At 37.5% G+C, this 144,179-nt stretch overlaps 1 protein-coding gene and 1 long non-coding RNA gene across 3 annotated transcripts; both read right to left on the bottom strand.

Moving 5' to 3' along the window:
* Window positions 1–16,784: 16,784 nt before the first annotated feature.
* Window positions 16,785–75,882, bottom strand: LOC132143030 (uncharacterized). Its single transcript, XR_009434157.1, has 5 exons — window positions 75,661–75,882; window positions 74,285–74,352; window positions 74,097–74,198; window positions 17,519–17,642; window positions 16,785–17,066 (listed from the first exon to the last, which is right to left on the bottom strand). It is a non-coding gene; the product is annotated as an uncharacterized LOC132143030 (long non-coding RNA).
* A 5,901-nt stretch (window positions 75,883–81,783) lies between these two features.
* pcdh18a (protocadherin 18a) lies at window positions 81,784–88,915 on the bottom strand. 2 transcript variants are annotated; one of them, XM_059553731.1, is made up of 4 exons: window positions 85,976–88,915; window positions 85,635–85,690; window positions 84,627–84,796; window positions 81,784–83,013 (listed from the first exon to the last, which is right to left on the bottom strand). In XM_059553731.1, exons 1-4 carry the CDS (start codon window positions 88,463–88,465, stop codon window positions 82,358–82,360), a joined length of 3,372 nt encoding a protein of 1,123 aa, XP_059409714.1. In that variant the 5' UTR covers window positions 88,466–88,915; the 3' UTR covers window positions 81,784–82,357. The 2 variants fall into 2 exon arrangements, with proteins under 2 accessions (XP_059409714.1, XP_059409713.1); XM_059553730.1 differs by having other exon boundaries at window positions 85,635–85,723.
* Window positions 88,916–144,179: the final 55,264 nt, after the last annotated feature.

The raw sequence follows: 144,179 nt of genomic DNA on the forward strand, positions 1-144,179 counted from the left end.
CACAGAACAGCTGTATCCCAGGAGCACAAGCCTAACTAACTTGCTCATCTCTCCCGCATTAACCCTGTAACTGCCGGTGCAGCAAAATAAACAGCAATTTTACTATGAGTATAAAGTCTGTGTGCTACACTACATTCTTTATTATTAAATTAAGTAATTAGAACAACGTCAGTCTACATTAATCAACACATTCTTAGGAAATAGTGGGTTCACAGCGAATTATCAGAACTACTTCAGTAATTATACTACTTCAGTATTATCGTGCTTTACCTGGTTACCTAAAGCTGCACTAGGTATATTAAATAAAATTCAATTTATGCATTTAGCAGACGCTTTTATCCAAAGCGACTTACAGTGCATTCAGGCTAACATTTTTTACCTAACGTGTTCCCAGGGAATCGAACCCACAACCTTGTGCTGCTAATGCAATGCTCTACCAATTGATATTTTGAGCACTCAATAAAAAATTTACACATAACGTATCAATTGCACTTACACGTTGTGGTTTAGAGAGCTTGTTAGTCCAAATTAAGAAAATTAGAAGCCAACAAAAATAAAAGTCCTTGATAAAATGACACAAAAAAAAAAGTTGTACAACGAATTGCATTTCTGTGGTATCACTGAACACAGCGTCTTTTCAACATGAACACACTAACTAGAGGAAGTGTTTGTGGGCTGGTCAGACTCGGTTTGTATTTCGCGGGGCAGGCAGGGACTATGCAAATGTGTTACCCAGTGACATATACCGATGGAAATATGATGACTCGTTAAGGCAATTCAGAATCAACTCTCTCTTTCACGAGACAATATCTTTATCATTTACTTTTTTTTTTTACTTTTTTGATTAAAAACTTTGCACATTGTTTTCATTTAAGGATAGCTAAGTTATAAACTGCAAATTAGATATCTTTCAAAAACCATATAACCTGCTCTTTAAGACAAGTGCTCCACAATAGTGAAAAAAACATTTACAGCATTAACATGGTGGTGTAACTCTGCAGATCTTATACACTAAAGTAAAGAAAAAAAAATGTGTTGGTGTTGGCGCAGTGGAAAAGACACATGCCTTTGGTGTGAGAGACCCGGGTTCGAATCTACTGTGAGACACCAATGTGTCGCTGAGCAAGACACTTAACCCCTAGTTGCTCTAGAGGGATGCGACCTCTGACATATATAGCAATTGTAATTCGCCTTGGATAAAAGCGTCAGCTAAATGAATAAATGTAAATTAGCATGCACCCAGTCATATCCAGACACTCCATGTAGCACATTGGATGCATATGTATTTCAACATAATGTAACAATTTTTAGCTTTCTCTCTTTTCTTTTAAATATAGCCAATATCATACACTGTAAAGTAGACACAGAATAAAGTTACTATACTTATCTACTTTAATTTCACAGTATCAGTAACTGCTGATAGAGAAAAACCTTCTTGATGACTAATTTGTTTATATGTCAAATTTAGATGAGGCATTTAACTAAAGTAATTTGGAGTCTTTGTAAGGTGGAATCTAATCACTGAAGCTCAGGCGTGAATTCACCTACAGTATGAGCAAACCGTCATCTTTACAAGCATTAATGAGAGGACCACAGAACCATTGCATTTCACTGCTCTCAAAAAGTGTCACAACTCTTATTAGCTTGTTTCTTTGTCATCTATTAAGAAATCAGTGCTAATTAATTAAAGATACTGCTCAAGTGTAAAAAAAAAAAAAAAAGAAAAAAAAAAAAGGTCCCAGGGAATATATAATAAATTGTATAATACAATATAATATAATGCTAACAAAAATAAACTAATATCCATTTAAAGGGATCATAAGATGCTATTTCTATTTTTCCTTTACTTTAGTGTGTTATGTAGCTATTTGTCATTTATAAGATCTGCAGAGTTACAAAGCTCAAAGTCTCCCACAAAAAGGGGCCCTTGTCCAACAGCTTAAGAGAATTCTCGGCCGAAGTCGGACTGGATACCGTGACTTTTTTCTCTTTCTTCCCCATTACACAGCTATTAAAACAGTTCTTTTTTTATGGCAAAGTGTTCAAACTTCTTTTTGTTTCTTTATTAAGTTAATTTATAAATATGTTTGGAATATTTTATGTTTGTAAAATTCAAGTTTATTGTTTTTTAAAGGAATGACCAAGCTGCAGAGGCAGACAGTGAGTTGAACATTATGTGTGATCAATTTAGCCATCTCAAACCAACACAAATTGCTTAAAATAAACAGACATAAAACACTTCATGCATTTCACAGTATTATTTTTTTTTCCTAGATAAATGAGGGCTGTTAGGCGCATCCCTTGTTTTTTTTTTTATTTTTTATAACAGTGGAAACTTACAAATATGCCTTCATTTTTGCTCATAAAGGTAGAGAGTATACATAATTCGGAGCTCCAAAGGGTCTACTTGGCACTTCACTGACATGATAAATATATCTATATAATGCTTTAAAATACTATTTAAAAACTAAATTATTCAAATCGAAGACAAAAACTCTTTCATTATGTAATTCTTGAGATGCATTTCTCTCTTAAAAGCACATCCAATGAGAAGATGGGGAGTCAGGTTCCTCAACATCATTTTTGCTAAACTGACTCAGAAAACATTAGTTTATTAATAAATTAATTAAAATATATCCCTTCACTATATTTTGGTTTGTTTGTTTGCTTTTTGGGCCACTCCGCCAAAATTATTTCTGCATCCTAGCCTATATAGGAACTACAGTAATGTACAGTATTTAAAAACAGTTTTTTTTTTTACATTAAAGCATGTTAACATATTTTGTTACATCAAATACTCAAAATAATGATCTTTAAAATAGCATCATGACGTTCATGTGCAGTGTGTGTAACAAAGCCATCGCAAAGCTCCTCCCTCCCGCACGCAATGGGTTGTGGGCAATATTAGCCCTTAGAGTGTGCATTGATCTGCACTTCGAATTCTAACCGGAAATAGTAGACCATCCGGGTATCTTTGGAATATTCTTTTCAACATACTACGATTTGGGACGTACTAATTCTAGTTTCGCATACTATTTAGGACGGATAGTATGCGAATTGGGACTCAGCGATGGTGAGGGTACACAGCAGTGCTCTGGTGTTACGTTATAACACCTGTTTCACACAGTCGTATTAACTGATTCCAGCTGCACGAGGTTGCGGTCCGTCAGTGCGTTCAAGGAGTGGTGCTCTGCAGCAGTGCAGCGATTGTTAACGTACTGAGTCTATTTTTGCTGTGCTGCAGGCACTAAATTAAAGTGAAAGTGCATTGTTCGCGGGAAAAATTAACATGGATTGACATGGAAACGCAGTCACATGGGTTTTTGGCTAGGTTTAAAACAAGAAAAAGAGCACTTTTAGATAAACAAGGAAAACAATATATATGTTCACTTTTATGGAAGCAGAAAAAAAAGTTCATTAAGACCTGTGGGATTGCTTGTGATAAAGATTTAAACGCAAAATGCACGAGACTGTTTCTGTCTGTGGTGTTTTAATTTTAAATATTTTAACAAGTAGGCTAATTATTGTGTTTAAATGTTTGCCGCTTGCTTGAGCAGTAAAAGTAAATTCATGCAAGTAAAATGCATGAATAATGCGTTGTTTATATTTATTGAGTTTAAACTAATGTCTATATGAAAGATTGTTACTGTTCTGTGATAAAAGACTTAAGACTTTAATACTTAAAAAAAAAAAAAAAAAAAAATATATATATATATATATATATATATATATATATATATTACATGATATGAAATCAAAAACAATGAACAAATGTTGTGTTTGTGGACTAAACCAACGCGGATCAGTAGCGAACTGCAAACACGTCCTGTGTGAAAGCACAATGAGTCCGTGCTGCAGACTGCATATGCACCGCAGGCAGATTATGCATATATAATATCCATTTAAGCAAGTGCTGTCAGGCTTAATTTGTCGCCAAAGGCGGCAACACGAGCAATTTGCTCCAGCACCTTAGCCGCAAGCACTTCTTGGAATATCAACCAGCAGAAAATGCATTGTACACCTGATTATGCATGAAAAAAAAAAAAAACGGCATAAACCGGAAAACCGGTATAATTAAAAAAAAATAGTATAATTTTTTTTTTTTTTTTTTACGGTGCAAGACTATACACATAAGCTGTTACCAGCTAACATATATAGAATGTGGAAACACTGATCCACTAAAATGTTCTGCAAAACAAATAAGAATTACAACACTAATTCACTTAAAGTTTTAAGGCCTTATCCCTGCTTTCAGATAAACAAGTACAGAGTAAATCTTCTGAAGTGAAAGCAGGGAAGTGTTCTTCAAGCCTTAAATGATTATTAAAATGGATGGATTCCAATTGGTTTTTGTCTTTTGCTATTATATATAAAAAAATAAAAAGATTAATAAAAAAATCCAACAAATAATCTTATATGATAATCATCTCATATCAATTCCCAGAAATCTTTCTGCTCTACATCGAGAGTAAACTTTTTGTTTTTCCTCATAGCAGACTGCTCAACGCTTTGCCTGGGTTATATAATTTTACAGTCAGAGTTATTAATAAAACAATACACTAATACAGCCCCGCTTTATTAGCAGCAAGCGTTGTTATGGTGCTGCAGTGACCTCAATTAAATTTAAAGGCCATTTTACTGGCTTAGGTTTTCTCCAGAGGTTTAATCTCACAAGACTTGAATAAGCCAAAGGCAGCGTGACTTTTAAGCTCTCTTTCTCTCACAAAATGAAATAATTCATTTTATGAAACAATTCACTATAGTACTATGTAAAGTATTACATTTTATATTTATATTGTAGATTTAATATAAAATTATACATTCTGAAAGCATTTAGGAACTGCTGTAATAGCTGTCACAGCCTTGGTTTGTCATTGTTTGAAGAGAAGCACAGAGAGACATAATGTTAAAAACAACCTTTTTTCTAAAGACAGTAGTCAAATGAGAGGCCCTGTTTTGGAGAATTATTGTCCAAGGTCAAAATTACTATAAAAATGGAATTATAGTTGAAAACAGGCTTTAAAGCAAGAAAGCACTGAGCTCAGCTCACAACAGCAGGTCATTTAAAAAAGAAAAAAAGATTTACAAGAGCTCAACCAACCAGAGACTCCAACATTTACGTCATCACAATAGGATCATTCTAATACTCTTCTTCAGATGCTTTACACAGGTTATAATGACTTCAGTGATAATCAACATGAACATCTGTCCATATTAGTACACTGCACAATGAAATCTACATCAAATAAAAGAGTATGCACAAACAACAGGGTATTAAACTGATTAAAGCAATGCGATAGCACCACAAACTGAGTTTCATAAGACCACTAACACTATTTGCTCAGTGCCGTATAGGAATTTAATAAGCACTCAAATTAAAACCAGCATATCATCCAAACAATAGCTTTAGAGAGGAAATTAATAATATAAATAAGATCAGATGCTGGTCAAAACAAATGTTTTTCAGGATAAGGCAACGAACCCTTCTCTAAAAATAAAGAAAATTCAGTTTCTGAAGTTAATACATGACCTTTCCTGTCTATAGGAGTATTAGCTCATAACATGGATCACTAAAAGAGGTTATGATTTCAACCCTTACTAGTTTTTAAAACATCTCAATATCCAAAGTAACGATGCAATGGAAGGTTTGTTACTCTTATTAAAATACAACAAATAAAATTCGATTGACAAATTATTTTTTTGATAGATTGGAAAAAAAGTGGATGGAATAGCTCTGCGACGTGACACGCACAGGAACGAGGCACTTGTCAACTGAAAGAGTTTGATTATGTGCTTCCAGTTTAGGTCGCTTCATTGCACAAACTACAACACATTATTTTCAATCTACCCTTGTGTCTAGCTTTAAGTTGTTTTTTAAGCACTTCATCTGGACATGTTTCTGCTTCTGGCCCCTTTAGCTGTCCCAACTGTTAACGCCAGAGTTCATGTGAACAATCCTTATAATAATTGATTAGAATTACATAATTAATTTGATCCTTTTAGTTGGCCATATTTATCTTGTCTATTTAAAATGGGCCTGCAGAGTTTCAAGTACAGCAGTGGAGAGCTGTCAACAATTACAGCAGTATATGGCAGCTTCAAAAATGTGTGATGCATAAGCTGTCAATCAGAGCCCCTGTTTCATAATTTTAAGACCATCATTCTAATGAAAAGGGTTTGTGAATTTCCTCTGTGATTGACTAATGTTGACATACAGGAAGACATTAAGTTTGAAAAGCAATCAAATGATGTCCTAAGAAAGCACTATTTCCACTGAGCACATAGCCTTTTCCAATTATCCATCTCCTGTGCATGTTCCGCTCAGTTCTGTCAAAGCGTCCGAGAAGCACGCTCGCTACCCCCCACCTCAGTTCCCAGAGGGTCATGGCGTATTTACCCAGGGACTGATTGAGCTAATATTGAAATGTAATTTAGCGGGAGCCAAGACCTGCGAGCATGTCTATCACGAGGCCCATTTAAACTAATGAAAGAGAAGGAAGGTTCCCTGCAGGAGGGGGACATGATTCAAGGCGACACTGCTGACAGTCAGCAAACAGACAATAGGGGTGATGATGATTAATCTTCATAAATTAAAGTTGATCTGAAATAAATAAAAAGTGTCAGAGGGTGAGAAGAGAGATGAGATAATGAGGCAGGGTTGGAGACACAGTAGGGTGAAACGGGTCCATCCGCAATCCAATCAAAACAAAAAAAAGAGATAACCATTTCTTTACCAGAGCAAAGAGAGCTACAACACTACAACACTTTGACTGAAGTGTCAGAATATCTCTTTTAAGGTTAAAGGGGCAGCTCACCCAAAAATGAAAATTATGTAATGCCACAGGAGTTTGCTCACTTTCATGCTGTTCAAAACCTTTTTCTTTTCTTTTTCAAAAGATAATTTTTGAAGAATTTTGGTAACAAACAACTGCTGGTAGCCATTGACCCCCAAGTTAAGGAAAAGCAATACTATACAAGTCAAAAGCTACCACCATCTGTCCCACATTCTTCAAAATATCTTATTTTGTGTTTAGCAGAAGAAAGAAACTCCATAAAGGTTTTGAGCAACTTAAGGGTGAGTAAATGATGGCTGACTGTTCATTTTCAGGTTAACTATATTTTTTAATACTGACAAGAAACTACATCAAGCATAAGCCATTTTAAGTAATGTTTTGGGTTCCATAAATGTGTTTTTTAAAGGGATGCTCAATATATTGGCCACCATATTGGTATCGGCTGATAAATGTTTATTTCAATGTTATCATTATCAAACTGATAATAAAATTTTGTCAATCTTTTAAAACTGATAAATAATGCATTATTTCCAACAAAGACACATTAGATGCACACTGTTCGCCATGATAAAACAAGTAAAATACTGTAAAGTGCAACGTTTAAGGAAAGTCTGTCAAAATATAATGAGAACATTACTGTTAAATAATGTTATGGAATCTGTGTGCGCCCGTGTTTAACCGCGTTGTTATGGGAAGAGCACATTCACAATGGAGCTGCACCTTCATGACCAGCACGGTTTCGTTTGCTGGTGCATTTGCAGCCTTTTGTGCAATTGTACGTTGTAATAATGTGTTTATTTTATTCATATAGGTCTGATTTATTGCATATAAAATGCGTTCATTAAAGCTAATAGAGGGTTTATAGAATGCATTAGCTTGCCGTTGATCATCAATCAACACCACACAACATTAATAACTGACTCTATATATATATATATATATATATAATCATTATAATGATAACACTATTATAATAAAACGTTGTGAATTCAAGGATCAAGGATCTCTTTGACTCTGTAGATAGTTTCATTAAGGAGGATCCCGGATCAGTGTGCACAGAGTCCATGAGGGACAGACACATAGTCCCGCCAAGGCAGCCGGAACACAGAGGAAGGGGAAAGGCGAATTTCACCGTCTGGTCACTGAGTGCACGGTAATCGATGCAGGGCCTCAGACCCCCATCTTTCTTGGCCATGAAGAAGCAGTTCGATGCTGTGGGTGAGGTGGATGAACAGATGAAATAAGATTATTAAGCAAATTATTATATTTTGTAAAAAAAAAAAAAAAAAGTTTTGTATTTGTTTTCTTACTGATGAATTATCCAACACAACATGGTTAACTGAATTAATTTATTAAACATTTAACTGACCTGAATTATAGCTGAATTGTTTTATAATTCAGTATCTTTACACAGTTATTGTTTATTTACTGTGAACCTGCTTTGATACAATAAGTACTGTTAAATAAAGGTGACTTGACATTTCTTGTAACTATTAACTTTTGTTCCTCCTAGTGCATTTATGATGGAAATAGTAAAGGCCGATTAATGAATGATACATTTAATTAAGTGGAATCTTTTCAATCAATCATTTGATCCAATTCACAACAACAGTCCAAAAGATCTAATCATGAATGGGCTGATTTGCTTCAAACCATAACTCACCAACTTAACCTGGTTGCAACATTTAACAGCTCAGAGTGGACAATTTCCTCACACAAAGTTCACAAAGTCTCTTTCCGGTTTCAGTGTGTGCCTCACGTAAACCATTTTATGGGTTTACAATACCTAACCCTAACTTTAAAAGCTTGAAAGATTGGCTATAACAAGATTGGCTAGTGCCCAGACAAGATCAGTAATTGATTCCTTCACTCATGTCACCTCCGGCATGGAAAAAGTTTTGTGGCTACACCTTTGAAACAGTGTGGAATTTAATGTAATTTTGCCACAAATGCTGCCAAAAGATTATATTGCATTGAACCCAGAACCTTCCTTAAAGTCTGTCATAGCATCCAGCACTACCTCTGCTGAACTCCGTAAAGCCATCTCAGAAATGAATCCCGTGCATTTGCCGGTTACATCTCCTACAGCTATCGGCATTGTAAGAATATTATATCTGTGTGGTGGGTTTACTCGAACCGAATGAAATGAAAAGAAAAGCTCTCATATTAAAGCCAAGATGTGGCTTCTTCTGTTGAGAGGGATAATTTTCGGCATCTCTCATCCGGATGTTTGGCTTATTTTTTGACCTTGCAAAGACCTTGCGGTGTCTCCTGTGTTTACAGAGAAAGAGAGAAAGTAATAGACCGAAAAAGAGAGGCGGAAGAGCTAGTTTATTCTTGTCTGCATGGATGTTTATAGAGTGTCATGCAGCCAGTGTGTGACAGGAAATGCTAGGAGTCATGGCAGGCTTTTGGCGGTGATTGGGGCAGCTATTGAAGGCGCTGGAACAGACAGAAATTATTGCTTATGATGGAGTGATGTTTCTGTCTGCACTTCATCATCAGCACACTTCACTCTCTCTCGCTCCAGCCACTTCTTTTCCTGTTATATACTGAAGCCCAAAGGAGCCATATATTATGGTGGGCTTAAAAGAAGCCCACTCTCTATGAACATTCTGCTTAAAAGACCAACAACAATTAGCGATTCAGCAACCTGCATTATTCAATGAAACGATTCGATTCCGCCTTGTTTCCTGTGCTCACTTACATTCTCTAGCTTGAAGGACAGAGAGGACAAGAGTGGGGCTCCTCATTAGAGCAATATGTGTAACACCTTTTACAGTTGTCAATTCTGAGGGGAGGGAGCCGGTTTCTGATTGGCCCCCAGCGGTTGACATGTCACATCAATGAAAAACAGCTTTCTGATTGGTCCCAGCCTGCGGAGAGAGACACTCGCAGATCTGCATCAACTTTCTAACTGAAAGACAAGTAAGATAAATAAAAAATGAGAACCAGTCAGAGGAGAAGAATTTCATAAACCTCGCAGATTGAGATGAGGGATAAGAAACGTATGAAATCGTTATTGGCTGTGAAAGCAATAGCAGCTGTATTGACATGTTTTCAATTCTTCTTGTTATGTATGTCTGAACCGAATGCCGTTTTGCTGTTTTTTTTATAAATTGGCTCAGATTATGGCATGCCTATGCAAAAATAAAGCAGACAAACAAAGGAGACCGAGACAAAGTGTGTGAAACAATGAGAAAGTGCACAGTGAAAGTCTGCACAGTGAAGGTGTGGTGAAGTATGAGGTAATTTCAAAGACTTTTTGATGTTTTCACATAGTGTAGCAAAACAAAGCAAAAATATATGTGCATTAGTTCACCAAAAAATAAAAATTGTCATTTTAATTTTCCTTTAAGTTATTACATAGCACTTTCTTTCTTGAAAGCAAAAGGTGAATTTAAGAATATCTTGACATTAGTGATGTCTGCTTTATGACTGGATCGTTCCTTTGAGTTGAATCTTTTCCACTGATCCAGTTCTCAGAAACAGTCTGAATGGTTCTTTCACAAATGCGACTGGCCCACTTCACAATCTCTTACATGATCTTGCTGCAATGCATTCCAAGTAAATTTTGTCTGGACTTTGTATTTGGAATACAGCAAACTTTTAAAAGTTATTTCATGGCTTTTGAGGATAGTTACCTTCTTCCCTAATGTCAAGAATGGCCAGTGCATTCTTCAAAAATTCATCCTTTTTGTTGCACGGATGAAAGTAGACCCAAAAAGCACAGACTGTGACAACAATTAACTCCCTTTCTGTCTTAAAAAATGGAAAAGACAATCAAAGATGCCTCCTGCACGCTACATTTAGTTCAGACCACTTCCGAAAATCACCACGAAATTGTGAAAATGCACTCTTCCTCCAAAAAACACAACATTCACAATTCCCAGGATACTTCCAAACACAAAGCGTGTAATGATTATTTCTGTTCCAAACTATATGATACTGAAAAGCGGTTGTTTTGTTTGACACACGCATCAAGGTCTTTTCAGAGCTGAGATCGAGCCAAGCCGAGAGTAACGTATCGGTGGGCTGCCGCATCAAAAGCATTTTCAACATTTTTCAAATAAGAAAATAGTTCTTGCCTCTGACATTTTTTTTCTGAAGTGGAGAGGGATGGGCAGGAGGATATGAACTCAGTGTGAGCGACTAGAGGAGAATTGTCACGGGAGCACAAGATTATCAGAAGGGTGAGAGAGACGAGCTGTAACAGGCATTTTAAAGCAGATATTTGTTCGGGGGAGGCCACAGATAGAAAAATAGTGCCCTTGAGAGAAGAAAGCAAGAGAAAGGAAGGGGAGAGAGGGTGAACTGAGAGAAAAGGAGAGAAGCATGGGTCATGGAGGATCAGGGTAAATTGGAGGGCTTGGAGAAACAAGTGTCACAGGTTCAAAACCCTCGCACTTAAGAGAGACGACGAACAAACAATGCCAGCGAATGGAGTGACAAACACAACACTTACCACTATAAAAATTAATTTTACCTAAAAAAAATAATTGACAAAATACTTTGACACATCTTCTTCAATAATATAATGCAAAGCTAGCATATCCAAAGTACAATTCCAACTAAATAAGTAAAACATTATTGAGAGATGTCCAGAATCACTGATTAGATGCATTTAAATGTAGTAAACTAATTGAATAAAAATTTAAAGACAAATGACATAAGTTAAAATAGAAATTAAAACAACATTTATTTAATTGGGTTTATTTTTCACTGAACTTCTCACAATGCATTACTGAATTGTCCCAATATTCAATACTAAGTTGAGAATTTGGCCGACACTAGGCATTTTAACGGACAGTATAATTATATTTCTACCTTTTGGGCCAAACTTGATGCCTTAAAATGTTGCTTATGGACAGAAACAAAAATAGAAAATTCAAAGTAACTTAAAGAATGAAAAAGCAAGAAGAGTGCTCATTCACTGATGCAACTCACGGTTCTTTAACCAGTACTCTTACAAACCCTTTTACCAGTGATAGCTTCTTCTCTTCTTCAATCTTGATTTTCAACATCTTAACTCCTCCTACCATCCCACTGATTCTCTATAGACTTGCATTTCACCTCCTATGGCAGAGTAATTAGAGGGACGTTCTATTAAGAGGCAATCTTGTCAAGCAGGTGCCAAAAGGTCAACCTGACGAAATAGAAGGGTGGATTGCTCCCCATCACACACACACTCTGGGGTCTGTTGTAATCTCTATCATCTGCCACAGGAGTAAAGGACAGTGAAATCATATTCTTGCATTTTCAGGAATCTTGCAACAGAAAAGCAAATAACACATGATGGTGCTGTGTAATTTAATGCATTAAAAAATAAAACAAACTAAAACTGAAACTAGACAAAGCTTAATAGCAAAAATCGCAAAACTTTAATAACCCTACAGTCAACAACTATTTTTATGTTAATTTATAAACATGTACGATAATTATTACTAAATAAAACATTTGGCATTTATAATTCATAATTAACATTTGGCATTAAATGTTAATTTATAGCTTAAAATTATGAAAATGAATGTAGAAATTTTACAATTAACATTAACAATTAACATTAACAAAGAGTAATAAATGGCGTACAAGTATTGTCCATTGTTCCCTCTCAAATCAGGAATAAATTATCCCAAATTCCACCAAAAATCTAATATTTATAGGTCGATGCACATCCTTGAGAAGTTAAACAGGCCCACTGGTTAAACTGTAAGTCAGGACTTTAAATACCGTATTTTACCAATGTCAAATCTTAGAAGAGTCAACTGCAGTCTACACAGACATCGTCAGTAAAATGGACATGTGCTGTCGATAAGAGTTTTGTACTCTTTTCTCTTGCAGCATGTTGTTGATACTGTATGTGGGAGGAAAAAGGAATGAGATAAATTCCTTTTTTCTTACTCCACACACAAACAGTGCAAACACCCTCCAGTGCAAGGTTTGAATAGCAGCGTTCTAAATCAAACTAGAAATTGTAGTCTCTGTGGTCCACGCTCCAACGCTTTCACAGAGACCCATAGATTATATGCTATTGGCATGAATGCTGGTGCCAAAACCACTCCATTGGCATAATCAAGCAATACTATAGCCTAAATCTTCAAGGGTCTTGAGCCCAGTGGATCGATCTATTTCAAATTGGCAGCAAACAGACTGACATCGATATAAAACCACTGAGTATGAATGACCTGCTGATTCCATCTGATTCCAACTTCTCCAGTCTCATTGCAGAGCTGCTCTCATTAATTCATACTCAATACAGCTGTGTCAAGTTTACTGACATTAAACTCTCGTTAAATAGCTAATAAATGTCAGCATTGTAAAACCGAGAAATAGTTCTGATTGGAAAATCAATCAAAGATCCATAAGGTTATGGTGGGATACTGGTTAACACAAGGTCATAGAGTGATGAGTGAGAGACACATTGCACTGGGGGACAATATCTGGCCGCGGTGCTTATAAAAGAGCTGTCAGGCATAGGTCAAACAGTTTAACACTACAATTGCTTTAGCGTTGTCTTTACAATACATGAATTATTGAAGGCTGTGGAAAATGCAAGGTCATGTACTGTAGATTATAAACTGATTGTGAGAGCAAATGTAATCTTCAGGAAGAAAATCTAATTGTGCTGGCCAACGATAAATTTTGAACACAAAGACAAAAGGCTTCCCAAACTGCTTATTGTAAGGATTAGTCATCATTTCACTGGTTCTCAAGGATCTTTTAAAGTAATTTCAAGGCACTTGTAAAATGAAACAAGACCTCCAGTGAAGTGTGCTCCTTGGGACCTTGGTACACTGGGGACAGGTGGAAATGGACAGACAAAAGAGTCCTCGTCCTTCAGGGACGTGAAGGATTAGCACTAGAGGCCTCTGTCTAAAGGGAGAAATTTTCGGGTGAAAGACTATGTTAATGTGAAAGGTTAAATGCGCAGAAGATGACAGGAAGCACTTGACTTCTGAACCCACAATCGGCCAGCCCTCACGCAGCATTAAAATTCACTATTCATTGGCCGAAGCTCTCTTGTCTGTCAAAAGTTCAGCTCTGTGAGATTGGAGCGGATTAAGCGTATGCTGATTAGTCTTAATTAACATTTAAATGCTTGTAAGAATGTCCTGTTTTAGACAAGATTGGAGAGGCCTGGTTTATGCTAATTCACTGTGTGGAGAGAGTCTATGGGCCTTTGGCTTTTAGAAGGGGATTAACGGACACCTGATTATGACCAATGAAAGGTCAAGAGGAGCTCTGATGAATGCCAGGCATTGGTATGCATTTATATTCCTTACCCTAGTTTGAAACTTTCAAATCAGAACTAGTCAAAGAAACACTTAGAGGAAGAAGTATGCAATGTCTTTTAGAGCCCGACCGATATATCGGCCGGCCGATATTATCGGCCGATATAAGGTAATTGCATTTAAATCGGCATCGGCATTTATAACGGCCGATGAAACATGAGAAACAGAGTCTCATGCTTCACTCATGTTATGAGTGTTGCATAGTGTGCCCACCAGAGGGAGCTCTGCAGCTCCAGAGTTAACAACAGCGCCAGAAATCCACTACAGAAGAAAACGATCAGCCAAGCCAAGGAGATGTAACTTACTGTTTTGACGGTGAGTCTGTCGTTCGTCATGTGAAATGATTGTAGATTTAATTCATACCCTGTATATAAAAACTGTGTGGTAGTTTTAGCTAACGGTCCTATCATCACTTCTAAATATTCTGTAACATCACTTACAGCCGCTAATGCATTGCTAAATTAGATTAGCCACAAAGCTAATACCATGTTTATCAGTGGAAGAGCGCGAACGTTAATAGGAGGTCAAACTATAACGTTAGCGTTTAACTTATTCTTATTCTATTGCGGTGTGTTTCCCACATAATGACCGCGTAATTGGGCCTTTCACACAGGACGCGGTATGCACGGCGCTTGCCGCTGGGCTCAGCGTTGCCCTTCTGATACAATGCGATTTGCGCTGTGCTATGGCGTAGGCGGAGTTTTAAAAACGTTTAGCAGGAGCTCTTTCATATTCTGTTGTTCCTCCTTTTCGGTCAGCAGCAAACATGTATCTGTCCCGTTGTAAGAAGCGAGCGATAGCGCTAGTCCTGCTGATGAGAATTAAGAGAGAAGCAAGGAAGAAGAGGCTACCCTCAGGTCCAGAGAACAATTTGGTGAATTCAGGCTGGTTACGTTACTCTAACGCTAATATAGCTTCCTTTTTTAGTAGGCCCCTTAAATGCTTGCTATTAACTTGTTTGAAGGTGGTTCTTCTCAAAATTGACAGCGGTGTGTTTGAATTGATTCCGTAATCTTCCGGTAATAGTAGGCAAGACGATGTTTTGATTCAGACTGCACAAAGAGAAGAGGAGAAGATATACGGGTCTGTTGTGAATGTGTCTGTGAGAGCAAATATAGTGTAGTTACAGTAACTACAGTAGGTGCGTCAGAAATGATTAAACCAGAGGGGACATGTAAATAAATGTGAGCTGAAAAAGCGCTTTTTTTTTTTTTTTTTTTACACATTGTTTCAAAGCAGCTTTACAGACATAACAGAAAAATGTTGAAATAATATTGTTAAATATAAGTAGGTAATACCTATTGCTTGACAAATAAAATATATATATATTTCTCATTTTTGCCTTTGTAGGAGATCCCAGTTTATTATTATTATAATTCTAATGATGACATGAGTAATGATACATGGTGATATTATTAATACACATGCTTATTCTTTCTCTGTCTCTCTTTCTGCCTACAGATGGCTGAAAAAGGTGAATGCTGTAGCAGCAAAGTGTGGGACTATTTCTTCAAATACTTTAACTTTAGTATTATAATTTATTTACAGTACACACACAGACTGTTAAAACCAGCTTCAACTGGAAGAAAGTAAAAGTGTTAAATGTTTAAAACCAGACAGTTTTTTCATCATTAAAAAATATATACTTTTGATGTGCAATTGTTTAGTCATTGAGACTGTAATCTAAGGCTTTTTTTAACATAATCCATTCTGGAAAATGGTTTATACAGCCCACATACATAGAACAGGCAGATATTTTGCTATTGAATGTTGTGTAAGTGCAGTTTATAGGAAATGGGTCTAATATCCAGATTATTTTTAAAATCAAAATATCGGCTTATAAATCGGCTCTTTTCGAGTTAATATCGGCATCGGCCCCCAAAAATCCATATCGGTCGGGCTCTAGTCTTTATCTGGACAGAAACAGACATCCATGTTTCTTAGATAAATAAGCACAAACAAGGATATGTTTTCATGTCTTAATTAAAGACACAATGCAAACTTTCACAGTGCTGAGTGGAAGAGTATGTGAATTCCATAACTGATTGACACCTCCTTTCTCAGCAATAACCTCCACCAAATATTGTCTGTAATTGTGAATCAGAAAATGGTCAGAGAAAAGTTTTCACCATTCCTCTTCACAAAACTGTTTCAGTTCAGCAGTATTAGTGGAATTTTTGGTCTGAATCATTTTCTTGAGGTCATGTGAAAGTACCTCAATCGAGTTGAGGTCAGGACTCTGATTGGGCCACTCAAGGTGGCACATTTTGTTCTGATGTTGATTTACTCCTGTGCTTTAGGTTGTAACACAAGAGTAAATACAATTCAGTTGAGCTTCATCTGGCAGACATATGACCTTCCACTTTCCAGCAAAATGTCTTGGTAAACTTGGAAATTCATTCAAGTTACCCAGACCCTAAAGTAGCAAAGAAGCCACACAAATTGATGGACTCTCCACCACAATTTAGGAGAAAAGTGCTGTTGCCAGTAAGTTACAGTAGCGAACTGTATTTGTTTTACAGTAGCAAACTGTACTGTTTAACAGTAGCTTACAGTAAAAAATCTAATTCATCAGTATACTACTGTAATTCATTTTAATATAGATTTCATTTGATTTTATATATATTTTTTATATATAATTCAATTTATTTTTATCCTACATATGTACTACTGGCATTCAATTAAACAGACACAATAATTACAATATTTCAAATTCTTTATTTAAAACATTACACATATAACACTTAAAAATATAGTCTTCCAATGCTGAAACAGTGCATCTTCACCATTTCTCCTGTCTTATGACCTTTTGGAGTATATTATGTTGTTATAATCTGGATTTATCCTCACAAAGAATCTTAAGGCAACAGAAACATATTTGGGAAAAATATATAGCCATCTGCAAAACCCAGGTGCTGCTCCAAAACCTGGCCACCACCTTTGTTCACCATCCACTTTGTTAGTGACAGAAATGTGTTCCCTGAAAAACAAGAAGTACAAATGGCACACTTTTAAAAGGCAAAGCCCATACAGAATATACAAACCTCTCAAAACCATAGTTGTTCTCTTTCCATGAATTATCAGTCTCGGGGTGACTTAAATTCCATCAAAAACTATAACAAACTAATTCTAAAACTAGAAAGCCAGCTAGCAATAAAACTAGGCATTAAAAACTAACTTTTTTTTTCTCAATAGGCTACTGGACAACATTAACTAACACCTGAACAAAATTTGACATTAGTTATGTTAAATGTTAATATAAGATAAGCATGCCCCATTAAAAATCATTTTAATTTGGTTAATTCAGTAAGCTGACAAAATAAATTTGAAACAATATAGTGTAGTTTACCATAGTAGAGTTTGTTACAGCCGTTTTGAATAAAATAAAAAAATCTGACAAAAACACACAAACAAACGTATACATATTTTTACCTTGCTTGCTGGTCTTATTCTCTCGTAAGGTGCACCAACACAGTGCACATGCTCTCCGGAACCCTCCATTCTCGTGGGTTCATCCCCTGGAAAAGCCCGCTGTGCTGACGCGCTGCTTCCGTGTCTTCATCGGACATGAACGGTGTGGCACGACCCGACACGACAAAAGACAATATAGAGCCCATTATAATCTGTGATACTATGTATAGTGAGTGGAAGTGAACAGTAAACCGATGGCTGGGAGCACTCTGCAATTGCTACGAAATGGATACATTTATAATCTAATTCATAAATATTAAACCTTTTAAACCTAATTAAATAAGACGTTAAACCGAAGTCCTGACTCTCTGTGGTCATTAAAAATCCCAGGATGCCCTTCGAAAAGAGTAGGGGTGTAACCTTGGCCTCTGACCATCGTGGCCTCCTAATCATCCCCATTAATTTATTTTCAAGATCTAACTATCTGTTGCTTTCAGGTTATAGCCTAAATGTCAAACAAAATTATATTTACACTCATATTAGACACATTTAAATTTTAATAAAGCAAATAATCATCTGAGATTATCACTATCATATAGTTTGTAAGGTGTTGTTCCAGCCGCGACATTGCAGAAATAGAAACCATTTCTAAAATAGAAATTTGCGTGTCGCCAAAGCGAATAGTTTGATTAACAGACTTATGTTTTATTAGCTCCAGCATTATATCAAAAACACTGATAGAGTTATTTAAACTGGATTCAAACACTGGGTCTGTGAACATATGTCTGCATTTCCTCTTTGCTTCAAACAACATGGTCTAGTCACTAAAAGGCCTTAAGCGGAATCAGTTCTCATTGAAACAACCCCATTGCATCACTGTCCAACCAGCTGGCTGTGTTTTGAGTTGCTTTATAAAAAGCTGTATGTAGTTTAATGAGCATGTTACACTAGCCTTCAACCATGGTAACAGCACATGATCATAAGTCCAAGAGCTTTCTGATTAAAGAGCCATAGATAGCATTTCTACATTCTGTGACAGAACCGGATGACACTTCAATCTGATCACACACATTAACTCCTCATGTCTGAAGTAGGAGAGAGAGATACACCAGTCTGCCTCATATGTTTGATCAATCCATAATCAGCATCACCACAGATCAGTTTATTTATTTCTCTTTGGAGTGCAGAAATCAGAAAGGTCCATTTTCGAAGTGACGAAAGATTGAAAACTCGTTTCTAACTCACTCCCCTGCAATCTGTCTCGAGTATCAAGGCCTGGAAATGTAACTGCTTGATCAACAAGCATTTTGTATAATGTTAAAAGAAATAAAAAAGCCTTTTTGACCTCATGCAAATTGCAAGCTTCCACTTCTATCACTGATGACCCTAAATACATTTCAATTCATTATGAAAGAACTCAGTTTCCCTCCTCTACTCCCACTTCCATCCAAGACTCTATCTCTGAAGTCCTTCAATAATTAACATTGCTGCAAACGCAGTCGTCTCACAAAGCTGTGAATAATAGGAGACATTTGCATTCCCTTTCACTCACACACACACCCGAGCGCATTCACTCAGGAGAACTAAAGGTTGATTAATTCAGCAGGCCTGAGTGTCTAGAGCAGATGCTCAGGTGGCAAACGAAGGCAAGCTCATTCATATGGAAGACGGGACTCCTCACAAAGAAATAACGGGTAAGTGTTCCACTTACAGAGATTCTCACCCCCCCCCCCCCCCCAACATTAACTACAAGAAAAAAGGTAAATTAAGGTATTTCACTTCTAAAAAAAAAAAAAAAAACTGGCAAGAAAATGTTAAAGGTTTATAACCTTAAAGAACACTTGTGAGATGTGAAAAGCCAGAAGGATCCTTCGTGTGAGGTCTTTGTACTGAAATTTGAGGAAAATCTTACAGCAATGACTGATGTTGGAAAGTACTGACAGATAACGCTATGATAATCTTTTTACGTTTCCCAGTCGCACAATGCTAACAGCAAACTTCACATGTAGAGTGCTCTTTTCCTTATCACTCGTATCTTCAAAGTCTAACACACCCGGCAGATCTTAAAATGACTCGCTCTTAAAAACCATAAAACACAGAAATGACACACCCACACTCTCCATCAAGAACACAGGGATTTTTATGGCAACAAGGTGGCAAATGAAACATTATTTGTACTATTTTAGTGTCAAAGGCAGCGAGAATTCCTCTCTCTTCTAACCTATAACTAGTGCCACAATCGGCTTATAAATCAATCAAAAACTGGCATGGTGCATTTATGATGGTCGTCGCACTGACACTTCAGCACACGCGCTGCATCACGTGCTGTAAGAAGAAATGCATGATGTGTCCAGGCAAGAAATATGTAGCCGGACTGCTTTCCGGCCTAGCAGCTGCTCCCTCTCCTGACAGCGCATCAGTCATGGAGTTTGACTGGCTCACCGGCAGTGGAGATTACATTTAAAGGGGTCGGGAAGGCTGAAAGATGGCTCGACTGTCAGCGTTTCAATCTGCACACGCAAGGATAATTTGTTCACAGAATTTAAGAGTGGTCCCAGGGAGAGGTGGGGTGACAATGCTTTGGGAAGAACCAAACTATGGAACTATGGAAAAACTATGACATTATTCAAAAGGAATTGCAAATTGTATTTGCAATTGCGTTTTCAATTTGTGAACTCATAAAATGTGACAATCCAAACGCAAATGCAAATCGTGCATTACCGTTTGCATTTTCGTTTAAGCGAACGCACAGTGTCTGCCAAATTTAAAATGGAAATGCAAAGTCCGTTTGCAATTGTGTTTCCCATATCTTACGAGCTATGAGCCTGTCATATTTAAAGAGCAATATTACTTACCACATTTGCCTTTTCACTCTCTCTGCACTGTGCATGTAAACTGCCAAAACTCAAATGGAATCGCAATTCCTTTTGCATTTGAATTTCCAACGTCTACATGGAAACCTGTCAATCAAGTGACGGGTGGGGCCATTTTATTGGGCGTGTTTGCATTGGGAAGTGACGTCACTCACAGTCGATGGTAATAAATAATTATTAATTAATTAGTGTGGACTTTGTCATCTAAATACTTAATAAACAATAAGGTTAAGCATGTGTCTTAAAAATTACTTCATCTTTTCTATCCTGTGAAGCTTTACTTAAAAAAAGATGTTTCCTGATATTGACACTTTATGTTCTTTTTGTGGTGCTGAACACGAATCCATTTCTCATCTCTTCTGGGAATGCACATATACAAGTCTGTTCTGGAAGAATTTTTATATCTTCGATCATACTAAAATGTACCATGTTTTACAATGGTAAATATGAGTTAACGATAGTGTTTATAATTAAACCACAGTAGCCACAAATGTACAGTTGTCTGAGACGTTATGAAATGCTCTTTAACATCATGAACCATAAAATGTAGTCAGTGGTCTGCTATGGTTTATTTTCATAATAGGTAAACACAGGTCACAAGTTAACATGGTCACATTTCCTTGATTCAGCAGCTGCATGATGTGCCGCCGAGAGTCCTGTCGGTGGTTAGTGACTCTCGTCACGCAGCGAGGGCGCGCTGTCTTTTAGCACGTGTTTGAAACCCGCTCCAACACAGTTGTACTTTATTTTTTTGTTTATCCTACTTACTTCAGCCGCGAAACGGGCGATCATACTAATAACATATAATATTTACAACAATATCTGAATCATGCAATGAGCAAGTCTGCGTTTATTAAACACTTAATATCGCGACAGTTTGTGCTTTCATAATCGCCGAGTCTGCTGCCGTCGTTCCAGCACATCTGCAGCAAAGACCTGAACCAGGAAGTTGGTCACCAGATAACACGGTAACCAGTTAAACCATAACACCGGGAAGATTAGGCAAATAGACTGGTGAAGTAGGTCTGCGTGCATTTCTCAATACAAAGTACGCTGATTTCGGACTTGCATCCTCGGTAGTTCAGACTTTGTGCATCCGACTCGGGAGTGTGATGTCTGCGAGGACGCAGGTCCGGTAATTCTGCAAACAGCAGCGTACTTGATAACTTCAGTCAGCTCGCCTTGCTTTCTGCAATTTTCCTCACTGTATATTTACAATAAAACAAAAAAGGATATGAAATACCACTGCCTCCTTTCATTTTTCATTTAAACATAATAATAGCAGCAGAAATGTACTTAATTCAGGGAAATGTGTATATATACAGTCATTACAAATGAAACTAAATATTATGGCAATTGCCTCTTTTATTACCGTCGACTGTGAGTGACGTCACTTCCCAATGCAAACACGCCCAATAAAATGGCCCCACCCCTGTCACTTGATTGACAGGTTTCAGTGTAGACGTTGGAAATTCAAATGCTAAAGGAATTGCGATTCCATTTGAGTTTTGGCAGTTTACATGCACAGTGCAGAGAAAGTGAAAAGGCAAATGTGGTAATTAACATTGCTATTTAAATATGACAGACTCATAGCTCGTAAGATATGGGAAACACAATTACAAATGGACTTTGCATTTCCATTTTAAATTTGGCAGACACTGTGCGTTCGCTTAAACGAAAATGCAAACGGTAATGCGCGATTTGCATTTGCGTTTGGATTATGTCACATTTTATGCGTCCACGAATTAAAAACACAATTGCAAATACAATTTGCAATTCCTTTTGAATAAAGTCCGGAATATGATTCCATACCAAACAAATGCTTCTTATTCAACTGCAATAGACTGCCATGACCAGGAATGGGGAGAGTTGTGACATTGATATGACACAATATCGTTGGTAAGGTCACCTCCTCAAAAAATGGCTCACAGGTTGTGCTTGCAAGAGGTCCTCTCAATCTGTTAAGAGAGATATGCTGTATTTAGCTAACACGATTGTCTTGTGGGACTAATTTATCCACAAAAGCTGACAATGTCTTAAGCTAATTGTGCAATATAACAACAATAAAGTTTTGTATGTCATGCTATTAATCATTAACAAGCCTTGACAACTAAAACCACATGACCACAGATTGTTGGTTAAGGGTTAACCACTGATTAGTAATGGTGGGGGTTTGGTAATATTTGTATTTATTGGTAATAAATAAGCATATCAACAGCAAAAATTAGTTTTGTATGATTTTAGGCAAAGATGGTTAAAAATGTGGCAATCACAATTGTAATGTAACTGTCAAACTGCATACAATTCACACAATCATAATACAGCATAACTGTCCATTAATTTTGTCCAATAAGTGGCACTGTAACCACTTGTGTGGTCACTATAAGATGACAATGACATAAAAGAGTTTGGAGTCAAGAGTCCTAAGTCTCAGATTTGCATAACGGTGCATAAAAGTTATTTAATTAATGATTAACATCATTCAGTAGCACAACTGGCCACTGTGACATAAGTAAAAAAATAAATAAAAAATTCTAAAAAGTGTTTTAGAAGAACAGCAAGTGATTAAATTAGCAAAGTGTCCTAACCAGCCATGACATGACACAAATCCAGTGACAAGCAATATGTCTTTCCACACCAAATGTGAAAAGGAGGAATGACATGACAAAAAAATCAATCACAACAGCCAATCAGAACAGTTCTCTCTATTACATGCTCTCTTACACTCATTTAACGTACAATCTTGAAAAAATAAGCTACATGTATGCATTTACATCACTTGCATAATGGTTCACAATACATCATGCCTTTCATAGTTTTACTTGTGGAATTTGTCATGTAATACATGATGAAAAAACCTGAAAAGCATTTCTATCTATGAGATTTGCATGTGTCTTACATGACGACCAGAAATAAAAATCCAGGAGCTGACAAAATGTATGTATGCCAACTAGTCAGTACAAAACTCTGATTAACACAAAATATTTTCCTTATCACCAGGTGCACTGGCAGGACCCACATGAAATATTATTGTTTTTATGCTCTTGAGAGTAAGAAACAATATTTATGGATGGTCAATGTCAGATTTTAAATATTAATGTGGCAAGCAGTTTTTCAGATTGCATGATTTCCCCATTCAAGTAGATAGGACTTGGTCTTGGATGCCCAAAAAAAGCTGCCCAGAGGCATTGCAAATATGGCTGCCAAGTGAACTGAGTTTCCTTGAAAAAGACTTTATCTCTTAATCACGATGCGTCAGGCTAAAACAGTGTTATATTTACTACTTCTCTCTTTGTATCATCTGAATGCGGGTGTGTATGCACCTGAAGCCTCTGAATAAAACCTTTTTTTTTTTTTACTCCCAAAGGACAGACTCGAAGACAATATGGCGTAAGTGTTAAATATGTATAATTAGGTGTACAAGTCTTCGAATGTGTTTGATCGCCGCTTACAGCAGATGGTGCGCAGACATACCTATAACACTGAATGTTCTCAACAGACACAATCTGTCCCAAAAACAGGTGTTTCACCTCTTTTTGTCTCCTTTCCACTTTTTACGGACCAACATCCCCAGCCGAAGAGCTGCCTCTGTTGACTCGGCATGCCACCGTTTCACGCTTGCTTCTTTCCTGGTCCTTAAAGGCCATTTGAGGCAGTGCTCGAAGACTGAGCGACAAGTCTCCCGTATTGCTAGGCCAATAAATTGCTATTTGTTTATTTTTAGGCTGTATCCTGCTGACCCAGGAGAGGCTTTTAGCACATTTCCTTGCTTTTCCGCCCCCTCCCTCGTGCTTTTTTTCCCTCATATTGTTTTGAGCATTTTTCCCCCACTCGTCTTTTGTATTGAACGAGTTTGCTGGAGGGAGAGAGAGTTGGCAGGAGAAGAAACAAATCTGTCGGTGACTCTCTCACTTTCACTCAATCTGTTGCTCTCTCTCCCACCTCCTTCCACTGCTCGTTCTCTCTCTAAGCAGCACAGGTGTTGCTGTGGCAATGATGGCAGCCTTTGTCTGGCACCGTGAACTTTGTTATTGCATCTACACACTTGAACATCCCAGATCAGACAGACACACACACAAACGCATGTACACACACCGATCCGTTGTATCAGTGTCCTCTGCGTTTCATCATCAAAGCAGCATGTGGCCGGCGGTTTGAGGAGCAGAATATGGAACGGATAAAACAAATCGTTTGATGTCGGAGAGACAGGCATGCCGTCAGAAAATACTTAAGCTCTTCCTCCCGATGGAGCGCACAAATTCCTCTTTTTCTTTCCTCATTAAGTTTCCTTCGTCTTCACGTTTCTTTTGCCTTCCCCATCAGGGCAGTTTCAGAAAGCTTGCATCATTGTTTATGATCCATTATTGTCAGGAGATTAATGAAATAATAAATATTGACTTACTTAAACATTCTGTAAAAAAGAATAAGGTGCGTGGTCTTTGTGTGTGCATGAGCAGCCATGCATTTCAAACCAGATCTTTGCCTGAGGAAAATTCAATGATGATATATTTTTCCGAAAACCTCTATAGAGGGAAAAAAAGTTTTTTTTTTTTTTTTTTTTGAGTCCAGTTCATTGATTTAGTGAGCCAAACGGTTTACTTGTGTTGACAAATATGGTTTATTCTAGCAGTATTTACACACGTGATCGACTTCTGAAGTGAAGTCCTTGCTCTGTGTTTGCATTTTTCATGTTCTTATTTCATATGATTTTTACACTTTACAACAATCAACCAAGGATAAACACTCAACTAGTCACATGTACCGTATTTTCTGGACTATAAGTTGCACCTTTTTTCATTTGTTTGGCTGGTCCTGCGACTTATAGTCGGGTGCGACTTATTTATCAAAATTAATTTGACATGAACCGAGAGAAATGAACCAAGTGAAAACATTACCGTCTACAGCCACGAGAGGGCGCTCTATGCTGCTCAGTGCTCTTATAGCCTACCACTGAAAATTCAGGGATTCAATGAAGTGGAATAAGATCGCGGGAGCTTGGTGAACTTGCTTAACGTAACCGGTAACTGTTGGACTCACTGGCTTGTTATGTTAATTTTAGCCTATTCAGCCTCCTGGGTATGTTCTTAATGCTATTGTGTGGCTAACCGAGCATCTATTCAGCCTGTTGTTCTGTGTACTATTGTGTACCGAGTAACTTGCCTTTCCAGGTTACCAATATCTGTTCTTGGTCTTGGATTTTGTTAAACAAATTAAATTAATATTTCAGTTGACACTTTTCAGTTGTTTTCAGTGGTATGCTTCAGGAGCACTGAGCAGCATAGGGTGCCCTCTCGCAGCTTTAGACGGTAATGTTTTCTCTTGGTTCTTGGTTTTAAATAAATGCGACTTATAGTCCAGTGTGACTTATATATGTTTTTTCCTCGTCATGATATATTTTTGGACTGATGCGACTTATACTTAGGTGCGACTTATAGTCCGAAAAATACGGTATTTTGACGATTCACTCCGACACTAGCTGCGTTTACATGGACACTACTAATCCGATCATAATAGGACTAGAAGCACGATCAGAATTAAAAACAAGTCACATGTAAACATGTCAATCGGATTAAATTGGCCAGATCCGACTAAAATTTTGATCGGATTGTAAGGGGTGGTTTATCCCTTTTGTAATCCGAGCGAGAGGACATGTAAACACTTGATCGGATTGAATTCACTCAGCGTATGTGAAGTGGAACAGGACCATGTTTCACCAGTCCTTGTTGAATGCCGCGTTTCCACCGCAGGAACTTTACACAGGAACTAGGGACTTTGGCCTGGTACTCGGTGTGTTTCCACCACAGGAACCAGGAACTAAATAAAGTTCCGGGTAAAAAAATGCCCCTCAGAAAGTCCCTGCTGGCGAGGTAGTACTTTTTCAAAGTTCCGGAACTTTCGGGGGCGGGACTTGGGCGCTAAACATCCTGATTGGTTGAGTTCACGCAGCATTGGTTGGGTTCAACCACCATTTATTCGGATCATTTTCAAAATATTACTGTTATTGTGTCATTAAATGTAATTTTAAAAAGTATTTCCAGCGAGAATGTAGTTGTTTAAAACTCAAATCTGTGGTTTATTTATAAAGACAGGTCCTATTTAAAAATGTATTGTTTTACTGATTTTGGAGACGGTCAGCTCCACGTGATCAGCGGGAGCTCAGTGATCATCTATCCGCCAAGAAGCAGCCTCACCTCGGCTAGACCTTCTGATATGTGCCGCTGGCTCTGATGTCTCTTTAGTGGTTAAACATAAAATATAATTCGTTTTGGGTAAATCTAACAGGTTATCTTTGGTCTGTATTCAATTTATCTATATGTTAAAATGAAAATAAAAAGGCAGATTTATATAATATTTCGTTTCATTGTAATGGCTGTATATACACATATCCCTGAACTAAGTACATTTCTGCAGCTGTTATTATGTTTAAATGAAAACGAAAGGAGGCAGTGGTATTTGATATATGAATGTAGTTGTTTAAAACTATAATCTGTGGTTTATTAATAAAGACAGGTCCTATTTAAAAATGTGTTGTTTTGCCAATTTTGGAGATGGTCAGCTCCACGTGATCAGCGGGAGCTCAGTGATCATCTATCCGCCGAGAAGCAGCCTCACCTCGGCTAGACCTTCTGATATGTGCCGCTGGCTCTGATGTCTCTTTAGTGGTTAAACATAAAATATAATTTGTTTCGGGTAAATCTAACAGGTTATCTTTGGTCTGTATTCAATTTATCTATATGTTAAAATGAAAATAAAAAAGGCAGATTTATATAATATTTCGTTTCATTGTAATGGCTGTATATACACATATCCCTGAACTAAGTACATTTCTGCAGCTGTTATTATGTTTAAATGAAAACGAAAGGAGGCAGTGGTATTTGATTTCCTATTTTGTTTTATTGTAAATATACAGAGAGGAAAATTGCAGTAGCCAAGACGAGCAGACTGAAGCTGACTGAGCTGACTGTTTGCAGATTTACCGGACTTGCGTCCCGGACATCACACTCCCGAGTCGAATGCACAAAGTCTGAACTACCGAGGAGGATGCACGTCCAAAATCAGCGTACTTTGTATTGAGAAACGTGCGCAAACCTACGTCACCAGTCTATTTGCCTAATCTTCCTGGTACTTTACACCGCGGTGGAAACGCAGAAAGCAACAGGTCTGAGGGGAAAAAAGTTCCTGGGAAAAAACGTTCCTGGTACAAATGTTCCGGGTAATTTCGGTGGAAACACGGCATAAGACTCTCATCAACAGACGACTAGTTTTGAGTGCGGGGAGGGGCACTTTTACAACTTTTTTTTTTTTTTTAAGTAACATTAAGCAGCACAACAGTTCATGTGTTGGTCGTCGCCTAATTAGGACTCAAAGTAGATAAATATCACGTGTGCTTTTTAAAACTGTATACAACAGCAGCGGGAAACTCTGTATATTCATGCAGTGTACGCATGTCAAAAGAGTAGCCTAAATCCGATCAGAAGCTTGTGACATGTAAACGTGCATAGCAACCCAATCACTTTATTCAGTGTTCATGTAAACACTACGTTCGGATTCGTCAATCAGAATGAATTCAATCCGATGGAAGCAAAAAGTGTCCATGTAAATGCACCTAATGACATATGACTAACATTTGTTGACTAATATTCTGTAGGACAATATTACTTCAGAGATATGGAAAGCACTCATTTAAATAAATTTCATACTTGTTAAGTTTGATTTCTTCATTATCTCCAAGTCAGTTATTCTGCAAACAAATTTTTTGAGAAGTCACTACCTCATGTCTCCTCAGATAAAACACCCCTGATGGGATCGCATCTCAAACAGATCACACTCATCACCACCGTTCTGCCACACATCAATGCCAAAGAGGAGTCAAGCAGCCTTTAAAGTGTAAATATCAGAACAACCTTTGTTTAGCTAAAAAATATGAATATGCGTTCATATATCTTGAAGATGAAAGGGTCGATATCTTACGTGTCTGACCTCATCCTTTGAAGCGCTTCTTAGAACTATGTTTTGAAGGCATTCTCATGTTAACCTTAACAAGTGCGTATTTCCATGTGATTGATCAGCTGATGAAATGACACGGATGAAAGGTGTATGTGATTCACAAATAAGGTCAAAGCGAGTGTAAAATAAGGGTGATTTTTTGTTTCCCGCCAATTTAATTCCTTTGTTGTGATCTTTACCGCTTTCATTCAATTGCTTTATTTACTAACGCAGTTCTCGCATTAGATCCTTAGACTAAACAAAAATGTCCATTTAAAAATCAGTCAAAACACAATTATAACTGAAACTGCATCCTAACACAACAAGTGTCTAAAGCTGCGATCAGACTGCACGATTTTAGCCCAGTTTTTGGCTCGCCGACAGGTTTTGAGAAATTGCCGATAAATGCCCGAAATCACAGGCAAATCTGAGCTCGTTCACGCGAGTGACAATCACACAGTGTGAATGAGCAAAGACGCGATCTGAGAGAATCGCCGATGAGTCGCCGATGCCCGTGAGATATTTGGCATGCTAAATATCTGGACCTGTCGGCGATTCAAAATCATGCTGTCTGAAAAGTGTTCTGACTGAAAACTACATCGGCAATGACTGACAGCCAATGAGAGAGCAAGATACAGAGCTACAGATACAGAGGAGTTATAGACCACAATATCAGCAAGTATGGCTTCATTTCAGAAAAAGGCTTTCTTCTCGGTCTATTTGGACCCATGAAATGGAAGATAAATTAGTATAAATTTAGCAGGAGCACCCGTGTCTGTTTGACATTTAATCTGAGCTATCCCAGTCTCACGTGAAAACTCCGGAACATGTGATACCGCGTTGTTTCCTTGTCACATGTCATGTGGGTTTGGTTGTGAAACATAGTTTGCGTGCCAGACAGAGCTGTCGGCGATTCTTCCTATTGTAAAGTCATGCAGTGTGAAACCTTCTGTCGCCGATCCATCGTGCAGTGTGAACACAGCAGTGACTTAATGCTGGCCAAGATAGTCATGCAGTGTGAAAAGAACAGTGACCCGACTACTTTGAAAATCGTGCAGTCTGAACTCGGCTTAAGAGGCTTTGGGACATCTCCTGCACTCAAAAGAATACAGAAGCATTTTACAGGCAATTGAATATGGAAAAATATCATGAAATGGCGAGACATGGGGGTGCCAAGATTATGGGTACGACGTATGATAACATCACACATGATTGGGCGCTTAAGGATGACAAATCAGACTCACAAAAATAACACAACTATGAAGTCATCAATAAATCAGCACTACACCATTGTCACTGTTATAATTTGACGCCAGAAGGGGATTGACGGTGAACAATGGAACGCAGCAGAGTTTTTTTTCCTGCACCTCGGAATGGAAGGATGAAACAAATCGCTCGGATGTCAGCTGAACGAGAGAGTTAATAATTCATTTGTCAGGTGGGGGGGGGGGGGGTGAGGAGGGAAAGAGACAGAGATTCTTTGAAGAAGGGGTACAGATGGTCATCAGATGGGGCTGAGAGTCGGAGTGTGGCACGGTGCTTTGACATCACCTGGGTGCACACACACCATATGCCACTAGACCTGACAACCTGCCACACACACACACACACACAAACACACACACACACACACACAATCACACATACACCTGTTTGTGAACTCACTCATGTTTAACACATCTCTTCATGCATACTAATCTTGCCTAAAATGAGCATGTTGTACCACCATGTTGTTTTAAAAACCGTTGATCCTCAATTCTTCTCATTTTAAAGCCAAACAACCTTAACTTTTGGTAGCTGTTATGTTGTGTAAAACATTTTAAAATGTACTAGAAATTATCTAAACAACAACAAAAAATTCATAACTAGATATGTGACATAAAAAGGTTATGAAAACAGCACCAATATTAATCCTTAAAGGGGTCATCTGATGCAATTTCAAGTTTTCCTTTCTCTTTGGACTGTTACAAGCTGATTGTGCATAGATAAGATCCCTGAAGTTGCAAAGACCAAAGTCTCAAAACCAAAGAGACGCCCCTAAAATGTCTCATTCAAGCATGCCCCCACGTCTAGGTCATGATGTGGGAATATTTGCGTAATGCCGCCCAAATGTTCACACAAAGAAAGGCAGCGTGGTTTCAATAACTGCAGTTAGTGTTGAAGCAGCCATGTCAGGGAGATGCTGTGTCTTTCTAGACAAAAGCAAAGCACTTTATTTGGCCTTCCAAAAGTACATGCATTTAGGAATATTTAAGATTACTTACAACAGAACAGCAAAACATTTTATGGTCGATCGTTTCGTGAACCCAGGAGTGAAGGTAATTCTGACTTTGCTACGACAATCTGGTGTTTCTGAATCAGCTACTGTATGTTTTGTTATTAGTTAAATTATTTGCTATTTACTGTTCAAATTCGGAGTGTGCATTGTATGTTTGTGGGAAGTCGTGGCCTAATGGTTAGAGAGTCGGACTCACAATCGAAGGGTTGCGAGTTCGAGTCTCGGGCCGGCAGGAATTGTGGGTGGGGGGAGTGCATGCACAGTGCTCTCTCCACCCTCAATACCACGACTTAGGTAAATTTGAGCAAGGCATCGACCCCCCAACTGCTCCCCGGGCGCCGCAGCATAAATGGCTGCCCACTGCTCCGGATGTGTGCTCACAGTGTGTGTGTGTTCACTGCTGTGTGTGTGCACCTTGGATGGGTTAAATGCAGAGCACGAATTCTGAGTACGGGTCACCATACTTGGCTGAATGTCATGTCACTTTCGTGTGTGTGTGTGTGTGTGTGTGTGTGTGTGTGTGTGTTTGTGTGTGTGTGTGAGAGAGAGAGAGAGGGTCACATAACATTAGTGGAGTCAGCTGTCTTAACCATCTGTGGCTTGTGTACTGCAAACACATACGAACTTCATCACTATGTCTATCACATGACTCTGTTCCCCTTTCAGGCTTGAACTGATGGTAAAACTAAAGAAATTTTTAACTGTCTGTACATTTATTTTGAAAGATGAAGCTCACGATTATGGAAAGGGGTGTTAAATTTCCGAGGAGTGCCTGCAGTGTTCAGCCAATCACAATGCACTGGGTCAGTTGGCCAATCAGAGCAGACTGTGCTTGTCGGAAGGAGGGACTTTGTAGAAAAAGATGCATGTGAGAGAGTCGCATGTCAAGATATTCTGTTACACCAACTACACAAAATAATGATCTTATTTTGTGTAGCATCATATGACCCATCAAGCATCATATGACCCCTTTAAAACATTTTTTTTTTTGGAAATGTTGTGATGATGTTATAAGAATGTAGAATTTTTTAAAGCGTTAAAAACTTCATTACCAAATCCAGTCTGCTACTACATGTAAAATCAAATTCATTTTTAAAATTAAAATGTTTGCTAATAACAAACCTTTTTTTTTAGATGTCTGCCATTTTACCTCTTCCAGATTATATCAGAAGCTACATGATTAATGTAAATCTGAATAAAAGTCACATTACCAGAATAGTTTTGAATAACTACTTTTTTTAACACTAAATATATATATTTTTTTTTTCAGATGACATGACATAATCCTGCATTCCCAGAGTGATAGTTTGAAAAGTAGATAATCTCAGACGGCACACTTCATGTATGAAATCAGTAGAGCATGAACGCAAAATGAAAGAGTGCTCTTTATACACCAAAACTCATAGGCCCTACATGCACACACAAACATTCAGGAAAGAGGTTATTGATGACACAGTCTGCAAGAGATAAGCATCATTACCCCAGTGCAAAAGAGAGGATGAGAGAGAGAGGGCGAGAGAAAGAGAGACAGAAAAAGAATGCTAGAACTCAGTTTTGAGTGTTTTTTTTATTTTTTTTTCATTATAAAAGTCATAATGTGTAACATGCACCTTAATTAAATTGTGAGTATCATTGCCATGAACCAAACACTTGCACCCGAACCACCATGAAAAATTAGATTGTATATTTTCTGAAGTAAAAACAAGATTACTATTTGTGTCTGTACAGTATGAAACAAGTTATGTGTCCAAATTTAATACTTGGGGCTAGGTGGTTTGAAGACAGTAAGAGCAATATTAATTTCGATGTTTTAACCACAAATGTTCTCTCATACTCCAACACACACACATAAAACTACTCCCATACCCGCCTACCAGCTTTCCTCAAGGGAAAATCTAACAATGGGAGTCAATACTACATTTTGACATTTTAGATTTTAAAAAATGACCTGACAGGTGAGTGTTTCCATGGCAAAAAACTGAGGATCCTGTGTGTACGGTGTGTGTATGTGTGTTGCTTTTTCTGAGATGAAATGCTGAGCATGCACAGATCATAAGATGTGAATTGTGCAGCATAAAACAGGGAGAGAGAATAAATAATGTCTGAATAGAATAAACCAGGAAGGAAACAAGTCACAAAAAGGAAGTGCTGGAGTGGCAAAAAGGCGAATTGGCATAAAGCCCTCTCAGATCCCTATGTATCCATGTGAAAAATGTGACTAGCAAAAGAAATGACAAAAGGAGGAGGAAGATGTGCTAAAAACTCCTCCTGAAGGAGTAAAAACCAGGGGAAAATGATTCCCTGTAAAACAGGAAGTTGAAGACTGTCTGACATGTCCATCCCGCAGCAGCTACAGTATGAGAGCCGTCGATCGCTCATCAAGCTGGAGTGCTGCGTGACACCAGCTGAATTATGAAGAGCCATTTCTTTTGACATCTGGAGTAAATCTGTGGCTCAGTGCTCAATTCTGACACACTAAAGCCACAGCACCATTTTATGATGACAACAGAATATTAAATTTATATATCCCACCCTCCCCTTCTTCCCATCTTTACTCTGTCTGTTCCTCAACCTCCTTCTCTCCCTCTCGGCCTCCCTCGTTTACTTGTGCGGAGGAGTTTTAATACACTGCAGTTTTGCGGTTGTCCTGAGGTTAAATGGATATTAGAAAACAAGAACAATGTATAAATGGTTGCTAGCAAACACAGTGAGTTTGAGTTAAAAACGTCTCTATTGGATTTAAACAGATTATGTGATTCATACATATAGGACCCCCCCCCCTTTATGTTGGCATTGCTCACACATGGTCTGCAGGTTTGTTGTCAGTGCCAATATGTCATATTGCCTCTCTGCAAAGCATGCATTACATCATGACAGGTTCACCAAAGATTCATGCAGAAATATGGCACACAAACTGCAAAAGTTATACTGAAATGTTCAGTTGTACTGAAGCATTAAGTAGAAGTAGTACTTAATCTGTATGGCACTTTTTACAAAATCATTGTTACCCAAACAATAGTCTCAGACTTTCAGACTGACGGCTGGAGGTCTGGAATTCACGGCAGCTTTCATTGGCCAAGGCCCATCCATGAGGCAGTTTAACAGACATGTCAAACAACCAATCATAATTTGTTTTATTCATCGTCATTTTCTAGATGTGGAAATGTCACCACAATAACAGACCAGTGTGTAAAACTCTCAAACGTATTTTAAAGATTCTATGCCGCAAACTTTAAATATTTCACACTAGAGCTGCAACTAACGATTATTTTTTCTGTCGACTAATCTAACGATTATTTTTTCGATTAGTCGACTACTCACAATTATTTTTATTAAAATTAATTATTAATCTAGTGTTCTTTTTTTGATTAGCTAATAAATCCTTTGGATAACACTACAAAAAAATATAAGCACAACTTCTAATATAATATTTCAACCTTTATTCATTTTTTTCCAAAAAATACTTAAATGTGGTTGAAGTTTTTACAGTATACAAAAATAAAGAAGCAAAGAAAATTATTTTACTATGGTAAATATGAGTTAACAATAGCGTTTATAATTAAACCACAGTAGCCACAAATTTACAGTTGTCTGAGATGTCATGAAATGTTCTTTAGCATCACAAACCATAAAATCTAGTCAGGGTTTTGCTATGGTTTATTTTCATAATGGGTAAACACAGGTCACAAGTTAACACTATCACATTTCCTTGATTCAGCAGCTACACGATGTGCCGCCGAGAGTCCTGTCTTGAATCCTGAAGCTGATTAGGTGTAGATCGGTAGCTAGGTGGTTCGTGACTGTTTTCTCGCGGCGCGCCGTCTTTTAACGCTTGTTCGAAACCTGCGCCAACACAGACTTAACTTACTTTATTTTTTTGTTTATCTTACTTACTTCAGCCGCTACGGGTGATCATACTAATAACTTGTAATCCTTACAAGAATATCAGAATCATGCAATGAGCAAGTCTGCATTTATTAGACACTTAATAATATCACATCAGTTTGTGCTTTTAGAATCGCCAAATCTGCTGCGGTCGTTCCACCACATCTGCAGCGGAGACCTGAACCAGAAAGTTGGTCACCAGATAAAACGGTAACCAGTTAAACCGCAACACTGGAGAGCGCCAGTATGTTTTCCTATTGTTTTTGTGATGGAATGCAACTTTCTCCATTCCCAGGAGCAGAAGCCACCATTACGCGAGATGTAAACTGTGACGCGTTGCAGCACTATTTCACACACATTTGAAAATCCAGCATTAAGTTGATAAGCTGATAAGCGCTCGTTGTCACAATTGAAGACATAACGGCTTTCTTTTTTTGTTAGGGGTTTTGCGTCACGGCATCTGTTTCCAGGCAGAACATTAAAGAATGCATCACACAAGTCTCCCGGAAATCCTGTACAATTCAAAATAATTTCAACGATGACTTCGAAAGTCCTGAAGTGTTTCCACTTTTATGTGCAATTTGCATCAGCGTTTAGCCAATAATCTGTGGGTGTGACATCTGAGGCTGAGACTACCCAGACAATAAATGGATCTTGTTTAAATATATAAACAATACTCATACTAGTCTGTGCAAACCAAGCAATACAACTGTATTCACATAGATAACAGATAAAAAGTTAAAGTGCTCATGTTCTTGATATTTATACATATGAGAGGTTCCTCTATAATAAAAATATACAGCAGAACTCAAAACTAATTATTTTAAACCTTTCTGAAATGACAAGATTTGAAATCAGGATAATCGTGATTCCACAATTGGACTCTTAAACCCCCCTTATTTCATGACTATCATGACCTGTGATCATTGTGTTGCTAAGTGGTTTGCAGCTGTTTTATGCATTAGTGAATCAAGCCTGTGACTTCAAACTGTTACTGTTAGTAGCATGAAGTGTATCTGTTCTCTCTATATATATTTTTTTTAATGGCAGATGACTAAAGATAACTTTTCTTGCATAATCAATTTCTACAAAACAATCTTTTGAACATGTTTAACTGTAAAAAAAAAAGGCTTCTTCATGACATGACCCCAGTCAATCCACACAACGAAAAAAGCCACTTAAAAAGTCAGTGCAAACTATACAAATGTACATCAACCAAATGAGTGTCCTGAAGCATGTATTGACAGTACCATTACAGGCCATAGCTACTACTTCTTTTTCTTGTTGGATCTCCTCTGTGATATGATATCACATTACCTTCACCTAATCTTTAACTAATAATACAATAGGGCATTCATACAATTAACATTATATTGTATTTGACAGAAAACAAACAGGAGTAAATTTGTAGATTTAGGCTGGATTATATCAATCACCTACGCTTTAACAATAGGGATATATTAAATGGTATGAATGCAGAAAGCCTTTAGTATTTAATTGAAATTGAATGGATTTATCAAGCTCATAATCTCATTAAATGCCACTAAATCTCAGTTTATTAATAGCAGAAGCATTACATGTCTCTCACGTGTGCAGAATTAAGTGGAGTGAATTATGAAGTGCATACAGGCTAGCTGAGTCAAGGTAGCTGTAATAAATGAGGCCTCTCAGCGGCGATATCTACCGCTACAGAAGAGCAACAAAATAGAAAAAATCATGAATGGAAAGGATGAGAAAGAGAAACACCTCTAGTTGCTAAAGAAGAGAGAGGGGGAGAGTGAAAGGACACTATTATTTACTGTGAAAAGTTTTCTTTAACCCGTATTGATTGGATTCAGGATCACCCGTTAAGCTGATAATAATTGAAAAAAAAAAAGCTTGTGGTGCTCTGTTGGGATGCTGGAGGAAGGAAGAGGGTTTTTGGTCAGAGGCTGTTCACCAGACATAAGAAATGGGCCCTTGGATTCCACAGAACTGACTTGAGCACATACACAGCAAAACACAGACAGAGCCTCAAACTTCATACATGCTTTAACGCACTCTTTCTGTCTATTGAAACATAGCTGCTTCTTTTCTTAATGGAATACTTCATCCAAAAATGGAAACCCCTTCACTTCAGAAGACTTGGAATTCAGGGCATGAGTCGTATGGACTTCTTTCCTTAAACTTCTGATGCTTTGAGCTTGACAGCCCCGGTTTCATTTTGCTTTTATTTTTAGATTCACAACATTGTGTAAAGTGACTTACAAATGAAATTAGAAATACAAAAGAAGTGCTGAAATACAGATTTTTTTTCAAAGAGGTACAGACTTCAAAGAAAGTAAATTAAATAGAGCACATTAATAGGATCCAGCCTGTCCAAGAGCTCATGAACAGATTTGTCTTCAGATAGTTGCAAAAAGTTTGTCTGTTCAGGAGGTTTGGAAAATCATTTCAATAGACTATCTTTCATTTTTTTTTATTAGATGGCTAAACTGATTATTTACACTCTCGCTCAAATGTTCATGGTCAGTAAGTTTTTTTTTTTTTTTTGGATAGAAATTAATACTTTCATTGGCAAGGATGCAATAAATTAATAATAATAAAAAAACTTCTACATTGTTACAAAATTGTTTCTCATAAATGCTGTTATTTAGAACATGATTAGTAAACATTACTTAAGATTTTTTTTTTTTTTTTTTAATAATAACTTTATTAGTTGTAGTAGTGCTATCATTACATTAAAGGGATAGTTCACCCAAAAATGAAAATTATGTCATTAATGACACTCATGTCGTTCCAAAAACCTGTAAGACCTCCGTTCATCTTCGGAACAAAATATCTTAAACTGTGTTCTGAAGATGAACGGAGGGCTTACGGGTTTGGAACGACATGAGGGTGTGTCATTAATGACATAATTTTAACATTTGGGTGAATTAACCCTTTAAGTAATATATTTCTGTCACAGTTTCTTCAAGTTAAACTGAACTTTTATTTTGATGGGTTGTTGTGAAGACCTTTAAGTTTTTGTTTATATATGACATGATGCTAGTTCTTCTCAAATGAAACTAAAATCCTCATGAAGTGACTTCTCAGAGCAGTTCTAGAGATTATATGATTACTCGTATACTGAGGCGCCAGAGGCTGAAAACCCACGTACTTCAGCAGGGTCATGCACAGGGGGGTGACCCGGTGGCTACAGCCACTGCCCCTTTGCCCTCATCGGCTCCGTTGTCCCTCTCACCAATCCCCCATTAACCCCAGCTCAAAGTGGTCTGTTACAGCGCCGCTAAAGATCCGCTGATTACGTGAAATGGCTCCTTGTTTCCCACCACATCACTCACAATCTGTGTGCCCTCTCTCTGAAGAGTGGAGACCACAGTTCCCGAAGCTCGTTGCATTAACAGGTAGATGCATTACAATCCACATTACAGTCAGTGGATGATTCGCTGAATTAGTAATTTGGTAGTTTGTTTTTGTATTTCTGTCAGCAATGATTTGCTCTCAGTGAGTGATATCTACAAAATATCCACGTCCTTAGAATTAAAATGTCTGAATGTCCGATCAGATCTAATATAAATAACACAACAATCTGTTGATGACACACTTTGTAGACAAAAAAATAAAAAAATAAATCCCTTTGCAAGAAAGGAGAGAGAGAGAGAGGGGGAGAGAGATAAAGTGTAAAGGGAGACCTTGTGAAGTTCACTCAAATTCTTGAATCGATTTTGCTTGACAATCCTCATAAGGCTGCAGTTCTCTCGGTTGGTTGTGCATCTTTTTCTTCCACACCTTTTCCTTTCACTCAACTTTCTTTTAACTTGCTTGGATACAGCACTCTGTGAACAGCCAGCTTCTTTGGCAATGAATGTTTGTGGCTTACCCCCCTTGTGAAGGGTGTCAATGATTGTCTTCAGGACAACTGTCAGATAAGCAGTCTTCCCCATGATTGTGTAGCCTAGTAAACCAAACTGAGAGACCATTTTGAAGACTCAGGAAATATTTGCAGGTGTTTGGAGTTAATGTCACCATATTCTAATTTATTAGAGAGTGAACTGGTGGGTTTTTGTTAAATGTAGGCCAAATTCATTACAATTAAAAGAACCAAAGACTTAAACAACTTCCATGTGTGTGCACTGAATTTATTTGATACACAAGTTTCACAATTTGAGTTGAATTACTGAAATAAATGAACTTTTCCATGACACTCTAATTTATTGAGATGCACATGTATAATAAAGATTTATGCTGTAGAATATTAAATGAAATGTCTACTTATAGGTTTGTGGTCCTTTGTGTGGTCCTCATGATAAGTTAAAATGAAGCAGCAGTACAGTGAAAGTATCTATCATATCCTGTCCTGTCCTGTCCTATCCTAATAACAGTATTCCTATAATCTTAAGTGATCAGAATGTTTCTATACCAAAGGTTTCTAAAAATATGGCTTCTTATTAAAAAGTGTTCCCATGGCTCATTTTCCCCTAGGTTAGGGGTAAGTTGGTCCGAGTCGAATCGGTGGGTAGATGCACCATCTGGGTGTAAAATGACCATCTGACCAAATCTGATTCAAATCCATGTGAAATAAAAAAAAAATTAATAATAATAAAACTAATTTAATAATTTCCTTTTACAAAGAGACATATCTATTTTCATGAAGTTAACTTTAACAACATAAAAGCAAACCAATGCAGTTTAAATTTCAATATTTAATTGTTTGCATTTCTGAAACAATATGTTGAACATCAGAGTTGTAGCCTTCCTAAAAACAGACTAAACAGAGAGTTTGTTAGCCATTAGGGACTACGGGTGGAAAGATATATTGGATTATAATGCGATGAAAAACATTTTCTGGTTCTCATCTGAAGAGCATTTGGTGCCCTTGAATACTTTCCCTATCCAATAAACTACAAATAATATATATATATTGTGTATATATATTGTATTTAACTACAGTGCCTTATGGTGCGGTAAGTTAAAATGCTGACTTGATTTACCCAACAACATTTGGCTCACTTTTCCCCATAGCTGCCATTTTGGAAAAATAAATTGTTCTGTTGCTTATCAGTTCAGGCTAATGTTTACATAAATTATTTGCATGCTTTAGTATGTTGCTAAATCACCTATGTATATCATAAATATATTTAGACCTGGATAAATTAGCTTTGATGTAACAACCATTACATTTGGTATACTAAAATTGTACACTGACAAGCCAAAAACAGTTTTTAAAGTAAATGGGTGCTCTCCAATCCCCCCATGTGTTTCTCCTTTTTACAATCTGGCAGAAATGATGGGTGGTCCCAAAATACATGGTCACAAGACAGTAAAAGTGTAAAATTGCCAAGAAACAGGGGATGGCTCAACTTACCCCACTCTCCCCTACTTTTATTGAAGATGAGGCAGAAGCTGGCTCAGAGAGTGAGAGCGAGCCCACTCTAATCAAAACATCTGCAATAAAGTCTGGAATTATTACAGAGTGTGCTGTCTTCTCTGTTAATTGTATATTTGTAACAACTGGATAATTTGTGTAAACAAGCACCCACCCTGCTAGTGCCCCTTTTTGGTTTGGGCCACTGCCCCTCAAAATGTGTGTGCATGGCCCTGTACTTCAGTATGTTTGTAGTAAAAAAAAAAAAAAAAAAAGGTGCCATTCATTCATGCACAACAGAGACACTGATGCAGGAATCATATTTACTTATTTTTTATTTATTTTTTCACAGACACTACTCCATATCACATTTTGATTTAAGTACACAGAACAACTTTTGATTTAACCATACAAAATTTGGTATTCCGTGACATTCGGCGTTGTACTGAAAATTCTGTTTTTATGACAAGATTCCGTGATTTCGTGCACATTTTCTGCATTGCGTAAATCACACAACCTTATTAATAAATGTTACTTGAGCACCAAATCAGCATCCTAGAATTATTTCTGGAGTAATGGCTGTAATTTTGTATCATTTCACAAGGGAGATTTGATCCTTTGATACCCGCATCTGAATCGAAGTGCAATATGAATTTAGCCGCCCCCTCCCCCTCCCCCCCAAAAAATGGAATCTGTCTGCAAAACTGTAATCCATGACTGGTAGACACGGACATGTTGGCTAGCATCATAATTGATCCAGCAATTAGTGGAATACCTAAATGGAAGATGTTTTCTATTTGTTTGCAGCTCTGACTTTCTTTTTTTAGATGCATATATCAAATTACTATGAAATAGAAGATAAATTACATGATAAACTAACTAATGATAGATCAAGTGGCTGAATCCAGCCCATTTATAACAAGAGACTAGAAAACTTTACATTCTGCTTTCATGTCCAATATCACACAATATTCTTCCACAAGGAGACTGTCTGTTCTCTGGTGAGATTGTGCTAATCCAGTTCAGAGTTCTGAGAAAGAGCATGAGTCTTCCATATTCAAGGAAGAGAGGATTTGATTTGCATCACTTCATTTTCATATCCTCTCTTTCCCTGAGCACACGTGCATAAGTGCACGTGCATGCCCCGTAAAATCGTCACATGTGAGCAGTAAACTGACAGCTCAGAGCCGGATTGAGGATCGATGGGGCTATATTCCAGTGATGTCATTACGCTTCAACAATCTCTTCATATTGCCAGCACAAGCTCTCATTTGACATTAAAAAACTACTGTCAGTATTTACTAGTGGGAAATTATAATGCTGAAAAGGTGTGGACAAAGATTTGTGATGCACCTTACTGAATATGCATTTGGAGGAGTTTCCCTTTCGATGTGTAAATATATGCGAGGAGAGTATTTAAATGAATGATTTACTAAGATTTGCACTCGTCAATTCACTGGTGTTTGCGGCATTATTTAGTAAATTACCCACAGAATTTTGCCTCCCATCTGCGCTTTTATGGAATTGTGCTCTAAAACTAATTTGACCTGTTTGGTACATCTGGCACCAAATGTGTTTAGTCTTTATGCTGACCAAGACTGTATGTGTATATATATATATATATATATATATATATATATATATATGCTGAGGAGTTTGGAGTCGATGTCAGGTTGTTGCTATTTGACTGCTAGTTACTTTTTTGCTTTTACAAGCCCCACTAGTCATTGTTCAGAGGTCTATATTTAGGATATTAAGGATTTTTAGGCTGCATTAATTAGGTAAACCGGAACCGGGAACACTTCCCATAACACCCTATGTACTTGCTACATCATTAGAAGAAAAAATTTTTCTTCTACGCTATATTAGTCTGTTTCACTCTTATTCCGAGGTCACCGTAGCCACCAGATCCAGGCTGTATCCAGATCAGAGGGTCACTGCAGTCACTCGGATCCAGTACGTATTCCGACCAGATGATGGATCGGCACCTAGAAAGGACCTCTACAGGTCTGAAAGACAGCCGAGACCAGGACAACTAGAGCCCCAGATACAGATCCCCTGTAAACACCTTGTCTCAGATGACCATCAGGACAATACCACAAGAAACAGATTATTCTTCTGCACAATCTGACTTTGCTGCAGCCTGGAATTGAACTGCTGGTTTCGTCTGGTCAGAGGAGAACTGGCCCCCCAACTGAGCCTGGTTTCTCCCAAGGCTTTTTTCTCCATTCTGTCACCGATGGAGTTTCGGTTCCTTGTCACTGTCACCTCTGGCTTGCTTAGTTGGGGTCACTTCATCTACAGCGATATCGTTGACTTGATTGCAAATAAATGCACAGACACTATTTAACTGAACAGAGATGACATCACTGAATTCAATGATGAACTGCCTTTAACTGTCATTTTGCATTATTGACACAGTTTTCCTAATAAAAAGTTGTTCAGTTGCTTTGACGCAATGTATTTTGTTTAAAGCGCTATATAAATAAAGGTGACTTGACATGACTATATTCTATAGAACTATGTTAAGACTGGAATTTTTTTAAAATCTTTTTTAAATAGGAGAGCGAACTTGTGGACAGGTCAAGTATAAATCAGCCTTGACACAGAGAAAGGGACCGATGACTGGCCAGCAGAGGTTCATCTTTGGGAGAAAAATTTGCATTAAAAATATATATATATTGTTTCTATTTATTTTATTAAAACTTATGTGTGTACTTCTAACATGCTTGGTTAGTAAAACAAATGTTGTAAATTCAAATCAGAGCATCTTCCGTGTCTGGAATGGATGTCTTCTTGAGTCTATAAGATAACAATAATATAATAAGATAACCTTGTTTGAAATGGGTTTGGATAAAATAAAATTTTGGTTTCGCCTATACTACAAGGCACTTGTCCTATATTGACTGGGTTAAATCGAATGGCATTACTAAAAGGGACTAAAATACAGTTTTCATTGACTTAAACTAGAATAAGTGTCACCAGCTTTCGTCGACAAAAACTAGACTAAAGTGTCATCAGTTTTCGTAGACTAAAACTAGACTAAAAATACAATAGTATGAACATGACTAAAGCTTAAAAACAATTAGACTAAAATTAAAACAGGCTGCCAAAACAACTCAAGTGTTGAGTTTTGAAACTTGAATGTTTTTACAGCACAATGACCTTGTATATCAAAATATAAAGGGAATTTTGATTCCTCAGTTCACGACCCCTTTAATCTGTAATAATATTCCTCAATACCACTGTTTTTACAGTATTGAATACAGCCACCCCATTTAAAACAAACTCAAGCCATTGGTTGGAGGTAATGCTGCTCACACTGGACTGCTCACTGCCCACAAAATACACACCTTCCAAAGAAATTCTGTCAATAAATTTCAGATTTCAATTTCTGTGGACAGAGCAATCCTATTGTTATTCATTGCAGTCCTTTGTATATTGAAGAAAGTCAACAAAAGCATGCATTGTGTGTGTTTTGTGCAAGACTCACTATAAAATGCTTTAGGGCTTTGACAGACAGAGAATTTGCCCTGCTCTCTGAGCCTGACTTGTGGTCATCACTCTTATGGACTAAGGCTTATACAGACACAGAGAGAGAGAAAGAGAGGGAGTGTGACCTTGATGACAGCAGTAAATTCGGACAGGAATGTCAACAGCCACAAGACATATTAGTGTCACGCCAGTGTGCCCATAAGTTTACCTCTGCAAATTACACAGCTACCATAAGATCACAGGAGCCAATCAGAGAGCATGACCCTTGCTTAAATCATGACTGCCAAAACTTTTATCCACCCAATGCCTGAATAATTCTATACTGGACAAGTGTGGGTACTTGTGCCAGTGCCCAATCTGGTCCAACTATTTTTTTGTTTCTACTGAAGAACATTTGGTTCTAGGTCAAAAATGGCTCAGCACCAGCTCCATAAACCTGCTGTAAAGATGATCACCAAAAAAAATCTGGATGACAAAACAAAATTAGTTTGCTCCTATGAAAAGTCAGTAAAAAACTCAACACTGGAAGCAATGTGATATTCAGTTGACATACATTCTATTTTTGTCGCACTGCAAAATCACTCAGCCACTTTATTTTAACCTGCCAGTCTAAAATAAATTTTTATATAAATCATGTGTCAACTGACTGTGACTGCTATAATTCTTATTCGCCATATATTAAACAACTTCTCCCAGATGCATCAAAGTCAGTTTGTGGTGACATAAATATGATGATTTAGATTATACATGTCAAAATATACACACTGACAGTGTGTTCTAATGTCAAAGCAATTGGAAGTTATGCATTCTTTGATGAGTTGGCGATGTGAGGTTACATGAGACAGCAACCATTGTTGATTTGACTGCCAGCATATGACAAAAATGTTATGTATGATAAACAAATTGGAACAATTGAGACCTTGTATTTAGAATTATTCGATTATATTTATTATTTTAGTTTACATTTATTATTTTAATAAGAATCCTACATGTATTCTTATTTTTTTCTTTTATTTCTTTATTTTTTTCTTATTCATATTTGCAGTTCACAATGGTTCTTTTAATCTTTCAATATAATACAATAATGTTCAAACATTTTAGGTCAGACTTTTTTGAAAGAAATTAAAACTCATCAAAAGTATATAATAAATATACAGTACAGACCAAAAGTTTGGACACACCTATATCAAAGACTTTTCTTTATTTTCATGACTATGAAAATTGTAGATTCACACTGAAGGCATCTAAACTATGAATTAACACATGTGGAATTATATATGGAATTATATACATAACAAAAAAGTGTGAAACAACTGAAAATGTCATATTCTAGGTTCTTCTAAGTAGCCACCTTTTGCTTTGATTACTGCTTTGCACACTCTTGGCATTCTCTTGATGAGCTTCAAGAGGTAGTCACCTGAAATGGTCTTGCAACAGTCTTGAAGGAGTTCCCCGAGAGATGCTTAGCACTTGTTGGTCCTTTTGCCTTCTGTCTGCGGTCCAGCTCACCTCTAAACCATCTAGATTGGGTTCAGGTCCGGTGACTGTGGAGGCCAGGTCATCTGGCGCAGCACCCCATCACTCTCCTTCTTGGTCAAATAGCCCTTGATGCCTTCAGTGCGACTCTACAATTTTCATAGTCATGAAAATAAAGAAAACTCTTTGAATGAGAAGGTGTGTCCAAACTTTTGGTCTGTACTGTATATATAATGTTAAAATAATAATTAAAAATTATGTTTCAGAACTTTCTATTCATAAAGACGTTTTTGATCTACAGAAAAACTTTTCTACACTTTTAAATATATTAAAATTGAAAATAGTTTAATTTCACAATATTACCTTGGCAGCCTTGGTGAGCAAAACAAACTTCTTTCAAAAACTTTTTGGAGAGTAACTTCTGAATAGTAGTTATGTTATATTTTCATCATATGGAAATGCATACTGTTTCTGAGCTTTGGTATGAGAAACCTAGGGCGTCTAGCATTCATGATTTTTCAGGGGGCACATGGCGCGGGTGTGTGTGTGTGTGGGGGGGGGGGGGGGTGGTATGAGTCATGGTTGTCATGTGACCAGCAGCTACGGTAACACTGTATAACTGATGTTAATGTTTTATTTATTTTTCCTTTTTATTCAAAACAATTCCAAACATATCTCGATTCTCAAATATGTGTAAGTAAAGGCGTTTTGCACATTTATAGATTGTTATTTGATCAATAAATGGTGATGGGCAAAATAGTGTAATCTATTAACTACACATAAAAACCCGACTTTTTACTTAAGTGCCATATATCGGTGTCATGCCATAAAATATTTTTAATACGACTGAATTTGCATTTAATGTAAATTTTAATAACAATATTGTAAGTTACTTATTTTAACACTTTAATTTTACAGAGAGTAAAGAACATGTACATTATCAAAGAACATTTTCATTCAGTCTAGCCAGAGTTCAGGCACTAAAACTCCCCTTAAAATCACTGAAGCACTTTACATTATGAAACAAATGATTTACATTCTTTTTGTTGTTTCTGATGAGAGAATTCGCTAAATAATTCAGTCAGCGAGCAAGTGAACAAAACACCGCATTTCAGTGATGACTCTTCTGCACGTCTCTGATTGGCCATTGCATCCATAAGCGCAACAGAATCATTTCTGATTGGTTATTATGAAGCGTTCAGCGCCAGCGCCAGCCAGCGAACGCAGATTTGAATTTAGCAGCTGATGCTGTGCACTGAACGATCTTATTACACTGGTGTGATGGTATCAAATATATAAAAAAAAATATTATTCTGCAATTTTTTTGTCGTTTGGAAGCTGCATTTAAAATCCACTTGGCTCAGAAATCTTTGAATGGGCATGACGCCTCTGTGAGAAACGATACTATTTCTGTCAAAAAAGGAACAGCAATGTTCACCTTTGAAACAGTATGCTGTCTTTAGTCACAATGTATTGTTCAAGAGCTTTTGTAAGCATGTATGGTAACTCTTCAGGTTCCTGGAAGCCTGATCCATAGGTGAGGAGTACTGTGTGATCTTTGATGGTTTGATGGTCAGTGGAAGGAAAACATTCGATCAATGAAGCTCTGAGATCTTCAACATGTTGAAATCTTAGCCCTCAGCCCTGAACACTCTTTATCAAACAGACTTTCTTTCACTCGTTCACTCCATCCTTTCCTCTCCCTGTCCCACACTGACCATTCTGTTGTCTCTGAGGGATTTCTTTCATTTAATTATGTGCTGCAGTAGTCCTGGGCCGAGTAGAAAGGGCTGGGATAACCGTTAAGACTGATCAATAAAGCCTGGCACCGACAACAGTTCTGTGGAGACAACACACACACTACCGAAAGGACACAACAATCTTTCATCAATACTACAGCATCTGACTCAAGACTCAAGGCAACTTCACCACCACCTCTTGTCACTAATTATGCCCTTCACCAAGTCCTCATCTTTTAAAAAGAAAGAAAAGAAAATGAAATGAAATAAGAATAATTTATTTTTCCCACTGCTGAACATTTGGTGTCTGAGCCAGAGGTTGCGGTGCACGTGTCCCTTTACTACAGTACACGTTTGGGGTAGGCGATATGAGCAAAATCTTATATCACGATGTGTGTCATTTTACTTCACGGAAACAATATATATCACAAGTTATTTTTGTTTTAAACAAGGTCTTTATGATATCAAAATAATTTGATACCACAGAATTGTCCTAATTCTTGTGATCGGTGTCAATATCATACAAACGAAAACAAGAAAAGAAAAATAAACTAATAAAAAAATCAAATATATAACACTAGCCTAAATTAAATACAAAAACATTCAAAATAGCAAACTCACTGAAGACAAGTAAACAGTCAGCAATTAAAGAATAAGAAACAAATTACAAGCAATAGGACAAAAAATAAATAAAAACTGCGTCATACATTGTATGAAGTAATCAAATGTATAAAAACAATCGTATCAAAGTTCTTTATTTTTTGTAATTTAATTAAAAAAGCAAACTTTCTTATATTTTGGATTCATTGCACACAAACTGAAATATTTCAAGATTTCTTTTGTTTTAATTCTGATGGTTATGACTTAAAGCTTAGGAGAAGAAAAAAATCAGTATCTCAAAAAAAAATTATATTTTCTCAAAGATCAATCAAAAAAAAAAAAAAAAAAAGATTTACAAAACAAAAATGTTCAAGATTTCCAAAGCAGGTTTAATTATGCACTCAATACTTGGTTGGGGCTCCTTTTGCACGAATTACTGCTTCAGTGTGACGTGGCATGGAGGCAATCAGCCTATGGCACTGCTGAGGCATTATTTAAGCCCGGGTTGCTTTGATAGTGGCCTTCAGCTCCTCTGTTATTGTTTGTCAGATGTTACTTATCTTCCTTTTCACAATACCCTATAGATTATCTGTGAGGTTATGGGCAGGTGAGTTGGCTGGCCAATCAAGCACAGTAATATCATGGTCAGCAAACCACTTGAAAGTGGTTTTGCCACTGTGAGCAGGTGCTAAAGTCCTCCTGCAAAGTGAAATCAGCATCTCCATGAAGTTTGTCAGCAGATGGAAGCATAAAGTGCTCCAAAATCTCATGGTAGATGGCTGCATTGACTTTGGACTTGATAAAACACAATGGATCAACACCAGCAGACGTTACGACACCCCAAATCATCACTGACTTCAGAAACTTCACACTGGACTTTGGATTCTCTGCCTCTCCAGTCTTCCTCCAGACTCCAGACCTTCTCTGCCTCTCCAGTCTTCCTCCAGACTCCAGACCTTGAGTTCTAAATGAAGGGGAAAACCCTGAGGGGAAACCCACTTCGCATGCTAAAGGTCACGCGGCGCTGCCTATGTGCCTTGGATATGTGGAGGAAGCCTTGGTTCTCGTCTCAGGGCCCGGTGCTGGGAGCTCCTTGTTGCCGCATGATGCTAGTGACGGACGCGTCCCTCACTGGCTTGGGTGCGGTCATGAGTGGCCACCCTGCCCGCGGTCTGTGGAGTGGTCGCCATCTGACATGGCACATCAACTGCCTGGAGATGCTGGCCGTGTTTCGTGAACTTCGTTATTTTCTCCCAGACCTAAGAGGTCACCATGTGTTGGTGCGCACCGACAACACAGTGGTGGTCTCTTACATCGACCACCAAGGAGGTCTGCACTCACACCATTTATACAACTAGCATATCAGATCCTTGTGTGGGCCCAGGACGAATTCCTCTCGCTCAGAGCAGTTCACATTTATGGGCATCTTAATATGGGAGCAGACATCCTTTTGAGGGAGGGGCCGAAGCCCGGGGAATGGCGGCTTCACACCGAGGTGATGAAGCAGAGTTGGAGAGGATGGCCAGACTCAGGTGGATCTGTTTGCGACTCAAGAGACATCGCACTGTCCCCTCTGGCTTCCTCTGACTCATTCCGGGTCCACTGGGGCTAGACGCCATGGTACAGACATGGCTGAGGCTTCATCTGTAAATTTTTCCCCTGATTGCTCTGCTCCCGGGAGTTCTGGAGAGAGTGTTGCTGCTGCTGTTAGTAGCCCTGTTCTGGCCGGGCCGGGTATGGTTGCTGGGCCTGATTTCTCTTTTTGACGGCACTCCATGGGAGGTTCCCATCAGGAGAGATCTCCTCTCGCAGGTGGAAGGTGCGCCCCTGCAAGGAGCTTAGAGGCTGTAGGTGTGGTCTCTGAGGAGGCACAACTCTTAGCTTCCGGTCTCTCAACCGAGGTTGTTAAGACGGTTCTCCAATCCAGAGCTCCCTCAATGAGGAAACTGTGTGCCTTAAAGTGGAAGCTTTTCACTTCTTGGTGCGGAGACCGCCAGCTCGACCCAGTTAACTGCCTGGTTGGTACAGTGCTGGAGTTCCGGCAGGCTCTCCGCAGGGTTGACCCACTCCACCCTGAAGGTCTACGTGGTGGCCATGGTGGCCTACCGCGCCCCTCTCTGTGGCCAGAAACCCTCTGGTTACATGTTTCCTCCATGATGCGCTGAGGCTGAGGCCTTCAACCAGAATACGCTTATGTTAAGCGGTGATCAGGATGCTATCCTAAGCCTCGAGTCCTCATATCTCCCCTCTCCTGGGGGTCAAGACTCACTCCCTCTGAAGTTTGCCATTGGACGGGTTTTCCCCGATTTCTGTCAGGCTCCTTCTCTTGCTTTAGCTGTGCTCTTCCACACTAGGCAGAGATTTGAAAGTCTGGCGGCGTGGGCATTCTCGTTCCCAATTCATTCTCAATGCAGCTCGAGTTCCTGAAGAGGAACGTCTAAGGTTACGTATGTAACCCTGTTTCCTCGAAGGAACGAGACGCTGCGTCGCAGTGCCACACTTCTGGCATCTCTGGCCGACACTTGCTTCATCCTTTGAGGCTGATTACCGGCATCGCCGCTCATGCTTTTGTGCTTCCTGGTCTCTGACATCATCTCTGAAGACATTTGCCCATATGATTAAAAGATGAATATGTGACAAAACTACAGAATGTCACATTTTACTTTTAGGTCTTTCAACATGTACGTTTTACCAAATGAAAAGGACAGCACTTTTAGAGTTCATCCCACTATTTGATGTGAGCATAAGTATTGGAACAGTTGAATTTAAGGCAGATGTACAAGATTAAAAGCTATTATTTAGTTGCAGATCCCTTGCATGCAATCAGAGCAGCGAGTCTGCAACCCATATACATCACCAGACTCTTGCTCTTATGCTTTGAAATGCTTTCCCCAGCCTTTAATGCAGCCAATTCCAACTGTTGCTTGTTTTGGAGAGTTTCTGTCTTCAGTCTCCTCTTCAGCTAGTGAAATTAATGTTCAAACGGATTTAAATATGGAGACTGATTTGGGCAATCTAAGACTTTACATTTCTTTGCCCTTATAAAGTCCTTGACTGAACTATCAGGGTGTTTTGGGTCATTGTCCCAAGGTCACCAAGTGCTTTCTAATGAGTTTGGTGGCATTTTCTTGAATATTGGTAGCCAAGATGATTTTGTACCATATAAAATTAATTTTGCTACTGCCATCATACACTAAGTCATCATTAAAATTAAGAGGTCCTGTTCTAGAGACAGCCATGCATGCCCATGTCATGACACCACCTCCACCAAGCTTTACAGATGAGGTTGTGTGCTTAGGATCATTTGCAGTTCCCTTTTTTCTTCAAACTTTTGCCTTCCAATCACTTAGATAAAGGTTAATCTTTGTCTCATCGGTCCATCAACTCAGTTCCAAAACTCTACTGGCTCACATTTTTAAAGAATCTTGCCTTTCTATTTTTGGTGCTGATCAGAGGTTTGGATCTTGCTGTGTAGCTTCTGTAATTCTGTGTCAAATTCTCCTGCGGACTGTAGATTGACAGAGCATCACCCCAGCTTTCTGGAGGTTGTTGGTGATTTTACAGACATGTATTTTAGGGTTCATTTTCACAGCTTTTATGATTTTTCTGTCATCAGCTACTATTTTCTCAGCCGATCAGGTTGCTGATGTCGCCGGTAGTTCCAAACTCTTGTTTTCTCCATGCCCTTTGTTTTTCCTATAGTTTTAACTGACTTACTCTTTTCTTTTAGCATCCAAATTGCTTGCTTTTCTTTCAGAGTCGGCGTCCTTGTCTTCATCCTGGTTTGTGTGTGTCATCATCGAATGCAAGACTTAGATTGCAGAAGCAATGGATATAATTGATAAGACGCATTCCCTGCTTATAATATCTAAATAATTAATGCAACAGGACACAGCTGAACACTTAGAAAGACATGTGAGGCAACTGTTCCAATACACATCAGATAGGGAGATGATACTCTAAAAGCACTGATTTTCTTAGCTGCAAAACATCTTTGTGTTGAATCACCCAATAATAAATTGTGACTTTCTGTAGTGGTGTCTCATATTCATCTTTTAATCATATTTAGAGATTTCTTGACTCCTCAGCAAACAGAACAATTTTGCCTTCACTGTTCCAATACTTATGGAGGGCACATATTTAGCTCTACTCTAGTTGCTGTAAAGAGTTTTACCGGTCATAATAGCTTGTTTATTTATTTTATGTTTTGTATTGTTAACGCAATGTTTATACGTTTCACTTTTTTTTTTTATGTTGAATTTAAAAAGATTATTTTCTCACATCAATAAAAAAAAATATTATTATTAAATAATTAATAATAATTTAAAAAATAATAAAAGAAAAAACACACGCAAGGCAACCAACTGCATTCAGGGAAATTCCTTTAATGGGCAGTCTTCACTGAAACCCATTAAACTTCCTACAGGGAGAAAAAGATTGCAGAAAGACTAAAAACTTAAAATATGACAACTAGCATCTAGTTATGATCACTATTAAAGTGTTTCACTAACTGCAAATATATCATAACTGCCTAGTATCTAAAACTAAACATTAACTATAAAATACAACTACTGGCCAGATCTGAGAGGTAAACTAATGTGTTAAAATTCCCCAAAAAAACTGCTGTAATCTCCTCAACTTTCTGGCATGAGAAGCACAGAAATGAATGGGCTTCAATACTGTCTGGAACTATTGATTGCTTGGAACTATTGGCTGCTCCATGACACACTTTACTTCCGCATTCCTCATTTCCCACGGAAGCCTAAGGGAGTGTCACAGCTCTGCTTCTCTACGACTCTGGTTCACCCCAAGTACAGTTTTTACTGTGAAAATAAAATTAAAGAAAATAAAATTCAGGAAATACTTCCAAATTACTAAAATAAAAAAAATTCAGTACATATTTCACAAATTACTAGTTACATAGTTACTTTTAACATCATTTTAAAAATGGCCACCTTAAGGTTGTGTTACATTTATCTCATTATTGGTGAAAATAAAACAAAATAAAATAATTTGTTTTATTTTTAATGTTATATATATCATTATTACTTCATTAACAAAATGAACAACCAAACAAGAAACCACTCTATACAAAATTATTTATGTGGCACTGATGTGCTGTATCAGGCACTTATCGGTTAATACTCCAGAGTAAATACTCGATTTATCCCTCTTGAATTCAGGCCGTGAAGTACAACAGGATGAGATTTACACACATGGCACTAACAGCGTGCGTGTAGGAGGGAAACTAAAACAGCCAAAGCCAGGCTTCATCAGTTGCGCTGATGGGCACAGGGAAAATCAAGAACCCCATCGTCCGTAAGCATAACGCACATCACCTATTAATAACCTGAAACACACACTGCAATCCACACACAAAAGCAACAAATGAAACATATCGCCCTTGCTGATAACGGTACCTCTTCGAACGACCAGCCAGAGAGCCACCTCATATCTCACAGCACACAGAGATCCACGGCACTTAACGTGTAGTGTGTGTGTCTTCGTGTGTGTCTTAGCCCATCTGGTCGGATTTCTTTGCAAGGGTTTCCCCTCCCTCCCACTCACATGAGGTTGTTTTCCCGTTAAACGTAAAGTCTTTAGAGAAACGAAGGGGACGGGAGAACAGAACAAGTGCGCTAATGGATTCATGAGGTCAAGCCGAAACAGCGGATCAGGACAAACACACGCAGTCACAAAGCAACCCTCTGAGGAACAGCCAGACAAAACAGGCAGCTCCACAACGACAGCATTTCACTCTGGCCGTCTGTCTAACAGAGCGAATGAATTTGATAGAGCATTTGCTCTCAGAGACAGTGAGAGCTTCAAAAGCTTCTATCTGTGAGTGTACATCCATGACAAACTGACTGTTAGATGAGAGCATTGCTAACAATTTGCAGAGTGGCTATTACAAGGCGTAACACTCTGTAGCTTAATGCAAGAGTGAATGTCACTTTTTGTTTTACAGCATTGTTGTTTGCACTGTGTAGCCTATATTACTGTTGTGACTGTCTAGACTTAGACAATATAAAGTTCAACTTTATCTTTTGATATCAGTCAGATTGTAGAGGCTATTGGAAAACAAGAAAAAAAAGGGTTAAACTTGCTCAAAAATGAAAATCATGTAATTATTTACCTCATTTTGCCAAAACTCAGATAACTTAATTTGTTCTGCAGAACATAAAAATATATTCTGAGAAGTTTTGATTTGCCATTGGTCAACAAAATATTTGGTTACTAATAATAATATTATTTAAAATAGATTCCTTTGTGTCTGGAAAAATGTGAGGATAACAGAAATGTACATTTTTTTCCCCCTGAGTATGAGCTCTTAATCATACTATTTGAGCCATTACTATCGCATTCCCAATGGATTAAATCAGGTCTCACTACACTTTTTTCTCATTAGACTTGGAAATGTGTCCCATTACAGAAGTAAAATGAGTTGTGAATCAATCGTCCTTCCACATTGTTTTGAATAATCTAACCGGTTCATCTAATTTCTAATTTTCTGCTTTAATCACCAATGTTTCCTGCAAATTGTCCTAAACCTGAGAGAAAGATTATTTGAAAACATTACTATCCTTATGATTCCGGCAGGTGTACAGTAATTACACCTTGGATTATAGCACACTATATTTGCAGCTACCCTAGTGCAATCAACAAAAATGAAACTTTTTTTTTCTCCCCAAAGCATCCCAGAATCTGCTGTCTCCATGGGAACAATCTCAAAGCACATACCTTTACACTTTGGATACTCTCTCTCTACTTTTCTTACCATGGTATCATGAAGACGCCGTGTGTAGACCCCCTCCCTCATTTCTCCTCCTTTTCTCTCCTTTTTTCCCTTCCCGATTTAATGATCTGACCAATTAGGGCTGTAGTATCTCATGGATGCTTGGCAGGGTCATAATTGGAAGAGCTCTGAGTTTCTTTTTAATCATTAGCTTTAAGAAACTGTCTGTGCATTCACAATTAATCCTTTCAGAGAGGAAGAGAGCAGTAGAGGTAGAGAGGGAGAGGTCGGACGGCGTTACATGCACTGAATGTATTTCACAGCAGGGTCTCTGATGGTCATGTGGTATAGTCCATACTAATGGCGCTCATCTGAGCTCAATTGTAGGACATTACTGCCACCTACTGCCAAGGAGCAGAACTAAGATCAAGAGAGCAAGGAGACCTTGTGGTTAAGAATTAAGTAGCCTAAGAATAAAGGACAAATGTGTCGTTTTCATGCAATTTATAAAACCAATTTATAAACCAATTTATAAAAATGAATTAAATCAGCAACAGATGACAAATGCAAGGAGTTATTATAATGTCAAGCAGGATGTCACCACAGAGACACATAAAGCCAGTGATTTTATATTTCTGAAAGCAGGAACATGTGGTACTGAAGCTTTGAGCACATCTATAATTACACTAGTACACCATAGAGATACTACAGTCAGCACAGAGTGTAACCCACATGGAAGCAGGCCAGATGAGAAGCTAACTTACCTAACTGAAACTGAATAAGAAATCAAGAAAATGTGACAATCTGAACAGGTTGAGTATGACTTAATGTCTTTAAATGAGTTACTTTGATGGTGCTTATATCAAAAATAACTTCTAGAGCTTTTATCGCGGGGGAAAAAACCCTGGAGCAACCTGGTATTGACACAGTGATAGATCATTGTTTGAACATCCAGCCTTTGGTTTCAGTCCAGATCTTTAAAAACAATGCCACGCAAAACCACAATCACAAACATCACACCTCCATATGTTCCAAGGACATCTCACTCAATAGTCCCCACCAGAACTCTGTATCTCACGTGAAAGGTCACATTCTAACACTGAAGGTGAAGGGTCCATTCAGGTCACACCAGCCAATGTGTTTATATCCCAAAGTTCTTCAACATCTGAAGAATATGGTTAAATCAACAAAGGAATCCAATGCAAAGCAGAAACACATGAAATTGCTTTCCTATGCATACTCAACCCCCCACCCCACCAATATTTCCATTAGAAACATGATATTTTGGAATCGGCTATTAACATGAACCTGCTGCAATGGAGGAGAAATCTAGCTCTAAAGAGCATCAGATTGGACAAATATCTGTGAAGGGAAGGAAGAATCATTAATAATTGTTTGTCCTTTTTATAAGGACAGTTAAAGATGAATTTGCTAAGAGTGATTTGTTTATTTGTTGTATTTTTTGATCGATTTATTTATCATACTAATACAGTAGGTATGCACAACTTCAAAGCTAATAGATATGGACTAGATATGCTCAAAACAGAGCTGTGTACCATTCAGAAGGGGACCACGGACACTTGGATATTAAATCTTGATTTAGCAAATGGAAATTTCAAGTAAGGGCATAGAATTAAAATTCAACAAAAATCAAACCTCAATAAGTGGAATTGTAAGATGACAAACGTTTGTCAAGACAAACTCTAAATGTTAATGTGACCAGTCATACAGGACTCACTTAAAGTGGATTTCTACACTGAATGTGAAGCATACAAGACTTCAGATGGATCCTCACTGCATTAGTGTGGACTGGTACCAAACAGTTTATTCAACATTACATTAAATGTAGATCGGGACGAGACCTATAACTGTCACAGATATTTACTACAGACACACAAAACTGCACAAGACACGGGGGATATCACTTCATGTTGTAGAACTTCAGCAAAGGTGAGCACTACAGAGCTGCCAAAAACAGCATGCATCCGTTTACAAGCTTTTACAGTTGGGTTTTTGTTTCAGGCTGTTTTTGGAAGTAGCAATCTCTGATAACAATCCACACTTGGAAAATCATTTTAGGACAAAAAGAAATGACAAGCCCCTGGCATTTCTCAAGAAACAAAACCATTTGTACTAAATGCATTCTGAAAGCTACATTCATTAGTCTCTGCCCTTATTTTACTTGCAAATGGGCTTCCAGTCTAAATCTAAATGGTCATGCCATTATTTGACTGTTTGTTCAATTTAAAAAAAAAATCCCTTCTCTTTTTAACATACTAAGTAGCCACGTCGGTGAGCCAGCAACCTAAACACAATGATTATTAGCATACTGTGAGCAGTGCTTTCATTCATACAGACTCCCCAGGTCCATCTGGCCAGTGCTGTCCATCATCACACTGCTGCCTGAAGCCACAATTATGACTATTGTGGTTAATAAACTAAAGCACTGAATAAGAAATGTACAATTAGACGAGACATATGCGATCCTGCGGCATGCTGTATTCATGAGCTTCATGACCTCTGAAACGCTGCCTGAAAGGTCATTAAGCACATATGATTTTCATATGTATAACTGGAAGATTATTGACTCGGTTGTTTTTAGAAGTTGGCTATAGAAATATAATTTGATTTCAAACTTATTCTGACTAAGATGTCAGCTAATTAACCTAACTACACTTTCTAGACAAGACGTCTTACAGACCAAGCTCAAATGAAATAAACTTAAATGTCTGAACTAGTCACCTAATTTTGAGAAGTACAGTAGTTAGTAAGTTTTAATCTACTATAAGACTAGGTGTGAGATTTTGAATACCCAAAGTGACATGAAAAGGATTTTTTTTTTACAGAGCTTTAGTTATACCTTTGATTTTTAATACCTTGCACATAAAAGTACATTTCTAAATGCCCTATGAATTGCACCCATGCAAGTAACAAAACAGGTTACGTGACTGCCCAGTTGAAAAGATCAGCTTAAACCAGCACAAACCTTCAGGAAGGTCTACTGTCACTTTGGTTGGTGCTCTTACAGTTAATCATCCAGAATATTCTTTCTGATGAAGCTGGTTGACCAAGGACACTCTAGATAAGCTATTTAAGAAGGTATATAGGGCCCCAAGCATCCAAAACACAACATATGTTGGGGACCAATGCGAGTCTTTCCAGCAGAATTAATATCATATGTGAACCTGGACCACAATTTTAATTGGTCGAGATACAACTTCTTGAAAATCTGAAATCTGAGGGTGAAAAAAAAAAATCTAAATATTGAAAAAATCCCATTTAAAGTTGTCCAAATTAAGTCATTAGCAATGAATATTACTAATCAAAAATTAAGTTTTGATACTGAGGTTACTGAAATCATGCCTTCTTTCTTTGTGTGAACATCTGGGTGACATTATGCAAATATTTCCACATGTGATGTAGATATGTGGGGGTGTGTTTAAACGTGGGATTTTAGGAGGGCATGGCAGAGTCTTAACTTTAATAAAGAATATCACTTTGGATTTGAGACTTTAGTCTTTGCAACTTTACAGATCTTCATGCACCAAGTGCTTGTAACACTCCAAAGAGAAAGGAAAAATTTAAATCGCATCATATGACCCCTTTAATAGGCAAAATGTAAAAAATGTATAATGCCTTCACACGTGACATTTTAATGACAAAAATCACAGAATAGGCCGGTGTTTCCATTAAAAAAAATTTTGGCCAATCAGTGACACATTATCTCCATTAGTGGTGCATATCGATCAGAGGTCGTCCATTATGACTTCGGGTAAATTTGCACCCGAGACATAGCTAGAAATTATCTCCACCTAATAACTACACACACACACACACAACCCAAGAGATAACCACAGCTCTTCTTACACTCTAATCAACAAAACAGTCCTCGATCTTTGTCTCTCTCTCTCAGGGAGCTATCTCTTTGGCTTTCAGTGGGTAGTCTATCTAAATAGCACCCTATTGTCTTTAATTCCATTTTGATCCTATTATAGGAGGGAAGTGTCTTAAATAAGCTCTTTCAGCCCTAAATGGCTCTGTGAGCCCTCTGTCTGGTGGACAATTAGTAGGGCACAACAGCCCACACTACAGAGAGACAATAAACCAAGTGGGTTTATTGAATTGAATCTCATGACACAAAATGAAGCTAAACTATTAGGCGTTGGGTTTAGCGAGAAGACAGCGGATGTCCTAATTAAACTGACACCCCGTCTAAATTATCTGTGTGGAGATGGACTGAATCATTGCAATGGTGCACACAAACTAGCACCTCTCCACAGGTGCTGAAGGACTACACGAGCAGGCGTCGTCTCTACGAACTGAACATACAGAGAACATGAAGTCGGAACTCAAATGTGGATTTGCTAATGAGGGTTTTATGTGTCAGGTGTGCAGACCACCCACATTCATATTAATCCGACTGGAGAGAGAACAAATGATATCTGATGAATACGGATCAGAACTCCTACAAACTAAAAGACAAATATCAGCTTTAAAACATCATCAGGGAGATATTTTGGGTGCAAAAAAAATAAAACTAAAAAAGGAAGAGAACAAGGAAGAGAAATGGAGAGGCAAGCATTTCACATCTCTCATGAAATCACTGGGAGACTGCAAATATCCAGCCCAGCTTAGCTAACATCTCACTGTTTAAACACTTTGCATGTTAAAAATGACCACATCAAGTGAACACATTAAAACAAGCATGTAAGAGGGGAAAAGAGACAAGCAGTATTTCACAGGTACCTTGCTGTCTGAAGCTAGTGCTCAGTGGCATTACTCTGATGAAAAAAAAAAAGAAAGAAAGAAAAGAAATGGTGGCTGATCTGTGGAAAATGATAAAATATAAAATATATAAAGATTAAAAAAAGAAACAACAAATATTGCAAATTAATCATACAAGGTCAAGTTGAGCGCATGTATTGTGTGCATATGATATACTGCACACTTTCACAAATTTTGTTGGTAAGTGTGGATTTCAACGCGTTACTGTTATTTTAGAATCAAACTACAGTTTTTTTGTTAATATATTGCAATAGATTGTATTTTTATACTAGTCTCTGTTTTTCATTTTTATTCTAGTTAAAGGAGCTATGTGGAGGTTTTTACTTAAAAAAAATCTTTAAGATAGAGTTTTCATTTGTACATGTATGGGCCAAAAAATGATGTAAAAAAAAGAATGACACCTCGACTGTCCACCACGGTTGCCTCTATTAGCCTGTAGGCTCAATTGTGTGTGGAGGAGTCGGCCCCGAATTGGCGCGAAAATTCACAAAATGTGACGTCATGCGCGTTCTCGTCTACTTGGGCTTACAACCGTACGGCACGCCAGCCATTATAGTAAGCAGCGGCAATAGTGTTTTCAAATGGATTCTGCGGATGGAAAGAAGCGACCAGCCTCCAGCACAATTCAGACACCCACGGACACTCCTCGTAAGTAAAAAAAAAAAAAAAAAAGAGCATGCGCACTGAGAACGAGCATGAGACTGGCTGCAGTTCCTCTAATGGCCACTGGTGTCAGTAACTGTTAGAAATTTCAGAACCTACGCAATGCTCCTTTAAAAGTTTAGTAATTTTGTTGTGCGTTTTTGTGTATTTTTTTTTATTTAGTTATTTTAAAAAAGGTTTATTACATTTAGTTTATTTAGGTTTAGTTATTTAGTATTTCAAGTACAACTAAATGGAAATGTTGCTAATGTACTGAAAAATAAGCTTAAGTTGTATATTTATTTTACATTAAACATTTTGTTTCAAGTAATTAAAATTATTTATTTATTTTACAGTTTTAGTTTTAGTTAATAACAAGCCTACCAAGCATACAGAAAATGTACATACCATACATAATATTATAAACTTATATTATATTTACTGGTAAGAGTAGTGTGTTGTATACCATTCCGAACAAAGTCATTAAAGCCCCATTCACATCAAGGATGATAACTATAAAGATAACGAGAAAGATATAGTCCTTAAAATATTAAAATATTAGCTTAAAAGGCTTATAGATATTAAAGAATAGCAGAGTCCATACCACAGCTATAACAATAAAGGCACAGAGAAACAATATCTTTGGGATCACTTTCAGAATATTTTTTTTTTCAGCTGATGAACAATACAAACTTTGACAGCCAATCAGAATCCACCCTGCTATAACAAGCTCAAGAATCTAAAGCGGCAGACAAGTGTGCACTTAGAAAACAGACGATACTGTCTGCTGGTGTGGATGCGAATATCTTTATAGTTATCTTTATAGTTAAAGCAAATTAAACAAAAACAGGAAGCTGCATTTGTGTGCTCTTTTGAAACAAGACACATTTTTCCTAAAGCTGCTTAAGAATTTACCCTTCTCGCTCTCTCTGTTTATAGTATATTTAGAAAAAGTATTGCTGATAGTGAACAGCAGAGAGAGGACTGTTATTAAGACCTGTCTGCTTTTATTACAGTGGCTCAGGAGGCACACGTGGGACAGGTTATAGCCAACCTGAATGGCTGTGATAAATTCAGGCCTGAGCACAGGAGACAGATTAAATTCAGTCAGGGCCCAGTCGATGGCTCTGTATTAAACGACAATGGAAGAGAAGGATAAAACAGAATGTCACCAATATGGTTATTAACTGGAATCAGTCTCTGTGAACGAGTCAGACAGTTAGCATATACTGATAATGGGACATAGGAGAGAGAGAGATGATGGGAGAAAGCGGGAAAAATGAGGAGAGAAAGGAATAAGAAGTCAGACACTGAAGAGAAAGGAAAGAGGGAATGGTTTAGATGGTAATAATGTCAGAGCCATGACGCAGTAGTCTGACCTGCGATTTGTTTTGATCCCACTTGCCATAGTGTCTCATTCCTACGGTCAGTGTTGGGGAGTAACTAGTTACATGTAACGGCGTTACGTAATTTAATTACAAAATAAATGTAACAGTAATCAGTAACAGTTACTAAGAAAAAATGAGTAATTAAATTACAGTTACTTATGAAAATTGTAACGATTACAAAGAGGATTACATTTGAATATTTACACACATCCACATAGGCTACATCTTATTTCTTTCCCAAATTGCACTAAGACATATGGCCCATAATCTCCGAGACGCGGAAAACACATTCGAATCCAGTCATAAAAATGGAATTCAGCCTATAACGCGGACGCAATATGCAACATTTTGGACGAATAAATCAAAAGTAGGTCAGTACACTTGAATCAAAACCCGATATGGACTGATGTCTGTGAATATTAAGCCGCAAAAAGACTGAATATGAATCCTGCACGTTCTGCGTGTCTGTGGAAATCAGGCGCTGACTGGACATCGGGAGAACCGGGACTATTCCCGGTGGCCTGGCAGACGATTTGGCCTTCTACTTTAATATTGTTATTGTATAATTGCAGGCCGAATATACTAAAGCGATTATTTCCGAATCCGCCATTCGATAATTAAATTTCTAATAAATCATGAATCGGTTAGTCGTGACTGGCAATGGTTGGGCTCGCGCGCTCTCCGCGCCTCCGCCGAACGGTTTGGATCAGACTCAGAGTAATCAATGCGAGAGATAAAGACCGGAGTGAACTGTGTAAGGGCACAGCTGGAGCAGAGAAGCGACACTTCTGTTCAGGGTTTCAGGTGCAGGTCAGTTTCATCTGTAAATATGCTAATGTAGTTTTGTCTTTGTTTACTTAGTCAAGCAGCAGCAGCACATTGCTCGCAATCACTCAAAATACTGTATAAACGACGTCATTATTATCTATTGTAATGTTACAGTAGTAAGTTAGCAGACAAATCATCATATTTTATCATAGGTTTAGGGGGAGCTAGTGGATACAAAAACACAACCCTTAGGAAAATTAATGTAGCCTATGGTATGGCACTAACCGTGGTTTAATTATGGAATTTGTAGTAAAAATAAATACAAGTGGTAATTCATTTGCCAAAAAAACAAAATTGCACTTACAAAACATGGTAAAAGTCAAATAAAAATCTTCAGTATTAAAGTCATGAGGGAGATGGGTGGATAATGGAAGTGAAGGTGCAGTTCAGGAGAGAACTCTTAATTACGTTGCATGTCCCCAACCTAAGGATTCAAATCTTTTTCATGTCAGATCCATACACAAAATAGTGTTGTCCATGTTTCAGAATGGGTTGTGGGTGTATGAGTGTGAGATTTCCCAGCCTATTTTTTTTCCCAGTCCGCCCCTCATGGAAATTAATCTCTAGAACAGTCACTTCATGAGCATTTTTTACTTATTTTGAGAAACTATCATCATATCATATACAAAGAGACAGCAGTGTTTCAGAAAGACACCAATGTTTCAGGAGTTTAGTACACAAAATAGGACACATGCTTATTAGATAACCGTATTTGAGTTGATGTATATGCTTTTATTAAACCATTGTTAGATGCAGTTAGATGCCTGTAGTTATGCAAAGATTTGGTTTCAAAAACAGTATCTATAAACTATTTCTTTTGATTTTAAATCTGCTTTGAACTGCAGATCAATCTCTAAGTAAAAGGCAGTACTAAAGTCTGATTGTGTGGTGGATGTGTTCAAATGTGATCATCTTAATTTAAGTGATGAAGGATGGTGAAAGTCTGACAGTATTGAGCACTACTGTAAGGTTAAACCTGCATGGTGTAAAATGGTTGAAGATGATTAACAGTTGCAAATTAACATTCATTAGAAATTTATAAAAGTAATCAAAATGTACTCAAAAGTAATTAGTTACATTACTTTATTAAAGTAATTAAAAAAGTTACACTACTATTACATTTTAAATAGGGTAACTTGTAATCTGTAACCTATTACATTTCCAAAGTAACCTTCCCAACACTGCCTACGGTGCCCTTAAGGTGACTTGACAGTTCAGTCGTTGCCACGACATAATAACTTGTGGGAACGTGATAATATTGCATGGCCACGAGATATTAATTTGTGGGAACGTCATATTAACTCGTGGGAATGTCATATGTCGTGGCCACGAGATCATTTTGTCGAGGTAACGACATCCTTATGTCGTGGCCTCGAGATGCTATGTTGAGGGAACAACATCCATTTCTCGTGGCCACGACTTCTTATGTTGAGGGAACGACATGTTTTTCTCGTGGCCACGAGTTTAATCCGTAAACAAACCTGCGTGACCATAGCAAACCGGGATTATCAGAGATGGATTCATTCATATTTTATTTTGAATTACGAAATTATTATATTATTTATACATATAAAATTTATGCATTTACATTATGACATTTTATATTAATGTCGAGCATTTACAGTATGCTATTATTTATAAAAGTATTCAGAATGTTAAGTAAAGAGATCGAAATTGAAGCAAAAAAAAAGAATATAAACGAAATAAAAAAATAACCAATAATAGGCTAATAATAATAATAATGTACACATATTATGGGGAAAGACTATCAGTTAATGGACTTACAAGACTGTAGGATGGATAAAAAAAAAAAGTTTTTATAATTTTAGTATGCACTTTATGTAATATTTATGATAAACTTCATTTGAATGCTGACAATCACATGTAATACAGCCCAGTAGCCAAAGCATATGATTAATATAATAATTACTTAATTCAAGATAAAATATTAATGAATCCATCTCTGATAACCCCGGGTTGCTATGGTCACGCAGGTTTTTTTTTTACACATTAAACTCGTAGCCACGAGAAAAACATGTCCTTCCCTCAACATAAGAAGTCGTGGCCACGAGAAATGGATGTTGTTCCCTCAACATAGCATCTCAAGGCCACGACATAAAAATGATCTCGTGGTCACGACATAATATGATGTTCCCACGAGTTAATATCTCGTGACCACGACATATTATCACGTTCCCACAAGTTATTATGTCGTGGCCACGACAAAACTAAGTAAACCGAACAAGTCACCTTACGGGCACCATACATTCCCATACTTATTTGCTGTCCACACTTATATGTTGGTCTTGTTGTGAAGAATTCATATTTGCATGTTATTCCAAAGGGATGTAGGGGGTTCAGGGACTAAGATGTACCTTGTGTAAAGGGATCATATGACGTTACTAAAAAGAACATTATTTTGTGTATTTGGTATAATGCAATGCGTTTATGTAGTTTTATTTTCTATATATTGGAACTATCCCGCCCCCTCACCCAAGATGAGTGTGAAAATAGATTTTACATATGAAATATAATGGTTTATTTAAAAAATGTAGTTGCCAAAATGCATAAGCTTTCTAGCATTAATATGATGCTATAGCAACAATTTAGGACAGTCCGTTTCTAGGGCTGGGTAAAAAAATAGACTTTTCGATTAATCGTTTTTTAAAATGTGGTCAATTCAAAATCGATTCTCAAAGGCCATGAATCGTTTTTTTTCCATATTTATTTCCGCAGACATTGAACGTAAGATTAGCGTTAATCTAATTACAAATCTTCTCCACTAGATGTCACCCTCTTATGTGCCTTGTGCGATGTTACCAACGAACCTGTCATTCCTTCATTCAGTTTAAAGCAGTGGTCTTCAACCTGCGGCCCGTCACGAATTCAAATGCGGCCCAACATATGCTGAACACACACACACACACACACAAAACTTTTGCAACTCACTTGAAGAAGTTCAAGCAAATGGACACACCATATACTATGCAGCAATCATCCTTAATCTAAGAAATGTGGCAAAACATCTCTGGAGAGAACCTCATATTATTAAATTCAAAAGTGCTTTCCATATTTGGATCAACATAGGCTACATTTGTGAACGCACATTTTCTGCAATGTCGCGAGTCAAGTCATGCTCCCATGCGCGTCTTACAGACTGCATCTTAAAGCCTCTGTTAAACTTTCTGTGTCTGCGAGTCCGCTATGGACCGCTAGGTAGGCGTGACAAAAATCATCGGCGAGTGTGTGCCGAGGCTCTGAGCAGACGACCGCGCGGACAGATGTGTGTGGTCAGTAGTCTTCAAAAGCACAATTGCACATGTTCAGGCAATGTGAAGAAGCCCATTGCCAACCGAACCTGTGCAATCCGTCAATAAACAATATAAAGACAGCGATGTGCAATGATTCTGGGCAACTGTTTGTTTACATGTTTGTTGCAGAGCGGACCATCAGCGTATGCTTTCGGAAGTATAAATGGAAGAAGTCTGCATCAGCGCTGGCCATGTCTGCGTCCGGATTGCTCATGCGGAAAGTATAACACAGGCTTTACAATCACAACTTCATTGTGCTGTTACTACATCGAGCCGAATTTCACAAAATTGTTCAGCTCCCGACAGAATCAGGTGTAGTAGAATTATTTATTTATTTCAATGAATCTAATCGATTAGATATCATAATATTTAGGCTATAATATTATAAATCAGGTTGGTTTGCATTGGTGACGTAATGTGCGTGTGGCCCGCGAGATTTGTATTTGGATCATAATGCGGCCCGGTGGGAAAAAAGGTTGAGAACCACTGGCTTAAAGGGTTTCAGGTGCTTTGTCGACATTGATGCCACCTTCAGATAAAAAGTCAGAGATATGGAAGCATTTTAGATTTTGTAAGCAAGACGTCAAACTTGTATTTATTTAACATAATTGTATGCATTTGAAAATTAGAGCTGGCTTCTGTTTAAATGTATACAAGTGTACCTAAAATAAAAGAGTTTAATATACAGCTTTGTGGCTCTTAATTTCTTTTTATTAATTACCCAATTGTAAACTTATGTTGACTGTTCTTTTTTATACATATAGTATTTGTATTAAATCTATATTCATTGAGTTGAATCAAGAATAGAGTATAGAAAATAGAGCTTAAGATCTTTGCCCGAACCCGACGAGATCCGATCGGACTTCATTTCGATTGGGGCTTCATTTATATCATTTTACACAGGCTCAGGCCGGGCTCGGGCTTGTGCGGTAAATGAGCGGTCATGTAATGCATTTCGATTAGCGCGAGAAAGATGCGAAAATTAATGCGGAGTAGTTGAAACGGAGGCTTTCCTCTGACGATTACGTTTTGGTAGCACCAGCAACTAAAGCAAAGTCTGAGGTTTGGAAAAGTTTTGACCTTGTTTATAATGAGAATCCTCGAATGAGCCAAAGGGTAATATTGCTGGATGCACCATCAGTGAGCGCAGGAACGCGCTGAAGCCATCTAGAGTGGATTCAATCATTTTCCTCCACAAAAACATGTAGGCCTTACCTAATCTTGGTGAGTAAATGTTTTTCAAATAATAACTAAATATTAATAGAGTCTTAAATGCATAATGTAGACAGAGTAGGGTATATATGCTAATGTTGCCATTGTTATTTTATTATGTCAGCTGCTAAGGCGAAGCAAATCCGGCAGAGCCTTTATCTTAATTTCGTTATTGCCAAATACCCATCTTAATTTAGAATTGATCTTAATTAAATTTTTTAAGAAAGACTTGTTTTTATTGGTGCGGCCTATTTATATGTTAAATGAGCCTATACCTAGGGGTATTTATAGAGTGCTGAGATATTACGATGTTACAGAGTGGCTTGGAGTTACTTCCAAGTGGCCTATTACGTTAGTCATGTATAAATTATGTTAAAACATGTATAAATGACAAAAGGCAAAAGAGCGTGCGTGTGTACATTTGAATAATGTCGGGTTGTAAATGGGTTCAGGCTTTTAAAAAGCTGTCAATCAAAATGTACTTGTCGGACTCGAGCTGAAATCGTTCGGGCTCGGGTCCTGTCGGGCTTAACTTTTAAGGCCCGATTACAGCTCTAATAGAAAATCGAATCGAGAATCGAAATCGAATCGATTTGAGAGTTTGTGAATCGAAATCAAATCGATCTGGAACATTTGAATCGATACCCAGCCCTATCCGTTTCACAAAGCCGCATTTTAATTGTTACTCTGACACAAATTTCCACGCAAGCGGTGCAACAAACAAAGCAGCACTACTGAGTAAGCTATGATGAAAATTTTTTTTCATGTTTAATAGAGGGCTAGATGGATACCAGACGTCTTGAATGCTGCATTCTCATCTCAGGTCTTTAGCAGCTTCTTGCGCATAATTCTCGTGCATAGTAGCCTACATCATTCTAAAACACGGCGCTCAAATTCAAAGAAATTCTGCAACTAAAACACATCCTTAGAACTTCCACTGACCTGCCTCGCAACCAAATCTCTATCTGTGTGAACCCTGTATTCTAATAGTTCTAATAATATCGTTCTGACAAATACGTGAATGGGCGACAAGTTTTTCCTTTTTTTTTTTTACTTTTACTCTGTGTTATGTCATCGCCCCCTTTCGTCTCCTCAGCCGCTTTGATCCAGCTCTGGCCGAGTCCCGGCTCAACAATGTAAAACAACCAATGAAACCCATTACAAACGAGGCATTTATTGCATCCAGTGGGGACATAATCACTGCACACATCTGAATATTTGGGTTGAACTGTTCCAGAACAGTATTGTAAATACAACTTAACCATTGATTTCTAGTTTTTTCCTCTTTAGGAAGGCCAAACAAAATGGTTTCGCTTTCACAACAAAACACAGAATCTCCACAACATGGCAGTGGCGAAAACAGAGAATAAAAGTAATGCCTTCTTTTTTTGCGTGAACATTTGGGCGGTGTTATGCAAATCTTCCCACATTGTGATCTAGACATGTGGGGGCGTGTTAAAATGAGCATTTTTAAGAAGGTGCGGTTGACCCTGAACTTGGTAACACTTTACAATACAGTTCATTAGTTAATGTTAGTTGATGTATTAAGGAACATGAACAAACAATGAACAGTATATTTATTACAGTATTTATTAATGTTTTAAATGTTAATAAATGAGAATACAGTCGTTCATTGTCAGTTAACAAGCACAACTGTTGATTTTAATAATGCATTAGTAAATGTTGAAATTAACTAACTAAGAATAATACATGCTGAAGAACTATTATTTATTCTTAGTTCATGCTTACTAAAGCAGTTAATTAATGTTAACTAATGAACCTTATTGTAAAGTGTTACCCTTAACTTTTTTAAGTTTTAAATTTGAGACTTTACTCTTATTTATTTAAAAATAAACAAATAATAAAAAAAAATTGTGGTCAAAAAAATAAAGAAGGGTAAATGGCATTAGGACAATACCAGGGTGAGTAAATGATTATTTAATTTCAGGGTCAACTAACACTTTAATGAAGTCTAAATAATAACAGAACTGGAGAGAGAGAGAGAGAGACAGAGAGAGAGAGAGAGAAAGAAAAGCACATACAAGCACGTTATATTATATTATATTATATTATATTATATTATATTATATTATATTATATTATATTATATTATATTAGTTAGAACATTTCATTATGTTTTCTGCCCTCATTCAAACTGGTAGACACAATTTAATGTGGACTTTAAAAACTACAATAATAATAATAAAAGTTTTGTTGTTATTAATTCATATTAACATCAATATTATCACTAATATTACTGTTTATAATAAATTGTAATAGAGTATGGTTGATCGTAATTATGATGCTGATTATTATGTTAAATAACAAATAAAAATGTAATTTCTCTTTACTGTAATATTTTGTAGTTAAAACATTTTAGCATTTCTGTGATTCATTATTTAGACTTTGCTAAACATAATTATTGTTTTGTGGGATTGGCAACAATGTCACTTGAGCATTCATGCCAGTAAACCATTAATATAATAATAGCTGAATGCGGAATCTTCACTCACTGGAGAAGCGCTGCGAGGAGAGCTGCAGGCATAGAGAGAGAGAGAGAGAGAGAGAGAGAGAGAGAGAGAGAGAGAGAGAGAGAGAGAGAGAGAGAGAGAGAGAGAGAGAGAGAGAGAAAGAGATTGAAAAATGGAGACAGAATGATGGAGATTGATGAAGTGAGTCCAAATAATTGCCAGTTGTCACCTAGACACAGACCCTGATGGACTAATCATACAGCCTACGACAGTGGCATGAACACACACACACACACACATTTCAGTCCTGCTATGTTGTCTATGATAAGTACACTCAGATGTCAAAAAGATGGTTATTATCTGTCTCTCTCACAGTCTACTGTCATTCCTGGTGTATACCTGGACAAAAAGCTCCAGGATCCAACTAATGACCACAACTCATGGAGGAAAAAGACAGGAACACAGCTCAACACGACATGTCTGATCACGTCTAAATCCTTACTTGACCTTGTGTTTTCAACTCACAGATCAACTTAAAACTTTCCTCTCATATTTTAAGGTGTTCTACAAAACAACAGCCTCAAGCCCCTTGGTTACTGTTGCTAGGTCTGAAAGAACATCTCACAGGACTGATTTTTTTGTCTGTAAAATTTGCATATTTGTAATAAAAAAAAAAAATTATATATATATATATATATATATATATATATATATATATATATATATATATATATATATATATATATATAGTGACAATTACTGTGACGACACTAATCAAAACTCAAGACTCAATTGCTTATCACATCAACTCAGAAGCTAAAAAATAGCCTAATTAAAAACATAATTACATTAAAAGTATACATGCATTTACCTTGGAGTCTTTATTGTTATAATTACACTAATTTGGGATGGTCATTAAGTAATAGGCCGGCAAATACCTTTTGTTTCATCTCAAGGTACACTCACACTTTCTCATTTTTTTTATTATTATTATAATTTTTTATTACTTGTAAAACTATGCAAACACACAGGTACTCCATTTAAACATGTGGCAATAGTTGCTAAGGTAATATTTTCAGTTAAGGCAGTGCTTAGTGAATGAAAGTCACAATGAAACTAGTATCTTTTCTTCTTCATTGGGCCAGCTTTCCTCGTTTATTGCTGTATTTTCCAGCTTGTGCACAGAGTTGCATTGGTTACAGCTTGTGGTTGCAATTATAACTTCCTTTTCTGATGCTATAAACAGCATGTACCCCTAAACAGACTTAAAATCTAGTAGATTATATGCCGTAGAGTGTATAAAATGTCAGTAATGTTAATGGAAGACGAATATAAAAAGCCACGACATAAACCTGTTAACCAATATAGTCACTAAAATGACCTGTAAAGCCCTGTAATGTATGTAAATCACTGTATTTTTATGGTAAAGTCGTGTGACCACAGCTACCAAAAAAAAAAAAAAAAAAACGTTTACAGAAGCTTCCCTAATCTCATTCTCCTCCTTCCCCTGTCTCTTTCCTTGTCTTTCACTCTCTCTCTCTCTGTTGGTATCAGGTCCACAAGGTGATGATCTGATTCCAGCACTTGCCAGACAGGAGTCTCCAAGAGGATATCCCTCTCATTTCACACACGCACTCGCTGCAGATGCAGACACACAACACTCGACATCACTAGAACTCTCCCCAGGAGAACCTGATGAAAAAGGAGAGAAGATAACTGCTATACTGAGACGAATGAGAGAGGGATAGCAAGGACAACAGAAAGGGTGAGTGAACAAAAAGATAAGAAAAACAACGTTTAAAGTTTTAGCTTTTTGTAGAAGCAATCAAAATTACTTGTAGCTTCTTTTCTTCCAATGAATGGTGAGCTGAGCATTCAGAAGGTCAGAAGGGTTCAAAAGGGCAGAAAATGAAGCTGTATTTCATAGAACTGCTCCAACTGTTGCACTACAGTCCAAGTGATATTCTTAATGCATAATCTTTCACTCCAGTAAACTTAATTGCTACAGCCGGATGACTGGGTCATTAACCAGATAACCTAATCAGTCTGATTCATGAACAAATCATTCAGACTGGCTTAGTGAACCAAATCAGCTGGTTGACTGAAAGGACCCTGCATAAAACAACTATTTCTGAATCAGACATCTCTATTTCTCTAATCAAAAGGAATGCTAGTGTATAAATGAAGACAGTTTTGTAGCCTGTTTTAACAGATGGCTATTGTATATGGACTACTGTTTTAACCTGGAAAGCGCCGGTCCCTTTTGTAATTGCATGGAGCGACCAGGGAATTTTTTTAAACGTTTTTCCTTTGTGTTGCACAGACAACGTCATACAGGTTTGGAAGGGCATGAGGGTGAGTATAACATGACAGAACACTTTTGGGACAACTATTTCTCTGAAAAGACAGAATAATCATAAATCGGTCTTAGAGGGTACTGGAAAGAAGAGGATGAAAAAGACCTGATAGACAGAGAAAGAAAAAGGCAGAGAAAGAGAGTGCAAACAGAAATGTCCTCATCGTTCAGATCTTGCCAGTACATTCCCTCAGGTTACGAGAAAGCTAGAGAAGAGAGGAAAACGGAGACTCACAGACACAAAAGCTAATATAATGTTTAGCTTTCTTTTGTTTTTATTGTCTGACATTTTTTCCTTCCCCTTGTTTTTTGCCCTACTCTGAACAGGAGCTGCACCTTTGACAGACATTGATTTTTGGAAGAACAGACAGATGAGTCCCACTGTAGGAATGCAGCCAGGAAAGCGAGAGAGGAAAGGGATATGGGAGACAACAGGGAGTGAGACAGAGTTTGTTTGGTGAAAGCAAGACAAATCATCCAGAATGGAGGATCGTTAATGCTAGGCACCCGCGTATAAACACAAGGATATGGAATAGTTCAAAACTGAGGTGAAAGGTCAAACAAGGTCACCTCTATTTTTTTTCTTAAATTACTATAAAGGGCATTTTGGGCTTCAAAACTGATGCATCAGCTAGAAAAGAGGTCTTCAAGGCCAAGAACCTTTGGAGGATAAAGATCCAAGGATCCGTTACAAACTGTGTGCTGGATTTTATCCTTACCTATACTACACATTACATATGATGCTTACAATGTATATTTTAATAACTTTTCAACACTGATGTTATAACCTCGACCTCAGAGGGACAATTAAACATTTAGCATAAAATAAGCTTCTTAACTGCAGCTTTGATGGAAGTTAAACTTATACTGTATTTCTGTTAAGAGCATATTTTCATTTTTAAATGAAAAATTTTAGATAGAAAAATAATTGGTGGACCCCTGCTGTACCACCACCACAGTGACACCACAGTAATTTTAGTTATTTATTCTTAAAAAATTACTACTTTCATAACAATGTTAAAAATTTCTTCTTGTAAATAGCCTACTATGAGATTATTATCATGGCTATATATACAGTTGCTTCTCAATAAATTAGAATGTCATGGAAAAGTTCATTTTCAGCTCAAACTGTTAAACTTGTGTATTAAATAAATTCAATGCACACAGACTGAAGTAGTTAAAGTCTTTGGTTCATTTAATTGGGATGATTTTGGCTCACATTTAACAAAAACCCACCAATTCATTATCTCAACCAATTAGAATACTTCATAAGACAAAAAAAAAAAAAAAACTTTTTAGTGAACTGTCTACCTTCTGGAAAGTATTTTAATTTACTGTAAAAGTACTCAATACTTGGTAGGGGCTCCTTTTGCTTTAATTACTGCCTCAATTCAGCGTGGCATGGAGGTGATCAGTTTGTGGCACTGCTGAGGTGGAATGGATGCCCAGGTTTATTTGACAGTGGCCTTCAGCTCATCTGCATTTTTTGCTCTCTTGTTTCTCATTTTCCATAGATTCTCTATGGGGTTCAGGTCTGGTGAGTTTGCTGGCCAGTCAAGCACACCAACACCATGGTCATTTAACCAACATTTGGTGCTTTTGGCAGTGTGGGCAGGTGCTAAATCCTGCTGGAAAATGAAATCAGCATCTTCAAAAAACTGATGAAGTGCTCCAAAATTACTTGGTAAGGGGTGCAGTGACTTTGGTTTTCAGAAAACACAATGGACCAAAACCAGCAGATGACATTGCACCCCAAATCATCACAGACTGTGGAAACTTAACACTGGAATTCAAGAAACTTGGGCTATGAGCTTCTCCACCCTTCCTCCAGACTCTAGGACCTTGGTTTCCAAATGAATGACAAAAATTGCTCTCATCTGAAAAGAGGACTTTGGACCACTGGGCAACAGTCCAGTTCTTCTTCTTCTCCATAGCCCAGGTAAGACGCCTCTGACGTTGTCTGTGGTTCAGGAAATTCCTTGACACTTCTTTGTGTGGTGTCTCTTGATGCCTTGACTCCAGCCTCAGTCCATTCCTTGTGAAGTTCACTCAAATTCTTGAATTGATTTTGCTTGACAATCCTCACAAAGCTGCGGTTCTCTCGGTTGGTTGTGCATCTTTTTCTTCCACACGTTTTCCTTCCACTCAACTTTCTGTTAACACACTTGGATACAGCACTCTGTGAACAGCCAGCTTCTTTGGCAATGAATGTTTGTGGCTTACCCTCCTTGTGAAGGGTTTCAATGATTGTCTTCTGGACAACTGTCAGATAAGCAGTCTTCCCCATGATTGTGTAGTCTAGTGAACCAAACTGAGAGACCATTTTGAAGGCTCAGGAAATCTTTGCAGGTATTTTGAGTTGATTAGTTGATTGACATGTCACCATATTCTAATTTGGTGAGATTGGAATGGTGAATTGGTGCTTTTTTGGTGAATTTATTTAATACACAAGTTTCACAATTTGAGTTGAATTACTGAAATAAATGAACTTTCCCATGACATTCTAATTTATTGAGATACACCTGTATATATACACATTATTATTATTATTATTATTATTATTATTATGCCACTGCTGTTGTATACCTGTGCAAAATTATGCTAACATATTATCTGTGGTTGTTGGTGTACTGCTATCCAGTTGCTAGGACATCTATAGTTTACTAGTTGCTTACTGCCCAGGGGCTTCGTGTACCTTGGTCAGTGCAAGTCTATGACTTTTTGCAAAAATCACAGACCACTTCATCCTACAACAAACCCCAAAACCTTTAAGCAGTGGTGCTTGCCTTAGCATTAAAAACAATGTTAAGAAAACCTGGACATCTGAAGTCATATATCATAAACGCATTATCTGATATGATAGTGACCTGCAGAAGTCACACACACACACACACACATACACCAAAAGGACATCATGGATTAATAATTATTCTGTTATCAAGTTCTGATATTATCAGTTTATTTCCTCTATTTGTGACATTCACCATCTAGGATAGGGGCCAAACATTTTTCACCAGTCCTTCTTTTGGCTGCACATTATATTTTGAGTTCTCAGGAAAAGATGAATATTGTCCAAGTTTCTCATCTCTGAAGACCTACTGAACCTGTTCCAAAACTTATACTGCTCAAGTACACAAGTTACTTTCAGAACTAAATTTAAACTCAACTCCACACAATTGAACGTGTCTTACCTGACAGCAACACGCATAACATCCTGCTACTGTCATCTCAGTATCGATTGGTCATATGGCAATTCTCCGTCAGCCCCTTCCTTTCATCTGCAGATGCCTGGCCTGACACACAAAAAGAGCAAAAATGTAGCATCTCTGCTTATGCTCAAATGTCTTTTTTGTACACAAAAGTAGAGCAAGCTCCTTACAGCTGTGTAGGAATCGTTGTAATGAGTCCATCTGGATAGCAGACACAAGGCTGCAGGGTGAACAAGGACTGCAGATTGAGAAAACACACACGATCAAGTATGTGCACACAAACGCACACTACATAGCTATCAAACACCCATAGGTCTGCTTGAGAGCATGCTCAGTTATCAATCACACACACGTCTGTAATAGCGCAGACAAACAAATGTCAGAGCTGACAGCATGGCCAGGTTACTCATCCATCAGACAAATAATGCACTGCTTCATGGATCAGATACCTGGACGAGAACCATTCAGTGGTTCTCACAACTAGAAATCTACAGCATTTGAGATTCCCGATGGATTCATGATCTTAAAGGTGGATTTATTCACATCTATCTATCTGTCTATACACAGACACACAGTATAATTCATATACACATATATTAATCATTCAGAATAAGACCAGTAAGATGCATCATTTAATGGTTTTTCAGCAGCATATAGCTTAACTTGTATTTAAATATCAAATTAATTAACTACATTTTATATATTATTTTTAAAGTAGACTACTCACACATTTTATTTTCATTTGCAAAAAAAAAAAAGAAAAAAAATTAAAAAAGAAAAGAAACAAGAAAAAAACATAATAGTTTGTCAATATATGCTATTTGAACCTCCAAAAAAGAAAGGTTTTCGGAAAGAAAGAAAGAAAAAGAAAGAAAGAAAAAATCTATGGAGTAAAAAATAATCAGAAAAAGGTGTCTACTTTAATAACAGATTGATAAAGAGAGAGGGAGAGAGAGAGAAAACACTCAACATGCAAAATTCAAGTCTATTTGAGCTCTGTACAAGCAGACATAAAACACAGACCCTTCTACTCAAAGACCCAGAGGGAGCTGAGAGACAGTTTTGCATACGAGAGCAGAGTCACAGCACCCATGTGGCATTGACAGAGCGCCCTCTGCTGGTGACAGCAAACAAGCCATGACCTCCCATCAGTTACAGACACTGCCACTGATTGGTAACTGAAAATTAGTGAAAACAAATACAACGGCTTATGAATATATTACACTAACATATATGCAATACATTTAAATTATCCAAGCAACTTATCCTGCTCCAAAATACTGATTTTGAAAATAGAACTGATTGGATATACTTCTAGTAGGCTTGTGTATTAGTAGCCTGTGCTACATGAACAGGATCATCGGCGAACTTGAACTTCCTTGAGGTTTTGCTGACTTCTTATACCGGCCCTGAGTGACCCAAATGTGCTGACAGGTCAATGAATCCATATTCAAACGCCAGCCTCAGCCCTTGCTGGGTCTCATTCACTAATAATTGATTACAAATGTTCTCAATTGTGTATATACGTGCATAAATGTGTCCTTACCTTCGTTTTAAGCGTTTGATGAATATGGATTATTTTGAATGAGGGAACTCGTGCCCGCCGTTATTAATTAGCAAAACGTAGGCGTCGCTAAGGCCTCTAGCACAGAATGATTTTGTCTGGAACTGCCAGGGAGTTGAATGTAACTCTAGTGGGAGTTAACTGGGTCAATGTTGGTTAATGTTACTCTTGTAGTTTTCTAGATTAAGGATGGGTAGTTAATAAACTGCTAACTCTTCTCACACAACCATTCCGATAAGCATAGGCGGGGCTGGTAGATACTAAATTCTGATTGGCTCATTATACCAGTCTTGGGAAATGATTGGTTTAGAGAGGCCAAATAGGTTTGCTCAGCAGCATATTAGTTCACTTAATAGACAAGATAGATAAAATAATTATGCACAAAATAATCTATACATCATATGCAAGGTAACATTATTCATTTTGTATTTTAATTAGGATTTTAATTATTTTATTTAATTAGGAACATTATTTAATTATATAATATTGATTACAAAGATTTGTCACCTATTCTTTTTTACTGGCTTGAAAAGAAATGTAAAGGACAACTGATCTTCTTTCAGTAAAATCCAACAACAAATTGAAGCATTGAGACGCATGTTAAATCAAGGTGTAAACAGCCATCTATTTTGCCTGACAAAAAGACAGATGTTAATACCAGGTGTAAACAAGTCCTCTGTCCTCTCACTGTCCCTGTTTTTGCTGGCTTTGTCCTCACACCATCTCTAGGGAGGCCATTTATTTGTGGAGTGTTTTGATCTGAGAACTTATTTTCCTTGTTCCAGTCAAGCACAGGGAGACATATATCCTCCCTAATGTGTGCTGTGTGTTATCCTCCACGGGGCCCCCGCAGGCCTCCATGGTAATTTCCATAGCGAATTCATCAAACATGACAGAGAAAAGAAAAGAATAAAGTCAATTCATTAGCCAGATATGATGACAAATACCTCTTTATAGAAAGAATGGGAAATTATCATTAAAAGCTCAGGTGTGTGTGACTAAACCGAATGAGTCTAGAGATATGTTCTACACATATTAAACTCTTGTGCATGGGCGTAGGTTTAGGGGCGGACGCTAGGTACTAGTCCCTATCAATATTTTGAGATGACAAATTTGTCCCCACCAATATTTAGCAAGCTCCTTTGAACTGCTATTTGGATCTTTGCACTGCTATTTGAATCGATGTGTGTGTGTTGACGATGCCGACGGTAAGTTACCAGGGCTGTCTCTCTGCCACATACAAAGGCCAGAGTAAAAACATTTTAATATTCCGTTTTTTTTGCCCCTTTTTGTACTTTGTAGATGCCACCCAAGAAGAAGAAAGGGGACATAAGAAGCTTTTTCATAAAGCAGAGTCAGAGTGTAAGTAGGCAAAATAACAAGCTAGCCACACAAATAAACTCGCAGTAGTGACTGACCAGGCTTTCAAATGCAGATTCTACTGTGGAAAATAGTATTAACTGGTGATAGTATGTGTTACCCAGGATGATAGAATGCTACGTTAGCAAATACCTGAATGTCAATTAGCCTGTACCTTAACTTAGAATCTTGCAGTCAACATAAATGTGAGTGTACTGGATTATAAATAGTGTTTATAATAGAAACAAGGTTATTATGTTTATTTATTTAGATTTGTTTCCTTGTGGCAGAGTATTTTTTGTTAGTGTAAATACTAATGTACATAATTTATGTTAATAAAACGTTTGGTTTGTTCAGCATTACACAGTCTCAGGATTTTATTTGTATTTTTTGAGAGTGCATTTTTGAGATTATAAAGTTATACTAGCTCTTTAGGGACAGTATACAGGATGGTATATCGGGGTCAGGATACAATATAATGAGATGAAGTAGATTCAGTTCTGTATTGTGATATTCTGTATTGCCAACAGTCTGATATCATATCACCATGAAATCACTGGTATCTTACAACAAAAGAATTCCGGGGGGTTGGGGGGGGGGGTGTCCCCACCAAAGCTTAGACCAAACCTACGCCCATGCTCTTGTGGTTACTGTGTACTGAACTTTCAACAGCTGATCTTCAGAAATCATTCTAATTATCTAAAAATATATAGACCTACTGGCATAAATATTCCATAGTTGTGGCTGCCAAGGCATTCCATTAGAAAGCCCCACTAATAATCCTCGCTATAAATTATAACTTCTAGAATAACACCAATATATTATGAATTTTATGAACTGGAATGTTGGGAAAATATATATGCATCATACCAACATAATCAAATCAAATTTAAATCAATCCTGACCAGCATCCAGAATTTATTATGCATCACATCATTTAGTGAAAAATCAAATCTGAATTGAATTGTTGTCAAAGCAAACCATTTGCATCCTGTTGGATCGGATTGGAACACTTTCTCAGTTTATGAGTACAATGACATCTGACTGTAAATGGAAGAAAAGCACAAATACTTACCGTTTCTGAAGTTTATGAAATTATAGTGCACGTAAAAATTCCATTACACACTCCATTATGCAAATAGTGCTTCAGTAAATATGATTTGGTAATGTGGCGTTAATCTCTTTTATGCATGCCCATGAAGCACATTACCAAACATTAATAGCACCAATTCAAGATTCACAACATGTGACCTCTCTATCTCTCTCACACACTCTCTCTCTTTACTGAAATGTGGAATTGTCTCAGCTTATGAATACTGATTCTTGCAGAGAGATCACGGTTTCTCATAGACCAATGTAATTTTACCTAGCAACAATTCTACCTGCAGTAATATGCATGTATAATATGCTACCCGTGTAAGGTAGTAGTAGGACCAATTAATATGTGCTAATGGATGGTTGTGGCATTTACTGATTTGCAGCATCTTTGACATTATTAAATCTGAGAAGACTTTATAATTTGAACAGTTCCAGCCTAAAAAATGAAATAGCTTCAAATAATATATGGTCGCCTTAGAAGAGGCGAGAGTTCACGACTCATGATCAATAACGAATGCAATTACACAGGCAACATAGATTGAAATGCTACCTTTTATGTCTGACTCTAACAAGGTCATAGGCAAAACAAAGGTGAGTGGGTTACAAAACTACATTGAAACAAACACTGTTATCAATATAGCCTCATTAGAAGCCAGAGAACATTATCAGAAAGACTGACCATTTGTAAAAAAAAAGTTATTTCATTTTCTTCTTCTTCTTTTTTCAGTTTCAATTTTAGATTAAATAAATAATAAAAATAAAATAAAATCTGTAATAGTATCAGTCATTTTGAACGTGAATACTGCAGTCGTGTCTAGTGTTGCATTGATATCAAAATAAGAGTATCATAAGAGTTTCAAATAATACTTTTTATTAAACAAATATTGTGTATAACATTACACAAAGTTTTTCTCAGAAGAACAACTGAGATGCAACACACTTCATTATTTCCCCAAGTCTTCTCTATTGTGTGAATCCGAGAAACCAAAAGGTGTTAACAGAACACAGATACCCACCACCCACAGACATAAACACAAATACACACTCACACCCTATAAATTTGTATTCCCCACACTTGAAGTGTTAATTAATAAGAATGTGACATGACTGCAGAATTTATTTGTTGATTTAATTAAGCAATGGTGTGAAAGTATTGGCTGTGGTATATGGCAGCTGTCTGGACATCTTTCTAGAGACAAAATCATTCACATTGACTGAATACAAAATAATTTAATCTTCTATGTGATGAGACAACAATGTAATCACAAAAGTAGGAAGTTAATAATAAATAAAGATTATGCTCATTTTTTTCTACTATCAGAATTTCTAGACCTGGCTATTGCCTTTGACACATTGGCAACGTTTACATGCACAATTTTTTGGTTCAGTCAGACTGAATTCATTCATGTTGATGACACGATGATTGCAGTGTTTACATAAATGCTAAATAAAGTGATCGGTTTGATGTGCACATTTATATGTCCAAGCTTCAAATCAGAATTTCTTTCTTTATTTATTTTTTACATGCGCACACTGCACAAAAAAATAGAGTTTCTTACTGTTTGCACATAACAACCACTCTCCTACATGGTTTCTTTATTTTTTTTTTAACAGTAGAATTAATATTTATCCATTACATGCACTCTCAATCATATTAGAAGAGGAATAAACAACACCCTTCAATCCGATCGAAATTTCATTCCGATCGAGCTCAGTCAGATGGATTAAGGTGTTTACATGAAGGCTTTTCAGTCCGATTAAGCCATCAATCCGATTACAAATTGATTATTTGGTCGCATTTCATGGCTCAGTGTTGGGCCCACTTCATTTCCCAATATATGCAATTTGAGTAGGTGTAATATATTATAATGGGTTCTCAAACGTCTCCATGAAGTACCCCCAGCACTGCATGTTTTGTATGTCTCCCTACAGTATATCTGACACACCCATTTCATGTCTTGCAGTCTCCACTAATGAACTGATGAGTTGAATCATGTGTGATAATTGAGGGAGACATACAAAATGTGCAGGGCTGGGTACTCCAGGACAGGTTTTAGAACCACTATATTATAAGAAATGCATGTTAATCTTTAATATTACTCTTTTAAATAACAAGAGATGTAACGTCACATGTTAAATATGATATTTTATCCCTGTAATGGCAAAGCTGAATTTTCAACAGCAATCAGGCTACTTCAGTCTTCAGTGTAACATAATATTTTTAAATCTAGTCCAGTCCAATCAAGTTCTGTCATCAGCTTTACCACAGAGTTACTCAGCAGGAAAACAGGAACATCACGCCACAGGTGATGCTCAGCAGAGAGGAAGCGAATTAAACTGACCCTGAGGTGAATTAACTGCCCCGCTGTACACAGGAACCCATCTTAGCCTAAATGAATAGGGCTTACTGGCTGCAGTATTCTTTCTTAATGATTAGTTATCGCCAGTGTTGCAGACACTTTTATGCAAAGCAATTTACTAATTGTAGGGAGCATGTTGAGGTTAACTGCCCTGCACTTACAATCATCACGTTTAAAGCGTGGTTTATGGTCAAAAGTAGAAGGAAGAAGAACTCCAGATCAAGGTCGTACAGTCAAAGCAGCTTCCACCACGTGAGATTTCTGTATTCAAAGTGCAGAGTGCCCAACGTTTACACCATACAATTACACTAACATGCATATTGAAAGAGGTGATTGTGTGAGAATAGAGCCTGCTTGCCACTTGCTGCAAAGAATAATAAAGTAAAATCAATGTTGAGCGAGTGTGTGTGGATAATGGCCGCTCTATGCTTCGGTCAGGGCAGTATAGATGATTCCACAGTGCATCACATCGACTGGCTGCACTCCAGATTACTAATCCTGAACAGCTGCCTGCTGTTAAATTATACACATTGACAGGTGTTAACCACACATACACACAAAACATAAGAACACACATTTATAAACATGCATACATAGACCCACATACATGCATAGGTAGGACATTATATATTGATCTTTGTATGAAAGATTCAGTGGGCTGTGTCATATTATACAGTACGTGTGTATGCAGTAATCAGACACCACTGATAACAACATTTGTGGGGCATGGCATTTTTTATGTAAAGCCATAATCTTTCTACGAGCTAATTACTCAGGGTTATAGCTAATTACTAGGAGTTATGGCTGGGTAACCAGGGCAGAATTCCACCCTTTCTGGGTTTGCAAAGACAACAAAATGAGGCTTCATTCATCAGGCATATAATCAGAATGTTATTGGTAGATAAAACGTGTTCTTTAATAAAGTGATCAATTAGATTTGTGTGGACAAAAATAATTACATTAGCACTCCTACTGATGGACAAGCCATGTACAGATATCTGTTTTGTCTGCAATACCTGCTCTGCTCAAAAGGGGGAGCTCTTAGTGAAATCAACAATTGCAGAGGTCCATGGAAACAGATGTATGTTGGTTACAAGAATCACTGGATTCTGTAGAAAGGTGATCGATTCTGTCTGCTTCATTTTCAGAAAGTTCCAAGGCTAACGGTAAAAGATGCTTTCATAATGAAAGATAATGCATGCGGATTTGCCAAAGGGTAAACATAATTACAACTAAGACCAAAATATTTGCTGAATAAATAATGAATGAAAACAGAGAGTGTGAAAGCTTTCTCCAAATGAATGTTTTTAATGCAACATTATTGAAAAATTGTAACAGAAAGATCTGCTGACAAAGAGAAAAATCCTTTTAAGGTCCCAAGAAATATTTCACAGTCATTGATAAACCATGGAAAGAGAACCATTCTGGTAAGAGTATTTCAGTGTTCACAATAATGATAACAGAGAACTGGACCACCAACAATAGTTTGTATACACTGTGAAATGTGTATCGATTAAAACATTCTTACGCACACTCACACATGGTCAAACACACATTAAACATTTTCAAGTATACAAACAAATCTTGGTTTAATTTTAGATACATGCAGTGAAACACTGTATAAAAATAGACATTTGAATTGCTTTCTGTACAAACACATATATACACATATATAAATACGGAGTAAAAAAAAACAATACCAAGTAAACAATATTAACCGAAATGCATCCACATGCGACTCAATCAAGGCTACAGCGCTGAACTCTCTCCCTCTCTCCTCCTTTAAATGATTAGTTCACTCTACAAAAATAAAGTGAACGAAAAAGAAAGAGACAGGGAAATGTTCTTTAACAGATTGTTGTTTAGCTCTGGCGTACGTCCTGAAGTAATTTGTTAATTTCGGCAACCAGTTCGCTAGCATCGACAACTTCGTGTCTCGTGTCGTTGCGTTTTCCCTGCCGCTGGCTGAGCACACTCTCTAAGTCGTCCTCTTCGTAGTTCTCTGGGATCTCCTCCATCGCCGGCAGCCATTTTAAATGTGCCTGTGATGTTACGTGATTGGTCGAGCCGTGTCCGCTCGTCAACGCACTACCAGGATTTTGAAAGTGAGTATTGGCTGCCCAAACAGCAACGCCTTGTGGGTAGGCAGGAGCTGTAGATGACACCTTACCCGGCAGGAAGCCCTTTCTGATCTCCATGCCAATGGAGGAAGTGGGAGGGCCAGCGCATCCTTCGATCTCATTGACCTCAGCATAAGAATTTGGCAGGAGTCGTTGGAAGACGTTGTTCATTTCTGACAGCAGCGAACCGCCGCATTCCTCCTCATTGTCCTTTCCGAAGGTAGAAAAGCTCTTCTTAGCTGAGTCGACTGACTGTTGATCCTCCTCGAGGACTTGAGGCCTGCTCTCTTCTCCAGGGATATACATGTTCACACGGTAATCCGAAGACGCCTGAGATGGCATCCAGCACTGGTCAGAGTGACCCAACACACGGCACTCCTCTGTACACAATTTCATGACTACAGAGAGAAATACAGACAGACATTTAGTGAGTGAGCTTTAGTGCTAAAGAAGAGCGAAATAAATCAAACTTGAATTGTAAACATCAGATCTATCATTTCTTTTCATTTTGTAATATTTCTCATGGACAGACAAAAGATTCAATGGAAAGAAAATGGAGACCTTTGCTTAATAACTCTTTAAGTTTTTGTCTTTTTATTCTGAGAAAATCACTCCAGAAATCTCACATGTGTGAGATTAAAGGTTCCAAAGGGTCTTTTCACAGAACCTTTTTCTTAATATGAAGATCATTTTCATAATCATAAGAACATTGTGTGCAATGAAGGGGCTCTATGAAAGTTAAAGATTCTTATGAATGCCAATATAGAACCTTTAGTGTAGCATTTCTGAAGAAATCTTTACAATGTCTCAGTTACAATTTTCTGTTAATCAAAGGACATTTCAATATTATATCAAACATTTCTCATTTACTTCTTATGAGACCAAATTATCTACTATACTTCTCATCCACTGTCTAAATTGTATCTACTTTTATTACTAGACATTGTAAGAGAAACCTCTGAGACGAATTTGATACTGTACTTAAATGAACCATAAATCTCCTGAGCTATGAAAGAGCAACTTCTGAGCAATTAAATTGTCTCTGGGCATGTGAAAAATGACAGAAAGGAAAGTGAGGAAAACAAAGGGATGAAAGAGAATGGGAAAACAAAGAGGGGTGATAAGGTTAGGAAGTTAGAGAAAGGATTTCAGAGGTGGGTGGGTGAGTTGGGGAGGGAGCTTGAGAAGCTGAGGAGATGGAGAGTTTGTCATTCTTCCATTCTAGTTTCTCTTGTGCAGGCTGACATCATTTGTTAAGCTGGATTATTATTCATTACTTTGGCAACACCGCCTTATACGAATCAGATATGACTGAATTTGAATATTAGAGACAAAGCAGCGAGGGAATAAAAATGGAGAGGACAAACTGGAATTGGGATGGAGGAAAAGCAACTGAGTGAAAATTACAATAAACCGCTTTGGTGAGGAAAGGGTGGAACTCTAATCGATGCACACAGGTTGCTTCTTTCTCTCTATGAAAGAGGAAGAGCAGGGCTGAAATAGCGGCCCTCTGGGGAGGGAAAAGAGAGTGTGTGCGTGCAGAAGGGTGGGTTTAACTGCATTGTGAAAGCAATTACGGTGAATTTTCCTCAGTTCAGATTTTGAAAGCATAGGGCTGTCATTCAGAGAAGAGAATGAATACAGGGAAATAACACTCCAGTCCACACATCCACACATGCAGTGTCTTAAGCTATAAAATAGATTGACACTGCAAAAGGTAGTTGTTACAAGAATAACATGATTTCAACCAAGAACCAGATCATTTAAATGTTTTTTAAGCCTTTTTAGCATTAATTTTCACATCCATATTGAGTTTAAAAGCATAGTGAAGGTCATTTAATTTACACCCGCAATTGTTCACAAAGTAATAAAAATAAGTTACTGTAGACCGGGGTGTTAAACGCCATCATAAACGCAATGTGCTCTATATAATCAAGCTAATGAATGTCATAATTCAGGATGATAAAAGGTGAGAAACCGCATGAGAGACCAATCAGAGTTCTTTTCTCACCTGGGTGGAGACGGTGGTGTCCGTCGCTGTGGAAGAGGTCTCCGAAGCCGTCGCCTAGCAACCGGTCGATGGGCGAATCACGGCCCATCTCGCAGTCGCTGTCGCCCGCATCACTGTCGCCACGCCCACTATCTTTTAGACTGAACTTATCCATGTCCTGGAGGGCGTACCTGCACACACATTGACACAAACACAGTTACAGGTTTATCATGATACAATAGAGTATGCAGTATAAAATATAGGCTAATTATTAAAAACAATATAAAACATTCAAGTTACATCAACCACCAACCTACATAAAGCCTCCACTTAAAAGTGATTTGTCAGAGAAATCAAACATAGAGTATGACACATTAAGAGTGGCATTATATGTTTGATTGCATCTCTATGCATTTCATACAGTCTATGAACATGCATATGCAAAGAAGGCAAGCATATGCCCCACCCATCAATTTAACTTATCATTATTATTTAGCACAGACTAAACAATCATATCAACAGATCTATTCAGTGATGTCTCTTTAGCACCATGCATTTATCTCACACCCAAAATGTCTCTTGAATATTTAGATTCACATCAGCAGAGGTGTGCAGGACAAAAAAGTGCAACTATCTAAAGCTAGTATGTTTTTAAATGACCAAATTGACATTGAAATGCATCATTGTATGGAACAATGGTTTCAACAATATGCACAGAGTAAAATGACATGATCCAAAAACAAAACGCAGATGAGAGGAAAGAAAAAAAGCACAGAAAGCAAGCTATGACCTCATGTGAGGAGCAGTCCAATCAGGATCTGCGAACGTGGGTGACCACGGCAACAGGGAAGTTCTGTCCTATTCTACCACAAACATTTTAGAATACCTATCATCCAATCCGATCGAACCAGCAGCACACAACAGGTTGAGTATCACTACCCATCTACTCTACCATACTATTTAGAGCACATCATGCCCAAATATGGATTTGTAGATGGGAGCGTAGTATTTGCTTGTTTGTAAGTTTACCTGTAGCTGCGAGAGTATTTGTTCCCTCTGAAGCTTGGCCGCGGCTGATATTGACCCTGATGGAGTATTGAGAGGAGCTGTGAGACTTGCTATAGCAAAAACAGATGACATAAATAAAAATAAATACTGATGGAACACGACACTCGTTCACACACACACACGCATGCACACGAATGGAAATTTGAAAACTGTTAGTACGAGAACAACACACATGATGAAGTGAATGTTATGTTGACATTGGTGAATGAAAAGATGAGTATAAACATGGACAGAGAATCCACAAGCTCTTTATGAAGATTAGCATCAATTACACTGTTTGAATATGCAAGTTTTGCTTTTACCTCCACAGGGGGCGTGGCATGTGTCATTTCCAGGGCGAAGTTCTCAGGGATGTGATTGGATGAAATAGTGACCAAGCTGTTCAGTGATTGGCGGCTGTGTTGGCTCTGCCGGCTGCCCATGTGGACCCGTTCAGGTCCGGGTGAGGAGGTTGGTGAGTGATGATGTGCACGGATTGGGAGGGTCCCATTGACGGTGGGCACCAGGGTGATGTCGCCCTTATGGATCTGACGTGAGGGTTTTTTAGGGTGCTGTTGATAAGTAGACTCAGCCACCCTGCAGTTGTATGAGCGAGTGTCCTTCTTTTCGCGTGAGCAGCGAAGGGCAAAGGCCACCATAATGAGGAGCAGAATGGCGCAGATCGCCCCAAGGGAGATGATGATGATCATGGACACGTCTAGAGGGCCGTCCCCAGTTCCTCCACCTGTCAGATGGGGATTCATGTGGTTCTCAATGTTTTCATAAAGCGAAAGTCTGAGTAGGGCTCTGGCGCTGAGGGGTTGAGCACCATGGTCCTGCACAAGCACGGTCAGCTCCACGTGATCCTGTGGGACGTCCTGCATGCTGACGTTGGTCCGAATTTCACATGTTTTAGCATCCATGGCAAAGTAACCTGCCTCATTGCCCCCTACTACAGAACATGACAGGTCACCGTTGGTGCCAGCATCACGGTCTATCGCGCGGACTACAGTTAAAACATCACCGATCTCTGCGTATTTGGATACTGGAACATCAGCTGTGTGGTTCCACAGCTGAGGCATCATGATAACCGGTCTGTTGTCATTCTCATCCAAGATGGTCAACACAACGGTCACATTACTACACAGTGGAAGACTTCCAGAATCCCGGGCCTGGACTAAGAACGAGATCTGACTCACTTCTTCACGATCAAAAGTACGTAGCGCATAAATGTCCCCATTAGAGGGGTCAATAGTTACATACGTGGAGATGGAGCTCCCATGGACTGTACTTTCAAGTATAGAGTAACTCACTTGACCATTCGGGCCCAGGTCTGGATCTGAGGCCCTCACAGATGACAGATAAGCTCCTGGTGAGTTGTTCTCCGCCTTGGAAATCTCATACCTGCTCTTCTCAAACTTTGGCGCATTGTCATTCTCATCCTGGACCTGCACAGTGAAGTGTTTGAAGGTTGATAGACTTGGAGATCCTTTGTCTTCAGCTATAACAGTCAAGCTGTACTCAGACCTCTTCTCTCTGTCCAGAGTAACATTTGTAAGGATCATGTAGTTCTTCTCATATGTCTTTTGCAGCCTGAAATGACCCTGGCCATGGAGATGGCAATCCACCTCTCCATTCAACCCAGAGTCCAGGTCATCTACCCTCACCAGAGCCACAAATGTATCTACAGGAGCCGTCTCTGATATATAAGCTATTTCCTCGTTCCCAGTGGACATCAAATTGATGCTAATGTCAGGTTTGTTGTCATTCACGTCCACCACTTTTATTATGACTTTACAGTGTGCTGGCATTGAGTTAGGGCCCATGTCTTGAGCTTGAACATCTATGTCAAGCGAATTTGTGCTTTCAAAGTCAACTTTCCTCATTAGTGTCAAATGACCATTATCAGAATTAATCTTAAAAGTCTCTAGAATTTTAGGTGACACGTGACTGCTAAAAGAATATACAATTTTACCATTGGTCCCTTCATCTGGGTCAGTGGCATTCAGATCAATAAGCAAACTGCCTAAAGAGGAATTTTCAAGCAAGTTGATCACATAAGATGGCTTCTCGAACACCGGATTGTTGTCGTTTGAGTCAGCTATGCTGATTTTCAGGAGCGTTGTTCCAAATTTTGGGGGAACGCCCCTGTCTGAGGCGGAGAACTGGAGTTCATAGCTTGCTCTCACCTCTCTGTCCAGCTCTTTAAGCACAACGAGCTCCGCGTACTTGGCGCCATCGGTTCTGGCTAAAATATCTATCATAAAGAAGTCAGACGGGGTCAGAGAGTATGTGTTCAGTGAGTTCTCTCCGACGTCTGGGTCGGTGGCGCTGTCAAGGGGAATGCGCGTCCCCACGGCGGCGGACTCGGAAATTTCTATGGGAATAACGGGGCGCGCGAACTGTGGCGCATTGTCGTTAATGTCCAAAATTTCCACTTCGATGTGGAACAGCTGTAGGTGCTCCGTTGGGAGGGTGAGGACGTCAAATTCGATAGTGCAGTTGAGATTCTTCTCGCACAGTTTCTCGCGGTCAATTTTGGTCCTGATGCTGATCTCTCCATCCTGGTCGCGCACGGAGAGAAGAGACGCGCTGCCGCGCTGCATGGCTCTAAAGCGTAACGGAATCGTGCTCGGAAGTTTGGACAAAACATCAGCGACATCTTCTCGAAGTCTGGCGATTACTGTACCCACCTTCTGCTCTTCGAGAACTTGGTATTTCAGAGTTTTAGCCGAGGCGTACAGCGCCAATGTCGCGAGCACAGCAAGTTTGAGTAAAGTGGCACAAAACAATGTGCCCTTGCTGGTATCCATGTTGGGTTCCGACAGGCACTGAAGTAAACTCTCAAGATGATTGTCGCTTCCTTTGTTGAGCTGTCTCAATCCTTTGCATGCGTTGTTATTGTCTCAAAAACATCTCCAAATCCGAAGGAAAAGCGTCTTCTCAAAAGGTTCCGACGTGACAAACAGATCTTGAAAAATTAATAGAGCGCAAGTGCCTAAAACAAGCAATGACATTAAAAGCAAAAGCGCATACCCCTCTGTCACTAAGGAGAAATCTGTTGCGCGTATCAAGAGACTGGAAGCGCAACCTCCGTCTGGAGAGCCTGTGCACGCGCGTATCTGTCTCCCGCTGTCTGTAGACACTCTTTGACTGACTAACCCAAAAGAGCAAAGCCTACTTTACAGTCACGGCTTCAGACAAAACGCTTCTCTCTGCGACTGACCATTCAACACAGAGCCACTACAGATCCAAATTAAATGAAGGGGAGAAAGGAAGTGGATAACTCCGCCCTTTAGGGTCTTTCTCTCCCTCCTCTCTCTCACTCTCCTGAACGCGCTTCAACAAAAGATGAGAGAGCAGAATTTAAGAATATCTCGAGCTGAACTTTCCCTCTAGATGACTTACAATCCAATTTAATCACTTAATTTCCACCGCTATCTTTTTGGTTAAGCATCGTATAATTTATTTTTTTGGCAAATTTTTGCAGCTACAGAAAAGATGTATTCGAAATATGGCCTCATTTACGAATCTGTGTTGGGTAAGAACCGTTCTGGTTAAACATCTGTAAACTCAGTATTTTGTAAACCCTTAATATATCAAATAAATGTATTTATTTATAACATTCCCATACTTTTCTCATGTGAAATAGTTTAGAAAGCGTATGCATCCCTAACTTGTGTAAATTAACATAAAATATGATGTTGTGTAAAAATGTAAAGATATGTACTATTTATGGATCCCCAAATCCTTACCTGGAGAACCTATTCATCTTTAAAGGGAGAAGAACTTGCAAGATTCCTGCAAGAATTCCAAAAAATACTAACGAGACACATTCTAAAAAATAAAAAACACTTAAGAGACACCTTCTAAAAGTTGTTTAAATGTTCTCAAGAGGGTTCTGATAGTGTGGTAATCTGGAAAACCTCAGAAAGTGTGGTGGATTGTAACACCAAATGAAAACATTGCCATTGATTATCATGCACAGAGGGCAGTGTGCTGCTCTGACATATAAAGGGCTCTTGTGCTTGTTGGGTCCTGGGTTCAAGTTTTGCCTTAGTCCTGTTCCATGTCTTGCTCAATGTTATTTGTTTCTCCATCATCCTAAAATATATAAGCAATTAAATAACTGAGTAAAACTACAATCAAATTAAAATTAGAGTAAGATCAAAATTCTAAATAGAGTGTTTTCATAGAAGTACAATGGAAAATAAAGTGTTAGAATCCTTCCCATCTGGTCAGCTACAATATATTATACAATTATACAATATAAATTATTATGTAGATGAAAAGTTTGTGTGAATGTTACGTATGGGTGTTGTGAATATAAAATTAAACAGGATAACCTGCTGATTCAGCTACCAGTTCATCAAGACAGACATGAAATTATACCTTCTTAAATCTTCTTGTTTTTTTGTTTGTTTGTTTTTTCAACACATGAATCATACAACTTTTACATTAATCTCTTGGAAGTGGTGCACATCGGATTTCATAATTGGTTAAACTGGTGTTAAAACACTACAGTAGATGCTTACACTGTAACATCAGATATATGTCATTTCTTTTTTGGAGGACTGAACCAGCCTTTGCATCAGGTGTCGAATATGTTTCAAAAACTGCTTAATTGCCTTTCTTAAATCCTTTTATTATTCCCTTGTTGGGGTTCAAATATTCTCACGCGCTACCGACTCCTCATCTGCCATATACATTTAAGCTTAAGCTGTGTGTCGAATCAGTTGTTCTGATGAATGAGTGAAAAACTCGCTCACGCGCACAAACAGTTCTGCTCACGTGAATAATGCGGTTTTTACATCTCGTGCATCTCTTTTGGTGTGGTTCCAGCGAAATGTATTAACCTAACATCCATGTAAGCGCTTAAAAATGTGCACAGTCTGGACCGGGTCGTCTGGACCAGGTCATTTGCATTTGAGCATGGGTCACGGTTCCTCTTTAGAGACAAAGCTTTCTCTGAGTCTAAACTAGAGAGGGAAATTAGTTCAGTTTGAAAGTGTAAAAACGGGGACAATTCAATTGCTCTATCACGCTCACGGGCAAACGGAGGAATAAAATACATTAAATGGCCTATTTCCTGACTCTCACTCAAATTCCCATGGTGATATGTTAACCCGTGGAAATGTAGCCAACCGTATCAAACCCACAGAAGTTGGGCTTGGATTAATAAAAAGCCCTTTGGCGACAGATTTGACACAAATGCTGCTCCTCTTTTCCCAAGTCTGGAGTTCCATGTGCTTTAACAAACCAAGAAGGCCCATACTGAGACACTGGGGTATTCTAGCGACTGTTTGGGAAAGTGATTACCGGGAAATTTCAGCGTTACCAGAAGGCGCATGTTTGACCCTGTCGCTTTCTTTTGTTTAGTTTATTCTTTTCATGAGACACCGTGTTTGCGAATCGTCTGCGTTTCGCCCTTCCAATTTTAGCAGGGCGACTTTAACCAGGTTTGATACGGCCGAGCGCTCTCTTTGGCTCCGAAGCCTTAATGCAATTACCTCTGCTCTAATCACATTGCCTGAACAAAGACGTCAAAGTCTTTGCTGAATTTCGGGGGTTCTGGAATGCCCGCAGTGTTGCATAAAAAATCACACAGTCTAAAAGGAGTGCGATAAGTAAAAACAGATGCACAAGCTAATGCACTTAGACACGGTTTGGCTTTAAAAAAAAGCGAGAGCGAAAAAAAAAGAAGCCTTATCTGACAGAACCTATTTAAACTCACGGACAATGCGATAATGAAACTAATACATTTAAGTGAAAACCAATTTGTGAGACAGGTGCAGCACTTATATTTTTAGCTGCCAACAAATATTGTATATTAATGACTCAAATGGTATAATGAACAAGTCAACGAGCAAAGAACATCTGCATTTTTTGCTGCTAGTACAACTTTACGACACCATATAATCGGCCACTGCGTCTCAATCTCCCTGACAGAGGCGCATCCCTCACATGTGCCATAAAACTAGGCCACGGATTCAACTTTTGTCATTGATATGCTGTCCTTCCCCAGCCAAACAATGGCTGCAGCAGGTGAAAGGCAAGCCAAATGATGTTGGCTTCCAAACTCACGCGCGAACTTTACTTTTAGTATCGCTGGAATGCTCGTGAACGAGTGCGCGCTGCCGTTGTAAAGGCACGCGAGCATCTGTCGCCTCGTCTGTCTCATTATTCCTCATTCGATTAGCACTTTCTCCTTCAAGGTGGGCTGGCCTTCTCGCTTTCTCAATAGACCCCCGGTCACAAAGGTCTCTGACGATGTACATTGTTATTCATACCAGGCCAAAGAGCAAACTTAGTTCTCTCCCCCCGGTTGGAACGGACTTTTACTGCTTTATGAGTCGTTGAGCGGGATAACAAGACTCAAGAGTCTGTTTGGTCGTGTGATGCATGTAGTGCGCGTTCTTAAAACACCATATTGAGCTTCATGTCGCGGTGAGGGTGACAAATTTATTGCTGTTCTTTAACAGTAGCCCACTATAGTAATCCAGCCCTGCTATAAAACCACAAGTTTGTGTATGTAGTGGCTAATTTGTGGAAATTCTATGACAGCCGCACCCGAGGGCCACCCTCAGCTACAGTGTTGCTAATGTTGCCAGTGAGAATTTATGCTTAGGGTGCAGACTGAGCTTTACATTGTCCATTAATATCTGACTGAAACCAAAGTTTGCATTTTGTATGAATGAAAAGCCTTGCATACAGTGCATATTTAAATGAGTTTCCAAGTCAAAAATCCTCAAGGAAAGCGATAAGGATTCTTACTGAAAATCTATCATCATTACTGGAATTAAACCTAAAGTATTCTAATATGATCAAATAAGACCCTACTGTAAAAAATTAAGTAGTCCCAGGATTTTTTGTTCTATACTGTGAAATTTTTATCAGAACTCCACTAGTTTTAGAACAATCTCCTGCTGCTATACAGTTAAAAGAAATTATATCATGAATTAAGAATTAACACACACACACACACACACACACACACATTATTATTATTATATTATGATTTTTTTATACATACACAAAGCAAAACCTTGATTTGTTGGTGTTACTATATATAAAAAAAAAGAAAAAATGAAATTTTATTCCATTAATAATCATAATAGTCCCACTGAGAACCATGTTTCCTACAATATTTTTTTTTTGTTTTTTGTTTAATACTGTGCACTGCCAGAAAAAAAATGGTTAGGTTACACCTTGTAACCAGGACAGATACCTTAAAACTACACCTTGTGGAACTAATACCATATGTGTATCTCAGTGACAAGACCCCACTGTACCATTTAAAGATGTCTAATTTCACACAAAGTACTATATTGGAATCTGTTAAGGAAATTCCGTTTTCCAAATTTTATCTAATAAAAATTCCAGTGGAATTCATTTAAGATTGTGATGCATACTTCATTACCAAGTGTTTTTCTTCTCTGTTTTTGGAGAATTTTTTTAACTAATAGTCAATGTCATGTACCTCCCTAAAGCCATTCACACACACACTCTCACACTGGCAATGAGTAATACCAAATTCTCAGCCCAAGTTCAAGCACCGTCACCAAGGACAAATTACTCTGACACTGATGTCTGCTGAGGTGGCTCCTTCTGACGAGTGACAGAATAAGAAAGAGAGAAGGAGAGAGAAATGAAACAGACAGAAGTAATGAGACAAAAAGATGTTGCTGGCTAGTTGTTAAGACAACAAGGAATGGTCCACTCAAGTGCAATGGATGAACATTATGCTGAGTTCCTGAATCCCTGACTGGACTCCAATCTTCATGACTGACAGCTCATTTTTGGAGCTGCAATCACCATGGAAACAAATCAGACAACCATACATGGGATACACATTGATGGAGTTGTTGCAGTAATGTTTTAATGAAGGTATCAGAATGCAGATGGTAATAGTGCCAACATGTGCAACAGCAGTTGTAAAATGGGTCAGTGCCAGAGCTTGGCAGGAAGATGAGCTAACTAGAAAAAAAATAAATAAATAAAAACAGTGTGTTATTTAAGAAAACGTTTTCTTTATTGTTTCATTCTTGACACAAATTTCATTGGACAATCCCTTAATTAGAAACACCTCCAAATACAGCTATATTTTCTAAGGACTGTCAATTTATAAAGTAATACATATTTCACAGGCGTGTTAATGACAGTGGAGGCCCCTTCAAAGGGTTTTAGGTCTCAGAAGACTGTCATGTTACATGATTGAAAAAGTTTTCTGCTTTTGACAGTCTTTTAAACAAATTAACCACAGTTCTCTTAGGTTTGTAACTTCTGATGACTGTTTTTCATTACAGCCTTTATTCCTTTAGGGACATGTGAGCGGCCAAATACGTGAGTTTTAAAACAATAGCACATGCAAGCCGAAGGCATTCCAGCAGAGGTAGTTAAACAGCGGGGGCCCGTACTCTTCTGAGTTTCTAGTGTGAGCAAAGGTTCCTGGGTTACATGTATCAGGCAGGCTGTGTATGCCGTAGTTTGTTAGAGGCCAGATTTACAGCTGTGGGTAAAGGAATGGAGAACAGCATGGCAGTGGAGAAGTGAGGCTCCTATGGGTAAATTTGGTTTAGGTGTCCCTAGGTGGCTTGGACAAGAGACAGAGATTTTATCAACCAGCTGTTGCACCTCTAACATGTTTATGTTTTTAGATCATGTGCATGTGTGGGATGTGCATTGTGTGTGAGAGACAGGATATTTAATTTACATTAAGTAAAATGAGACTGTGAGGGATTGAAGTAAAGTCTGCTCAATATTTTATAAAATCTTGAGGTCATAGGTCATGTTTGCTTAAAAACAAAAAAAGAAAACATCCATCCCCTGTTGTCCTCTCACATCAACATCCACCAACGTACTGTTTTCGCTTGTACAGAGATACTTTATCAGTGCATGTTTCTCTGATTCAGACAAGAGGAGCAATATTATAGATAGGGGACTCCTATTTCAGCCTTTTTAAAATGTAAAGTAAAAGTTTAAAACATTTTAATGATGCAATTATTACAAACACACATCCTTTTTACTTCACAAGATGTTAACTGATGGCCTGGAGTTTATTGGAAATATTAAAAAAAGCTATAGGCTCATTGGAAATACATGCCTCTAAATACATTTCTGCAAACCTGAAAAAACTTACCTATACATACGAATCTCTGAAGTTTCCAGTTGAAATGAACACTACAGGCAATAAAACTCTGACAACTTTTATTCCTTTTCACACAAAGCAAGATTTGCAGGTCCTCAGTTTAGATCAATTAAAATTAATTTTCACATAATTACTTAGGGAATATTATGTTCCATTCATCCATCTTCTTCCGCTTATCCGGGGCCAGGTCGCAGGGGCAGCAGCCTAAGCAGAGATGCCCAGACTTCCCTCTCCCTAGACACTTCTACCAGCTCTTCTGGGGGGATACCAAGTCGTTCCCAGGCCAGCAGAGATACATAGTCCTCCAGCGTGTCCTTGGTCTTCCCCAGAGCCTCCTCCCAGTGGTACGTGCCTGTAACATCTCCCCAGGAAGGCGTCCATGAGACATCCAGAACAGATGCCCGAGCCACCTCAGCTGGCTCCTCTCGATCGGAGAGCGGCTTTACTCTGAGCTCTTCCAGAGTGGCTGAGCTCCTCACCCTATCTCTAAGGGAGCGCCCAGCCACCCTACGGAGAAAGCTCATTTCGGCCGCCTGTATCCGGGATCTTGACCTTTTGGTCATGACCCACAGCTCATGACCATAGGTGTGAGTAGGAACGTAGATCGACTGGTAAATTTTTCCTTGCAGCTCAGCTCCTTCTTTACCATGACAGACAGGTACATCAACCGCAATCTCCATCACTCCATCCTTCCCTCACTTGTGAACAAGACCCCAAAATACTTGAACTCCTCCACCTTAGGCAGGAGCTCTCAACCAACCTGAAGGGGACAAGCCACCCTTTTGGCTTTGATTATTTTCATGTTTAGTAACATATATGCCTCAGTGATAGTTCTGAGAACCATGGCTTTGGACTTGGAGGTGCTGATTCTCATCCCAGCCACTTCAAACTCAGCTGCAAACCATCCCAGTGCACGCTGAAGGTCCTAGCCAGATGAAGCCAACATGACAACATCATCTGCAAAAAGCAGAGACAAAATCATGTGGTCCCCAAAACCGGACACCCTCCGGCCCCTGGCTGCACCTAGAAATCCTGTCCTTAAAAATTATGAACAGGACCGGTGATAAAGGGCAGCACTGTCAGAGTCCAACATGTACCGGGAACAAATCTGACTTACTGCAATGTGAACCAAGCTCCTGCTCTGGTCATACAGGGACCGGACAGCACTTAGCAGAGGGCCCCGGACCCCATACTCCTAGAGCACCCCCCACAGGAGGCCGTGAGGGACACGGTTGAATGCCTTCTCCAAATCCACAAAACACATGTGGATTGGTTGGGCAAACTCCCATGAACCCTCCAGCACCCCGGCGAGGGTATAAAGCTGATCCAGTGTTCCACTACCAGGACGAAAACCGCATTGTTCCTCCTGAATCCAAGGTTCGACTATCAGCCAAATTCTCCTCTCCAGTACCCTGGCATAGACTTTCCCAGGAAGGCTGAGTAGTGTGATCCCCCTGTAGTTGGTACACACCCTCTGGTACCCCTTCTTGAAAAGAGGGACCACCACCCCGGTTTGCCATTCCAGAGGCGCTGTCCCCGACGTGGCGTGTCAGCCAAGACAGCCCCACAACATCCAGGGACTTGAGGTACTCGGGGCGGATCTCATCCACCCCTGGTGCCTTGCCACCGAGAAGCTTCTTAACTAACTTGGTGGCTTAAGCTTGGGTGATGGACGAGTCCACCTCTAAGCCCTCGGCCTCTGCTTCCTCAATGGATGATATGTTGGCGGGGTTGAAGAGATCCTCAAAGTATTCTTTCCATCATCCGACAATATCCCCAGTTAAGGGTTAACTGCTGCCCACCTCGATTGTAATCAGTCTTGGCAGGGGACTGCTTCCCCCTCCTGAGGCGCTGTACGGTTTGCCAGAACCTCTTCGAGGCCAACCAATAGCCTCCCTCCATGGCCTAACAAGCCAGCCAGGCCTAGTAGGACTCCTTCTTCAGTTTGACAGCCATTTTAACATGCTGCAGGATTTGAAAACTGATACTTTTGAATGTGTCACCACATATACCACATATCCATTAGGTTTGCTCACGCGATACGCTGTTGTACATGAGTGATGAAAAACTCTGGTTCGAACCTAGTGCAACTATGGTTCAACAAAACAGATCAAATCTGGCATAAGGAAGTTAAAATAGCATGGCTGCATCAACAAATGTTTTTTTTTGTTTGTTTTTTTATAATGTCACTTTCGCATTTGTTAACACTATCAGGTAGTTTTAGCGATATATAAACATAAAAACGTACCAGGGTCACGTATTGAACCAGCAGTTTAGTGCCACTCGCAGGATGTTTCACTTCGAAACTGCCGTGAAACGTGCAGTAAGCTGTATGTAACAACGGTGTTGCAGAAAAGTATTTAGAGGCACATATTTCCAATGAGCCTAAACATTTTTTTTATACATAAAAATTAAAAAGTAGTTAAATGTTACAAAAAGCCATAAAAAAGTCACTAGATTAGTTTACTTATTGTTAAAAAATCTGCTACTCCTGTGAAATTCTATTCTTTTTCACATGACACAACAAACATTATATTTCAACCCCTCCCCTTCATACTATTGATCAAATAAAATCCCAATGTATAAAATCATGCCATGTCCTACATGTTTTCAGCCTGTTTAACTAGGAAATCTGAAAGTAAAATGAGTGAACATCATTTCATCTAGACTAGGGATTTGTGCCAAATGTAGAAACAGTACTTTAAAATACTGTTTAAAATAAATGATCCTCCCTCATAACCAATTCCTCCAGATGTAGATAGATGGAGAAAGTAGAAGCAGAAAGAACGCAGAAAAATACAAATAAAAAATAGACAGAGAACAGCATATTATTATTTCATAATTTTTTTTTTGCGTTATGTGTAATTTGTAAAACTTTGCTTTAATCATTTGCACCAGCAGTTGATTAGTTGGGATATGCTTGGCACAGTTTCAATTCATTAACATGTTTTTTTTTTCTTTCCAATACTAACTAACTACACAGATAATCACCTGAGGCATTAAAACAAAACTGCATAATGAGTCTCTTTTGCAATGTGCATCACACAGTAAACACGGCCTCCATGTCAAAAACACTTTGCTGAAATATTGTGTACATGAAATTTCAATATATTATAAAAAAAAAAAAATATCTGCTAAATAATATTTCCATGACCCACAGAAAATTATCCCAACACATAATATCTTATAAACAAAAGTTGCATAATGAGCAACCTGCATCTGCCATGACCCCATTAACGTTTGAGAACATCAAACAATCTTTCACTCTGTAACTACAACAATTCTTAAAATCATAGAAACTGGAGAAACTGAATGTGCAATCCATCATAACATTGATTATTTTCATGTTTAGTAACATATGTGCCTCAGTGATAGTTCTCTTGGAAATACAGCACAAAATTGCAGCATGTCCAATGCAGATGTGGATAAAAATGGCAAGCTCTGAAATGCGCATCATTTACATCAAAATGCTTGGCAGAGGAACATAAACAAATCTTAAGCAGCCAGAACGGCACAGTGAGAACATGCATGTGAGACCAGAGCAGCCCATGTGATGTTCTGGAGCTACTGAAGGGGCTTCACTTGAATCGCAGCTCTTAAATCAGGTCCAACTAAACGTTTTATTCTGAATTGCTATGAGCCTACTGCCAAACCTGATCCAAAGGCAACAATTTTGGGAAACAGACATCTTTGATCTATTAAAACAAGCTCTCCCTCTTTGTGTCTCTTCTTCTAGGGTGGTATATGGATCTCTCCTCATCTCGTTATCCGTGGTGAAAAGAGAAGAGTGATCAGAGCCCCCTTCTGCTCCATTGAGATTGGCATGCTAGATGTCGAATAACAAAAGGGATGAAAACAAAACATGGTGAGGAAGAAAACAAATTCCCAAATAAGCCTTCCACATATTTGAGGACCAAAAAACCTGAAAGGAAAAAGAAAGGAATAGTGTTGATGTTAGATACTATTGAAGCAATCTTTCAAAATAACTCATTGGGTAGTTACAACATTACTGGCGCCAATAATTACAATAACTATTTAATATTTAACTTAATAATTAGATTATTTCATTAGACATCACATGGTGACTCAATACTGTGCAAAATGTTTAACACATGAATTCATTTTAGCAAATGGCACGTGTGCAAAATATTATATGTAGCCTACAGAGTTAAGAGTTATAAGTAATAAGTAGAGCAAGTACAATTGTATACAATTTTCATGTTATATAACTGCACATGGCTTGATGATCAAAACTTATTTGCGGATTCGTCATATTCTTCACATCTTCTAAACATCCTTTCATCATGTGAGCCATTACATGCAAAACGATCTATTCAATTCATCCACTATCCATTATTATCAAAATATTTGGTACTTTATTTCAAGGATCAGTTCTAGTATACTGGCTGTTTATTAATGCTTAAAAAGCACATATTAATGCCTTATTCGGCATGACTGCATGTTAGATCCCTTAACCCTACCCCATAACTGAACAGCTGGTAACACCTTAGAATAGGTAACACTTGTTAACTATTAACTACAACATTTCTCTCAATAAAGTCTTAATTTGCTTCTTATTAATAGTTAGTAAGGTAGTTGTTAGGTTTAGGTATTGGGTAAGATTAGGGATGTAGAATAAGGTCAAGTAGAATAAGGCATTAATGTGTTCTTAATTAGCACGAATACATAGCTAATATTCTAGTAATATGCATGCTAATAAGCAGCTAATAGATGTTATCTATTGTAAAGTGTTGCCAAACAACTTTCTAACTGTTAATAAGCAGCAAATTAGCAGTTTATTGAGGGACAACTCTTAATTAATAGTGAATATGTGTTCCCTATTGTAAAGTGTAACCAAATATTTCATAAACCTCTATGACATATTTGTGATGTCTGCTAAATTGGCAAATATACAGATTTAATTTAGGCTTTAATTTACATCTAAACAATGATCAAAACATGCATAGAGTTCACCTCATATAAAAGCTCAAGCATCCATGATGCATGAAAACCAATGTTCTAGCGTGCGACATGCAGAGCTTGTTTACCATGTGTGATTCACACATTAGGTGTTCATATGTGAAGAAAAGTCTAATTAACCCCGGGCATAACTCTTCACAAAACTTGGATTAAACAGCTTGTTTCACATAGATTCCTTTACAGCACATTTATGAGCTTTTTTTATCTTTAGAGTTTTGGTCACCAGGGCTTTTAATGGAGGAATAGAAACCTATTAGGTTTATATATAAAAAAAAAATCTTAATTTGTCATGAATCAAAGTCTTATGTGTTTGGAATGTAATTACAGTGAGTAACTTTTTAGTTTTACTGCATACACCCAAAAACATGTTTATAATTATTATCACAACAGACCTGAGACCAATTTTTGGGTTGAAAATCACTGATGTAGTCTATTTTATGTAGCTTTGTTCCGGATGCATTTGTTTTGTCTGTTATCTCACCATACCTGTAAAAGGTAAATATTCGGTTTCTAAAGGCCTTAATATTGCTCATATTCCATCTCCCAGCTCTCGTTCGCAAAGTCCCACTATCACGCTTTCTCAACTGTATGTTTCCAATCAGTTTGGAACACACAGGGCTGGAGCTGATAAGATATAGGTGATAAGACTCCATTTTGTTATCTCCACCCCTCCCCCCACTTTCTCCTGCCCTATTCACCCAAACCGCCATACTGATTGATGAATGGCAGCTAGCATGGCCAGATGCTAGTAGCTGATAGCGCTTCCATCACAGGCATGGCTGAACTCTCTATACCTGGAGATCTTGCACTGAGATAGAGTATGGAGATGTTGGGCCATGATAGCACTTGTAGCCTCTATCATAGTTTCACTGAAACACAAATGCGAACAGATGTTAGCAGTCCGAGAGTATTAGCATCACTGTTTTCTAACAGCCGCTGATGAATTGGGGCAGAAGTGAGCTACTGTTAGCACTGGCATGGACATGCTGACTTCAGCTCTCTCAAAACTAGAGTTTTTTTTAATGCTGCATGCAATTGCAAGATATAAAGTTATATAATAAACATACACTCAGACTAATGTTACTATTAAACTCTGCCCGATCATTTAATAATTTACTTATTTACATTAAAATGGACAGTAGATAATGAACTGTATACCACCAAACAGACAGACAGATAAGATGGATGGATGGATGGATCATTACTTCAATGATAGGTTAGAATTTCTTTAGGTTCGTTTTATTTTCACAACCGCCTTTGCTCATATTTACCAAGTGTGCCAATAATAGTGGAGGGCACTGTAGATAGATTCTGTAGATTTCCCTCTAATTTTTTTCTCCTCCTCTGTGGGGGGTAAAGATCTTTCAGTCAAGCTTGTTGGAGTGCAGAGAGAGAGAGTGATTAGAGGAACCCGCCGTTAATTAAAGCAAAATAGAAAAGAAAGAGTGAAATTAAACCTGCTGCGATGAACACTCCATTAACTATGAAAAGTGAGTGACGGGGGAGAAAGAGATAAAAAAAAAAAGATGCCACGAAACACATTTTCACATCTAGACGGGTACTGCAAGCTGGTGTTTTTTCACCTAACTTGTGGAAATCAAAGTTGCAAATTAGTCCTTAAGAACATAAATAAGTCATTCTCTATGCAGAAGGGTTAATGCTGTGACAGGGTGATCTCAGGTTGATGTTAACTCCACCCCCAAAACCAATTAATTAATTTTCTTGTAGCTATGAAGCTACCATCCATCCATCCATCCACAGTATCTACTCATTCATCCATATCATCTATTGATCCATCCATATCATGTATTGATCCATCCATCAACAGTATCTATATATCCAACATAGTATCATCTATCAACAGTATCTATTAATCTACCCACCAATCGATTTATACATTTATCCATCCATCCATCTAGCCAACAGTATGTACTCATCCACCCACATATCTACAGTATCCATTCATTCATAGTATCATCCATCTATCCATATCAATACCTATTCATACACATATTCATCCATCCATCCATCTACAGTATCCAAATATCCATCCATAGTATCATCCATCTACAATACCTTTTCATTCACCCATCCATAGCATGTATCAATTCACCAGTCAACCCATCCATCTACTGTATTCGCTTGTCCTTCTAATGATTTACAGTATGTATTAATCATTCTAATGATCTACAGTATCCATCCAGCTACTCATGCACCCATCTATCTACTGTATTGATCCACTAATCTACAGTATCTATATATCTATCATCCATCTACAATATCTATTCATCCATCCATAGTATTTATCAATCCACCCATCCATCCAATGTTCATTTTCAACTTTGACAAAAAAAAAAATGGAAAATTGAAAATTGAAAATTATATCTAACTAGTAAAAACGTCTTTAATCTGGTAGCTAGGTCAAATGAGATGATTGCACATTTGATAGTAGTTGTCTATGGAGTTTCTTTATTTTTAAAGAATTTGGACAGTATAAATGATTCATACGCTTACAGCTTAAGGAGAAATCCTTGATGATTTAATCCATTACAAGGACTAATATGGGGGGGGGGGCACAAAGACATTAATAGCCAGCCATGTACTAATTCTACTGGTGAACGGAAGCATTGTTTTATCTAAATATGTTGTTCTACCTAAATGGATTGTACCATGTTTTTTTTCTGAACATCACACAGATCTCATCAGCAGGGTTTGATCTCGGTGTAATGCTGTTTTCCATCTCTTTCACTCACTCTCTGCTCTGTCTCACAGCTACTTCCTCTTGCTTTCATCTGTGGCGCTGTCAGGAGACTGCTGCAATAGCTCCATGTGTGTTGCATTTAGCACCCTCATTAACCACGCTTTTGTTTGCCGCACCGTGTTCAGACTTTACACTTTGGAGAGAAACACAAAATAACAAGAGAAAGAAGGGAGGGGGAGCACAACACTCTTTGAGCGATTAAATCTTTTCTCACCTCTCAATTCACCACCGATGGCTGAGCTAGAAATAAGGGATCGTACAGACATAGAGAGAGGAAGGAATATATGGAGAGTTGTAGCATGGAGCTGTTTGATCTAATGAGAGCTGATGGAAATGGGTCAGGATGGGTAGTCATGTAGAGCTGTGTGTCTTTTTGCCCTACGGTGTGCAAATGACCTGTTGGGCTCGGTGCACAGGTTTCATACCCTTAAGGGTGAGCACACACTCTTACTATCTGTCAGATTCAGTCAGATGCCCAGCCATGCAAGAAAGTCCACATGTATGTTTGTGTGAAACAGCAACATCACTATCATGTCATCTTGAGAATACAACATAGGGTAATTAAGGTATATGTGTTTCTTACTAATTTGCCTTAGAGCATACATACAGACTTATATGAGATGTGCAACATAAACATAATGCTGTTATATTATACAAAGACGAATGGCATGGTAGGTCCATTTATTAAAATCAATAATGACATGTACATAATGGGGTGTTGTTAGCGCAGTGGATAAGACAAATGCCTTTGGTGTGAGAGACTCGGGTTCAAATCCACTGTGAGACACCAATGTGTCCCTGAGCAAGACACTTAACCCCTAGTTGCTCCAGAGGCGTGCGACCTCTGACATATATAGCAATTGTAAGTCGCTTTGGATAAAAGCGTCAGATAAATGTTAAACAATAATCAATTGGAAACACAGAATTGCATCTTTAGCTTGTAAATTATCAAAAATGTGTTGTTATTATTGTAGAATTAGCTTGGGGAAAACTACAAACACCTGCAATATTATCCAAATTAAAGCATAATGACTTGCTATAATTGGCCCGCTTAAAAAGTTGGTTGAATTTTACAGTTCTGTGATGATTCAAACAAACAATAACATAAAATACATATATTTGACCTTGGACCACAAAACAAGTCATAAAGGTAAATTTTTCAAAACTGAGATTTATACGTCATCTGAAAGCTGAATAAATTAGTTTTTCATTGATGTATGGTTTGTAAGGGTAGGGCAATATTTTGAGATACAATTACAATCTGGAATCTGAGGGTGCAAAAAATAAATTTAAAAATATTGAGAAAATAGCCTTTAAAGCTGTCTAGATGAAGTCCATAGCAATGCACATTGTTTTATTATATTAAGAGTAGGAACTTTACAAAATATCTTCATGCATTATGATCTTTACTTAAAAGCTTAATGAATTTTGGCATAAAAGAAAAATCTATAATTTTGACCCAATGCATTTTTGACTATTGCTACAAATATACCCGCACTACTTAAGACTGGTTTTGTTGTCCAGGGTCACATATTACATTATATTATATGAATCCATATTTGTTTTCATTTTTACATTAAGTGTAATAATCTTTTTTGTCTTAGATAAAAAGATGTATCTTATACTTACAGTTGGATCTAATATGCTAAACAATAACAGTAACAATGAATTTGTTCAAACAGAATGGCAAAATGATTTGTTATTCAGTGAGGAAGTTTGTTTTGAATTTAGTAACGCCTCTAAATGACTGAATCGGTCTAATTCAAACTACTTTTGCACTGAAAATATGGGCGCACATTCCGAGATGAAACCACAAAAGACAAAGAGACTAGATTCCTATTGTTTTTGCATTTCAATCACATTATGCATTTTAAATGAGCATTCAAAACTCAAAAGATTTCTTTGAAATATCCAAGCAGCTCATGCGGGAGATTGATCAGTGTGTGATGATGAAGCTGAAAATTCAAGCTTCAGTTCTTCCATCCTTTGCATTTCTCTCACCGCCTGTCACTCTTTTTCTTTGAGACCCACACTCCATCTTTCTCCCATTTTGTGAGTTGTAGCAGCCAAAAATAAAATCAATTTCATGTGCTGCTGAAGCTTTAGATCTTTTTCACGACCCTCTATTCTTCTCTCTCTCTTCCTCACTCTTAGTGGGGGTCTTTCGCTGGAGCCATATGGTGAGTGCGAGCAGATCAGGGTGGTTGATGGGTGTTTCAACCCAACACAAAAGCGGGGGGCCTGCTGAATGATGCCCATGAATGTATGAGGACAAGCAGAGTGAAAAGGAACCTGTGGCTGTGTCATAAAGGAGCGGCGGGGGAGGGGCTCCATGTGACATCACAAAAAAGGGACAAAAGAGTTTAGCAGGTCTTTCTCTTCATTGCACTCCACCCCCTGCCAGAAAGCACCAGCTAATTATCCACCATCCTGACAGGAGGGGGAATGCATGTATTCATCTAAACTGAGATTGAGCAGCCGGGTTCACATGCTTTCGGCACCAAGTGAGAAACCAAACATCTCCACCACTCTGATGGATGAGGTTTTGCATACATGTGCATGTGATGACTTGTTTCAGGAGGTTGCATAAGATATGAGATGCCGCGTTTCATCTAAGGAGTCAATCTAACAATCTCTGATTTTACAGGAATAATGTGAAACTAGATTAACTTAACCACTCACAATGTGAGTGGTGCTTGCCTGTGCAAAACCATGATGGTTGCTAAGGTCAAAGCTCCTACTGTACATGTATTGATAAATGTCTATCTATCTATCTATCTATCTATCTATCTATCTATCTATCTATCTATCTATCTATCTATCTATCTATCTATCTATCTATCTATCTATCTATCTATCTATCTATCTATCTATCTATCTATGCTGCTAGGATGTTCTGGGTGGTTGCTAGTTGGTCCCCACTAGCAAGCCATTCTAATGATGATAGGAATATACTGTGTGTTTGCATGCAATAAGCATCCTGGTTTGGAATTGCAATGATTGCAGCTTTTTATGAGAGAGCGAGACCAAACAATGATCGTATTCAGTGGCCGAATCCCCACTTTTTCTCCACTGTCCAGCTCTAAAACACATCTGTTTTCATGGTACTTGACTGACACACCATTGCCAACACCCTTTCAGCCGTATTCCTCCCACTCTCTTTCGAATGGTGATGTTGGGTATGAATGTGCTACAGCACTAGAGGGAGAGGAACATTTGGTGAGGGGTTTGGGTAAAGGAGCTCCCCATTCATACACACATCATTACCCCTGGAAACATTCACTCTACAGATGGACTCTCTGAAAACACATGCACACACCCATATTGTCAAATCATATACATTCTTTTCAGCATTCCCCTTATAAAGCTTTCTTTTGCATCCCAAATTAATTTATAACCCTTTTTAGAACAAATGGCAGATCTGAAGATTTAGTTTACACTATACATAACTTTTATATGCATAGAATTCCTATTCTTGGAGTCCTTTTAGCTTTTCCCACATAATGTATTTAATGAAGTATTTGGAATCCAAATGTATATTTTTGTTAAGCAAGAATACATTAATTTCTTCAGATGTGTGGTGACACTAAAGACATGTATAATGTTGCTAAAGGTTTCTATTATTTCAAATAAACACTGTTCTTTTGAACTTTCTATTCATCAAAGAATCCTATGGTTCATGGTTTCCCCAAAAACATTAAGCAGCACAACTGTTTCATATAAGAAAAGCTTCTTGAGCACCAAAATGACCATATTAGAATGATTTCTGAAGGATCATTTAAAACTGGTAATGAAGTAATGAATGCTAAAAATTAGCCTTAACGTCAAAAAAATCCATTACATATTACATTTAGGAAAGTAAAAAGAGTTTATTATATATTGATAATAATACTTCAAAATATTAGTGCAATTTTGAGAACATAAATATGAGCATAAGAGAATGTTTTTGAGATTTCAAAAACATTACAAGCTGTTGAATAATAGTCTATACTGTATATTCATTTTGTTTCACACAATCAATAAACTGTTGAAATAATTGTCAAAAAGCATTCATTCTTAATGTACTGTACCAAAACTCTCTCCCACATGCATTTTGATTGTAAACTAATACTGGCTGAAGGCTGACACAACACTTTATCTCAGAAGATGAAAAAAGTCCTTATTTTTAAGTGATTTTCAAGTTCGCAGACCAAAACCCACTTAAACTCCCTCAAGTCTTAGCGTCAAAACTTTTCAGGTCCTTTCTCTGAATGCATATCAAAATAATGACCATGCCTGGCAGTGAGAAGAGGCCTGGGCCTTTGTTGGGGTTGTCAGGGAGGTCTCATTAAAAGAAACCAATGGACAAATGGGGCGACCTGTAGGCCTTTGTCAGAATGGAATACCCTCACACTAAACTTCCACTCCATCACTCCGGGACCCTTATGGCTCAGCAATTCCCTCCCAATGGACTCAATCTAAATCTGCTGGAGCAGAAAGCACCAGTGCAGGAGTGAAATATTGGTCGCCCCTCCCATCAGCTTTTGTTTGGACGGGACAGTCAGACGTTGAGGTCCGGAATGCTAAGATGGAGGTTTATTATTAGGTTCACTGATGGGTCATTCCAATTTTTAAAGGGATAATTTATATCTCTGATGGCCTTTTCTGGTCTGTGAATGATGGTTTGGATTTGCGTGTGCAATTTGGGGCAGCGGTCAAAAATAGATTTGAAAATGGAGAGCGCAATATGTTTCACTACTCTGCCATGCTAAAACAAGTTACTCTTTTTGGGGGTGCAAATGAACTGTCAGGGGTTCGAAGACTATTTCATCAATAGCAATAGTGCAGTATCAAATGCTTTTGTGCCCTGTCCTTGCCTGGCATTTACAGATAACATGCAAAACCCTTACAAAATAGTCATTAAAAAGCAACTTTTGCCAAATTCAGCATTTTTAACTACTGGAATGTTTTGCCCTCTTACAACAAATGTTTTTTTTTTCTATTTTTAATTTACCCCCACCCACATAAAATGCTGTGGAATTCTAGCTTTACTAAATTAAGCTGCTATGACTGTGATCAGAGTAACAAAAAAAGGGATTTTCACTCAGTTTTTGGGGTATGAAAGAATTTTTTTTTCCTCTCGCTTCCGTGGGGAACTGAGTGGGTGATGGGATGGATCTTGTTCAGGAAATCCCATGACCTTTGTGTGTCAATTTACATGAACTGAGAAATGGAGATGTGCCTGTTATGCTGATGCGTTCTACCGTTGACCTGTTTGGGTAATATGTACTAGCTCTCATCATCAGGTTGTCCACATAGTGATTTAAATCACTTTAGGACAAACATTGACAAAGAAAAGTGTGAGTGAGGTTACTGAGGAGAAACCTTTATGTAATCCCGGATGTCAGAATGTCCCAGGTCTAGCCTCGGTACGGGGTAAATGTGTCACCTCGGCTTTCCTTTGCATTCGCTAAAGATATTATTGAATGCAGGTATGCATCACAACGCGAACTTGAAAGCATGGTTCCTGTATGGGTCCCTGCAGTGCATTACAGAGCCCAAATAAGCATTCCCCAGTATGCTGGCTCAAGCAGTTTACTTCACTTTATTGGTTTAAAGTTTAATGTATATTTCTTTGAGAATATCTTTTTGTTCTGGGAAAGAAAAAAAATAAGGTTTTGGCCTTAATGGGGTCATGATGGAGCCATTCATTTTATGGACATAAATGTCAGCAGTAATAAAAGTTGTTAGTGCGTGATATCAATCTTCAGTGTGTTTTGATGTTTTGGTGCAATATCTGAATTTCTTTAGTAAGGAGAATGCATCTCTGTAATGTAAAACTAATTGAATTTGCGGTTGTCCACTTTTGCCAGAAACGTGAGGGGAGTTTTATGAGATATCAGGTTGACATCATGCATTCTGCTGGAAGGAGGAACACCCAGTGAAGACACTGCATGGACCAGATGACTAGAAGAAATCAAGCAAAAAAAGTCAGGCAAACACTTCATCATCATTAGCGAAAATGAATTATTATTATTATTATTATTATTATTATTTTACATTCACAATCTAACAGCACATTCTGCAGAAAAGTGATATTTCTCCAAATCACAAGTCATAATCATTGGACATGAGCTAAAAAAAAAAATAAAATTAAAAAAACTCCACCCAAGAGAGAGAGAGAACAATCTGCCATCTGCCAGAGTGAGCAACCTAACAAAACAAAACATTCATAAATTAGTTATTCAGCCAAATCAAATACATGTCTGCTGTCAAACTGAAAACATAAGCACATTCCATTAAGGAAAAGCTGCAGTGTTCAAGATAAACACATTTTCTGAGTATTTTTCATTAGTCCCTCCAGTAATAAGTTGGACAACTTACAGCCTATGTTAAAAAAGTCAAGAAAGAATGCAGTTGTAAATATACACAAAGGAGATTTTTGTGAAAAACTCATTTGAAGAGATCACCTATTTCTCTGGCTAGCAAGGCCACATTAACCACTAATGGCAAATGCTGGAATGGAAGGCTGGAATCAAACCCCAATTTCACACGAACACCACAAAGCAACATTTTGGAAAAAAAACAAAACAAAAATAAACTATATACTGAAAGGTACTGTACCATTTTCTTGACCTAAAACACATTTTCTTCACACACATTTTTCTTCATTGATGGACATTGGCCAAGTTGCCAACTTAGTGACTTTAGAACCAGGAAGTATGACCACATTAGCCAAGTTCTGTCAACATTGCAGTGGCTCCTTATTAAACATTTTAAAATCTTGCTTTTTACTTATAAAATCCTGAATGGTTTAGCACCTCTGTATTTGAATGAGCTCTTATTGCAGAGTCCTCCACTTCCGTTGTGTTCTTAAAACTCAGGCAATTTGATAATACCTACAATCAGGGCTTGAAAATGAAAAAATAGTTAAATCGGTTCACTCCGAGCAAAATCAATATGTTAACGCTTCTGTTCTGCGTTCCTCTGATATTATTACCATTATGAAACCAGTTTGGGTGGAAGAAATACCGGTTAATAACGTTATTTTAAAAAATAACAATATTATTTGTTTTTTATTATTATTATTATTATTATTATTATTATTATTATTTTACTCAAAAAAAAGAAGAAAGAAGAAGAAAAAAAAGAGATCTAACATTAGCTGATGGCAGATGACAGCATCATCTTTTCTAGATTTTGGCCAAATGTAGGCTAGTAAATATATATATTATATATATATATATATATATATATATATATATATATATATATATATATATATATATATGTATATATATATATATATACACTTTAAAGACATCAAAGTATTTTTAAGAGATTTAAAAATGTTTGCTGCACTGATAAAAAAGAGAAAGTCTCAGCTATCGTCGCATTTTATTAGCCCTATTACTTTCCGAAATAATGAAGGCTAAAATGCCTGTAGTCTAATGCAAAATGTTTATAAACAGTTTCTAGTTTCTCTCCAAAACAATTCCTCTAAAGTTTAGGCTATGAAAACGTCAATCCAAAACCAAATTAATCTAAAGTGAAGCTGATGCCTACCTCTCTCATTCGGCACAAATCCAAATATTTTCATATTCCCGATGTATCTGGATTATAAAATGTGATTTATTATATAGTGATTGTACTTTCATCTAAATAAAACAGCATCCTTCACATCGGCTTTATCAGCACAGTGAGGCGCAGTCATGCTGAACGGAGCAGTGTAACGTTTTATTCATTTCTTTAACTGTATTTTATGTTGATAATGAACAGGCTTCAATATAGCAAAATGATGTTGTGTCGGCGCGATGGTCATACCAAAGCTGAGTGGTTATACACAAGCAAGACATTATTCAAAGCTGTCAAGCTTTTGCAAAAGAAAGAAAACTACTCTCTGCCATTTAGTTTTCCTTTCCGAAAACTTTGGAACGTGTCACAATGAACCATAATTTAGCAATTATTTTCTTTTGTTTCGCCGATCTGTCAATATGATTTAAGTGAAATATATTTAGTGCATATGCCTATATTCCTTTTTATGTAATCCTATAGTTGTTCTGTTTTCTCCATTCACAGAAGCGCTGCAGGTGCGTGTGATCTGTTGAATTCATCTCACACTATCCTCAGATAAACTCTAAGGGCGGTGCATTTGCCATTGCGACTTGCCTGTGATGAGTTCACAGCTGAGCGGACATTTCACTCGTTGGCTTCAGCATCACATTTGCATATCCCGTACTACTGGAACTTGTGATTGGTTGGAAGCAAATTTCAAATATTAAATGGAATGATAAAATAACGTTATTAACTGGTTAATGGCCATTTCAAATTTTTGATTCTGTTCGGAACTATACAACTTTATTTTGTTTCTGTTTCTGGTTCTGTTCTGTTCCTGCCAAAATTTCATTCGATTGCGGTTTTCGTATCAAAGCCCTGCCTAGAATCAACTGTTGGTGGCAGATCCTTTTCCTATTTAGCGCCCAAACTCTGGAATAACCTACCTAACATTGTTCGGGAGGCTGACACACTCATTTCTACACATTTCTAATATTCAAATCCATTAAAGGATTTTTAGGCTGCATTAATTAGGAAAACCGGAACTGGGAACACTTTTCATACCACACAATGTACTTGCTACATCGTTAGAAGAATGTCATCTATGCTAATATAAGTTGGTTTCTCTCTTATTCTGAGTTCACCGTGGACACCAGATCCAGTCTGTATCCAGATCAGAGCGTCACTTCAGTCACCTGGATCCAGTACGTATCCAGCTCAGATGGTGGATCAGCACCTAGAGAGAACCTCTACAGCCCTGAATGTCAGCGGAGACCAGGACAACTAGATAAACCCAGATACAGATCCACAGTCAAGACCTTGTATCCTAGACGACCACCAGGACAAGACCACAGGAACCAGATGAGTCCTCTGAAAAATCGGACTTTGCTGCAGCCTGGAATTGAACTGCTGGTTTCGTATGAGATCTGGCCCCCCGACTGAGCCTGGTGACAAAGCAACTGAACAGCATTAAATAGGAAAATAGTGTGTCAATAATGCAAAACTGTATTTAGTGTTGTCCACTTGTGATCAAATCACAGAGATGGATGTTACAGTAATACCCAGTGCAGACGGGGCCTCTGCCTCTCTGAGTTTAACATGAGGCAGACAAGCTTCAACACGACTAGACAGGTAAAACAGAGACAAACATATTTGTTTGGACTTGAAGAGAGTGGAAAAAAAAGAAAACAACGGACAGAGAGAGAGACAGAGATAGAAAAGTGAGAGAGAGCAGAGAAAATAGCTGTCTGTGAATGTGTGATAGTGAGAGAACGACTGACAGTCCAGCTGAGAAAAAGAACGAATGAGAGAAAATGGGACGACAGGTACATTGAAAAGTCAAAGGAAAAAAGATACCTCTAGTAAAAGATGTTAGAGGTGTTAGCGGTGATAGAGGAAAGGCTGAGCTGTCATAGTCATCTGTCTCATTTGGGGGAAAACCGAAAGACAACCTGCGCTGGAAAATACACCTCTGTCAAAAGGAGATACGCAAACACTGACAAAGAGTGAAATAGAGAAAAATAAAAGAGACAGAAATGAGAAGAGCTGCCTCCTTAACCCCATAGGCATTTTTTTTCAGTCTTTCTCTCCCTCTCGCTCAATGTCTCCTGTAAATTCGGCAAACATGCTTGCTTTGATGTCTCACACAGATGGCAGAAATCCTCTTCCTCGCTGCCTGACTGTCTGTCTGGGCAACCCTTCACTGCCAAACTGAGGTGTGCCAGTGTGGCTTCAAAACACTAACATATAAAGAAAGGTAGCCTTTTCACTACGGTTTTCACTCAAATTGATGTTTTGTTGCATGATGCAACAGACGAAACTTCTTTAAATCATGTCAAAAGTTCTTCAAACCTCCATTTGACTTTGTAAGTGTGATGTAATATACTTTTGTGAGAAGGAACAAATTTAATTTTAAAAGCTTTTGTTGGAGACCTCAGTGTGTTCAACAATGGAGTTTGGTTAGTGTGGAAACAGTTTGTTGTTTGCAGCTTGTGTGAATGCTATTGATACTAAATCCCAATTAGCAATTCTTCATGATCTTGGTCACATTTTTCATACCTGCTTCTTTGAATAAAATACCTTCAGCAAGCAACTCACAATCTTTATATATTTGCAAGACATCTGTGACTATCCAAGGGATTGTTTGCAAAGAACATGTTTCTGCATTTAAAAACCCAAGACACAAGAGAGTGGAATGGGGGGAAAAAGTAACAGTTTTTTTTTTCTTTTTTCTTTTTAAGCTTCACTACAAAACGACCCTGGACCACAAAACCAGTCATAAGGGTTTCATTTGGATAAATTAGATAATAAATAAGCTTTTCTTTGATGATTGTATGGTTTGTTAGGATATGACAATATTTGGTTGAGATACAACTATTTGAAAATCTCAGGGGTGCAAACAATCTAAATATTGAGAAAATCACCTTTAAATCTGTCCAAATGAAGTTCTAGCAATGCATATTACTAATAAAAAATTAAGCTTTAATATATTTACAATAGGAAATTTACAAAATATCTTAATGCAACATGATCGTTACTTGATATCCTAATGATTTTTGGCATTAAAGAAAAATCGATAATTTTGACCATTTCAATGTTTCTTTGGCTATTGCTACAAATATACCCCAGTGACTGCTTTTATGGTCCAGGGTCACATTTGAGAAGCACTTGAACATTCTAAACTATGATAATTTAAAAGCCAATTTTTTTTCTTTTCTTTTCTTTTTTTTTTTTTTTTTTTTTCATTTTTTGTAAAATGTTACCAGTTGTAAAAAAAAAAAAAAAAAAAAAAAAAAACCCTTAATGTTCATTAAATTATAGGTGTTTTATCAGTGGGGTCATCAGCCAATCAGCATTTGTCATGTCATAACAATCTAAGGGGCTATTCACAGAGAATGCGTTTTTGTATTTAAAAGCAAAGGAAACCGGACAGTGAAATTATTATTATTATTATTTTAACATTTTAACTTAAATTATTGTTTTTGAAAATGTTGTATTATGCTTAATGGTCAAACACATTTGTGTAGTGCATGTTTACATAGTAAAACTACTAAAATGCGGCATAGTGGAAAGCAAAAATACATACTGTGTGATTGGCCCCATGGTGCTCAATGTTTTAAGTGATAAATATAGAAACAATGAAAAAAGTCTAAAATAGTGAAGATAGCATCATTTCTTTTTGATTAATTTGGGTGATGGAATGATATGGTTTAGACGACACAAACAAGTCAAGTGTGAAAACAGCCTTAAACTAAACGAAGACACACAAATGGTTATAATGGCCTATATATGAATAGAAATATGGAAATAGATCTGTATGACAGGCGGTGGAGGACTGAGAAAAAGGTGAGAGCTGGAGAGGGAGGTTTAAATGCATCAGCCAAGAATTTCCCATGTTTATTATTAATGGCCTCTCTCTTAAAAATGACACATCCCCAATTTCATCAAGTCACCGTCTCCTGGGCTGTTTATCACGTGTGTGTGAATCTTTGTGCCTGCATTTCACTGTGTGGGCTATAGTGTCTGTGTGTGTGTGTGTGTTCTCCATCATTCTGTGCCAGAGGCTAGATTAATCCAATCTATCACCACCAAAACCTGAGTGACCTTCTGTGTCCCCACTGAATCGCCAACTCTCTTGACCCTCCTATGGACCCTATAAAAGAATAGAAAAAATGATTTTCATAATACACTTTAGACGATATGATGAATTAGGGTTGTGGTTATACTATTGTTGTGCAATACAAATTCCATCAAAGGTTTGACACATACTTTTAACATTCTTAAATATTACTAATTTAACTATTTCCTAACTTTATTTACAGAGATGAAAAAATGATCAAGTCAAAAATCATCTATATTTACTGAAAGAGAATGGAACAAAGAACAAGTGAACAAATGGTAGAAGCAAAAACAAAAATAACAAAAAAGTAAGAAACAATGAAAGAGAAACGGAAATAAGCTAACTAAAAACAGACTTTTTCTGAAAAACAAGTTTTTTTTTCCTCTTTCCTCATATTTTTACATTGACACCGTAACAATGAATTCAAAAGTAACGAGCAAGTGTACAAACAAATTAAACTGATACAATTATGTATAGACTTTCTATTCACACAAAGAACAAGAAAGAAACAAAAAAACTAATGAAATAAGAACTAATGAAAAATAAATTCTAAAATTATATAGACATAAATATTCTCAATTCACTTCGCAGAAAGAAAAAGACTAGACTAGAGAAAACATCTAGACTAAGAAGCAAATTCTTTTTTTTTACCCAAAAAGGGTTATGTGAACAATTCAATGAAAGAAATAAAACAAGCTAGCAAACAAACAAGCCAATGAGTGCAAGCAAGCAAGAGCTACTAAAATGAACAAATGAAATAAAGAGCGAATTAATAAACAAAAGAACAAAATAATATATGATCGAATGAGTGAATACTCCAGGAAGTACAGCATCTATTCCCAGGCAGTATGTTCCTCTGAGCAATATAATCAAGCAAAGGGTCTCTTTCTGCCAGACCTTTACAGGTCAAATGTGGACATAAAACATTTGAACAGCAACAGCAAGTGTGTGGGATAGACATATGAACACTGCAGAGTGTGCTTTATGCTTTTCCAGTGCAGGCAGGAGAAAGATTTAGAGTATATGTTTAATCTCTAAACAACCTTAGGGAATGTATGGAAAGCACAGTGTTCATTTCCCCTGGTTCATTCTTCTGTGTGGATTATATTCTTTGCAAAGTAAAGCAAATCTGCTAGCCATTGATAAAATGGCAGTGCCACTGCGAGAGTTAGCAGTATCTAATTTAATTCAATCTAATGACTTTAAAACATATTTTATTTCCCTATATTTGAGCTTTTTCATAGCAAACAATCAATAATTTCTGTCTCTGACATAAATCGTGTTGATTTTTCACTGTCTTTGAGTAACTTTCAGTGAAAAATGTGCAATAGGTGCTTCCTTCTGTTCCCGAAATGTGCTGTAGCAGCAGTAAGCGGACATAGTGATTAGGTAAGAAAATGCTGTTCTTCAAATTCTCCCTCTCCATTTCTCCAAGAAAGCATTTGTAGGTGAAAGGAAGTGAGGCATTAGCATTGTTTATTATTCCCCCAGTTCACTCATTCTTTCTCCAAAATGGTCCCTCACATCTGGTGGCTATTACTCTGCCCGGACATCAGCACTGTGATCCAGAACCCTCGACCACTTTTCACAGTGGAACATTAACCCAACGTGGACAGATAGCATCTCAGCACTCCAGAACCATTATGCTAATTTGATTTGTGCTATGCTAGGCTGACTTTGCCCATCAGATAGCATTAGAAACTACACGTCTGTGGCGAAGGCTGACAGATCTTGAGAAGGTAACTCACAGGGTTATGTAAATTGGGGGAGGACTGGGAAAGTAATAGATTTGTGTGTGAAGGTATGTTGAATTTTATTTATTTATTTATTTAGCCTATGGTTAGTCTCTAGCTATGAGAATTTGGATAGTACTTTGCCTGGTTTGCTACAGTTAGAGGTAAACTGAGCTCTAATGGATAGTTAGTAGTCTTATTTTCAGATTTAGATGGGCTGAGTATCTCAGGCCCCCAATTTGAATCAAATAATTAATGAGAAAATGATGACACAACTTTAATTTAGGGGTCAACTATTCCTTTAAGGCCAATATTAGTTAATTTGTTCAAGGTTTTTTTTTTCTGTTAACAATGCATTTTTTAATAAAGGTTAATGGGATAACTAGCTTCTGTGTTGATTGATGATTCAGTGACTCAAACATAACTCAAAAACACATTCCACTCCCTCAAACATGCACAGTTCTCTACTACATGACCAGATTTGCATATTGTGGTATTCAATTACAACTCCTATTGCAGAAAAGTTGGGACATTTTGAAAATGCAGTAATGACTAGAATCTGTGATTTGCTAATTCTCTTTAACTTGTATGAAATTGAGAACAAAGTACAAAGAAAGGATTTCCAAAGTTTTCACTGACCAACTTAAATGTATTCAGTAAATTCGGATGTTTATGGCTACAACATATTTGCAAAAAAGTTGGGAGAGAGGCTAAATAAAAGTGAAAAGGTTGTAGAATATCCAAATTAAACTGTTTTTAAACAGTTCACGCTAAGCAGGTGAATTGGTAATAGGTCAAGGTTTCATTTTTGGGTATAAAAGGAGCATTTGAGTCTTTGAACGCATGACCTTTGAGTCCTCAGATGGCATTTCATAAGAAACCATTATGATGCGGGGTTAAATATAGCCACATGGGCTCAGGAGTTCTTCAGAAAACCACTGTCACTTATCACAGACTGCCGCTGCTTAAATCTCTGTTACTTTAGGAGAAAGCTATGGCTTTCTATAAATTCTACATTTGAAATATATTCTACGCAGGTATGCCATGGGGTTCTCTGGGCCAGAACTCATCTCAGATAGTCAAAAAGACAAGTTCACATTTTAAGTTGTTTCTGGGAAAATTGACATTGAGTTCTTGCATCAGTGACAGATGCAAAAGCAAATGTCTGTCATGGTATCGGATACAGCAGAGCAAACATTATGGGTGGTTGGCATATGTGCGAAGCTATACTATTGACATGGATATATATTATAATTCTTTATTTGAAACATATACTGCCATCATGGTGACATCTTTCATGAGACCTTCTATAGCAGTCATTTAAGATTAGAAACTTTAATTTGTATACTTATTCCCCTTTTAAATACCCCTGAAGTAACCTGCAAAAGTGTCTTGCACCAGTGGTGTTCTTTGGTTTGTTGAGTGGGGTTCAAACCAACAGTACAGCCCTGACCACTAAGCCACACCACCCACACTACTAATATCATAACCACAGTGTGCTGAACGTATGGGAAAACGGGGGGGAAATTGGAGTTTCCTGGGAACTGTGGATCAAACAGGATGTTAGTGTTCTTTAAGGACATTCCACAAATATCAAGGGAACTTTTGTATACATATACTCAACACTACTTAAAATAGACCACATATGAGCAACATGTGTGAGCCTATTCTGTTAATGCATGAATAAATTACTGAAAGTGCAATACAGGGGTTTATGTCTGAACAAGGGAAATAATGAGTCAGACAATTGCAAGGAAATTCAGTGACATTCATAGATGGATGATTAGGTAGGAAATAAGGGCAAAAAATGTAACCCGGATTCATTTGTGATTGGAAAAAAGATGTGTACGGAAATTGCCTTGAAAATATCAACTGCATTTCTACTGTGCAGCTGAAAATAGCACATTGCCCTTGCTCATTAATACCGTGATGGATTTCTATAAGTTAAATATAATTGAAGCTTTAAATTGCTTTAGTCAACTCCAGGGGAAAAATGACTTATATTTTATACTCAGCAGTAGCACTCCCCTTGCTTTCTTTCACCATGTACATTAAATCAATGCCTGTGTTTCCAGTTCATGTTTGATTCATGACTGATGTAAATGGCCATATAAATATGTAATGGTGAATATGAATGATAAAATAGCTAAAGAAATAGTAACATGGTCTTTTGAAGAGTTTATATATAAAGTGAGCAATAGGGATATGGGGTCAAAGCCTAGGTTTCCCACATTTACCTACATACTTTGCCCTTCTTGACACAGCACTCTTTGTGGAGCATGATAATGAATTTAAAGGTTAGGTACAGTATGTGCTATTGAGCTTAATGGCTAGGTTTAAGTGGATTTGATTAAAACACTTATATCTTGACTTTAGCTGAAGTCTCCATAGACAGGCTAAAGATATGTACATGAGAGACATAGCTGGGCTAATGTGTGTGGCTTGAGACTTTAACTTGTAATGCGAAACAACCAATGTCTAATTTGAACTGGTGTTCATTGAGATGCAGGGTTCGTGGCATTTCTCAACATGCCGCACAAGGAGATGGAATTACTGAAAATGAAATGACTTTCTGTGTTGTCCAATTCCCCATTATTCAATGTAAATGATGTACCAGAAAGATTGTGCAATATTACAATGGAAAAGCTTTTAGTAACACTCCAGCAAGCTTGCCATAACTGTGGCTTCAAAGGAGTTGACTGAGAAGGGCAATCTAGTTGAAAATGATCTTTTTAAAATCAAATGACAGATAATAAAGTTGACTGTGGGAAAATGTGAATCTGCTTTCAGAACTGCTTCTGACAACTCATTGTTTTCTGCATGTCCTCTGGATTAATGGGAGTGAATGGAATGTTTACCAATGACAAATTAAAGTTTGCAGCTGAGCAGCTGTTCATGAGGGTGGAAGTAGCCCTGTAAAGCATTCTACACACTCCAAAACTCAGTGCGTGAAATTACAGGAATAGTTAACCTAAACAATGAGTATTTATTTTATGATTTACTCCTTTCCATGGAAAAAAATTGCAATTAATAAGACGTTGTAATGTAAGGTTTCAAAGAGGACATAAACGCTTGTGCACTACATTCTATAAGTAGAATAGTTACATATACTGAAAGTATTCTAACTCCAGTATGCAAGTGCTGGATGTCTTGACCTCAATCCTAGTTCTCTTGCGTTCGTGTCGCCTTATATGAGATTGCATGAGAGAAGCAGCAATGATTCATGAATAAGTCATATAGATCAGTTTTGTGAACTGGATTATTGAAGAAAATTCAAAACAAAAACTCTCCTGAATGTGCCAAGGACTCCAAAAGAGGCCTGTAGGGGATGACTTTTATGATATTTTTATTCACTTTTGAAGCTGGAATACACCAGTTACTTTAAATCTGAATGCATGGAAATATACAATTATTAAAACTTTCTCCATTTCATGTTTCACAGAACAAAAAATCCATACACCGTGTGAATAATTATTAGGCACGTTGATATTCTGATATATATAGTATACTATGTATACTATAGTGTGCTGCATCTCTGTTTGAGTAAGTCCCTCCAGCTTAGTATGGATCTTAAAAGATACATAACTTCTCTTGGGTTTAAAAATGTTGAAGCTGTCTCGCATACACACACTCACTGACTATTTGAATTCCTTCATCGGTGTCTATATAACCTGACACCAACCTATTTACTTGAATATCAGATGAATATTTCATGTATCATATGTAGATCAGTGTGGTATTTGAGCATGAAAGCCTGATGCCGTGGGTAAAGACTGGAGGTCCTAGGAAGATGAATATGCTTTTAAACCTCCTTTGGAAGCCCATAGGTAATGACACATTAGTTTGAAATCAGTTTGGATTATTTTACCCTAAAGAAGGGATTGGAATTGTCATGGGAGTGTGTGAAAACTTGTGTGTGTGCAAGACATATAAGTCAAACTTTGTTCTTAGAGGAGTTCAAACATAGCAAGAGTTCACCCAAAAATGACAATTCTGTCATCATTTACTCACCCTCAAGTACGAGATTCCTTCTTCTGTTGAGCATACAATAAGATATTTTGAAGAATGTTGGTAACCATTGGTAGCTGCTAACTTCTGTAGTATGTAAAAACATATACTATAGAAGTCAATGGATACCGTCAACTGGTTATCAACAAATATCCCCTTTTGTGTTCAACAGATTACAGAAACTCATACAGGTTTGGAATAATTTTAGGGTTAGCAAACTTGGGTTGTTCTGCGATGTAAATTAAACACTCTCATAGTGAAAATGCAATTTTTGTTATTGTGACGAGTGGGGCGGGGCCGAGAGACGTGGGAACAGGAGCGAGGCCGGTGGAGTGATTGGAGATGAGTAACACCTGTTCGACCCACCGGTCTCGAGTCCAACGGAGGAGATGGAAGGTTATAAAACTGGAGCGACGACAGTGAAGGACGAGAGAGGACCAGGCCTGGGTTTTAGTTTGTGTTTGCTTTTTATTTGTGCGCGTCAGTCATCCGTGAGGGTTATTCACAGTCACAGTTATAAAAAAAAGTTATTATTATTTTATGTTGGGAAGTGTTTGTAGTTTATGTTATATAACAAAAGAAGGATCTTTTCCACAGATCTCATTTCACTAATAAATTGAAATGCCCCATTGTAAATACCAACAGGAAAATTTTGAGGGAACCCAGCGGCAAAATAGACTTCTGGGTTCTGATGTTATGGCTGCAGCTCTCTATGATTATTCTTTTTAATTATCATCATTTGTGTGAACAGGCCTTTAAAAGAACATTTCACCCAAAATGGAAATCGGGGCTGTATTTATTCATGTTATTATAAAACTTCCATGGAACACAAAATGGAATATTTTGAAGTACTGTACTTTCTATGTTCAATGCAATGAATGAGGGCTGAGTCTCAAAAGATATCACACTAGTTCTACTTTGTTAGTTCCTGAGAATCAAATTCACGAATCATTCTTTTGAATCAAGACTAGCTCACAAAACCACTCTGAATTATTCATTGAATCAGGATTATTAAAAACCCTTAAATTTCAGTCTGTTCTTCACATAAAACGATATAATGACTTGAAGATTTGAAATATAGTGCATTAGTCACATGGACTTTCATGTGCGCCTTTTCCTCTCTTTTAAACGCATTCATTTAATTATTTGCATATGCATTTTATAAGCTTAAAAGAATCCCTCTCCCACTATATTAAATCAAAACTCTTCCTTTTGTTTTTCAAAGAAAAAAGAAAGTCCTACAGGTTTGGAACATCATGAGGGTCTGTAAATTATAGGGGGAAATGCAGCAGTTTAATACGTTTAAACTGCTGTAACTCTTAAGATACAGCATGGAAGGGTGTGTATGAAAGAAAGAGAAATGACCAGCTCCGCTTTGCCTTATTAGTAATTATGAACAGCTGTTTGTTCATTCTGTGAGTTTGGGCTGCAGCCAGTGCAACATATTAACTTGTCACGCAAACATGATCACTGAGACAGAGAGAGAGAGAGAGAGAAATGGAGTGAGAGGAAGAGAAACACAAGGCAATATTAGTTTTTTTCTTTTAAAGGAAAGGGGGTATTTCAGTATAACATGAGAACAAAAAGAAAGAAAAAAGAAATAATGTTAATGTCAATTTATTGTGAAGAAGTGTTGAAAGAGACACACCAAAGCAAAACGACACAAATAGTCCGCCGGAGGGAAAGAGAGTGGGACCGCGAAATGGAGAGTGACATTAAATGTTCAACATGTGTGTAAATATTAATGTACCACTCTCTCGCCATACTTTAATGCGACTGACTCTATCATCTCCACCCCTGGCAGCATTGACAACTGAAGGTCCAGCTGTACTGGCAATGTTGAAGACTTGAGAGACACATGACTGGAAAAGCACCACTGGCAAGACATTGGCTTCTAACACAATGAACCCTCAGTCTCACATTTGATCAGAGAAATACTGCAACAGCTGGCAATCTTAAACTCAGCCTTGCATACACAAACACACACTCACACACACACTCATAAAGAGGATCCAGCTTTTGTTCCTTTCTTAAAATGTTCAAGGCTCTTGTTAAAGACTGGGTTTAAGGAGGTTTTTAGCAGTGATGGGATTATGGGTTTTTATGTAGGAAACCAACAGAAGAATCAAGCTTTTTAAGCAGCTTTTAGACAAAATGAGTTTCAATTTTTCAATGAGATGTGGCTGACCGTGTGTAATTAAACAAAAGCCAAAAGCTCCATCACAAGTGTAATCATGCATGAAATGAGACAGAGAGAGAGAGAGAAGAGAGAGGTCATTTAGTAAAAGAACATTTTGGTGCATTAGAGCAACTGTCACACAAAACGGCTGTTCAAAATGATACTTGATAAAGCCGAAGTACATCATGATGTGCTTCTCAAACTAAGCGAAAAATAGCTGCTTAGAAATAAATATTTGTCATTCACTACTATCTGATATTAAAGCAATAAGCCACAGGAAGCTGTGCAATAGTAATTTTACCACAGTAAGGGGTGTTGTTAAGATGTGGATCAGAATTTTACCAAAATAAGATAAGATAAATGTTAACTCCATTCAAATATGGAACCCAACTGAAATGAGTAAACATGTTGAATGTGTCAAAATAACTCAGCAGAATCTTTTGCAGTTTCCCACCAGAATGCAAAAGAAAACTGGATTCAATACCAATGTGAATGACACGGAACAACATCTTAGTAGTAATAATGTTGAAAACTTTTACTAGGTCTGCCTAGTATCGACCGGTGTTCTGTACAGCATATTGGATGAACAGGAAGGGTTTAATTATAAGGTTATACATTGTAAAATATACAAGCACCAATAAGTTATCCAGTATTACAAGAACATTGTCACTGCAATTTTGGATACAGTTCTGGGAACCACACTGATAAAGAGTATCCAGCTTTTGATCGTTTCCTAAAATGTTCAAGGTTCTTGTTAAAGACTGGTCTTAAAGAAGGTTTTTAGCAGGGATGGGCTTAAGGGTTTTTGACTATGATTTAACAATTATACTTTATACAGGGTAAACACATATCACATACCTCAACCCAAGAAACAAACCCCTTTTGTTCAGCAAAATCTCCAAAACATAACTCAATAACAGTAACAAGTATCCCCCTTTCCTCAAAATAACACTTAATTCCAAAATGTCCTCTAATTATGGTTATTTCTGGCCCTGTTTCAGCAACATTATAGCCACTATAATATGATTAATGTTGTCCCCAAGCAAATGGATTACAATAATTGCTGTTTTACCAACCCGTTCACATGGCAATTCTTACATATTTCGTGCAAATTTGTTTCACCTCATATGAATTTGTACTGTGCGTTTTGTGAAAAATCATACGTATTTTATGATGTGGCAAATTCGTAGGAATTCGTATGAATGACCACCCCTAAGTCCGCCCCTAAACCAACTTCTCACAGAAATCATACAAAATCGTATGAGTGAGATCTCATGAATTAGTCCACCTCATAAAATATGTATAAATTGGTCTTGAAATAGTGCTGGTTTTACCAATGTATTGAACAGAAGGAAATTGCAACAAAACGTTCAAGAATTAGCTCATTTTAGAAGTACAACATAGTTCATCCTATACAATTTTAGTCTCTTTTAGAAACATTTAAAAAATTCAGTGTAACTGCCAGAGGTGGAAAGTAACTAATTACATTTACTCGCGTTACTGTAATTGAGTAGCTTTTTTGTGTACTAATACTTTTTAAAGTAATTTTTTAAGTCTGTAATTTTACTTTTACTTAAGTATATTTTGTTTGAAGTATTGTACTTCGCTACATTTTTAAACACATTAATTACTGAGTAAAAAAAATTAAAATAAAAAAAATAAATCGCTCCCTGGAAACTACGGCATAATGGGCAGGAGGGCAAACTGGCACTAAAATCACAAGTAAGATGCAGACGGACAAAACAGGTGTTAGTGGTGCAGACACCGCTGAAAACGAAACCCCGTCATATTCTGAAGTTTAACTCGAAGGAAATGAAGTGAACCCCTGGCCATATGTATGCTCTATTATGCAGTGTAAGCTGTACTTGCCTAGGAAGACCAAACTAGCAGCTTATAAAATCTCGACGAGACATCAACCCTTCGCAAGAATGTAGAGGTAAACTAAATAATTGCATCGTTGCATTGGTGGTTAAAATGAAGCTTTGAGATTTTAGCAAGAGGTTTTGCACAAATTAGCTAAAAAGACCGTGGTGAGGAGTGTGCTATTTTTGTTTTAATGATGTGCGCGCGCTTTTATAGTGCGTTCTTTCACTGTGTGATTCAGTCTCCTAAAATGCATTTAGAATGATCACAAAATTGAAGATATAGGGGCAGAAAATTCACATATGTATATAATTTCATATATTAAATCAAAATTAAAAAATAAATAAATCACACAAAGAATGCCATCGTTTCCTCCAAAAATCATCATGAATATATACATACATATATATAACAGTTCAGTAAACAAGTTAATTAAGAGACTTGCGTTTTAGACACCATATTATCTAACAGAAAATAATTCCAAACACAGCCACCAAAGCACAGTTTTGCGTCTCTGAGCAACGTGACAGTGTTTCGTTCCTGAATGAATCAACCGTTTAAATGATTCGGTTCAATCGCAATGACTCACTTATTAACAGTGACTTGCTGACACATACTGGCCATTTTAATTTCACATTTAAAGTATATTTTGATTTTTTTAAATAATTAATTTCTTATCATTTCAAATGAGTATTCAACATTTTATGTCTTGTATATCAAAACATTATTCATGCATTTGTAACTGCAGGTTAAATGCATTCTTGTCCTGCACTAAACAGTGTAATACGTCTAAATGCCACTTCCAATGAATTTTCTGCATTAAAAGATGAGTTTGTTGATACTGATTTACCTGGTAACAGCCCAAATGTTTTATTATTCTAAATAACTGATTCCTTTAATTAAAAACAACTAGTTTGAGATTAATAGACCTATCCCAGGGGTGTCAAACTCAGTTCCTGGAGGGTCGTAGCCCTGCAGAGTTTAGTTCTAACCCTGCTCCAGCACACATATCATGTAGTTTTCAAATAAACCTAAATGATTAGATTAGCTGGATCAGGTGTGTTTAATTAGGGTTAGATCTAAACTGTGCAGGACTGTGGCCCTCCAGGAACTGAGTTTGACACTCTTGGCCTGTCCCATTTTGACTCCCTCCCACTGTTAAAATGTAACTAAGTAATTCTTACTCTGAGTAAAGTTTAAATGAGCTACTTTTTACTTTTACTTGAGTAGATTTTTAGACTGGTACTTTTACTTGTACTTAAGTAAAATTTCATTAATGTAATGGTACTTTTACTTGAGTAGAATATTTTTGTACTCTTTCCACCTCTGGTAACTGCAAATGTGTCTCTTATCAGATACAATTACTTATCGTCTTCATTTTCAGCAAAATACTGGATGCAGCTGCTACCAAAGCAATGTTTCTACAAAATTGCTAAGATAATTTAAAGATAAGCAATCTTCTAGATTGTGATCATAATAAGTATTTTTAAAATCCTGAGCAAAAATGTATTAGTTTCTTTGATCGTTAGCTTGTTCTTGTAAAAAGACGTATCAAAGATTATTGCAACAAGATAATATCAAATGTTTTTTGGAGGCAGTTTCTAATTAGCACATAAGATGCTCTGACATGTTAAGTCCAGTTTATGCACTCAGTATGGCTTGAGGCTAAATAATTAAAAGACAAACAACTAATAGCATACATACTTTCAAATGAACACAATTTCAACTAAATGTTTATTTAAGATGAACACATTGTGGGGGGGGGGGCGGGGGACAAAATAAATGAGATTTATGGAGTAAAAGACAGAGAGTGAGAGAGAGATCTAAAAGGGTAGAGAGATTATGTGTAAATAAAAGAAGTGACTTTACAGGGTTTCCCATGATTCCCATGAACTTTTCGTCCCAAGTGACACTCCACAGGTCAGTCCCTCATCCTCTCAATTTATAAATAGCTTTACTCTGAACAGCATGTAATAGTACACTTTCTCACACAAACACACCAAAGGCCAATAACATTTTCCCCACCAATGTATATGTTCCCCTCTAATGGAGAATGAAGACCCCTGTGACAGAAAGTCAGGGTGAGAGAGGAGCTATAAGAGATAAACTGGAACTCCCATTTTACCATTTATTTGTTCAGAACTTCAGTTTATCCAGTAGAAACATTTTTACATATTTGATTCTCTCTCTCACACACACACACACACACACACACACACACACAGCAAATTAACACCAATTGTGGCGATTCATTCATTACACTCATGGAAGGTTAAGTAAAACGCACCGCATTGTGGGATAAAGTATCATGTAGTAAGCTCTGTATTGCATAATATATATATATATATATATATATATATATATATATACACGTATAATATTTTATTATTTATCAATATTTTAAAATAACTTTTATTTTTAGATGTTTAGCGACGTTTATAGTAACTTTTTAATATTTCTATTTAATTTAATTTGATAATTGATAATTTTATTAATGTCGTATTATTTCAGTGATGATACATCATTTCTCATTTTTGTTTAAATCTTTTAACATTTATTTAACGTTTATTTCAAATAACACAAATTATTTTAAATTGTTTTAGTTAACAACAACAACACTGAGCTGTATCACACTTTTTTTTTGCTTTTGTGAGTCTTGATTACAATGTTTCCTCCATCTGTGTGACTGTTTGTGTGTGTATTATTGCACAAGGACAACTATAAGAAACAGAGCTTCAAAGTAGGACTTGAGGCATTGGATTGTACCAGACCACAGGGGCAGAGAGCCTGAGGAATCCATCTGTCACGCAGGCACACACACACACACACACACGATCACACAATCACTAAAAGAGGAACTGGCCTGAAGCATTACTCCATACAATATCTTCATCTTGCCCCAACCACTTTCTAACATGTTTTCCAAATTGGGTGATCACTGTCTTACTCACACAGCCATCAATATTTTACTGTAATCAACTCCAGTACTTAAAATACTAAAATACTTCTTCCTGTTTCTTACAAAAAGTTATCACATGGCTTCTGAAGCCCTGTAATAAAGCACAAAGCACTTGCATGGTGCTGTTTTGTAATTTTAAAGCTCGGCAGCCCTCATTCTCTTTCATTATTGAAAAGAGTAGCCTGGATACTATTCAAAAATTCACCTTTTGTGCTTCAAAGAAGAGCTAAAGTGTGGTTTGAGTAATGAGGGTGATAATTTATAGGCAGGTCTGTTCTAAAGCAGCATCCAAACCCAAATAATCCAACCTTATATGATGGATTTGAAATGTTCTTTTTAGGGAACAACTAAATTAATCTCACTTTGCACACAAAGACTTGACTAATACTAAGATTTGATTCCAAAAATCTAAAATTACCATGTTGCTAAGCTAACAGCTTGATAGTCCAAGCACAAAAATACATTGCTCACACAAATAAGAGGTATATATGCACACACTACTTTTAAATGTTGAATAAATGTAAATATCAATAACTGCCTCAACTATGACAGACCAATCACTTCCAACTTTATGTAAGACCATAAGGAACTACAAAGCAGGTTGGCTTTAGGAGATCTGATGTCACAAAGACAGAGATGAGCATATGCTATTTCAACACAGCTGATGCCGTTATGGTGAAATCCCACTGAAGGAAAAATCTCTCCTCTTTCTCTCTCCCTCTGTCTTTCCCTCCCTCACTCTTTCACGGAGTTGCATCAGGCTTTCATTATTCTGCCTGTACAAATACAATACCTGATCCGAAGGGCTGCCCTCACATTTAAACTTCACAATAAGACTCTCTCCCCTCTTTCATTTCATCAGTTCACACCCTACAGAGGCGGCTCATTAACTAACGCTTTCATGTCGCACACCCGCGAAACTACAAAGACGAGATGGCGAAAGTGACAGAAAAGGTTACGAGCAAAATGTCAGCCATTTCTGATGGCGAAATGTTGTGCAACTGAATCACATTTCATTCAGTGTGTTTTACTGGATCGTGTTCTTGCTTATGTGGGGTTATCAAAATGATGTAAAAGCTGTTCGGCACAAAAATGAGTGGGAAATGGAGAGAATGTTAGGTCAAACTGACGACATAATGCAATAAATTAAAGAGGACATATTCCAAAGGTTTTGCATTTTGTCCTTTTTTAGACTACTCAATTCCTACATCAAAATATTTAGTTCAGTTTTACACAAACCCCTTTTTGTTTATTAGACATAAACAGAAAATTCTGCTAAGTCACATTTAAGGTTTCTATTTGTTTTCCATAGAAATATTTTTGGATAATGCATGCTAAACTATATAACTATAAATTTTTTAACACACACACACACACACACACACACACACACACAAAATAAATAAATAAGTAAAAAAAAACTAAAATTATAAAGACTTTTATCAAATCATTTTCATATATATATATATATATTTTTTTGAAATGCCACTTTTTACAGCAAAATATTGCAATAGTAATATTCATTTTTGTAATAGTAGTGATACAGTATTAATTAATAATAATTATCTATTAATGTTAATATTTAATAATAGTAATAGTAGTAGTAGTAGTCATAGTATCAATTATTATTATATCAAAATAGTATTATTATTTATTTTAACGAAATAAAATAAATAATAAAATAATAAAAATTACAATAATTATAAATCATAAAAATGAAATAAAAATAAAAAACACCCACAGTTTACAATGAAATATTAAAATAGAAATATTCATTTTGTAATAGTAGTAATATTATTATTATTATTATCTAAATATAATAATAAAAATAATTATCATCATCATCACAAAATCACAAAATAAATGATAAATAAATATAATATATAAATAAAGAAAACAATACTAAAATATTTTTGCTGAAATCAATCTCGCATTTGATATCTTACACAATAATAAATAATTAAATAAAATGTGAATAATTATAAATAATAATACAAATAATAAATCCATTATCTATTGACTGTTGTCTTTGCCAACTGATTTTCTACATAATCATAAAACAAACAATAAGTAAGATTATTGAAGTGTATGTGTATATAGTGTGTATATGTCATGACATCAATGCCACACTGTAAAAAAATTATATGATGAAAAAGTCATGACAACTTATGTTTTAAAGTAACTTTAACTCCTAAAAATAATTTAAGCAATTTCAACTTTTTTCATAAGTTATTCTAGATTCAGCTTGATTTTTTTTAGTCAGTTTGATGTTACTGAAATTCAAGGAGCCCAATGTAGTTTGGTGAACATTTTAAGTTCTAGCTTATTGGTACTAACCGGCCAGGTTTTGGTTCCCCAAAACGTTCTTATCGCTAAGTAGTTCTTAACCTATTCCTTAACCTCTCTCTTAACCTTATGGAACAATTCCCGACACGTTCGTACGCTAAGTATATCCTCTGTAAGTCACACTTTCGTAAGGTTGGTCTGGACCATTCGTAAGCTCTCTTTTAGCGTTGTTTGAGCTCAAGACGCTACTGTACAGCAGTCTTTAGAAATCAGCACAGCGCAGTACAAGTCAAACTATGGTATGTTGACAATGTTGTGGCTCAACAATGATTTTATGTTATGGACATTTTAAGACTCATAATAAATTATGTTCGCAATGGATACAGGCCTATTTATGAAGTTGACTTTATGTGGTATCAGAACTAATATGGTGGTAATTAGCCTAGGCTTTTTCGTAATGTAATTAAAGCGAATTGGCAATCACTTGATAATTAAAATCTGGCAAAAAATTTGGCTCTAAATGGCTAAGATCTATAAATGGGTAAGCATGGTGGTGTCCAGTAAGCGACCAACTATGGCAGCGATTCAACGTGTCCTTGTATTGAATCAAAGACGGAGCCGGACGCGGAGCCGTTTAGTCCATGTCAATTTTTTTTTTCCGGCAAAACTTAAGCCCTTTTGACATTTTTCCTGATGTGGCGCCTCCCAAGACAGCTCATTATGGAGCTGCTGGTCCTTCTCAGACCTGCGCTTGCCAGGCTAACGCGGCGGAATTCTGCTTTAAGCCCTGAAGTCCAGCAGCTTGCAGCGCTACATTTTTTTTTTTTTTTGCTATAGAGAGATTCATCGAGGTCGTGGGAGAGGGCTAAGGCCTAATCACAACCTCGGTGTGGAGGTGCGTCCACACTGTCACCATTGGCCTTCTGCACCATGTCGGGGATTACATCCTGGTGGATGGCACACTCATCCCTATCGCCAATTCATCAGTGATTGATCAGGCATAGGCTACTTAACGCGAAAAGGATACGCGGCCATAAACGTGCAGGTTATAGTGGACTATAGGGGTGTGATCTCTGACCTGGTGGCAAGGTCCAGCAAAACTTCAAGTTCCTCTGACGAGAAGCTTGGTGCCCTTTTTTTATGTTGCTTCCCCACCATATTCTGTATCTAACTCTCTCTCTCTGTTCGCTGTAGATAGGTTGCTTTTTATTGAAAACAATAACCAATGGCAATCAATACCGCATTAAACAGAAGTAACTGCAGCTGCTTGCCAATCAATTCTGATTGTAAAGTACCTTACCATTAATATAAAAGTGTATTATATAATTTTTATAAGTCATTAAACCCATGTCAAGAAGCGGCACAAGTGGCAGAACGGAATAAGGAGGGTGGATGATAACGCGAGGGATACCCGGTTTGTCTAACCGTCAAAACATATCGTGTGAACATATTAGGCCTACTGAAAATTTGATAATTTAATTTATAGTCTATATTCTACTGATGACTTAAACTATGTTTAAATAAATGTTACTGTAATAATTTGAGGTATGTTTCATTTGCATAGAATGTGTTGTCTTTCTTAACGCTGTATTGCACCTTTGCCTGAAGTGGAAAATCGATTCCTGAGCAATCGATGCCAACTAATTCAGCACCTTCACTTGGGACAGTGCCTTTGTAACGTCGGACGTAAGAGGCAGCGTGCTAAGAAGCTTCCTAAGAGACACTTCGGGGAACACACTTAGGAACATAAACAACTTTGGTAAGATGTATCTTTCGAGGTCTTCTTAGCGTGCTAAGAGTAAGCGTTATCGGGGAACCAGGCCCAGGTCTCTGAACATGGATCCATGCGCAGGAGTCAAATTTGTACATTTATTCAGTCCTTTCCAAGAAAAAAAAAATATAATAATAATTCAGCATATCTAGATATTACACTCATGTTTAATACATAAAGACATCTCAGTGCAACATCAAACAAGGAGACATGGACAGACTAACGTTATACAGCGACATAACTTAAATCGCGGAGGAATTCCAGACGAACAACACATGAACTTGAGGAAGCTGTCCGTTTAATGGACTGGCGCGAAGAACGTGTTGTGGATGAGGTGAGTGGATGCATGTGTAACATAATTTTAGGGAGATTATTGTTCATTTTAGTAGAATTAGTTATGTTCTGTCATTGTTTTTCAAACTTTGTTTACCTTTGAAGTTTTGCATTTCTGATACGGTGGCCACTGTGCTGCATTAGCACTGCAGACTGTAATGTAACGTTTGAGATTTAACACAAATTTGTTTCTCCACCTGTTAAACATCGTTAAAATGGGCAATTTGAGCGATTATATGTGATTATATGTTACCCTTAGAGTGGGTACCAGTTGGCTTTGCTGAGCAGGGGTGCGTTTCACGTACAACGACAAAACGTAACTCGCTGATTAACCACCATAGTACGATGCATCGTTATGGAAACTAACTAGCTAGTCACATCTGTTTCCCAAAACCATGGTACCTGTGTCACAGATCCATCATTTAAACCACCTTGGTTTGAGCTGTTGTTGAGACATTGTACTTCATCTTATTCGATCTAATAGCTGACTAGTGCCATGAGCATATACAGCCACCTACGGTAATTTTATATATATTTTTTTCTTTTCTTTGACTCGAATTACGCTTTTGAAATGTCGTTACGTAGGAGTCGAGTAATATCGCAACATTCATTTGTTCTGCAATAAATTATATACATACACACACAGAGTTAAAATGTGCTCATTTCTGTCTATAATTTCACAATTTCATATAAATACTATTTCTTATTTAATATTCATAGGCTACTTAACCACAATTGAAAAAACTGTGATGTACTGTTGTGGACACCTGTTGCTTATTTTTCTCAATAATTGTTCCTATTTAAGTTGTGAAACCACATCTTTAGAGGGCAACAAGAAGAAACAATGCCTTAAGTTCAGCGGCGCAGTTGTTAGCTACATTGCATTATTATGCTGTTGGAAGTTTTATGGAGGTGGTGGGATATGGCCTGGGGCTCAGCAAATCTTCAGTCAGCAAAACTGTGACAGCAGTAACAACTTTGCTGTTACAGCTTATGAAGAACATCCTGATTTCCCCCAAACCCCGAAGAAATCCAGCTGGCCAATCAACAGCTCTACAGTATTGACAACATCCCTAGAGTGACTGGCATCATTGATGGCACCCTTATCCCAGTTTCAAGCCTTGTGGTAAATGAGCCCTTGTAGAAGGGAAGGGCTGTCCAGCCATTAATGTTAGAATAGTGTGTGATCATCATGGGATGTTCACTGAAACTGTGGCAAAATGTCCTGGAAGCACACATTACTTTTTCATTACCATTTACCAGGTGGCTGAAGAGGGTGCATGGCTTTGGTGATAGCTGGCTGCTGGAAGACAGTGAATATCCTCTTCGCCCGGACCTCCTGACACCTGCAGCATCCAGCCACCATTGCAGTGTAAACCATTTTGTTTAATCTGACATAACTTTTGTTAAATATTTTGTTTATTTGCCAATATGCCCACAGACTTCAATTAACACTTAAAAAAAAACTGTTGCAAATACAGTTGCAGTTTATATACTGTATGTGTATGTTACACACCCCAGGTGCGGCGCAATCAATGACGTCGACTCAACGAACTATGCCTCTAACCACTGGTGAAGAGCTGTCATTCCAACGATACAAGTTTGCGATGCAGTTTGCGAATGTTCATTTGAACTATGGTTTCAGGAAACACCGAATCGTTGAACTATGTTGGTAACGTCGGAACTTGCGACCACAGTTGGCTAACGATGCTTTTGGGAAACCCACCCCAGGTTTGCCATTTTCGCGCCCACTGGAAGTTTATCCCAGTCAGTCTCTGTGCGTTTTACTCAACCTGTCCTCCAACCAATACGCCCGTATAGGTCGTTTGTCCAAATCCCTGAAATACGACCCATCAGAGCGTATACTACAATTGCGCCCCTATTGGCAAAAGGTCATTTTCATATTAATGTTTTGTACTCTTTTATTTGCACTCTGATTTGCGTTTTGTGTAGCTCAGTTGGTAGATTATTGCGCTATACATTGATAGGTAATCATGCTATCATTGGTTCGATCCCAGGGAACAGATGTGCACGAAAATGTATATGCTCAATAAATCATAATTTAGCATGATTTCTGTGAGGGTTAGGTTTAGGGGTGGGGTTAGGTGTGGTCATTCGAACAAATAAGCCACCTAGTAAAATATGTAGGAAATACTGTGAGATCGGTGTAAAAAGCCCACACGTTGCATTTAAATAAACGTGCGTTTTGATTGGTAATGACGTTATAGGTCATTTCATGACGACAGACGCAACGCGATACTGTCATTATTTTTACGCCCGCTAGAGGGCGCTTAACTTTAAAACGTAAATATAGGTCGTAATAAGGTGCTTGCACAAACGACCTATATGGTCGTTTTTTGTTGGAGGACAGGCTCGTTTTACTGAGTAAAGTTAAATGATTTTTATTTATTTATTTATTTTTATCAAACGTTCATGCTAGGATAATGTGACTACATTTTTAGAAAGACGTTTTTTTCAGCCGAAAAAACCGACATGTTGTTAAAACATTTGGTTCAGTTGGACGCACTGTAGGGCTATAGTTACATCTGTTCCTCACAAGCTCGTTTTCTGTGCCATTTGTTATTTAATTGACCATCATATATTTTATATATACATTTGTTTGACGATTGCAAATTGCATAATGATAAGAGATTACAGGTAACAGTAAATGCAAACAAATGCATTGTTTATAAATCGGTCATATTATTATTATTTCTTTAGGCAACAGATTATTAATGGGTTATGAGGCTGTTGTATAGGAAAGGTCTTTGCTTGTGTGTATTTACAAGTAAATTTAATTTGAATGTATATATTTTTTTCCCTCTTTTTACAGGCACATGTCTGTGAGTCTGAGCCTGAATAAAGAGTCAGTTTTGCATTTCTGTACTAAATAAAGAGTATAAACTATATCTTAAGTCAACATTTGAACTACTTGAAATGTTTTATTTTTCTCTCTCCCTCCTTACATAATTGTTTTTTCTCGTTTTACAAGCAGGGGCAGACTTGCCATCGGGAGCACCAGGACATTTCCCAGGGGCCTGACGGTCATTCTGGCCTGCCGGCTGCCGCTGTGCAGTTCGCCAGTAAGGGAGCAGGTCGGTCAGAATTACATTTATATTTACTAGGGATGGGAAGGTTCACTGAAAAAACCGAACCGTTCAGTTCTCCACACACTGTTCGGCACGCGCTGGGAACGCTGGTCAACTTAAATCTGACAAAGCATCTGTAATATGGTTTACTATAAATAAAACGTAAAACAAACAGGGTTCAAATAATATATATTTCTGTTGATGGATGCGCATTCTGGATTCCCAGACATTACAACAACAGCTATGATGAAAAAAACAAACAAAAAAACTTACTCAAAAATTCACTCTTGTTCAATACTAATACGAACACTGTATCGGTGCATTCTCTTAAAGTGACAGTCTTTATATTAATCGAACAGCAACAACAAAGAAATCACTCACGTCTCTTGATTAAAAAGCTTTTTTAACTTTAATAAAGAATAATCTTTAATTTATAGTCCAAAATGCAATGTTTTACATTTGATTACTTTATTTAATTTCTGTACCTAAAAACTAATGCAAGACCTTCCTAAAAAAAACCTGGAAGTCAGTTTATTTTATTTGTATCTTTACTCTATTGTATTTGTGTGTGCTGTTGCTTGTAGTTAGAATATTCTTAATAATATGATTATATATATATATATATATACACAGGTCCTTCTAAAAAAATTAGCATATTGTGATAAAGTTCATTATTTTCCATAATGTAATGATAAAAATTTAACTTTCATATATTTTAGATTCATTGCACACCAACTGAAATATTTCAGGTCTTTTATTGTTTTAATACTGATGATTTTGGCATACAGCTCATGAAAACCCAAAATTCCTATCTCAAAAAAATAGCATATTTCATCCGACCAATAAAAGAAACGTGTTTTTAATACAAAAAAAGTCAACCTTCAAATAATTATGTTCAGTTATGCACTCAATACTTGGTTGGGAATCCTTTTGCAGAAATGACTGCTTCAGTGCGGCGTGGAATGAAGGCAATCAGCCTGTAGCACTGCTCAGGTGTTATGGAGGCCCAGGATGCTTCGATAGCGGCCTTAAGCTCATCCAGAGTGTTGGGTCTTGCGTCTCTCAACTTTCTCTTCACAATATCCCACAGATTTTCTATGGGGTTCAGGGTCAGGAGAGTTGGCAGGCCAATTGAGCACAGTAATACCATGGTCAGTAAACCATTTACCAGTGGTTTTGGCACTGTGAGCAGGTGCCAGGTCGTGCTGAAAAACGAAATCTTCATCTCCATAAAGCTTTTCGGCAGATGGAAGCATGAAGTGCTCCAAAATCTCCTGATAACTAGCTGCATGACCCTGCCCTTGATAAAACACAGTGGACCAACACCAGCAGCTGACATGGCACCCCAAACCATCACTGACTGTGGCTACTTGACACTGGACTTCAGGCATTTTGGCATTTCCTTCTCCTCAGTCTTCCTCCAGACTCTGGCACCTTGATTTCCGAATGACATGCAAAATTTGCTTTCATCCGAAAAAAGTACTTTGGACCACTGAGCAACAGTCCAGTGCTGCTTCTCTGTAGCCAAAAGTGGCTTGACCTGGGGAATGCGGCACCTGTAGCCCATTTCCTGCACAAGCCTGTGCACGGTGGCTCTGGATGTTTCTACTCCAGACTCAGTCCACTGCTTCCGCAGGTCCCCCAAGGTCTGGAATCGGTCCTTCTCCACAATCTTCCTCAGGGTCCGGTCACCGCTTCTCGTTGTGCAGCGTTTTTTGCCACACTTTTTCCTTCCCACAGACTTCCCAATGAGGTGCCTTGATACAGCACTCTGGGAACAGCCTATTCGTTCAGAAATTTCTTTCTGTGTCTTACCCTCTCGCTTGAGGGTGTCAATGATGGCCTTCTGGACAGCAGTCAGGTCGGCAGTCTTACCCATGATTGCGGTTTTGAGTAATGAACCAGACTGGGAGTTTTTAAAAGCCTCAGGAATCTTTTGCAGGTGTTTAGAGTTAATTAGTTGATTCAGATGATTAGGTTAATAGCTCGTTTAGAGAACCTTTTCATGATATGCTAATTCTTTGAGATAGGAATTTTGGGTTTTCATGAGCTGTATGCCAAAATCATCAGTATTAAAACAATAAAAGACCTGAAATATTTCAGTTGGTGTGCAATGAATCTAAAATATATGAAAGTTAAATTTTTATCATTACATTATGGAAAATAATGAACTTTATCACAATATGCTAATTTTTTGAGAAGGACCTGTATATATATATTTTGAAAGTATAGTTTTTCCATAAACATAGCAAATACAACTGTACCGAAACCGTGACTCTAAAACCATGAAACAAACCGAACTGTGAAAAAACTGAACTGTTCCACCATAATATTTACATAATCATTTGGCAGATGGATGCTTTCATTCAAAGCGACTTACAATAGATAAAATCTATAAAAAATAAATACATTTATATATATATATATATATATATATATATATATATATATATATAATATATATCTATATATATATTACAAATGTATATAATGATAGATGTTTTAAAAGAGCATCTTAATGACAAACTAGCACACTGTTTTACATATGGGGATACAGTATTTATGTAGTGCCAAAATTGACCAGAAATTGATTTTCCATTTCTAGCCTACAATATGTAGCCTAGTGTACAATGCTTATTTATTTTGAAGGTGACGAAGGAAGCAAGAGTAGCACTAGTGCTGCAAGTGCTCCTGCTGTTGAACTAGATGGGGTGGACAGTTCAGCTTTTGAGTCAGAGCAGGAACCTTCAGGTAAAGTTTAAGCTATAAGCAAAACTAAACATGCTGGCTATACTCTTAGAAAATATGTGCTTTTATGATTTATAAGATCATCAGTAGTAGGACTGTGATCACGGGGACATACAATTGATGGCTGCATAATTAATATAGATTATTGAAAGTGCTTATTTCATATTGCAGAGAAACTCAATGTGCAGAGTGAGAGAAAGAGGGATTAAAGGAAAGATGATAGAGACAGTGAATGCCTTGATACTTCTTGATACTTCATTTGATTATTTTGGCCATCCACAGTCTAAGGATTTTGATTTATTTTTTAAGTATAACCCAATTCAAACAACTGAAAGAGCCAAAGAGTTTAGCAGTCTGGTGGACACATGAATTGGGTGGTGGTGACTGCAGCAACAGAGGTGGCCTGGGGTGGAGTCAAATTCCCGGCCTGATTTACTGTCCCAGTCCGCCACTGTTTACAGGCATTATTTGACTGATACTGAATAAAAGGTAAGTTTTGCATTTCTGTGAAAAATAAAGAGTATAAACTATATCTTAAAGTTTTTTTTTTTCTTACGTTTTTCTTTTTTTATAGGCTAAATTTGACTGGGACTCTGAGACTTGATAGGGCCCGCACCTTTTAAAACAGTATTAAAGGAAACATTTATTGTGTTAATAAATTTAACGTTAAGCAAAATATGATTTCAAGTACAGCTTACCTCAAGAATCTTGCAGCAGTGTCCAGCTTGAATTGGCGGTACATGGTGCGAATCGTCTTCGTCTCCTCCCTTAAGTGGTTTTGACGAGCAATTTCAACGCAAGGTAGTCGATTACCATAATAAAGCGATTGTGGTATAAATACAATATTTTACTTTACAACAACACAAAAGTAAAACAAAATGCCACGTCACTGTCATTACAGACTAAAATGATTATGAGCCGACTGGATTATATCAAAGACCCTAACATTAGTCCCTATTGGGTCACATTAGCTAATTCATATAGCGGACGTCTTTAAAAACTACACACATTGTGTTAAATGCTGTATGAAAATACACAAGTTGTGTTGATTTTTAAACTACACATAAATGTGTGTAAAAGAGGTTATTTTCTACACATTTTTATTTAATATTGACACAAAATGTGTAAGTTAGAGTGTTACACAAAGTGTGTAATTTTTTCTACACATCTTTCTAAGAGTGTAGAATAATCAACTGTTAGTAATTTTTACTCTGTTATTTTTTTTATTTTAAAGCCTCATGGTGAGACACTTCATACAAAAGTAGGGCATGCAAGTTGGCCTCCTAATACAAAGACTACGATGTTGCAGGAAACCTTTCTCCTTTTAAAATGTTCAAAAAAAAAAAAAAAAAAAAAGGTTTGTAATGTACAATGGTGTTTTAGTGCCACGTAAAAAAATAAAAATCTACGATTATGAGATTAAAGGAAAAATATTCAGAGAATAAAATCAAAATATTCCAAGAATGAAGTTGAAATATATCAAAAATAAAGTCGAAATACTACAAGAATAAAGATGAAATATTCAGAGAATCTGTCACGCCACATTAAAGAGCATGAAAAAAAAAAAAAACCTTATTGCAATATATTGTTTGTATTTTGCTATAAAACTAACAGATTTTGAAAGCTGAGACTTTGTAATGTCTCCTGGTGATCCCATTCCGGGTTATTTGCATATGCAAATGGTTAGAATATCTAAAAATATTATAACTTTAATCTTTATTCTATTAAGCATTTCGACTTCATTCTCGTAATCTTACATTTGTAAAAAATATTTTAATGTGGCACTAAAATGCCATCGTAGTAATGGACATGTTTGAGTATGTTTTTTTATTTTATTTTTTTTTTTTTACTTGGGTTGAAACTTAATATTGTTAAGTCAAATGAACTTCAATAAAGTAATTCAGCTCTAGAAAAGATTTAAATTGTTGAGTTGAAATGACATAGGAAAAAAAAAAAAAAATTAAGGCAGCCGCAAGTTTTTAAGTTAAAAGGGGTGAAATTTTTTACAGTGCAACTCAGGTTATAAATTAAGAAGCATTTCAGGTCAAATTCACTTATCGACTCAATCCATGTCTACATAGGCTTCCATCTTATCTATTTCTGAAACAGAGCAGTAAATAATGACCCCTGGCCGACCTACCGAGTCAACCAACCCACCACATAATTTGCCTTTGTTTTTCTGTTGCAATGTTGATCACCAAAGCAGGGAAGCCCAAGTAATAACAGAGAGCCAGGGAGAGAAAAGAGTGGGGGGAACTACGGCCTTCTCTCCGGCGCTCCACTTTGTGATGGTAATGTAGTCGGTACTCAATGCAGGGCTGCCTGTCTGAGTGATTTTATGGTTGTTATAGTGTGTGTTGAAATGAATGGAGTGTGTTGAGAGCGTATTATATCGAGGGGCCGGGAGTATGTGTATGTGTATGGGCGGCTTGATAATGTTAAGAATGTTTGGTTGCCTCTGTGTTCGTGTGTTAAGAGCTGTGTAGCAGCCGTACAGATGGATTTAACAGTGCGTTTATTGTGTGCGAGTGAAGCTAAAGGGATTAAATAGTGCAAGGTGAACTCATGTGAAGCTTTCATAGACCAAAACGCAGTGTGTGTTGGAAAATTACAGGGAAGTGGCCCTCATCTGTCGGCAGTTTTCAAAACAAAAACGGCTTCCTTCAGACAGCTTCCCTGTTAAAAACGGGTAACCTACTGCCAAAAATAGAAAGCCATAGCACAATGGGTTATTTTTATTTAAAGTGACACAGATATATGCTGATCCCCTGATAGAGGTTCGCAGTGGTAGAACGCAAATACGAATTTGCTCACTCTATTCAAAGGAGACTAATGTTTATGTATGGAGACCTGCAGGTATGAGTGACCCGCTCTCAGGGGAGTGTGCATGTGTTTGATGTTGGAGTCTCAATGGGATATGGGTACATTTTGTAAGAGCGTTTTGTCACAGTTTGTTTCTGAGCATAAATTCCCAGCCTAAAGTTGGAATGGCATTGCTGCTGGGAGAAAAAAGGAAGGTTTAAGTTCTACAAAGACACATAAGTGCAGGTGTTTGACATTTCCTCAGAGAAGCAAAACTCAGTCTGTCATTCTACCTGTATCTTTCTCTCACACATGCACATCATTTCAGACATTTTATGCTATTTACGTGAAGTTTAGATTTGATTACTGGCACACAGAGCCTTTTAGTTGCTTTATTTGAAGTGCTGTGGAAACAGAAACTGTGATGAGAGCAAAACTATTAGAACTAACAGCGAACTAACCTAAAATCTGACAACAGAATCATACAATTTAGGCATGAAAATAGATTAAAATGCTCTGCCTCTGGACTTTTCTATGAAGTTAATACTTCATAGAAATTAATACTAATACTTCAAAAATCATTTAATTTTGTCATTTACTTTCATCTATTTCCAAACCTATGTGTTTATCAAATCACAAAAAGGCTGTAAATTAAATAAACAAATATATGTGATGTGTGTTTAAGAGTGGAGTGTGGCACTGTGTTCTTTTACATGTGAGCAGCTCATGATCTGGTGTTTTCAGTGTCTCAGAGCGGCTCGATTTGCAGTAAATGCAGCTCCACACAAACTTATTGAATGTGGTGAGTTCGGGCTACTTACAATGGGCATTTGGAAATGCAACATGTCCCAACCATCTTCCCAAAAACTATAATAAGAAGCGCATATAAACCAGTTGTCAGCAAAAGAAAAGCTTTAATAGTTACCTGTGGTTTTCTGAAAAAATTAAAATCAAACTTGTTGGTTTGATGCTTGAAATAATAATAATAATAATAATAATAATAATAATAATGATAACAAGATATTAAGCCTATGAATGCAGATCTAAAGAAAATACAAATCACATTTTTTAATCGCAATCACATTTAGGATTTGTTTTACACATATGTTCATTATGCTGTTCATTTCAATACATTGAAAGTAAATGGTGACCAGAGGCTGTCACAAAAGGCTATCAGTAGATAGATTGTATGCAATTATTTGGAGCTTGATAGACATTCTATGGAAAAGAATGGGTTGGACAATAAGCAAAATAGGAAGGTTTGGAACAAAATGAAACAGATTTTTCCCTATTTGTATGAAATACTCATCTAAACATTGCACCATTTCGCATTTATGCTCCATGATTTAGTAAGCAATATAATGCCTGTATTAGCTGTTTGTGCAGAGTGCAATTGAATTATAAAGGGAGACCATTTTGCTTCAAACACAAACAGAGGACGGAGAGAATTCTTTGCTTCAGAGATACATTTTGTTCTCCTTCAAAGGGCACCTCCTTCGTTCTCGCTCTTTCTTTCTCTCTCTCAGGGAGGGAAGGTGAGGTGGAGATTTCCCAGCATGCATTATTCATCATCTGCGACCGACACAAATTGAGCGGCGGCGACTGCTGAGGGCCTGCCAGTGAATGTGTGTGTCCCTGCCTCAAACCAAAACAGAGCCTGCTGACATACACACACTCAACAGCACGGTGGCAAACAAGAGAATCCATGCCCATCCTCTTTGTCCACAATCCTAAATCAACGTATCGATCCCTGGAGTACCCACAGAGAGTTTGTAGAGATTCTTACAGACACACACAACACACGTGGGCACAAATCTCCACGATTCGAAGCAGAGTAAAAGATACTCATTACAAAAACTTTGGTATCTTGGCAAATCAGAGTTTAAGCCATTGTCAAGATCTCTTCTCTATCCTCTGTATCTTTGCTAAAGTGTGATTTTGTTCCCTTTAACATTGTTGTCTTGGAGAAACAACTGATAATGTGTTTTCTTTCCTTCCTAGAGTAAATCACACTTTAAACATGAAAGAATTTACAGTTCCTGAATATATATGGAATTGTATTTTATTTCTTGACTGTTGCACCCACTCAACAACAGTTTAAAGTGTTTGCAGCACGAACTGTTACAGTTTCACGACTGTGTTTAGTACAGATCCTTTAAGTCGATTTGGTGTTTGATTCTGTTGAAAAAGAGGGAGATTAAAAGAACAAACTCAAACCAGCTCACACAGGAGACTGCCTGCTTGCTGCTTATTAGCATATTACCCATAATTGAGCGTTTCTACAGAAACAAAGTCAGAGTAATTGGCAGTCTAGCCAGTCTTCTAAAAAGGCTGAACTCTGAACTTCTTTAAATACAGCCATCTCTTTTTTCAAAGAAATGCACGTGTGTACACACACCATCCCCACCAGATGGGAAATATGTAATTTCAGATACCAGCACCACAGAGTTATTGCTTTTTCACAGAAATTAGTGTCTGTGTGAATAAAAGGCACTTTAATGTGCGTTTGCGCTTCAAATGGTTTCATTTTGTAACCTTAACATTTTCCTTGATACAAATAAACGAGCATGCTCAATTTGACGCTTTGACAAATTTTACACACCAGTCAGCAGGAAATGTCAAATAAAACACACCCGGTTGTGGAGAATAAATTATAGTGCTTGGTAAAAATAGACAGCGTTCCAGTGTTCATAATTCGTAAGTTGTTGAAGGATTTATCTCAGAGGAGCAGGCGGCATTAACGGCTGTCACCTTCCTGACCTGCTCCTCATTGGAGACTCTGATTGGCCGAGAAAGTAGGTAAGGCTTTTAAAGGACTTAATGATCGAATGACTCTTATTTCAGACTGAGGATCAGTTCCTTTCAATCTAAAATTACTCTCATGGCTGAAGTAAGACTTATTAAACTGACCCCAAATCAGATGGAGGACTAAATTACCACAACTTTGCAATTCCAGAGTTTTCCAATTGAAAGTTTGCAATATCCTTCATGGCAAAGTGCGATAGAAATGATAATTTATTTGGATCTCACCTCAAAGAATAGATGCTAAATTTAATTATAGCTATGAATATACGTTTCAAGTCATACAAGCTTTAGAAACTGTCCATTTGCGCTAAAACCAGCATATAATGAACTTGACTTTGCCAGCCAGCCTCATTTTCTCTAATCCTGTGCTTTCTGAGATAACCTTGAAGAAGCTTGAGATATTCCAGAGTGCCAGAATTCCCAATTCTCCTGACAGAATTCCCCAGGTCGGCTATCCCTCGGTACATTGTTCCGAGCACCTGAAATGGCTGCAGGTCTTAGCTTTATAGTTTCTGCCTGTCCACATGACAGGATCCCTCCAGACACACACACACACACACTTCACCTAAGAGGGAGAAAGAGGGACAGAAGGACAGATTCAGAAAACAGAGAGTGATTCTTCCCAAACAAATCCTCTGGGGAGCATAAGGCTGTCCCTGCCATCTGTGTGTGTATGTGTCTGTGTGAGTATCTAGGCTATAATTATCAGCCAGGCAGGGAGTGCCCATACCATTGGCCAATGCACCCAGGCGATGCCACCCTCATACTCTACTCACATACATAGCATTCAGATCACTGACTGCATTTGGCCCAGTGCCATCTTGCCTGCAACCAAGGCACAATTGCACACACACACACACACACACACACACACGGGGTGACAGCCTGATAGACCACAGCTAAGGCTAAAAAACATCTATTGCTTCCAATATATATATATATATATATATATATATATATATATATATATATATATATATATATATATATATATATATATATATATATATATATATATAGATAGATATATAGATATATATAGATAGATATATAGATATATATATATATATATATATATATATATATATATATATATATATATATATATAGATAGATATATAGATATATATATATATATATATATATATATATATATATATATATATAAACACATCATTTAATTTCTCTGAAATGAGTGCCCCGAAAAATGCACACTTAAGCCACACTGAAAATGTGTGAATGTTCTGGCATTATATAACAAAATATCAAACCAAGTGGCATTTATTTTAAAGAATTATTTTAAATCAATACAAAATATTTCAAAGTGTAAGCAAACTTTTCTTGTAATTTTTTTTTTGGCTTTTTGGCGTTATTTTATTTATATTTTTGCTATTTTATATGCTTTTTTG

The sequence above is a fragment of the Carassius carassius genome, chromosome 7 (assembly GCF_963082965.1).
Source record: "Carassius carassius chromosome 7, fCarCar2.1, whole genome shotgun sequence".
Lineage (NCBI taxonomy): Eukaryota > Metazoa > Chordata > Actinopteri > Cypriniformes > Cyprinidae > Carassius > Carassius carassius.

Bases quoted from the DNA above. Each gene is read 5' to 3' on its own strand.
- pcdh18a (XM_059553730.1), bottom strand. From the start codon at position 88,465: ATGGATACCAGCAAGGGCACATTGTTTTGTGCCACTTTACTCAAACTT. The intron at 85,724-85,975 runs GTAAAAGCAAAA...TTTTTGCTATAG, and splicing joins ATGCCACGCCCCCTGTGGAG to CAAGTCTCACAGCTCCTCTC. The intron at 84,797-85,634 runs GTAAACTTACAA...ATGTGTGTGCAG, and splicing joins AAATACTCTCGCAGCTACAG to GTACGCCCTCCAGGACATGG.